Source organism: Lissotriton helveticus, chromosome 2_1, assembly GCF_964261635.1.
Source record: "Lissotriton helveticus chromosome 2_1, aLisHel1.1, whole genome shotgun sequence".
In the NCBI taxonomy this organism is placed as follows: domain Eukaryota; kingdom Metazoa; phylum Chordata; class Amphibia; order Caudata; family Salamandridae; genus Lissotriton; species Lissotriton helveticus.
The window spans coordinates 2,061,233,161-2,061,377,339 of record NC_136059.1 but is presented as its reverse complement, the minus strand read 5'-3'; positions in this window follow the sequence as shown (position 1 = coordinate 2,061,377,339).

Genomic DNA, 144,179 nt, shown 5'->3' with positions numbered 1-144,179 from the left:
GGAAACCAAGGGCAAATAACCGCTCAAAGCGGCACCATGATAAGCAGCGGTGTAACAGCGGTTCTTCTCCTGTATCCTCACACGATTCGAATGAGGTCGATCTGCTGATCCTTGGATGTTTCCAAAATGAGTTTTCTGAACCAATATTAGCCTGATTGCTTTTACACGGACTTCATTTGGAATGGTGACAGAGGTAACCCCTGGACTTGATACTTCTTTCCATTGACCCACATTGTCAATGTGTGACATTTATTAATGACAGGCCCCTTACACCCACACGTCTGCTGTTTACTCTACCACAAGCCATGCTTGCACTGTAAAGGCCTATTGCACATGTAGTGCAGATAGTTGGTTACTTCTGAAGTAATTTTGATGTGTGAATCACCAGCTTTATTACATTCACCCAGTTAAACAAGACATACAATGGTACATTGAATGTCATCCCTCCAACAATGCCACATGTGGAAAAAGGTGTGTCCTGTGATGGCAGTATCTACCACACAAACTCAATCAGACATAGTATGATATCCCATTAAGTAGTTGACATTTCCACACATCCCCAGAGGGGAAGATTTCACTGACCATCATGCCAACCCTTTCATTGTGACCTAATGAGGCGTGTGCTGGACCCTGATCCCCCCTAATGATCTGCATACTGGTGGTGGCCTACCCTAAGCTTGATGGGCAGTTGAGGGCCCAACAGCAGCTACAAGGGGGTATGTCCTGGCCAGAATCATATAGGTTCCATTGTCAACTTTATATGTTAAAGGCAGGCAGTCTTTCTGACCAGGAGCAAAGAAGAATCCAGTCCTCTACCAATTTACTGTCTTTAGCAGACACAAGGCTTGATGTTGTGGGTGCCAATTGTACTAAACAGGGCACTTGTCTTCAGTGAGTCAGGAGTGATGCTCTCTCACTACTGTGTCTCGTGTGAAGGTGGCCCTCTTACATGTGACATAGCATACAGTGCACTATAGATGCAGTCACTGAGCAATACTTCCCCATGGTAATATGGGGAATGTACAGTAACATGAGATAGCAAACATCACTGGTGCCATTAGTATTAGTGCCTACATGTTCGCTTGGAACTTGTACCTGTTGTAGTATAATCTGCACTACGATTTCATACATGATCTACGTGTCTTCATAGGTTGATGTTTGATTCCATCACAAATGTGGGTTTAGGACAATCTGTATTTGAAAATAGTTATTTTAGACAGGTATACAGTTCATATGTTACCACACATAGGAGTGTGTAGACATTGGTGAGTGGATCAAACATGCCCCCAAGTCATTACTCAATGTCATTAGTCAGGTCCAATTGATGAAACAATTAAGGACGACATGTAGACTTAAAGTAATTTCTCATAATGGGAATATCCATGCCATTGATGTGGGAGTATGCAGTTATGTGAATTTCACATGTTTGGATTTGTCAAGATTCATTCACTGACTTGTAACATGCATCAGGGAGTGGCATGCAGAAATATGGGAATCATATGTGAGTGTCTACACTCAGTAATACTGTGGAATTTGTGTTTGTGAGATAAAAAGGTACTGTGATGTGCCTTCCCATTAGGACACATGTTAAACCACATCTTCATGTAATGGAGATTTCGTGACCCTGAACAACCTTCAATGGTCTCTTAGCTTTTAGGTATGCACTGTTAGAATAATGTTCTTACCCTACCAATCTGGACTTGGGATGTCCCAGGCCTAGCTGATTCATTATGCTGTGGATATTTGTAGACAAATCTCCCATATATTTGAGCCGTATTGTCTCCAGTCTACTTTTCTGTGCTACATGTGATACATGGTGAAGCTACTTAAGTACAGCTTCCATAAGACTATTCTGACGGTGGACATATGAGGAAGTCTTTTTTAGGAAGTGTCAAGAGCATTAAATGAGTATTTCCATGTCACCTTCTTCCTGCTACTGTACATATTGTTGCAAAATAGCTGTGTTAGTTGCCCATCATTTCATCATGATGTGGTATTAGGTATATGACCATTTGCTGATTACACGACCTTGTGTGCAATCTGTAAATTAAATGAAATGAAATTAAATTAAATTAAATAATTTTATTTGATTCAGTTCTCTTACGAGAACAACACATTTTTAAACAATAGAAATTATATTTTTTACTGATAAAATGATTGCACTAATATAATTTTTAAAATGACAAATGAAAAATGTGTGTAATCTGTGGAATTCATGTGTAATTGCCATCCTATTTGATAACATCAGATTACTAAGGTATACAAGGGCTGAACTATACAAGATAATCAAATATCCTACTAGATGCATGAGGATGGAGATCAGACAATTTCACTCACGTAATCGAAACTGTCTGTGGTCATAACTGTGAGCAACTGTTTACAGGTCATGTCGCATGCATGCTTGTGCTCATGCTAATGTTGAAGCCACTATAGTGGACCTTGTAGCTGGAGTCTTCTGTACATTTTATTAATGTTCGGTGATCAAAGCTATTGGTTAAGAGTGTTTGGGCACATGCAATAAACCTACTTTAAATGTCATTTCAGCAGCATCCCAGGCAAGCAGAGGAGACAAGATGAAAGTCATTGGGGAAGCAGCTGGCCACAGTGGCTCCGGTCATGAAATGACAGACACAGTGGGAGCCAGAGTTCCATAGGGTGAGTCGAGTGCCAGGGAGTACACAAACTCAATGTCATCATCTTCATAGTCAACCTCCAGTGGAAACTCCTTAGTCATGGCGGAACACACAGGCCCTGTACCCACAGCATCCTTGTCCATCACCCCTTTCCATCTCCACCTACTCAGTTTGCCGGTTTGGCTCCCCCGAGAGGGGAGCTATGTTCTTCGCTTCAGGCACCTCATCTCCTGCCCATGTTACTCCCATTGTTGTGAGTGGGGAGGCTATAGACTTCCTAAGAAAAATCTCTGTGGGTCAGACAGCACTGCTGAATGCCATCCTGGGGAAAGGCAGCCATCTGCAACAGATGGCGTCCTACCTGGTACGGATCCACAGTACTATGTCTGGCCTACAGAGATCTTTTCAGGCTCTGACCTCCTCACTCACAGTAGCCTTCCACCCATCCCAAACTTCCACCCCTCCTCCTCCCTCTTCCCCATCCAAATTCCCTATTCTCATGCCTCTTGCCTGTCCCTGGCAGTTCGGGCTGGATCATTCCCATTGGGCGCAGGGTCAAGACTGATTTGCATAGGGCTCGGTCCAAACTGGAATGGCATGGTGAGCAAAAAAACGATGTATTTAGGCCCAGATCTCTGTACTGGGGTGAATGTATGACATTGTTCTGCATTCTGTCCATCAATAGTTCTTTTTGCATTTGTCACCCCATGTGGGATGGGTATGCTCAGACGTGAGTCCCGTGCTCTCCATGCCACTGGAATCAAGCTATCCTTGCTGAAGAGGAGTGAAACCCCAAAACCGATCCTAGGATGCTTGTTTCCAGTCCAGGGAGGACCTGGCCTGGCAGTTTGAGCTGGACTGTTCCCATTGGGCGCAGGGTCAAGACTGATTTGCATATGGCTGGCTCCAAACTGGAATGGCATGGTGAGCAAAAAAACGATGGATTTAGGCCCAGATCTCTGTACTGGGGTGAATGTATGACATTGTTCTGCATTCTGTTCATGAATAGTTCTTTTTGCATTTGTCACCCCGAATGAGACTGGTATGCTCAGACGTGATCCCGTGCTCTCTATGCCACTGGAATCAAGCCATCCTTGCTGAAGAGGGGTGAAACCCCGAAACCGGTTCTAGGATGCTTGTTTCCAGTCCAGGGAGGACCTGGCCTGGCAGTTCGAGCTGGACTGTTCCCATTGGGCGCAGGGTCAAGACTGATTTGCATATGGCTGGCTCCAAACTGGAATGGCATGGTGAGCAAAAAAACGATGTATTTAGGCCCATATCTTTGTACTGGGGTGAATGTAGGACATTGTTCTGCCTTCTGTCCATCAATAGTTCTTTTTGCATTTGTCCCAAGAACACTCACACGTACTCATGCACACACTTCAATAGCCCCAAGCAGCACATGCAAGTAGAAACACAAGAAAACACACTACGCAGCTACTCATATAACACTCGCCCCCTCACCACCACCCCAACATACGCCCAGATGCCACACCCACAGACCTATCCCAAACACCCAGCATTTCCCCAGACACCACACCCACAGATCCATCCACCGCCACCAGCATTTCCCCAGACACCACACCCGCGACCACAGACACATCCACCACCCAAGCATATCCAGAACATCCACAACATATAATACCAAAACATTTAGGAACCCACACTCACCCACCCAACAGACACCTACAAAATACAAACATACATCAGACACACAGACACCTGCACCAACAACACAGACACCTACACCTGACACTTCCAACCTCTCTACCTCCCACCCCCTACTCTCTCTCAAACATCCTGCCCATATTCCCCCTGATAGTGTGTGTGCTGGCCTTACCCTTACCACTGTCAAAGCTGACTCTCCTTCAAAGCCAAAGGAACCTCTTCCACACCCCAACCCATCCCTTCCCCATCCCAATCAACCCCTGAGAAGCCTAATCCTCCCACCACTAAACCCAGCCATACCCCTAAGATGACCAAATCTCCTTCCAGAACCAAAGACATCCCTCCCAAGGTCAGGACCACCCCTCCCAAAACTAAACCCACACCTACTAATACTGACCCCACCCCTCCCAAGTGACATAATTGAGGTGCCTGGACTGCCCACTAGATGCCCCTTGCTGGGTAGGTTTCCCTGGCAGTGTCATGAAAGGCAATGTTAGTGGCACAGCAGTGTTAATGGACTGGCCTTTGGCCTTTCATTACTCCATGTTTATTTTATTCTTGTTTTCATACACATTATTCCTACCATTACTTTTCTAACTATTTGATGTTATTGGATACTTTGGGCTGAGTGACTACAGCTGTGTTTGTTGCACCCTGATTGATGATCCATTTGAAGTAGTTATTATGCTCTGACCTTGTAACCAGTGCTGCGGTCACACCGGACAAGGGAAAATGTTCAATAGATGGATATGTGGAATGAATTCCAATTGGCACTGACATTGCATTGGGAGGTATTTCATATGGTAAGTATTTTGGCTTGGCTTGGCCAATGTCAACATCATTTAGCATGCACTTCTTCGGATGATGTATGTCAGATATGTGTTTGGTCTGTGCAAGTTAGATATTTGTTTATCCACACATGGAGGGTGTTAAACTGTCATACCGTTTTAGACATGTTTATGGATGTGTCCATTTTCGTGTGTGAACCGTACACCTATTTTATCTAAATGTGTGAGCAATGCTAATACTGCTGTATTTGCTTTCATAACTTGCATTTACACATTTCCCACACATGCATGGTTAATGGTTATGCTATTGGTTGTCCCTGACATACTTCAATCCACCAGTCCAGTACACATAGAGCTTTTGAGGCATGTTCATAGTGGACTTTGGCCCAGGGCCCCAGCCTTTCAGAGGTCCCCCTGGTAGCTGCATACCTAATCTGCAGAGAGACTTTACATTGTGACCTTTGAATGCTTCTCACATTGATTATTTGGAATCCCATTTAACTGACATTACCTTTTAATGTGGGTGATGTGTGAGAGTCCATAACAGAGATTTAGCAGAGAAGATGTGTTTCAGTTTCATGGCTCATCCATACTTATGTATCTTTGATATCACAACAGGACCTAGCATTTGAGAAATGTGAGGGTGTCACAGAGATTAATAGGCGTGATATTGAAGAGAATGTGCTGTTGTGTGACACAATTGTATGCACACATCACTATCCCTGATTATGAGATGTGAACACATGTCGACTTTTGTAGAGTGTGCCTGTGCAGTAACAGTGACCTGGCCAAAGAGTGCATCATAGAGCTGTATTTGGATAATAAATTGAGAACAATGCCGAACAGGGGCCCACAAAATCTGTTTTGCTTAGGGACCCAAAACCCCTTGCAAGGTCCATGGCGGGCATCTATTTGGTGAGGAGTCGATGGAAATGGGTAGGAGTATAGCTTACTAATGATTGCATCTACGATGGTGTCGGTTTTGGATGTCAGCAACAGCAGCGACAGGACATATGATTAGCTCCATGGCGGCACAGTTTCTGCCTTATATCCCTCCCTTTACTCCAACTCAGATGTGTTGGTTGGACCGCCACAGCCACATCAGCAGGAAAGCACTTTGTAATTGGGCCAGTGGTAACACTGGTGTTCTGCCCTCCAACAGTCACATTAGCCTATCCCTCCGCCGGCACTATCTAGATTTCATGGTGGCAATGGCAGGACCACTGCTGTCTTTCTTTTTTTTCTGAGTTTTATATAGCGCAAACTTGACACGGAGGTATCAGATATTAGATCGCTTTACATGAGCACCAGTTGCGATATACAAGGACACATTCATTTTGTTAGGCTCAGGGAGATTAAGTGATTTGCCCAGAATCTCAGGATGCTGAGCATCATTGTCGATACTCGAACCCGCAGATTTGAGGTTGACCACTCAACCCACAGGCCACATCCTCTACCCAATTCGTCTATGTAACCACATGCAAAGTAATAGGGTGGGAGGACTGCCAACGGTGTGGCGGTGATTCTGATGAAATTTTGACAGCGGTAACATGACTGCCAAACTCGTAATCAGGCCCTTAGATTTGTTTGTGACTGATCTTCCCTCCCCTATGTGCTTTCCCTCATTCTACAGGCAAACCTCTTCAAAGTTTTGTGACTTTTGGAAAACTTTTAGATTTCATGCCATGACACATCACTAAGGTTTTGCGCATGCATGACGTGTGCTATGCAGCATATGATTGTGCGTGAATACAGACATCATAGTCATCTAATGCGTCCTAAGCACTGTACAACACAATGTTTAACACGTTGCTCCAAATTTGGTAAATATCAGCTAATGTTTGTACTGAATTTGTTATTCTTGACAGGGAACACCTGTTGTTTGGTCACAAAATGGAGGCAGGCGATGATGTGTAGTGGGATAATAAACATATTTACCGTTTACACACTACGTCAACATGATAATCTCCTAGAAAAATAGATCGTAACTATATTTATGGAGTGGGACTGTTTTTCTAATCAATATTTGTACATGGTAAACAAAGAGGGCTTCTGGTGCTTTAATTAGTCACTTCTCAGAGGCAGAAAGAGTGCTTAAGAAAACACATTTCTTTCATCTCGATGCGGCGCTGCTGCCTGGCTCTTCCTACAGGAGTTGGCAATCCGGCGATTCACTGCTGAGAAACTCTTTGAGCAGCCTGCTTCCAGTTCTGGTTCTCAGCCTTATATTTCCGTCTCTACTGAAAACCAGGAAGCTCGTTATATCAGACAATAACAAAAGATGAATCGCTTGATGACTTTTTTTGCTATGGATTATTTACAATGCGACATCCTTACCGCAGAGCAAAGAACACTGCAGAGGATCCTCTGTCTCCCAGCGGAAACATTGTCAGTGGTTTCTTCTCGCGATTTATGAGTTTATACACGTTGGACGGCATTTGTCCTGCAGAAAATGTAAAGGAACAATTCTGGAAACCCACAGCCTAAAACCGATACAAAATATTAGCTGCCAATAACAAGGCCAAGATATTACTGGAAGTTTCTTCAAAACAGTTAATCAAATTAAAAAAAAACGTATTCCATCATCTGGGTTTAGCAGAAACCATGGTGTAAGAGGTAAAAATTAATTTAGCAAGTTGAAATATTTTGTGCATTATTGTTTTGAAATTATAACATGAGAAACTGCAAAGATAATATTGATAAAGGTTATATTATTAAATTCAAGTCCTCATTTATGGCATTTTGGCTAGGGCAGCTGCCCTATGCTAAAGCGAAGGGCAAGAATGCACCGTATTTAAGCAAAATAGTGCATTCCTGTCCTTTCTCCCAGCGCTGGTGCCGTTTTGACAGCTAGTGCCAACGTACGCACCCTTGCACCATGATGCAAGGGCGCCTTGGCTGCAGGCAGAATTGTCTTGTGCAGGAAGGGACACCTTCCTGCACAAAAACAATCCTATGAGGTGTTTCCTCTTTCCTCAGAATACAGTACACAATGAAAGCAGAAAAACAAGGAGAAGTTAATGTATTTATCCTCATTGCGTCTCACCGCAGGATGAGTAAGAATTTGACGCTTCTCCAGGTTTACATCACTTTGTAAATCTGGTGCAGCATTTAATTCCTTGAGTGTTGCGTGGGAAAACTCACAGCACTCTCCATGGAATGTCTCCTTGGTGCAGAGTAAGGCAAGGCAATGATTTTCCCTGCGTTGCCTTACTCGTGATTTACGAGACCTCACAAAGTCACGCAGGGTGGCTTTGTGTGGCTTCATTAATCTTTATAAGAGCCCTGTGTCATGCATGTACCACTTTACGTGGTTCAGAAGTGACGCTGGGCTCTTATATTATGAGGCCCCTGCACTACTGGAATGACACTTTTAATGACGCTCTTGCGATGCACATGGCAGTGCCATATCTACAAGGCCCGTAAAGCCACTCTGTATGGCTTTTTAGAGCCTTGTAAATATGATGTGAGGCAACACAGCGCAAGTCACTGTGTTGCCTCACACTGTGATGGGGAGGCGGGCCATGGACATTACAGTTGGTGTTCCCAAGTAACACGCATTACATTTGACACATTCTAAGATTTACAACATTCTGTAAACCTGGGGATGCGCCACAAGTGTATGCCTCCCCAGGAGAGGCGTTGCAGAGGTGCAATGAGGAAAAACAATTGTCTTTCTCCTCGTTTATTTCTCTTTCTATGTGTGCTGCATTTAGCAGCACACATAGGAGGAGGATATTGCCTTTTGTTGATTGTTTTTGTTTAGGAAGGTGTCCCTTTCTGTACAAAATGAATCATTCCCACAATGCAGACTCTATGCACCATGGAGCAAGGGTGCCTGCGTTGGTGCATGGCAGCCAATTGAGGACCAGTGCAGGGAAAAATGACAGGAATGCACCATATCTAATAGATATGGCACATTCATGACCTTTTCTTTTGCCTGGGGCAGTTCAGCAGGAAGGCTTGCGTTGCTGCCCTATGGCAAAATATTGTAAATGAGTTCCTCTGTATTTAATGTCTATAGTCCCAAGGGATGGTTGGCATAAAAAATGTGCCTGCGTAGTTTGATAGAATTACCTTCCTCTTAAAACAAATTTTTCAAAACTTTTCTTAGTAAAATGTTTTTGTTGAGTCAAATAGTCAGTATAGTCTTAATATAACATTCACATAGTTTCAATGTATACAGTATTGTTATTTGCACAGATATAATCAATTTTAAATTATAAGCTAAGTGCCATTTTGATACTTATTGATGATTCTTTTGAGCCCTGAGTTTAATTCAACTATGATCCCCATGCATAATGGCTAAGTGCCTTATTCCTATTCATATTTATTTATATTAAATTATATTTATCACTTTTATCTATGTGCCTAACCTACATTGTTATTTTTCCAATATGCGAACAATATATTTATTACTTCTTAGTTGATATATGTTTCTTCCTCACTTCAACCGATTAATGACCTATTTGAAGGTATTCGTAGGATCCTAATAGGTTATAGAGTATTGATTTGAGCTTTGCATAAGTTCCTGTTCTACTGAGATATTTTTCATCTTGTAGACCAGTTGTCACATGCACAGATTTTGTTACTATTGTTGTTTTGTACTGGTTTATTATGTTGTGTATATATGGGTCATGTCCCTCATTCCCTGTTCCCCTCTTCAATCTGTGTTTGACTAATCAATTACTTTATTACCAATTAGTATAGGATTATCCTTTTATATCTATTAGAAATGGTTCTTGGTGATATGCATACCTTTTTATACAATAGATTTTAAGGCACTGAATTCAATTCTTATTTTAAACGCAGTTGTTACATGTGTTAATATCTGAGTTTCATGTCATGTACAAATGTATATACAGTTTCTCATCCGTATTAAGGCTAAAAGGCACCTTGGTGTGTAATATTATGATGTATTTACTTTTCATTTTTTGAAGTTGTAATGTCTTGTCCCCACCTCTTTCATTTTTGGGAACATGTGCCACTCCATAATATCTCAAAGTCTTACAATTGTTTGCAAGTTCTCGGACATGATGTTTTGCAACTGCGTAGTTTGTGTCTTTCTGTTGGACTGCCAGTATGTGTTCCAATATTCTTTTCTTCAATAGGTAGATTGTGTTTCCCACATATTTTAAACCACATATGCATTCAATAACATATACTAAGAATTGCGTATTGCTGGTTATTTTTTGTTCAATCAAGATCTCTTTATCTCTTGAATCATTGCTGTTCTTCCTGTTTTTACCAACCCAGAAAGCGTTACAGGTATGGCATCTGAAGAAACCTTTGTTTTGTTGCTGTAGCCAGTTCTCTGATTGCTGGTTTGAAAAATTGCTTTTTTGAATCATTTAGCCATTAGGCAGGGGGTCCATAGTTAAATTAAAAAAAATCATCAATAAGTATCAAAATGGCACTTAGCCTATCATTTTAAATTGATTATACCTGTGCAAATAACAATACTCTATAAACTGAAACTGTGAATGTTATACTAACACTATACTCATATGTGTGCCTCTCATGAAGTTTAGATGTAATTGTGTGAATTGTAATGTTATCAGAAAAACAACAAGTCCCAGAATATCTCATTACAGACAGGACGGGTAATATGTATTTAAAGCTGAAACTGACATAGGACTCCCTAACCGTGAGGAAGATTTGGATGAGTTGAAACACATAGATGGTTTGCTACGTTAATAAATATTGTGGAATTCATACCTGAGACTGAAGAATGTGTATATATATATATATATATTCACTGAAAAAACCATAGGTTTCACACCAGTTATAGTTAGGAATTAGCATTTAAAAAACCTATTAAATTCACAGAAAAAACCATAGGTTTCACACCAGTTATAGTTAGCTGGAAATTTTACTCGCCTAAAACCATTGAAATTCCAACGTTATAGTTAGTTGGACTCACTATAACTTGCGCGTGCAATGCACTGCTGATGACGTCACATATTACATCACTCATGACATGGTCAGTGACATCACTCATGATATCACTGATGACACCATCCTTGTGACAGAGTGACAGACCTCCTTTCACTGTAATGTAACTGGGAATTTCAATGGTTTTATGCGAGTAAACTTTCCAGCTAACTATAACTGGTGTGAAACCTATGGTTTTTTCAGTGAATTTAATAGGTTTTTTAAATGCTAATTCCTAACTATAACTGGTGTGAAACCTATGGTTTTTTCAGTGAATTTCATAGGTTTTTTAAATGCTAATTTCTAACTATAACTGGTGTGAAAAGTATGGTTTTTTCATTGAATTTCATAGGTTTTGTAAATGCTACTTCCTAACTATATATACCGGCCTCAAACCTATGTTTTTTTCAGTGAATTTCAAAGGTTTTTTAATAGCAAATCTCTATAGGTATGAAATATAATATTTTTTATAATGAATTTTATATTGTATATTTATGTAATACTTTTTTTATGTATATTTTTCCTTTTTTTTTTGTTTTTTTTGCCTTGGTGCGCTCACGGTGCGCGTACCGGTGAGCGCACCGGTAAGCGCAGTGTTTCGGCGTGCCCCGGTGCGCGTACCAGTGAGCGTCCCATTAGCGCTATTGCCACGAACGAAAACATCATCGCGATGTATCGCGTAGCCGCGTGATGCGTCTTATGACGCACGGCGTAAGCGCACCCGGAAGCGCCCGAGCGCATACGATCGCGCAACGTAAGCGCACCCGGGCGAGCCCTGGGGCGTGCCCCAGGGCGCGTAGCGGAAGCGCGTCGGGTCATGTGACCTGAAAATAACACTTTTCATTGGTTCAGAACACTTTTGGTTTCCAAATGTTGAAAGCCCGGGTCATGTGACCTGAAAATAACACTTTTCATTGGTTCAGAACAGTTTTGTTTTCCAAATGATGAAAGCCCCCACCTTTTTTCCTCATTCTCACTTTGTTCTTTGAGTGAGGAAGACCTGTATCTATTCATTAATAAATGGCTACAGTAGCAGCAGCAGCAGGAGCATCTGCACCACCACCACCACCACCACAAGGACCACCACAACACCACATTGGTGGTGAAGAAGAAGAGGAGGAGGAGGAGGAGGAGGAGGAGAGAAGGCACCTCCTGCCTGAAGACAATCCCCCCTATAGACCGAGAGAGCACATTGTGTGGGAGTTTTTTAAATTCCCAAGGGGTCTAAAGAAAGTCAGTGCGCCAAAAGTGACTTGTCTGATCTGTGGCGCTGAACTTTCCAGGGGGAACCCTGCCAAAAAGTATTCTTTTGGCAATTACACCATGACACGCAGGCATCCCAACAACTATTCTGCGGCAGAGGTCAGAGAACTGACCAGAAACCCTCCGCAATCTTCTTCCAGCACCTCAACAAGCAAACAACCCACTCCATCGGGTCCAGAGGCAAGGGAGATGGTCCCAAACATCCAAACCCAGTTTGGAGATTTTAAAATTGTTTGTATCTATTGCAGGACTACAATTTCCTATGGCGAGAAAAGTATAAACCTAATCAACCGTGCAGGAGAGAACCACAACTGCAGAAAGAAGCCTTAATTTTTTCCTGTTTTTTTTTTGCTCCAGTTGAGCCGTTTACAATTCCCTGTTTTTTGTTTGTCCCCATAAAAAATACAAAATAAATATAAAATTGTTCATAAAAGCCAAAAAAAGTAAAAATGTTCAAAAAAACAATAAAAAAATATAAAACAACAAAAAGAATAAAAAAAACAGTTCTTTTTAGAACTACCTCCAATTTATAAAAAATGCTACATTTTTAAAAAACTCTGTCATTCTTTTTTTCTCCAGGGTACGCTCCCCGGTACGCTTCCCGGTGCACGTACCGGGCGCTCCCTCCGTGAAAATCGGGCCCTTTTATAGCCCCTACATCAAACCTAGGGGGTCAAGGGGGTCTACCCTGCCCCCTTTTGGTCATTTCCCCCTTTGTTTTTGCCACCTCTTGTGTCTCGATCCTACCGAGACACAAGATGGCGGCCGCTCCGGACTGTTTGGAATGTTGACAGACACCCGAGAGCCAATCAGCTTTCCGCTCGTGAACTCGCGGAGCGCGCTGGTACGCTCCCCGGTGCGCGTACCGGGGCGCGCTTATAGATATATATATATTTTTTTTAACCTAAATTACTCAAAATCCACTGGAGCACATATCTTGAGACATAGCAAAGGCTCATCGGGCTACCAGTCCCTACAATTTTGCCAAGTTTGGTGGAAATCCATTCAGCCGTTCGGGCTAAAAGTGAGTCCAACCGCCCTATGGAAATTAACATGGGGAAAACACGTTTTGGGACCCCCTTTTATCTCGGCCCCCACTTGACGAATCCCCCCCAAACTTTCAGGGAAGGAGCGGAGTGGGCCATCTTCTTGGAGAAATACAGCCAATTCCGTCCATCAACGCAAAAGTTATTCCCAATAGAATGTTGCAGATTTCCTATGGAAACTAGGTCCTAACTATAACTACCTACTGGCGACCGCCAGTAGGTAATATACACATATATACATATATATATATACACTCACACACATATATATATATATATATATATATATACATATAAATACATATAGTGTAACATCATTAATATAAAAATGTATATTGAATTAATTTTTTACATTGTAAATGTATTACTATAAATATATATATTTAATTCACATTTATAACAAAAAGTTTATTGAATGTAGGAAGCTGCATAATGCCAAACGAACAGGAACCACTCTTTGAAATATAATTGTTTTTTATTTTTATTGTAAATACCAAATGTTTTCTTAGTGTTGCAAATTAAACTTGGTGCAGTTAATGCATGTGAACTGCATTGTGCATGTATAGTTGGATTGTGCCTGTATGACCACCGGATACTGTGTTTCAAGTCCTGCTTTTTTATTTGAAGGAAAAACAGTGTATTTTAGAAGGAGTAGCCTTTTTTTGGTTCAACCTTACCTAGCCTAATAAAATCACTTTATAACACTAATAAACAAAACAAAAACCCAGGACAGGATGTATTAGAGTATTTCGAGTGATCAAACAGCCCTACTTGTGCAAGTCCTAAAGTGAAACAGGTAGGAAAATGTGTACTGTAAATGTGTTATTATTGGATAGTACCCAACAACGGGATGAGCACACAAATGTAGGTTCTCCTCTGAAACAGCTCCTACAGCAGCAGGAAAGTGGTGCAGGAAAAAGCTAGTGTACATACCTGGTTCTGTCTGGGTAGCAGGCACCTCTCAAAATAAAAACTGACACTTTTATCTTAAGATAGCATTAAACTCCCACAAAGGGATACTAAATGCCAATAGCTTAAGCAGAAAATGAAGTTGTTATGCTCTGGCTTGACAGCGCAGCTGTTACTGGACAATTATGTGAGAATCAACAGGAGAGGGCCTTTGTCTCCTCCCAGATGTTGGGAGCCAGGAGTCCGAGTTTTATGTTTAATTGGGCGGAGTTTGTGTGCTTCCATAAAAAATGTGCTTTTCCTTCATGCAGCTGTGATCATTTTGATTATTTATCTAACGTATACAATGATGTATGCAAGCCAGCCCAGACAATACTGAGATCTTCTTATTTGATTTGAACACCCTCCCAGGATGGACAGTAGCCTGGTCCAACAATATCTCCCCTCCGCCTCCCGGGATGGCAATGGCAAGAAACCTGATTGTTATGTTTGATACACAACTCTCCTTCAGGGTCCAGGTTTTGGCAGTTGTAAAATCATGGCTTTGACGTCTTCGCATGCTTAGGAAATTCTTGTATTTGATTCCTCATGAATCTCAGGTCACAGTGGTCAGGGCACTGATCTTATCTAGGATGTACTACCTCACTGTTCTTCTTTAGTTTCTCACTTCCGCGAGAAGCTACATTGGCTTCCAGTACCTTAGATACTTGATACTTGACAGTGTTTTTCTCTGGCAGCAGCACAGATAGGAGGAGCGCAGTCATCAACCTGTATGGATTTGTAGATCTGGCTTGACAGTGCAACTGTCAAAAGGACTTATGCAATCATCAAAAAAGAGCTTTCAGAGGCTGAGAGAGGGGTTTAAGCCTCACCACATGTTGTTGGCCCCCTGAGTACAGAATTTGATTTGGCTGAATTTGTATGATTCACCTAAAAATACTGCAAATACTGTACTTTTTGGCTTGTGGCAAAGTTTATACTCAATGCAGCAGGACTGAGTTGGTAGTGGTGGCAAGCCAATGATTATAGCTGTAAGACTAATCTGTTTCTTATTAAATGTTATGATAAAGCCATGACATCTAACATATTTATTGTGAACGGCATATGCTCAACCTGAGAGACATTTAGGCATGGATTGTTATTAGTCTATAGTAAAGCCTATAGATAGATGTTATTTGTATTGGAATATCATGGAATACCTTAGTAATCAAGGGTTTTGGTGTTGATTCCCCCTCTGGCAAAACATGCATATAGAAGATTTGCATAGTGGCAATCAATGTTAAAACCTGTCATGAGAGATAGTATTTTGCTTTGCCAACAGTAATTTTGTACATGTTGTATATTTTAGGATTCAGGACTATCCGCCCAATGATTGCCTTGTGGGAAAGCTTAAATTCAGTGCAGTAGGCATGTGTTGGTTATGTTGACAAGTCAATGATAAACGATATATGCTGGATTAGTATGCAGGGAACTTTTATGCCCAATGCTACAGGTCGAGCCTGTTTATAATGAAAAAGATATTACAAAGGCAGTATGCCTGGCTTATTTATTGTGCAAATCATAGTGTAAAGTCAGAAGGCCTATAAGTGGATTGTTATGACATTATGTTACAAGCCATTGAAAGGTACTCAGTTACATGTAATCTCACAAATGACCATAGTAGGCAATGATTTTGGTGTTGGTCACCAACTCTGTCAAACACTGGGAGTACAATTTCACTGTGATGATTCTTGCTAGGCACTATTGAGGGGGTTGTTTATTGTGATGCCAACTGTAATTTTGTACATATGTATTGTTGTTTAGATATATGCCTGATGGATGCCAGCTTCTGTGCATTTCAGTGGACCTGGGTTGTACATAGTGTCAAGCCATTGATAAAGGCTAGACTCCTTATTGGTTCACTGGGGAAAGTTATGTTAGATTCCGTAAGTGTGATGAGTTTATGAAGAAAATGTATGGCAAAGCAAGTAAGCTTTATTTACTTATTGTGAAAACATGTATTGAAGGCAATAGGCTTCTAATGGTGATTGTTCTAACAATGTGCTAAAGTCTGTAGTCAGGTATTTTATCTCATAAAATCTCGCAGATTACTGTAATAGGCAAGGGTTTTGGTTTTGGTGACCCTTTTAAACAATCAATATGGATAGAAAATGTGCAGTATGGTAAGCCTTATTAGGCTCAATTAGTAGAGATTTTATATTGTTTGATAACTGTATTTTGTACTTATTTGTAAATGTGTTACGGTATACATGTTAGTTGCCTTGTGGAAATCTTTATGAACCATCAAGATAGGTCTCTGTTGTTTATGGCAGCAAGCCAATTGTTAGAAATGGGGGCGTATAGTTGGTAGGTTTGTACCCTGTCCCAGTAGGGACTCTTCCTACTAGTCAGGATAAGGAAGTTACACTTCTAAAATAATCCCTGCTAACCCCCTTGGGAGCTTGGCATGAGCAGTCAGGCTTATATCAGAGGCAATGTGTAAAGCGTTTGCGCAAAACACACAGTATTACAGCAAAAGCACTTCAAAAGGACACCATGCCAGATTTTGAAAAATATTCAATATTTATTTGGGTAAACCAAGACCTAAATGCTGAAAATTCAACAGACAGTAATAAAGATATGAATATTGCAAGAATCCACTTAAAAGACAGGTCCTTTAAATTGATAGCTCCATCCGGAGTAATCACGGCGTCTTAAACAAGAAATCGAACAGTTTAGGGCGACCACAAGGTCACGGGCCAGCTACGGTGTTGGGTAGACCTGCAAACAGTACCTTCGGAAATGCAGGGCGTCTGGGACCTTGCAATGAGCGCTGAAAGGGCAGCAACGCTGGCGTTGGCAGGTGTCGGCTGCTGCAGCCGGTGCAGGATTTATCACACCCTTGAAGTCACATGCACTACGTATAGAACTCCATGAGGTTGAAGTCAGGACCGCTGGCATCGGGGCTGTGATGCAAAGTGTAACCATGCAACATGTGGTGCCCACGGGTAACCGTACAGGCAGCTGCTTGGTGATGGTGTACGGCATCATCGGTGAAACCAGGTCTGCGGTGCGATGCGGCATGCGGTGTCCACAGGTCACTGTGCAGGCAGCGGCATTTTGTTTGCTGAAGTGCTGTTGTCGGTAGACGTAAGGTTGCAATATGAAGTGGGGTGATGCTTCATGCGCTGCCCACAGGTTGTGGTGCAAGCAGTAGGGTTGTTTGATGAGGCTGGAGTCAATACCGCTGACGTGGGTGGACCAGGACTGCGGTGTGGGACTGTGGTGCGGTGTGCAATGCTTTGTCTACCTCAGAGCAGTGTCTACAAGCCACGGCGCAGGCAACAGCAACAATGTCAGCAGGGTGTGGTGTAATCGGTGAGAACAGGGCTACCATCGGTAGTGGGGCGATGTTTCCTGTTCTCCATGAGCAGTGTCCACTGGTCACAGTGCAGCGGCATTGGTGACAAAGTTGTGTCATCGTCAGCGATACCAGGGCGGCGATGTGAAGTGAGGCGCAGAGAGGTGCGGTGCCCACAGGTCATGGTGCAAGCAGTGGCTCGATAACGGCGTCGGCTGGCGTCATCGGTGGGACCAGGGTCGCGTTTTGAAGCGGGGTAATGCTCCAGGCGGTGCTTTCTGGTCACAGAGCCGGCAGTGATATAATTGGCGGTGTTGTAGTTATTTTTCTTCTGTTGCAGCACGAAACACACAGTTGCCATTACTGTTGCAGATGAACCTGAAGTCTTTGATAGTCATGAGACTTCCAACAGGATGCAAGCTCTACTTCAAGCCTTTAGAGAAACTCAGGCAATGAGCTGCAGAACGTTCCGACCAGTCCCTTCACACATACAGAAAATAAATTGCAGGACAGCACAGCAGAGCGCACAGCAAAGTGGTAGTAGCTCCTGACAGGTTCTCCAGCTCTTTTTCTAGGTAGGGTCCTTAGTCGAAAAGAGTTCTAAAGTTCCTGGGTCAAGGCCCCAATACTTATACTCTACCAATTCTGTCCTTTGAAGGAGGCATTCTTCAAAGACAGTCCTTCTCACTCCCAAGTTGTTTTCTACCCTGTCCCAGACTCTCTCCAGGAGGCAGATACTGCTTTGTGCTAGACAGGTCAATCCCTATTCATGTGTCAGCGGCAACTCCTCCCGCTACTCTTAGCCTAGGAAGACCCATCAGCATGGTGATGAGTCATCAGGGTATGCAAGGCACAACTAAGATTCCTTTGTGTGACTGTCTAGGGTGTTTACAGGAGGCCCCAGCTGTCACCTACACAGATGGGGATTCTGCAAGCAGGCACAGAATGGTTAAGCAAGAAAATGTGCACTTTCTAAAAGTGGCATTTTCAAACACGCAATTTAAAAAAAAACATCTTGAATAAAAGATGTATTTTTAAAATCAAAGTTCAGAGATCCCAATCTCCACCTTTTTATCATCCTCCAATGGAAATCTGCATTTGAAAGATGTTTAAAGGTAGATCCCATGTTCACCTATGGAAGCAATAGCCTTTCAACAGTGAAAAACGAAATGCAGTCTTTCACTACAAGGACATGTGGAAATACACTACTACATGTTCTACCTTTTAAATACACGGCACCCTGCCCATGGGGCTGCCTTGGGCCTACCTTAGGGGTCTCTTACATATAATAAAAGGGAAAGGTTAGGCCTGGCAAGTGGGTGCACTTTCCAGGTCGAAGTAGTATTTTACAACTGCATGCACAGACACTGCAGTGGCAGATCTGAGACACATTTGAAAGGCTACTAGTGTGGGTGGCACAATCCGTGCTGCAGGCCCAATAGTGGCATTTGATTTATGGGCCCTGGGGAGAAGTGTGGCTCACTGGTTAGAGCAGGCAGACCTGGAAGCAGAGGTCAGCCCGGGACCAGGGTTCAATTCCTGACTCGGCGGGGTCTTGAGTCCTAAAATGTCCATGGACTCGACAATTCTCGCTCCGGTGCCTACTCGATTCACAGGTTCACACTCTGTGACTCTGGGCAATAGCTTGCTTAATCTCCACAACGGCCCCTCGCGGCGGGATGCCTGGCTTTCACCTTGCGGATACCCTGCCATGGTTATCTCACAGGGGAATACCAGGATGGGTTCCCTAAGCAAGTGCTTAGAAACCGCTCGGTGATTTGCGCTATATAAATTCCTGTACATTTACATTTACATACAGTGCATTGCACTAGGGCATTATTATTAAATCAAATATGCCAATCATGGATAACAAATCAGTAACACAGTTTGCAGAGGGAGCACTTGCACTTTAGCACTGATCAGCAGTGGTAAAGTGTGCAGAGACAACAAACCAGAAAGAACAAACTCCATCATATCATCAAAAATAGGAGGTCAGAAGCAAAAGGTCAAAGGAAACACTCCAAAAATGGCAGGTCTTATACATGTCCCCTCTAGCTGGGAGTAGGGAGAACTACCCAACCTCTTTGGAGTTCTCTTCACTAAGGTGGAAGAACCTGGACAGACCATCAGCGTTGGTGTGTTCTTTGGTGGTGTTCCACCGTATAGTCCATCCCCTGTAGTGAAATGGACAACCTCAACAGTTTTGGGTTCTTATCCCTCATCTGCATTAACCATCTGAGGGGCCTGTGATCTGTCTGAACTCAGAAGTGAGTCGGAAACAAGCAGGGTCTTAGTTTCTTCACTGCCCATACCACAGCAAAAGCCTTCCTTCAATTGTGCTCTACTTCTGTTCCCTGGGAAGTAAGGAAAACTACGGTGTCTTCCTTTAGTTGTGAGAATTCCACTCCAACACCATGCACTAAAGCATACGCCTGCACCACAAATTCCATGGAAAAGTTAGGGGCCCGCAGCCCGGGTGCATACACATGGCCTTCTTCACGGTGTCAAAAGCAGTTTTGCAAGCCTCAGTCCAGATCACCTGTGTAGGCTGCTTCTTGGAAGTCAGCTCTGTCATGAGAGCCACAATGGTGCCATTCCCCCGGATAAATCTCTTGTAGCAGCAAGTGAGACCTAAGAAAGCTCTCACATCTTTCTGGGTCTTAGCGGGGCCTAAGCCAAAATGGTGTCAATCTTGGGTTGTAGAGGCACCACTTGGCCGCTTCTTACCTGCTGTCCCATGTACACCACTGACCCCTGCCCTATCTGGCACTACTGGCCTTGATAGTGAGGCATGTGGCTTGCAGTGCCTTCAACACTTCCCAGTGGTGGTGCAAGTGATCCTCCCAACCGGAGCTTTAAAACAGCAATATCATCAAGGTAGGCTACACAGACGTTTTCAAGCCCAGTCAGGACCTGATTGACCAACCTCTGAAAGGTGACAGGAGCATTCTTCAACCCAAAGGGCATGAATCGGAACTGGAAGTGCCCCTCCGGCGTTGAGAACACTGACCTCTCTTTGGCCCCATCAGTTAAGGCAATCTACCTTTTCCCAGATGTTAAATCAAATGTGCTGAGGAACTTGGAAGTTCCCAACTGATCAATGAGTTTGCCAGCTCTGGGGATGTATGGGCGTCAGCCCTGGTGACAGCATTGAGCACACATTAATCCACGCGAACCACAGTTCAGGTGTGGCACCAGGTGCAGCAGCACTAGGTATCAAAACCGCTGAATTGGACCATAGACTGGTAGAGGACTCAACCACCCCTAAAGCTAACATCTTGGATATTTCATCCTTGATGCTGGCCTTCACTGTGTCAGCTAACGTGTAAATGTTGTGTTTTACAGGCAGACTATCGCCAGTGTTCACATCATGCGTGCATAGATGGTTGACACCTGGGGCATGTGACAACAGAGTAGAAATCTGTCCCAGTAACTGGCAACAGTCCCTCTGCTGCTCTAGAGTCAGAGAAGGGGAGATGGATCACACCTTCTACTGATCCATCCTAATCTCTGAAAGAGAGGAGGTCAGGGAGAGGTTTGCTCCCCTCTTCCACTCCATCATCTGTAGCCAGAGCATGGTTAATTCAGACCTCTCAAAGTGTGGCTTGAGGCGGTTGACATGTGGGACCCACAAGGGTTTCCTAGGGGACTGCAAGTCCACCAGGTAGGTGAGATCGCTCTTGCACTCCTTTACCTCAAATGGCCCTGTCCACTTGTCCTGCAGAGCACAGGTCTCCTCTGGGGCCATGACCCACACCTTCTAGCCAGGCTGAAACTCTACCAGAATGGTATTATGATTGTACCAGCTTTTAATGCCCTCCTGGCTTGCTTCAAGGTCCGCCTGAGCAGGTTTCCTTAAGCGGGCATTCTGGGGTCTGAAGTCCAGCTTGTAATTGAATACACCTTGGGGTAACTTTCAAGGAGCTTGTTCCCAGCCCTCTTTCACCAAACTAAGAGGTCCTCTAAAACAGTGTCGGCACAACAGCTTAAAGGGGCTGAAACCAACCCCTTTTTGTGCTACTTCCCTGCAGGCAAAGAGAAGGCATGGCAAGAGGACGTCCCACTTATGCCTCATGGATTCTGACAGACCCCCAATCATGCCTTCCAGGGGTGGTTGAATCTCTCAGCCAACCTATTACCTTGGGGGTGGTAAGGAGTGGTGAACTTGTAGTTCATGCCATACTCCTTTCACACAGTCTTTATGTACATGGGCATAAGGATGGTATCCTGGTCAGATACCCCCTCCTTTGGGAAACCCACTCGGGTAAAGATCCCAATCAGTTCCTGGGACATGACGGGTACCGCCATTAACCTCAGAGGGATAGCTTTCGGATAACATGGTCCCCCAACACCAGGATGTAGCTGTTGCTTATGACTGTCTTGGAGTCCAGAGGCCCCACTATGTTGAAGTGCACCCACTCCAAAGAGGTGTCCATGACAGGAAATGGTTGTAGGGAAGCCTTACATCTCCTCCAACTCTTGCTACTCACTTGGCATGTCTGGTAGGACCTACAAAAGGTATCAGAACATTTTCTCATTTGGGGCCAGTAAAAGTGGGTGACAAGCCTGCCAAAGGTCTCGCCCTGCCCTAAATCTCCTGCCAGAGGCATACCATGAGCAAAACCTTGTAGAAAGGCTCTGAACCGCAGGTGTACCACCAGTCCCACATGCTGCCACAGGCTCAGCAACCTTAGGCTCGCTATACAAGAGACCGTTCTCCCAATAGATCAAGTGAGCCTGTTGTCTAAGACCCACAAGAGTAGGGCACACCTTCTGCTCCACACACAACTCCTCCCTGGTGGGACCCCCTTCCAGCTGCCAATGGGTAAGCTCTGGTTAGTCTCCCAGTTCAGCCACCAACAAAACAAAGTTCAACATACTATCAAAAACAAGAGGTCAGAAAGCAAAAAGACTGGGGAAATATACCATAATATGCCAGGTCTAACACCAATTATAAAGGCTATAGGCCTAATTGTTCATAATGAAAGTTACAACTGACTTTGAAGTCTATAGGCATGTGAGGGTAGATTGTTATTACTCTGTTTTGAAGTGTACCGATAGGTAATTTGTTACAAGGAATGTCTCACATTATCATAGGAGGCAAGCATGCTTCTGCTGGTTACTCCACTCTGACAAACTGTGAGTAAGAAGATCTGTACTATCAGGATACTTGTTATGCCCTCTTAGAAGAGACAGTATTTTTCTTTTGTATACAATGTAATTTTATGAGTGTATGCCTTGCAGGGAAGCTTATACTCAGTACAGAAGGCCTCATTTAGTTATGGTGATAAGCCATTGATAAAAGCTACAGGCCTAATTGGTTTGTTAAACCTGGACAAAGCTATGTATCTCTAACGAGCTTGAATAAGAGCAAATCACATGCAGGGACTGCCTACATTGATTCCCGGCAGTGGCGGCCGGCGTGGGTAAGCGTGGCAGTGGGGCGGGGCATAGGAGGGTGTGAATGGACAGACGACAGAATAGGGCAAATTAAATAAATAGATAAAACCCATTCCATTGTCTGTAGACTTCAGCCACTGCCCCGCTCCACCGCCCCACCATGCTTACTTGCACTGGCCGCGACTAAAACCAGGTTGGTATTTTACCAATCCAAAGCTGTAATACTGTTCCTGCCTAAAAATCTTTTGCCATTTTTCAGCTCGGTGTGGATGGCAGCAACTAATCCAAGGCATAAAGACTTTGCTGCAAAAATGTCAATGGACTTTGTCACTTTTCTAGTTCGGCAAGAATGGCACCATACTCGTCCTAAGCTTAAAAACTCTTCTAGTAAAACACACATTTAAGGTCGGCAGTTTTTAAGTGTTGTGTTGTTGTAGAGTGCCCCATATAAAGGAGCTGCTCCCCACCTAGAACATGGGCACTTCCCAGAGTTTCCTACTTCCTTTTTAGCATACTTTATGCAGCATGAAAGGGTATTGCTTTGAGATATATACATATATTTGTCAGCTCTCTTCATTCATTAGTCTGTTCAGGTGCCGTTCACATTTTGCTTCTGTCCACCACACCATACATAATGGGCTGAGTGGGTCAGCTCATTTCATCCTCTGACTGTTTTGTACTGTGAATTATAGAGTTTTGCCTTATCACATGCATAGTGCTACAGTGCCATAGCTGGCGTGCAAGGACTGCTGGGGTGCTCTTTTATTTTTATACAGTTTTTTTTGTGCTGAATTTTCGTATATTGCACGCAATAAATAATGGCAAGATTGCCAAGTCAAGACCTGGAAGCTTTGCCAATGCCTGATTACTACTGCTACTAATCATCAGTTGCTGTTAATATTCTAGAGACTTTCGCTACTATTCATTTGGTAAATCATGTTGTTTCAAGTGAGGTGGCTAAGCTGTGGTTTTCTCTTCATTTCATGTCCTTGCTCTGCTACGCCAATGCTGTGTTCATACTTTGGATACATTTACACACTTTTACCCTCTTGCCACTTTTTGCTACTTCTTTTTCATTCTTTTCTCTTCTTCCTTCTTCCTTTCTCCTTTAATTTTCCCATTCTTTAAAATTTCATCCTGCTGTATTCTTCCTGTCTTTAATGACCTTTTTAGGTTTTGCCTGCACAGTGCTGTGTTTGCGAAATCTACTATTTTTAATACAAACTTAAAAGGGACTTCTCATTGGTTCCTGTGTGTGCCTATTACCTTTCCTCCATTTCTTTTGGCTGTAGCATATTTTTCTGCATTTACAAATGCTTGTTCCTTTTCTGCTTCGCTTCTGAGTTCCCCACCAGCGAAATACTGTTAACATCCGCTATGGTGGAACTATATTTCGATAAAATGTAGCTTTTTACTATTGCATCATATTTATATAAGTAATTATCACCAGGAGAGATTACAAGATTTACATAAAATGACAGGATGTTTCTGCGGCGCCGCCCAGGCTCGAACCGGGATTCACAGCTCTGGAGTCAGCAGTTCTGGCCTCTGCACCACATCCTCTCCACTCCTGTGTTACATGTCAGGGAACTCTTTCCTTCTCCCAGACGATGATTAATGCAAACAACACTTTCTTCATTACATAGGCGACACTGATGCCTTACCAATGCTTGTTCCATTTCCAACAATTTTTCTCTCTCATACTCACACACCCGTTTCTTCCCCATTCTCTTTCCTCCTACTTCTATCTTTATTTTTGTTCTCACTAGATGTCCCTTAATTCTTTTTTTTGGGCCCCATTGAGGTTGAGAAATATATGTAGTGCATTCATGTGTGCCTCTTCTTGACATAATGGGTAGTTTGCTATGTGGGTGCATGTATGTGTGGAGGTCTGTATATATAAGTGTGTCTGTAATTAATTGCCTCCGTGAGCACCTGTGTGTGGGTGCGCTCAAATAGGTCTGGCTTTAATGCAGAAAGATTCATGCATAAATGTGGCATCCTTGCACTAGCACGCTAATCCAAGACCTTTGGCTTTGTCAGTGCTTGTTTCAGCGTTCTTTACACCATTTTTTGCAGCTGGCTCAGTAGAGTAGAACTGCCGAGGCCACAGCTCTGCGATAGTCATCAGCAGTCAAATACAGCTTCAGCTCCTGCGTGCGAGAGAAGGATCAAACCTCACTGTCTCCCAGAAGCATGAAAATGATTACCGGCAGTAACATAAAACGTCCTATTGATCTGGAACGAGTTAGAGCTCACAAGGTGGTTTAAGGGTTCAATTGAATGAATATATATGTTGGCTACCTCGAGTTTAATTTATTTCGTCCTTTCTCACCGCTGGAATTTGGCAGGGCCCAGTTAACATAACCCATGGTAAATAAAGACCACTTAGCATTTACTTTCTGAGCCACAGAGGGCCATCCCCATAAAGCCTTCAACATGTGTTGAGAAAGCACCCAGATGTCAAGCAGCTGAAATAATACAGAGCAAGTATATTTTTGCAGCTAATAAAAACGTCCCTCCCCACCTTGACATACTGTAAGTGGCTGCAAGACCCAGAAATGTTCGAGTTCCTAATCAGTGCCTTCAGTAAACTTGTACATCAAAGGATGGCTCAGTGATGAGTGTTTCCTGAGCTGGCACTGACAATCGGACGTGGAAAAAAGGTTCAGGATGCCGATGTGAAACCTTCACCCCGATAAGAAAGAAATCCAGTTCCGGGTCTTTCTAAACTTCAGTTTTATGTAAGTGATGACAAGAGGATCTGGAATTACAAAGGCTTTCGGATGAAAGAAATCAACAAACCAACAAGCTTAGAGTTAACCCTTTCAAGTGCCTCAATTGCAGCCTGTACCATTCCACATTCTTGTAATTACCGGTTTCACACCAAAGACCAAATATGCTCTGGAAATGCTTGAGCGGGGTTCTAAACTATAAGGAAGTGTTGTTGGCTTAACGATATTAGACCAGAGGGCCCCAGGGCAAGAAATATTTTGGGGGCCTCCCGTTTGTAACAATATTAAATTGTATTATCCATTTTTCGCTGGGTCAAGCTCTATGTTGACTAACAATATTGATTTATTTGCTAGAGGCTAAGATACAAATATACACAGAAGTGAGCTACAGTGAAATTTGACTTCTCCCTGGGAAGGTGGGGCCCTGGGCAATTGCCCACGTTGCCCATGACTTAAAACATCTCTGGACACAAATAATAGCACGTCACTCTGCCCCCCCCCCCCCCCCCACTCCCTCCCCGCCACACACACTAGTCGAGATCGGTTCCGCCTGACCTGCTACAATAGTTGCACTGATATCGTATTTTTGATTTCACAGAAAGTTCCTCTGTTACATGTCTGTGCCAGCTGAGGCATGGAAAAGGTCTCTCTGTCATTTGGCCTCAAGATGTCTCTTTAAGGGTGCCTTTGCCTTGAAATATTAGAAAAGTGAGGGTAGGATTTGGGTCAGCTCCTTTCAGTCATTACTTTTAGATAGTGTCAGTCATATCGTGGACGAGCCTAGAAACGTATTTCGCACTCACTGGCATGCTATCTGCTATTAAGTGTTATTCTACGTCCCAGTGAGTGCTTTCATTACAATGCATCTGGCAATGATTATTTTCTGAACACAGAAGCTATACTGAAAAGAAAGCTTTCTCTCAAAAAGCAAAACATTTTAACCTTCAGACATAGCAGAATATGTCACCTATCACAACCTAGATTCACTCATAATAACAAATATATGGGTTCAACAACGCATCTTCACTCATCCTAAATATATACTAAATCTCACAGGCCACAGAGTCGAGCAAGCAGACTGTGCACATGTGGAAGTAGGTGTTTTGCCATCATCCGTAAGTTCTTCTGATCTTGTGCTTGAGGCAAGTAAGCAACAATTCAACTACACTGAGCTCTTCAAATTCCACTTCCCGTTGTCAGTAAATAAGTCCTGCACTTTCCACCTCAAACGTCCTGGACAGAGTCGCATGGACACAAGCCGTAAATTACGCTAATCCATATGCACAGGAAGAGACGTCACTGGATTTCCCATCATCCATCTACTGGCATGCCATTTCCCACTCTCGGTAACTGAGACAACCACCTTCAGACCTCACAGGCAGAACAAGGACTTCATTGATGAATTCTCAGATCCCTACACCACCTCGTCCATCCAACATACCCACCAACCCACCCTCTTCGTTGACTTCAACCTCCCAGACAACACAAGCTCAATAAAAGAAGAAAAACCTTTGTAAACCTCATCAACACATTCAACATGATATAGCATGGTACACAACCAACACACTCTAATGGTCCCATCCTCAGCCCTATCTTGTCAACATCACCAACAGTCCAATGAAAACTACACATATACCTGGACTGGCCTAACTACTTTGCCATCTCGATCTCCTTGCTCAGCATGCTACCAATACATCATTGTCAATATTAAAGAAAATGCCAAAGCTTCAGATCTTTCAAAGATGTCTCCATAGACAACGTAATGCTTGAAATCATCTCTTACGGTATCAACTCCATGACTGATGCCAGCAGGATGCCAGCAGTCTTCTAAAAATATTCAACACTGTTTTGGAAAACTATGAGAACATTTGCACAAAATTATAACACTCAAGTGCAACCCAAAGCTTTTAGCACCCTAGTACCTTAAAGACTTTGCTGCCAATAAATGATCCATCTGTAGACAAGAAAGAAAATGGAAGAAAAAAGAACTCCTGGTTGACCTTACGATACTAAAGTCCCTCCGCGCAACACAAAGACAGCTGATCACCTAAACCAAAGAAAAGTACTATACCAAAACTGACAGAAGCAGATTGTTTTCAAGACAACCAAGCACTGCATAAACTTTCTGCCAGGCCCACTTCTTCAGCAATAAAATACAGAAGATCTAAAAGCACATAATCTGTTATGCCCTCCTCTTCCCGTAAAATTCACCAAATTCTAATTAAAAAGTCCTTTATTCGGTTCTCATCATGTAGAAAAACCATAAAAGTGCATTCAAATAAATTGGCTAAAAGTTTAACAAGTAAAAAGCTTTGATTAAAAATTTCAAAGGATTAAAAAATATTTATACAATTAAAGTGCTTAAGTACAAGATCTGATATAAGGGATATGGTCAAGGATTACCTATAAATTTGTCTGTTTTAAATGTTACAGTATGTTTAGCAGCACATGGTTCATCAAGAAACTGCAAGCTTATTGAAAATTAGCTTACCAAACAAAAGATAAAGTTAGAAGAAGAATTCTTTTGTTTAGTAAGCTAATTTTCCTCAAGTAAATAGTAATTTAAATAGAAAAATGTTAAGAAACCCACCCAAAAACTGCATAAAGAATAGAATTCAATGAAGGCCCCAGTGAGTTTTGTCTTAACGACTGACCTATCATAATGAGATATGGTTGCGCAATCTGGAATGAAAGCAAAATCAGTAGAACGGTTCAATAATGGCTAATCATTTGGTAACTAGCTCAATTACGAGGTTGTTGTATATATTGTATATATTGTAAAAGACTGTATAAGGTGTATAGTAATGGATGTAAGAGAAACCTGTTTTAACTGTAAATAATGTATATTTTTGTATAATAATTGATTGTATGTATATGTATCATTTGTAGCCCTGAAGAAGTCCGTGGAGGACGAAACGCGTTGGCTATGGCTACAGTGTTTTTATGAAGAATAAATAAAGAATGAACTTCAAACAACGATACTGATTCTGCCATCAAATGATTTACTATTGTGCATGATAATTATGGTTACTGTTGAATAACTATAAAGAGATTTTTGTGTGCTGGACCAAATTTTGTCAAAATTGGTCACAACCTCCGTTGTAATTCCTGCTGGGTCTATTTTGTCCCACTTTAAAGAATAACCATTTAGCCTATCCAACGTTAATTGCCCATATAATGTCGCTGACTTATACTTTTCTGACTTGTATGGGAGAGAGATTGTTATACTGATTGGAAAATGGTCACTAATCACGTTTTGGTGTGTTGTAAAATTCAAAAAGCGTGGTGCAGCATTTATGGAGGTGAAGATAAAATCTATAATACTGGAAGCTCCTCTTTCATTAACGGTGGCAGTAAGTGGAACAGGGGGGTCATTCATTTGTTTGCTAGACCTAACTCTAGGACGAATACAATGTCATTTATACATTCCCCTACTATGGTATGGGGGAAGTGAGTTAGGGTGTTCTCACTTTCGTCCTCGAGTCCACAGTTTGAATTATTGTTATATTTGCAAAGGGTGAGATTAAAATCACCTCCCCATATTATAAAGATATTTTTGGTGTAATCATCTTTTATTTTCTGTAGTAAACTTGAAATGTCTTTTAGCGTGGATATTAATTCGGGGTGGGGAAGATTATTATAGAAATTTACTAGTACATAAGAGTCACGTTTATTTAGGTCCAGAATTACTACTTGATAGTTTAATTCCAGCTTAAGTGGAGTAATTTTCTTAAGTTGTAGGAGGTTTGAGATATATATTATCAAGTCCCCATTTGCTCTTCCAAACTTAGAAGGGAGTGTTTGGAAAAAATATATTTTAAAGCCCTCAATATGAATTGGTAGTTTCGCCCATGTCTCCTGGAAACAAAGTATATTAAAGTTTCCAATGAAGCCGAGCCAGATCTCGTTCGCCATTTTTGAGTGCAGGCCTGCTATGTTCCAGAACGCTATCTTAACTGTAGATTGCTCTCTAAATTTTAAACACTGGGTGCTCCGGTTAGCGGGCCCTCCCCTTACAGTGTTATCTATCTCCTGTCCATTTAAGGAATGCACCCCCTGGGTCGATAAACCTATATTCGATTTTTTAGGCTGATGGTATAATTTATGGGGATGCGATTTGGTAGCATAATTGTCTGCACTTATAGGACAGCTAGTAATAGGAGGAAAATCGTTTTTGTGAGTAGATTGTCCAGGTAACACTGATCGTGGCCCTAAGAGTCTGAAAGATGAATTAGCCAGTCAATCTATACCTTCTAGACCCATAAGCTGGTTAAATCTATTCGAAATAGGGAATTCGCAAGTTGGTATTTGGGTTGGGAATACACGTCTATACGGTTGTCTACTGGTCGGTAGATAAAAGAAGCAGAGCGGAAGTATGTTTAATCCGCCCGCAGCCAGACAATTGCTTCCACTTTGCCCCCGAATTTTTCTAACCAGCATGGGGGATCTAAATGTAAGGACAATACAGTCTCCTGGTAGTGATTTTCTTAAGCTTCCTACCCATTGTACCCTCCGCACCATCTTAAACTCTTGGAAGAGATGGTCAGTTAAACCAGTCCTCTGGCCAAGCCAGTGGAGAGAGTTATTTCTAAGCGATTTCCAGGACTCGATTTCTGAGCGTCCCTTTTTTGGGGCATTAGCCAAGACAATTACATACGGTGTGGCGTCAGGCGGAAGATGTAGGAGCGGGTCTGTCCCGGGATTATCCCAGTACTTTACAGTATAGGAAGATTTTAATTGATTATGATTCAGCAATGGGGGGGCAAGTCTAGGACCTATGTCTCTATTTCTAACAACAATCCTTTCAGTAGGTGGGAAATTGTCAGATGGATTACATGTATTTATCTGAGAAGAAGGGGTCCTTTCTAGATTGTTTAATGTAACACTTAAAGATGGCACGGGAAAGTCAGTATAGACCTTGTCTTTGGAATGACAACCACCCCCTTTGGGATCGATTAATGGTCTAGTTTGGGTGATATTGCCCTTTCCTCCCCCCTTGTTCATTTGGCGCAGGAAGATGGCCAAGGCCCTGACTCTTATTGCTAAGTATAAACTCTTCAACGAGAGTCAGTCTTTTCCTTATTTGGTCTAGGCTGACTCTCAAATAAAGATCCAACTTTTCTACCAGGGTATCTAGATTCTTTATGTCACAATTTTGTGTATCAGCTTTACTACGGCACTCAGTTATCATCGGGCCAGAAGACCTCCGCAACCCATTCTTTTTCTTTGGTTGGTAACGCTGCTTTGGAGTTATTTGGGCAATAGTTTCTATAGTGTTCTTCCCCCTCTTTGGATTGCCTTTGTATGCCTCTATTATTTACAACAAGGGGTGGTGAGGGACAGAGTCTCTGAATTAAGCAGAATACTCTCACCCAGCCTCTAGGCACTCTAGCGGTGCAGGGTTCTTTTGTATTATCTGAGGGGGTTGCGTGAGTGATTCCGTGGCACTTATCGAGATCTCCTCTAAACTAGGCTGGATACAACCGTTGGTGGCTTTCCTTAGATCCACTGGTGATTTCAAGGGGGCCTCATTGGCTACTTGATCTAAATCCGTGGAGGTCTTTGAGGAACTTGCCTCGAGAGATTCTTCCACTGTGAGGATCTGTTTGTTAAGGGCCCCCATGGCACCGATGAGAAAACTCAGTATGGATTGTTGTGAGTCTGATTGACCTTTCCTCCCACCTCCTCGATCTTGGTTATTCATTTTTCTTTTGCCCATTCCCAATGAAGTAATTGTGTTGATTTTGAAAAAGTTTGAATAGGCCACCCACCCTTTCACTGAGTAAAAAGTCCAACTTACAGTCTTATTCAATATAGATTATTATTGCGCACTCAGTTCCAGATATAAATTCAGTCTTAGGGTAATATAGGCATATAAGCCTTAACAGAAGCTGGGCAGATACCACAGATGATGGTAAAGTCTTACTTGGCTGGATCGCAGATGGTTTTCCGGGCGAGACCGAGGGAATAGGCCCAGCCCATCCTCTTCCGGCTTCTGACGGGCGTGGGGTCTCCCTGGCAGATTTATGTGTTAGTGACGCGGGTCCTCTCGCGCCTCTTCCCGCAAGACCGCACTGCCTTCTGGGGGATGTAGTTCACCGGCAGTCCCCGGTCCGCGAGGAAAGTGCGTAGGTGGGTTGGTGGAGGAATTGAGCCCGCAAATCCCAGGAGAGTCTAGGCAGCAAATGGGACCGGCTAGGGCAGAGTTTCAAAGACTAGGTAAACAGTGAACAGCGTCCCCTGTACTCAATACTGCACTGCGTTCTCCGCCCCCCAATGCCTCCCAATGCAATGACGACGCTGTACACGCGTGAGGCCACTCAGGTTCGAGTCACAGCAGGGGGTCCCTACAGGTGGATGGCAGTGTCGGGCCGATACTGTAAGTCACAAATGGGCAAAGCCTGGCAGCTGATGAAAGAGGCCTCGCGTTTAACCCCACAATTAAGCCTCGAACACGATGTGCCTGCAGAGCTCAGTTCACTGATGAGTCACTCACCAACCGTCACTGATGGTGAAGTAGGGGCCCAGTATCTCCTTCTCAATGCAGAAAAGACGATAGCCGCCGCCGCCGTATCTCTGCCAAGGGAATGCGGCGCTCTATGTCTCTGGGACCCACACTTTGCACCTTAAACTGCCGCAGGCCATGTGTTTAATTCTGACGGCTCAGCAGCGCAGCCAGCATACATCGGGCGCAGTCCACAGCCCAGCGCCGGTCCGCACCGAGGAGAGGGGGGCTTCGCCGAAGGTCCGCTGCACAGTAGACTATGCCGGCACGGCCTGTACGCCACTCCCGAGCCGCTCACGTTACATGGCGCCCCCAATCACCACGTCTCCCACCTGCCACCGTGGACTGCAACCATTCTATCGGCCTCCCGCACCTCCACTGGGACACCTTGCTGCACTCTCCAGCTCTCAGGAACCCCCTTAGTCGCACAGGTCGGCAGCACCAGCAGCCGCAGCAGTCCGCTCCAGCCTCTCAGGACGCCAACAATCAGCTTTCAAAGTACTTTCTCTTGCAGATCTTGCTGACATATTAAACTCCCGCAAAGCCACTCCTGAAGATGATATTTTAAGCTCCTCCTTCACAAAGCTCCCTCTTGGGGTGCTCTCTCACCCTTGCTCACCATTCTCAAAACCTACAATAGACACAGAAGGCCTCTCCAACTATTGGCATATTACTCACCTACCATTCATTGACAAGATAATTGAAAAAGAAGTCTATGTTTGACTCCAAGGCCACAACCGAACTCAAGGGAACATGAGAGAAAGTAAAAGTAAAAAAAGTAAAAAAAGGTGAGAAAAAGTTGGAAGTAACCATGTTCCCTTGAGTTCGGTCATATCACACCAGGGCGTGGGTTTGACCACGGGAGACTTAACGAATTAACACAACTGATTTTTATAACAGAATGGTGATCCAGATCCCTCCTGTACAGTCGGTATAAGGTTAACTGCTGGTCCAACACATAATGTTTACAGACTGCAATGGATTGGAAGGGTTCTGAGTAATATATTCACCGTGTGAACAGGTCTCTTGTTGTTTTTTATTACATGAGTTGGTGATGACCTGTTCTGTACCCCTTTAGCTCCTTGTTGTACTTGCTCACGGGGTAAGAGCCAGCTCTCTCAGAGGACAGAAACAATACCTGCTCTGGGCGCGGGTGTTTCACAACTCCTCCAAGGTGGAAGCTTCAAAGGCAATGCCACCTTTGAAATCCAACCCAGGAACAACCAAACCCCCATTCCTACTCTACTGGCAGGAGAAAAGACCGGAATATTAATTAAATAAGTAGGAGGGCCCCAGCCTGCACCGCCACTAAGGTGGTGCAGGTGAGATGAACCCTTCTCCTGAAATTCCACCATCTTGAGATGTTGAGAAAATCTCCAATCTGGGCTAGGGTAGTGCCTCTTCCCACAGGAATTAGTCACTAGAGGGTGTAGACAACCTAAAGGTAAGTAGCTCATTGGCTACTATCTGTCTTTCCTCATAGCGCCCTTAAATTCTGTATTTATGTGGGCCTTCGAGACCTTGACTTTGGATTCCGCTGACTTAAAGAAAACCAAAGAAGAAGACGTGCTGCTGATCCAGGAACTGAGCCCAGCTGCCGCAGAAACTGATGCCAACCCCTGCCAACTGCGAAAGGGCCAGCCAACTGTGGCCTGCTGTCCCTACCCGAAACATCTGCAGCCTCCAAGAAACCCAGAGTCCTTCCAACCTTTGCCAGTTGCCTGGGACCTCCCTTTGGACTAGTGGTACTAGTCCCAGACACGCCGTCTGTAACAACCGCCACAAGGTGAAGACGGCACATACCGTGTCGACGCAATTCCCCTTGTCAACCAAAAGTTGCAGCAGCTAAGGCGTGTTTTTCACCAGTTCTATAAACGACCCCTTCAACGCATCCACCAGCCTGAGGGATCCTCACAGTACCTGCGAACGATGCTGGATACAGCCCCGCTCCTGTGACCCTGTACCCGCTTCCTGGTGACTTTGACTGCGTAAAAGTAGCAACTTGGGCACAGCTTCCCTGACCACGATGGACTGCCCCTCACCTGTAGCTGAACACCGCTGCTGACAAACCAATTCTGCATCCCAAGTCATCCAGCACCTCCGATCCAGGTAACCAATAACTGCCTTCTGGGCATGAGTACTGAGACTTCCCAAAATTCGGACTCCCCTGGAATAGAAACTTGAATTCTGGGCAACCGTTGTGCCCCAAAACTCTGTGGCGCAGTGTTGCTTCCAGCGACCACAATGGTAAATGTGTTGGCAGTACTCTGCTATCTAACCCTATGTTCTTCTTCCCCTCAACCTAGGCGGTTTCTGCCTCAGGTTATTGACCAATGTTGCTTAAAAACCTCTAAGCAATTGTGACTTGAACTACATTAAGTTAAGAATCGACATACAAACATGTATTTACTGTTCAACAAAGTTTTTGGTTTCCAATATATATATATATAAATATACAATTGTATTTTTACTGATTGGTCTCAGATTTATTCTTGAGTGTGTGTCTCATTCATTGCCTCTGTGTGTGACAACGAATGCTTAGCACTACCCTCTGATAAGCCTAACTGCTAGCCCACGCTACCACAAAAACAGCATTTAAATGATCTGCTTTTGCTGCTGCACACCTATTGGGCATACGCTGGACTCTCTGCACAGTGTACTTCATTTCAGTACACTATATATATAGAGCCAGCGTCCTACACTCATGCATTTGGATGGTGGCAGTGCTCTGTTCATGACCTCTCAGTCTACACACTGGCAACCTTTAAGGGCATGGGACATGCCGTGGCATGTCTAACACCTGAACCAATATCACCCCCATCCTGATGGAACTCCATTGGCTCTCATTGCTAGCCTGCTTAATTAAAAAAAAATCAGATGCATTATTTACAAACCCATCTCAACTTGCACCACCACTTATCTTGGTGACAACCCCATCATCTATGCTAGTTCTCGGTACACCCACAGTCAGCAGTACACCATCAGATTGCAGAATAAGAAGTGAAAAAAAGAATAAGAAATGAAAAAGTAGAAGACATTTTCCAAATCTGCATTGAAAATCTGGAACAACATCCTCGTATCCATCAGGACCACCCCAGCTCTGCTACAATTTAGGAAAGAATTAATGACTCACCCTTGTAACGTCTCTGTGTTAGGAGGGGTGGGTCCTTAAATGTGAGCATGGTTAGACCACCAGATATTGTGAATCAAAGTTATTTTACATTTTTAATAATTGATTAATGTGTATGGTTCTCTGAGATTGCAGAATTAAATGCAAAATATAAGTAATTAGTGTTTCATTTGTTTTTCTGATTAGAATATCATTTGTTTTGATCCAGACAATGGTCCAGGTACTTTGCTAAAGGGGAACTTTGCGCACCACCGGGTATTTGGTGTGGTCTAAATAATAGTTATATTGGAGTGGTGCTACTAGGAAAAGGGGTGACCTGTACAACCCCTAAACTATGTAATGTGCCAAGCACCTACATATAATTTAGTGAGGAGAAAAACCTGAGCACACACAAGTGATACAGAATTATAATAAATTCTTTGGTCTTAGTTTTACAACAACAATGAAGGACAGTTGGTGAATGCAGCAATAATGTTTATTGCGCCAGCCGACAGGTGTTTCATTGGAGTGGAATGCACTCCAAATCTTCAGGGCCAAATCCAAATGGAAAGGAAAAATAATCCCCCACGACTGGTGATAATTCCAACCCAGTCTGGGTACAAAGGATCTTCAAATCAGGTGCGCCAGTTGAGCGTAAAAAATACTTTTTATTATCAGTTCCTGAGGATTGATTTCGTGCTCTAGGCGTCAGGGACTGCGAAGGCAGTGCTGTGGTAACTGCAGGAAACGGCGGCCGAAACGGAGCAGTCCTCCGGGAGGCCTCAATGGGCGAAAATAGCCGGCCCCACCCTTAAAAGTCGTACCGGTCTTGTTTGCACGGGTGTTGTTGCTGACTCCGGGTCTGGACCACCAGATATTGTGAATCAAAGTTCTTTTACATTTTTAATAATTGATTAATGTGTATGGTTCTCTGAGATTGCAGAATTAAATGCAAAATATAAGTAATTAGTGTTTCATTTGTTTTTCTGATTAGAATATCATTTGTTTTGATGTATACATGAAAACATATTTTCTAATTTGTGAGACTGAGAAAGGTACTATTTTTTTGATTTACTGTTTCTCACCTTTTTAAAGAGCACTAGATCACAATGCATTAACCATTTACAACCCAGCTACCTCTCCTATCACCTGTTGACCTTATGTCTTTGACTTTGTACAGCACACCACTGTCTTTTGACTAGTTTCACGCTCTAGAAATACCATCTACATACACACATATATCCATACAGACATACATGCATACATACACATGTACATATATACACCCTCCTGCTCACAGATAAATAAGAGTACTACTCATTATATTGATGCACCTCAACACCATTAGTTATTTCACCCCCATCTAAACCCCTAAGTCTTGAATGGGAATGACTTGCAATGTCCTTCATTGGTTCTCTTCCTATCTATCCAACCACAAGTAGCTTTAGCACATGGGCAGCTCCGGGTCTCACCAGATGCTTTTGACCTGTGATGTCCCCATGACTTCATCTTGTACCTCAACATCTTCAACCTTGAGACTCTAGTCACCGATAACAGCACCACCAATACATTGATGAAAAACAAATCTATTTTACTGGCAAATTCCATCCAATGCCATGTCACTTGGTTTCACAATGGACACAAATCTCACACTCAAAGACCATTATAACTAAGAAAACCAAGGCAGCCTTATATCAATTCTTGCTACTAAAAAGTTAGAACTGTTCTTCCCAAAAATGACTTCAAAACAGTCTTTGGAGCAATCTAGTTCGCAAAATTGGATGAGGGTGACTGCTCCACAGCCTTGAAGACTCCACTTTGATCCCATTGAATGCCATCAAAGTAGCTGCAACATGCATAAGGAAGGACAAGTAGAAATCCGTCCATATCACCCCCACCCTGATAGAAGTCCACTGTCTCCCATAGTAGACTTGCTCCATCCTCTAAACTATCTGCGTCTTCTACAAAGAATTTCACTCTATATCAGTACATTGTCTACACTCATTTGTGACATAACACATGGCTAAACAGTTCTACCTTTGTGAGGCTTTTTAAATATTGTCATTTTGCACCACTGTCAATGGTGCTGTTTATACATGTGCTTTTGAATTCTTTGGTTTCTATAAGCCAAATACTAAATCACAATAAACAGTCAGAACACCGCAACCTCAGCCATATATGTTCCGACATCGCAAGCGTAACCACGATTGCCTTAAACACGCACATGCCACAACCAGGAATATGCATGGTTAAGAAACCACACATGTCTCTTTACCAATCATGTCTTCACCATGATATTGCATGGTAAAGACATGCATGGTAAGGATGCAGTCATGGTTAAGACCTTGTGGTTCAGGCATGCTTTGTTGAGGCATATGTTGTTCCATCACAAAACCGACCTATGCAATTTGAGTCTCTTGGAGAATGCGAACATGTGGCCCATCAGAAGGAGGAGCAGAAATATCCTAAATAAGTATGTAGAGGCTAAGTGGGATGCTCAGCAGAAAATGTAGAGTAGTGTCATCGTAGAAGGAGCACAAACGTATCCCGTATTAGTTGCAGAAAAAAAGCGAGGGGGAAAAATGCAGAAAAACACATCTTGAGAACTCTCAAGTCCTTGTGCTAACTGATGAGAGGGGTGATGAGATTGACAATGAGTTTCTGAGTGAGTTATTGATGAATCGACCCACACCTTATAACAAAGAACAGTCACAGATAGGGTCAAATCCATTTGTGGGAACTCAACCAGATGTACCTTTATTACCTAATAATTTTAACCCTACAAATCCTTTCCTAATTGTAGTACCAAATGCTGCAGATGTTCTTTCGGTTCCAGTAACCATAGGACCCGCAGTTCGTTTGTATCAATCAGGTAACAGCATATACACCCCGTAACTGTTCCTAGTGAATTGGGGAGAGCAAATACTATTCCGTAGAGATCAAATAAATTCCAATTTGATACTTACGAATGTTGATACCTCACATCAAGGGACCATTAGAACTACCAAATCACATAATCAATTGAGACCAACCCCATTATCTAGTACTATCGAGAGAATTGCCGAGAATTCCAATAGAGGACCGCAGGCTATGCCAGGAAATTTGTTACAAATGGGAACTAGAGGTTCTGAAACCAGTGTCACCCCGCAGGTGGCAGAAGCTAGTGGAGGGTCACAAGAGAGTGTATTAAATCAACCAGTAGGACCTGCCCCACAGGACCTGGATGATTGGCTTAAGGATATAGCTCCTTCTACGTTTGAGAAGGGTATGGAAGATCAGGGAACCTCAGGGATGAAAAACTTAAATGAAAACCCACTCGATGTAGCAAAACTTAAAGTGGAATTGGAAGAAATTATCTTGGGAACGATTAGCCCTAGTAGGATCGATAGCTATCTGGATGATGAATTATTATTCATATGTAAAGACATTACACGGAGAGATAGAAATACTCATGAAAAATTGGCTGAAGTGGCACAAAAATCGAATGTAGACAAAAGTCAAAAACATTACAAAAGACTTATTGATTGGATTGGATATCAGGGCTAAGGATCTTGAGAGTCTAAAACTCTCAGGCAAAAGGTTACAGATTAAAGAGTTACTGTTATGGCCGGACTGGGAACCAAATCCGGCCGCGGCAAAGTGCTCGACCACCCTCCCCTCCCCCACCCCCGGTGCCGCCGAGCTCTTTGTCAGAGCCGGTTTTCGGCCGATTTTGTTACAGGGCCAATTTTGCAGCTATGCTGCATAAACGGCCCTGTAACAAAACGGCCCCCAGGGGCCCAAAACCGGCCCCACCCTCGCGGCACACCGGGTGATTGCCCGGTGCCCGCAACGGCCAGTCCGGCCCTGGTTACCGTCAACACTTAAGAAATGGGGTGAGTTAGAAAGATGGGAAGGCAGATGGGATAAATAGAAGGAAGCAAAGAAAGCAGCAATGCCTAAGTATCCAATGTTTGGAGGGGAAACTGGAAAAGCAGAACAAAATATTTCCAATGAGGGAAGTCCCAAGAGGTGGTTATGTACGTGCTACATGGACTAGATCTGATATATTGTCCTTTACAAATGATTTCCCAAAACTGTGAGAAATGCCAGTTGAATACTATAGGCAGGTTATGGACTGAATGTAAAATTGCTGTAGATTGGCTGGAAACAGACCTTGAAAAAGATTCGAAAAATGGTTCACCATCCCCTGAAGTCATTAAAAAAATACAATCAGGTAATTACTTATTTGAAGGAGGGAGACATTTCTCCAAAGGAAACTGATTTGGTGAAGATTGACAGAACAACACAAGAATTGAAACAGATAGTGCATCTATACTATGAGAGACCTTTGCAGGCATTTAAGCAATACAGTGGAATGTTAAATGTGTCAGGTAAGATTCCTTTGCCAACTCCAGGCAACCTAGAGGGGTTATTTTATACTTCTTGGAATACACTGACTTACTGAAAGTTCTTTCAGCAGTTAAGTCAACCAAGCAAGTCAACTGGTCTGGAAATACCTTATATTTCTCTCAGGATTATGCTAATAACAAAGCTGATAGACAAAAAGAATTTCTCAATTTGAGGTCAGATCTCAGGTCCCTTGGAGCTCGTTATGGTCTTTTCCACCCTTACCTATTTAAACTCACCTACAAGAACAAAATCACGACTTATGAAGACCCGATCAGACTGAAAAGTTGTATTAATTTGTTAAAGAAAGAAACTATGGATTTCTCTGAAGTGTCTACGTCTCAGGCTGTTTAGTGCTGCAGGATCTGCTTAACTTTAATCCTTTTAAATTGAACAAATATATTCTTGTTCTGAAGGCGATGTTGGTCAAACGCGATGTTGTTTCTCTAAATCTGTTGTTACTTGTAACTTGATATATTATGTTGATTAACAGTTTTTTCCTTCCCTTACAGGTCCATTCATGCTCGTTCCTGTTTGTCCTTCCCATTGTTCTGTAAGCTGTGACCTTCCTTCGTCCTCCCCTCCATCATGCTTGGGCGTCTTATCCACACCTTGTGGTTTCTCTCCTCCATACCTAATTGGATTCTTAGGTATGATCGCTACCTCTGTTCTTTTTGCATTGTTTGTCTCATCTCTTTTCCCTTTTTCATTCTTGTTTCTTCTTATGTTACTTTTGATCTTACTGCTCTTTTTATATTGCTGTGCCATCTTTTTTCACCCCTCCTCTTTTTTGTTCTTTCTTTTTCTTTTTTCTTTCTCTTGTCCCTTCCCTTTTTTTCTCTATTTGATTTTATGTTTAACGTTTGTATTTGAACTATTCTCTCCTAGGATTTGCATATAATCATATCACAATTACACATGACTTGGTTGATGTTACAGCTGTTCTATGTTGTTGGTTGGTTTCCCTAGATCACCATCTTTCTCATGCATTCATATAATTGTCTTTTGTCATGGAATGTTAGAGGCTTGAAATCTCCCATTAAAAGTGTCAAAACTGGAAGCTAACAGAGTCTCACTTAACAGCAACTGATGGTAAACGTAATGGTGTAGTGACACTTTGCCATAAATTGATGTCTGTTAAACTAATCTCTCAATCATCTGATGACGATGGAAGATGGTTATATACTAGATTGCAAGTCTGAAATATTGGATAAATTCCTCCTCTTTTACAAAGAATTATGCACACCAGAATCCACACCCTCAACTCTTGATACCTCTCAGTTCCTCTCAGGCATTCAACATTCCTTTGATTCCCAAATAGGTTACACTCTTTTAGAATCTGATATCTTACAACAAGAACTCCTCTGTGCATAACAGACACTAAAGAAGGATAAGGCTCAAGGACCTGATGGGTTTACAGTGGAATTTTTTACACACTTCGCACCACTTCTCCTTCCCAAGTTACACACCCTTTTCAATTTTTTTCTGCAGTCGGGCGAATCCTCTGGCTCTTTTTTAGAAGCACTAATATGTTTAATTCCGAAAGATGGAAAGGATTTGAAACACTGCAAAAATTATAGACCTATTTCTTTGGTCAACATTCTTCTTATTTTGATTTGGGAAGAAATGTGTGTCAAGGCTGCCCATTGTCTCCATTCCTCTTTAACTTAGCTTTAGAACCCTTCTTATCCAGAATCCGTCAAAACAAAGATATCCAGGGCTTTAATGTTAATGATCAACAAATTAAATTGGCAGCCCACGCTGATGATATATTATTATTCATACCCAATCCACAATCCTCTATTCCTGCCTTCTTACATGAGGTGGAGCTGTTTGCTTCTGTCTCTGGTTATTAACTAAATAAAGATAAATGGGAAATATTTGCTCTGACTAAATATACATTTAAAGAAGATTTCTCTATCTCAAATTTTACTTGGAATTCTAAACATATAAAATACCTGGGATTACTTATTGCTCCTTCAATTCCAACAACATTTTCTTTATGCTTAGAGAGATGCATACAGAGAATTTCTACATTAACTTCCAAATGGCATCCCCTATTTCTGCCATGGTGGGGATGTCTAGATACCGTTAAAATGATGCTCTCTCCTATAGTATTGTATACCAATTCAAATATTTCTGTACCTAACCCCTCAAAATCATTTCCATATTGTCAGAAGGTGGGGTTAATTTTCCTGATTTCCCTAATTATCATAAATCCTTCCTACGTTGTCAATCCTCGAGACGGCTCTCTGATCCTCAATTGGATTGTCCTCTGTGGGTGGAACTTGAAAGTTCATATCTTTCTCCTTTCTCTTTTAAAGAATATCTTTCCTTCACCCCCAAACCACAATCTGTCTCTACTTCTATTCTTAAACAATCCTGTAAGCTTCTAGAATCTAACCCGATGTCACCTCCCACAGATTTAAAGTCTTTTCTTAATTCCACACTTTGGCATGATAATTTTTTACTGATCCATGGCAAACCTTTTAATTGGAAGTCATGGAGACGGAAAGGTTTAATTTGGATACACTAACTTTTTATTCAGAATGAAATTATGTCTTTTTCACAGGCTAGCCGTCGTTTTGATTTTTCTCCTTCTTACCAACCTAAATACATTCTCCTAAAACAAGCCCTACTGACTGCTTATACTCAAGTTTTGTCTCTTAGCCACTCCAATTCCCACTCGGGCAATAGGTTACTTTTTTACACTCATGTCCTAAAGCATCTACTATTTATACTTACCTCAGTCATCTAGACATTGATAGAGAGAAAACCAAAGTAGAATTACCTTGTGAGGAGGACTTTGAGGTGGAATAGCCAACTTCCTTTTGGAACAAAATATGGTCTAAATTTAGGAAATCATCCAGAGCAACAAATACCACACAGAAATTATTTTTTATTTATCATAGACTTTTATTACATCCAGTCATTTTGCACAAGAGACATCCTAATGTCCCTGATTCCTGCTGGACTTGTTCATCCCTGTCTGCTGATTTGAAACACTAGCTCTTTGCATGTCCACATGTGCACACTCTCTGGAAAAATGTCTGGTCTCAAATTAACTTGATTTTTGGTTCTAAAATGCCCTTTTCTGTTGTTCACCTATTTTTAGGAAGTATATCACCTGTTTGGGATAATCAAATGCTTAATACCAAGATTGTAGATTTGTTGATAGCAGTTGCCTTTCAGCAAATCACCAAAAACTGGAAGGATCTAACCTAGCTATCCCTCCAGGCCTGGTAGTACGCCGTGTGTTATAACCATAGATTAGATACAGCCCCTGTCCATCCTATTCATTTAGCTACAAAGTGCTTAAATTTGTGTCACTTGTCACAAGACATATCGAGGCGAATGCTAGACAATCTTTCTCTAAGACTCCCATGAAACAAGAAGTTGCCCAACCTTCCTTAACCTATTATAACACTATTTTACATCTTTTCATGCCATTTTTGTTTATTTTTAAATAAGGTTACAGTATTTTATGAACAATGTGATTTTCTTTCTCTGTTTATTCAGGCTTTCCATTCCAGTCATGTATATTTGATATTATCACTTATACAAGGTTTTATCTAATGTTTAATTATTCTCTCATATGATTATATTTTAACCATGGTATTGTATATTTTCACTTCATGTGTTCTCAATAAAGTCTTTTTGAACTAGAAAATGCCACTTTTAGAAAGGGCTTTGTCAACAAATAATGGCGGGAGGGTTGTATAAATCAAACATTCACTTCCAGTCAAGAGATCTACGTTAAATCCGTTGTTCTTTTGCTCACTACGCTACCCCAGTATGGACCCAGCTGTATGCAAATCAGTTTTGATCCTGCTCCTCTTGGGAACAGTCCAGGCCGAACTGCCAAGCTGTGTCCTCCCTGGACAGGAAACAACCTCCTGGGACCGTTTTCAGGGTATCACCCCTCATCAGCAAGGCTATTTTGAATCAGTGGAAGAGCGAGCCAGGGGCTCATGTCTAGGCATATTGATCCCACTTAGGGCAAAAATACTGTTGCAACAAATGATGGACAGAGCGCTGCATAAATCAAACATTCACCCCCAGTCATGAAATCTGGGAAAAATTCATTGTTCTTTTGCTCACTATGCCACCACAGTATGGACCCAGCGATATGCTAATCAGTCTTGATCCTGCTCATCATGGGAACAGTCCAGCCCATATTGGCAAGCCGGGAACATGCATCCTGGGACCAGTTTTGGGTTACCTCATCAGCCAGGCTAGCTTGAATCCAGTGGCACAGAGAGCAAAGGACCCAAGTCTGGGCATATCCATACCACTTAGGGCACAAAATGCTGCGGCAACAAATGATAGACAGAATGCTGAATAAATCAAACATTAGCCCCCAGTCAAGAGGTCTGGATTAAATCTAGTATTCTTTTGCTCACTATGCCACCCTAGATAGAGGTTCCACTTTCTTTTCAGCTGTATTTAAAACGTTAGATGTATGTCCCCTCTCTCTAAACCTTTGTTTAATGTATGTTTTCTGTTTGGAAAACTCAATTTCGGTGGCACAGTCTCTTTATAGTGTCAGCATTTCACCGTACGGGATGCTGTTAATGAGATTTTGTGGGTGATTACTTTTATAGTGCAACACACTGTTTTCCGCTGTTTCCTTGCGATGTATGTACCCTCCCATTCGCAACCCATTGCTTGACCTCAAGGAAATCAACCTCTCCTTGCTATTCATGGTGAGGCTGAATCTTAAGTTAAAGGGATTATCATTCCATTTGTCTAGGAAATGACATGCCTTATCTTGGGGACCGTTCCAAAGTATAAACAAATCATCAATAAATCGGGTCCAAAATAGGACATACTCAATATATTCCTGATTACCCTCCAACAAAACAACTTATTCCTCCCACTTGCCCATCATGAGATTTGCAACGTTGGGGGCAGATAAAGTGCCTTTTGCGTTCCTTACGTTCTTGCGGTAAAAGACCCCATCATGCACCTCACCATCACGACCTCAACATCATCTTCTACGCTGACGACACCCAGCTCATCCTCTCCCTCACCAAGGACCCACACACCACCAAAACCAACCTCCATGAGGGAATGAAGGCGGTCGCTGACTTAATGAGGAACAACCGTCTGAAGCTGAACTCGGACAAGATGGAGGTACTCATCCTCGGACCCATCCCCTCAGCCTGGGACAACTCCTGGTGGCCGACCACACTGGGAACAGCGCCAACACCCACCGACCATGCACGCAACCTAGGATTCATACTCGACTCCTCCCTCTCCATGGCTAAGAAGGTCAACGCCGTCTCCTCCTCCTGCTACCCTCCGCGCGCTCCGCAGGATCTACAAGTGGATCCCGACCGAAACAAGAAGAACGGTGACACAGGCCCAAAACGCCTCCGCCCGACTGATCATCAACGTCCCCCGCCGCAGCCACATCACCCCCCACCTGAGAGACCTACACTGGCTCCCCGTTGGCAAGAGGATCACCTTCAAACTCACACAAAGCACTCCACAACGCCGGACCAGCCTACCTGAACAGCAGACTCAGCTTCTACACTCCCACCCGCCAGCTCCACTCCGCCAACTTTGCCCTCGCCGCTGTTCCCCGCATCCAACGAACAACCTCCGGCGGCAGATCCTTCTACTACCTCGCCGCCAAGACCTGGAACATCCTTCCTACCCACATACGGCAGACCCAAGACCAGCTCGCCTTCAGAAGACTCCTCAAGACCTGGCTCTTCGAGCAGTAACTGCACCCCCTCCCCACAGTACCTTGAGACCCTGCCGGGTAAGTAGTGCACTCTACAAGTATTCTGATTGATTGATTGATTGATTGATCGCACAAAGATGTTCTCCCTAATGCAGTAACGAATCATGTTAACGAGCATTCTGCTATGCTCGTAAATACACACTGCTCTGGTCTTAAATTTTTGCATGCTCATACCCCAAATTGGTGGTCCATACTGGTGTACAATGACTTGACATTTAGCTTATACAAACCCTAGTGGGCATGAAAGGAAGATCAACCAATTCCTTAATTTGCATCAGATTTCTGTATTCCTGTCCTGCAGTGCCCATGCTCTCTGATGTATGTTGGAAGCATGACCTTCCCATTAAGGAATCATATTTGGGAACATCAACACGCCATTACAAATCTGGACTTAGCTTACCCTGTGAAGAGGCATTTTTAACAAGTATATAATTGTGATGTATCTAAACTATGTTTCTTTGCCATAGACAGAATTGATAGGAGAATTTGCGGGGGGGAAATAGAACCAAACGTCTGTGGTAACTTGAGTCAAGGTATGTATCAGACCTACATTCATGTCTATCGTACGATTTCTACCAACTTTATCGCATAATATTTTTTCAGTTTCTACCCGTGTGTGCATTTATTGTCTATGGGTGATAGGGTTTGCTGACCTTAAGAAAGCCTTATTGAGCCAAACCGTGTTGGTTTGGTCAGAAACTGCATTTGAGATGTCATCAGTGATGTCATCAGTGATGTCACTGACCATGTCATGAATGATGTAATATGTGACATGATCAGCAGTGGATTGCGGGTGCGCGATATATAGTTAGTACAACTAACTATATATGCGAATTTCAATGGTTTTGTGTGAGTAAAATAAGGTTTTGTAAATGCTAATTCCTAACTATATATGGTCTATAACCTATGGTTTTTTCAGTGGATTTTCAAGGTTTTGTAAATGCTAATTCCTAACTATATATGGTCTATAACCTATGTTTTTTTCAGTGAATTTCAATGTTTTTTTAATAGCAAATATCAAAAGCTTTAAAATGTATTCTTCTTTAATTCGAAAAATATATTTTATATGTTTGTAATACAAATTTTTTATGTATTTTTTTTTATTATTTTTTTTTGTTTCGCTCCCGGTCCGCGAACCGGGTCGCTTCCCGCTCAAATTGGTGCCGCGACCCGGTCCGCGAACCGGTAAACGTTCCGTTTGCGCAACTGCCGCGTTAGAAAACAACATCGTGACGCGTCGCGTAATCGCGACGTATGGCGTTGTCGCGTAATGGGTCTTATGACGCGCCGCGTTAGCGCACCCGGAAGTGCTCCGGAGCGCGGACCGAGGCGCGAAGCGCAGCGCCCCGGAAGCGATCCGGGGCGCGGCGCGCAGCGCGTAACGTAAGCGTAACAGGTCATATAACTTGTTATCAAAAGTTTTCATTGGTTCATTTCACTTTTGGTTTCCTAATGATGTACGGCTAGGTCATGTGACCTAAAAATAACACTTTTCATTGGTTTAGAACTATTGTTTTTCCCAAATGATGAAAACCCCTCCTTCTTTCCTCACTCTGACTTTCAACTTTGTGAGAGGAAGACCATTTTTCATTACTTACAAATGGCAAGTCTTGTAGCTGCAGCTGGTGCACCTCCACCACCACCACCACCTCCTAGGAAGAGAGGACCACCTCCTCAGATTATCATTCAACAAGAGGAGGAAGAAGAGGAAGAAGAGGAACAGATGCAAGGGGAGAGGCATTTTTTGCCTGAGGAACCAAGAATTTCTCATATAAAGGAAGATTTTATATGGCAATTTTATTCATTTCCCCAGGGCCAAAAGAAAGTGAATGCCCGCTATGTAACTTGCCTTATCTGCAAGAAAGATCTGTCCAGAGGGACAGATAAAAAATATAGCTATGGCAATTACACCATGCATCGCCATATGCAGAGGTGGCACCCTAATAAATATAGTAATGCACAATTACGTGACCTGCAGGATAACCCCCCTCCTCTACCCAGAACATCAAATGTAGAGGCAGTGACGGGACCAGAGGCGAGGGAGACGGTCCCAAATATACAAATGAAGTTTGGGAGTATCAAGCAAGTCTGCGTTTATTGTGGCCAATTGATATGCTACAGGGAAAGTAGCATCACTCTCATCAACAGAGCTATCGACAATCATGATTGTCCAAAACGCCCCAGAAAATAAATTATCTTTTTTTTTTTGCTCCTGTTGAGCCCTTTATAATGAATCATTTTCGTTCCCCCCCCCCCAAAAAAACCAAAAAATATATAAAATCGTTCAAAAAATACAAAAAAAGTAAAAAAAAATTCAGAAAAATAATAAAAAAAATATAAAACAACAAAAATAATTAAAAAAAAGTTCTTTTCAGAACTACCTCCCCTTTATAAAGAATTGCTGGAATGTTGAGCACTCTGGCAACCTCTATTTCTTTTGGTTCGCTTCCCGGTTCGCGCGCCGGTACGCGAACCGGATGCGAACCAAAAAAAAAGAGTAAGTATAAGGGAAGGAAACAGAGAGTAATGTTAAAAGAAAGACAGCTAGAGGGAGTAACACAGAGATACTGTTTAATAGATCTATTTACCGAAGAAAAGATGGATGAGGGTATAATTGTGAAAAACAAAATAGATAAGGAAGTGAAAGAAAAAAAGGAGAGTAGAAGAATAATAAACAAGAGTTTCTTAGAGAATGTGAGTGAATGTTCAAAATAAGAAGAAAAATAGTAAAGGATGTGGAATGAGAGGTAGGGATAGAACCGGACTAAAAGAACAATCATGAGGGAAAGTGTTAAGAAAACAGTGAGCAAAAGTAAATAGGAATAAAACAAGATGTATGATAGTGACTAAGGTTAAAACATGTGGAATAACAGAGTGAAAAAACAGAAAGCAGAAAAGAAGAAGTGACAGAAAAGAAATGATTGAAACAGCAAAGAACTGTAAATAACATAGGGGCATATTATCAACACAAGCGATAAAATTATCGCTGCTTTTATCGGCAGAAATCTGACGCTAAAGCCGCTTTTGCAGCAGAAAACTGCTGCTAAAGCCGCTTTTGCGGCAGTTTTCTGCCAATAAAAGCAGCGATAATTTTATCGCCTGTGTTGATAATATGCCCCTTAGTGTGCTTGAACTACAGGGAGAAAGCATAATGAACAAGTAGTAAAAGAGTGATCAGTCAGAGACAGTGAGAGTAATAGAGACAGAGTGAGTGAACAGGAGTGAGGAACTATGAGGACAGAGGGACTGAGAAAAAGAGTGGAAGGAGTAGAGTAAATAAGTAATAGAGAAAGGAATGAGGGAATTAGCAAAGGCAGGAAACTGAGGGTTAAAGAAATGAAGCAGTGGAACTAATAGAAGTTAAATGTGATAGAAATGTAACGAAAAGAGTACAAAATACTTATCTTATAATTGTCGTTAACTTAGTCACTTGTTATTTTTATACTTTCAATCTGTGAAAGAAACAACAAAAATTTGAAAAATATTAAAACATGTATTTAAAAATTAGAAAACACAAGGGAAAAGATTGACAATCATCCAATTCTACAAAGAAATAAAGTTAGAGATAAACATGCAGAAAAAAAGAGAAAGAAACAGTGATAGACAGTCAGAGACAAAAAAAATTGAAATAGAGTAAATTACTAAGAGAAAAAAAAGAAGATACTTTCAGTGACAGAAAAGAAGGATAGAAGAGAAAACTAAATTGAAGTTGTGAAAGTTACTAAAAGAACCTGAGTAAGGTAAACTATATAAGGAAAGGGTGAATAAGGAAAAGAGAGTGAGGGAGAGAGGAGACAGAGGAAGTGAATGAAAGAGTGTCAGATACAGACTGAGTGAGGCATCTACACAATGTGATTCATAATGTTAGGAAACACAGGTAATGTAATTGAAAAACGTTCAATTTTTTTTGTTTATTCCACAATCACATCACTTGTGTTTCCTTTGCTTAGGTATCTCATTGTGCAGATGTAGTCTAGCATATGAAAGACTACACAGAAGGTGACCACTGTATGCAACAACTTTGACACTTACAGAAGCCTCTGCTTCTCCATGCCCCTACACAGTCCTAAATATATACATTTTAAACTAACAGTATCTTGTTGCAGATGAAGTGAGGCCTATCTTGCAACATGGTGCATCTTTTGCACTGCTGCTGTGTCACAAAAGTGACACAACGGCAGCGCAAAAGAGGTGCACGGCCATCATAAAACTGCCCCTAACATTTTAAATGATTGTTTCAGGATGCCGATAGGGTGTGGCCTAACCAGAGATTTGTTTGAGGTGAGGTTTACTCAGAGTTACAGATTAAATTTAGGCTTGTTGAAGAGTACAGAGGAGATAATACATGTGCAAGCCTACCAACGAAGTGAGTCATGTCCACTGCACTCTTGAACAAAAGCCAGACCTCCTCTGTCTCCCTGGATAGGCCTAAACCTCATCTGCACAATGTGATTCGTAATGTTAGGAAACACAGGTGATATAATTGAAAAACGTGCAAATATTTTTGCTCATTTAACAATCACATCACCTATATTTCCTCAGCTTAGGTATCTCATTGTACAGATGTAGTCTAGCATATCCAAGAGTACACAGAAGGTGAGGACTGTATGCAACAGAGCAATGTACATTACTCACCTCCCTTGACACTTACAGAAGCCTCAGTTTCTCCATGCCTCCTACACAGTTCTAAATGTATATCATAAATATAAAAAGTACAGAATTAATTATACATGTTAAATGGTTTATTTTTGCTGTTCTCAGAATATATCAAATTTCACAAAAAACAGTGACTTGAAGGTATTCATCATATAACAGCGGGGAAAAAAAACACAATCAAAATGATTGTGTTTAAAAAACCCATATAACTTAACCAATCAGAAATCAGAACTCCTCAAAAGTAACTTACTTTCCATGACGTCGAAGGATGTCCTATGAACAGCTTATACTCTGTTGTGCTGTTATTATTTTCAGCCGGCCACTTTCTGAAAGAAAAGCTCAATCGTTTTGACAAATATGTTACATACAATAAATGACTTCTCGCTCTCTACCGCACTTCTCCTCAAGGCCAAATCGTGTAAGAGCCATTTATAAGTCTTGGAATTCTTCTAAGCAAATCCCGTCATTTTCTTTTTCCGCAACTTTCAGAAAGAAAACGTTCAAGATCACTTTCACAATCCTGTACTAGTAATATCTCACCCTTCTTGCTCACTCATGTTCCACATTTCCTATGACACTGATACTGCTTACTATGAAGCAGACTTACACTACCTCTATGACTACTACAATTATTTAATTCTCTACATCACTTTTAATCACAAAGCAATTTAAAACAGTACATAAAATTATATCAACTCCTAAAATCATTATAGGCCAGTTACCTACCCTAAATTCTTTCTTCTGAAAACAGAAAGTAAGAATATTTTTAAATAAAAAGGCAACATTGTTTCGTAGTGCAATGTGAATTATTTCCGGAACATCAGCTTTTTTTACATTTTGAATAAGATGTGTAATAAATGGATGTTGTCAAAGGACCATCATGTCATATAATAGCTGCAGTTAGAAATGTTCTTCCTAAAATCAACGACTGTGTAGCCATAACATTTGTAATTAAAGTTGAAAACTTATTTTCATCAGGTTTATATAGTTGAAATTTTTAAATGACATTATAACCAAAAGTTTGTTCAAAATATGTCGACAGCATTGCATACTTACATTACCTCTACTCCATGTTTTGATTGGCTGCTTGAATTAGCTTATTAAAAGAAACAGTTTTTCTGAACTCATTCAAAGTGCAGTTATTTTTCCATGACGTCAAGTGTTATGGTAAGAACACCGTTTGCTTTGGGAAATACTCTGTTGTCCTTTAACTAATCCGTGCCCACCACTTTCTGTAAGAAAACCTTCTTTTTTTTCAGGAACTACTTAAAACTGAAAAATAACTTTTAACTCTGTACTACACTTATCCTCAAGGCCAAATAGTGTAGGAGCCATTAGAACCTCTTGAAATTCCCGAGATTCTTTCCCTAAAATTTTGGTTGTAAAAACACCAGGTAAGAATTTTTAAGGTCAAAAGGCAATTTTTTTTTTAAAGTTAAAACAGAATCATTGCAGAATGACCAGCCGTTTCTAGACTTCAAATAAGCTGTGTAATGTCCTGATGTTGTTGAAGGACCGTCATGATATATAATTGCTGCAGTTACAAAAGTCCTTCCTGATATTGACAACTGCGAAGCCACAAAAATTTTAATTCAAGTTGTCAATTTTGTTCCATCAGGCCTACATCGTTGGAACATTAAAATGACATACTGGCCATATGTTCGTATAAATAATGTGGACAACATTTCAGACTTACATTGGCTACACTCCATGTTGTGATCGGCTGCTTTTACTAGCTTATTAAAGGACACTGATTTACTGTCTGGCAAAGTTAAATATACACATTTTTCTGAGTCTACACTAGTAGTACTTGATACCCTACAGTTCTCGCAGTCATGCTGCCATTGATAAGAAAGGCCAAACAGGTGATCTACATCTACACCTTCATCTTGCAATACATCAAGCATATACATTAAAAACTCCTGACAATCTTGCTGAATATTTTGAGAGAATTGCGTTTGACCTGAACATTTGTCTAACAGATTTCGAATTTCAGACACACTTTCTATTTTTGTTCTATCAGTGCTACATTTCTCTAACACAGAATTCAACAAACTGCAAAATCTTTGATCCGAATTGACCACAATCTCTTCTTTTAAAGTTTCTAGAGAAAAGACAACATTAACCACAACATTAGCATAGCAGTTGACACCAGAACTATTTTCAAATTGAAAACCAACAACATCTTCAACAGAATCCATTTTTTTTCTGCTTATAATTTCGGGTTCATCGACTTTTCGTCTTTTTGTTACAACCTCCCTACTATTGGTCACATTTCTTCGTTTCCGGCCTACCACACGTTTCTCAAACAAAGGATATTGAGGCAAATGTGGCGCATACTCTCTTCTTAACCTATTGTATTCCTTAACACAATCTAGATCCGCACAAATGTTTGTGACATCACAATCAATCAAGTACAATCCCGATAAAGTTCTGACTCGTGACAATGCCACATATGCCATACCCTCCTTGAACACAGAACTGCCAATATTCACCAATGCACTGTCTACACTTAAACCTTGCGATTTATGGATTGTCACCGCCTATGCCAAGCAAACAGGAAACTGCTTACGGCGAACATATAAGTCTTTTACAAGCAAAAACCTAGCAGAGCAACGACCAATTAGCTGTACTTCCTCAATGCCATCAAATTTAAATTTAAAAAATTCAATTCCATCTCTATTTCTGTATTTCTCAAAATCAACAACATTACCCATTGATCCATTTACCAGACCTCTTTCAACATGTAAATTCCTTCTTAAAATTATACGGCAATTTAAGCACACATTCAGAGTCTTTTCAAAACCAGCAGTTTTTAGATATAGTCTTCTCTAATGAATCCAATTTTGATTTCAAATTCTCAGACAAAATAATTGTTGCTCCCATATGCTCTATTCTGTCAATAGCTTCCAGTTTCACAATCTCTTGGTTTTCTAAATTCAACATTTTGTTGTTGAAGATGGCACATTCTGCAAGAGTTGGCATCAAACATATTCCAGATTTCTTCTCAGTAATTTTCCGAAAAATATTCTCAGGCACAACGTCTTCTTCTGGATACAATTTTGACAGTAATCGTGCATGTAAAGCTTCTTTCCCATGCTCGGTCACTTTTCCGATTCTAACATCTTGTAGAATATTCTTATAATCTTCATCCTTCGCTTGACGCATATTTTCACGCAGTTCAGCATAATTGAAGTTTAACCATATATTGACGTTGCCAATGCTCCCTAGGCACTTCCTGGTATCTTCATGCGTGAGCATTTTGAACACAGGTTGTCCGTTCACTGGTGTCAGCTGCAGAAGATCACCGAAAACAATGATGTGTTTGCCACCAAATAACACATCATACTCTGTTTTCAGAACTTCTTGCATTCTCAAATGCACAAAGGCAAGCATGACATTGGAAACCATGCTTACTTCGTCAATGATAAGAAGTTTCATTTTCCTCAAGACTCTTGAAACTTCACAACAAGCATCTCCAGATAACTTGTGGTATTGTAATTTGTTATCATGCTCCACTGGCAGCATCAGTAGACGATGCAAAGTAATACCTTTAATGTTATGTGCTGCCAGTCCAGTTGGAGCGGTGACAACACAAGACAGCGATGACTCAGTCCTTTTCTGCAAATAACATGAAATTGCTTTAATGAGGAAACTTTTTCCAGTACCCGCTTCTCCACTCACGTACAGTCGGACAGGCTTCAACGACGTACATGAGCACTCTTTCTTCTCATGACTTAATCCATGATCTATTTGGTTGGTAACTTCGTCATATATTTTCTTCTGCAGAACGTTGAGTTGTCTTTCCAAGTCTTCTAAGTTAACCGCATCCTCCTGAGCATGTGCCATGGCTCTTTCCACTTCAATCATGGCAGTGGCAGCTTCATTTTCGATAACTGGTCCTCCTAGTGGATCCTGACCTAATGAAACAGAACTCTGACTGTCCTGAGAACTGTCTCTAGCAATCTCGGCTGCAATCGTTGCTTCCTGCTCGATTTCCGCATTCAACATTTCTAGATATTTGGGAAAAACAGGACATTCTATGGTCTCCTTGGCGGCATTGAAAGAGTCTTCGTAACAGAGGAAATCTCCAAGCAGTTCCTCTTCTGCACGCCAAGGCTTGAAAAGTTGCAAAAGTGCTAAATAGAAAAACTCTTTTCTTTCAGGAGATTCGCCACTCAATTTTCGATGGTTTACCAAGTGGCATTTTCTTTGCTTGACCAGACATCCCTCACTTCCAATGACAGCATACACTCCTTTATCAATATCTTCTTTGATGTTCCTCTTGAATATGTAATTTTGTAGAACCTCATACAGACAAACATTCTCGAGGTGACTACTTCTATTTGGATAATATGTATCCAACATGTTGGTCTTCAAAATATCTGTACTGTTTCGCTCCTTTTCCGCCAAATACTCAATTTCCCGTACAGGTTTCAGAACTCGATTACGCGTTGCAGCAAGACCAAGACTCGCCCAAATGATACTCCTGGATTTGGCATAGAGACTTGCTGAAGAAGACAACCGGTCAGAACATTCGTAAGCTCCGATTTCTCGATGCGACAACATCTTCAGACTGAAACTGTACAACTTCTTACTGAGGCTCTTTTCATGGGAAATGTCCTCCCACATATCCTTCAATTCTGTCTTTTCTTTTTTGGTGATGTAAGATGTCACATACCGAGCCACAGCCATACAGTTATCAGCCACAAACTGTATATCCATGTTAGCATTCCACATGGATAAAATCACTGGGTTGTAGTCGTTGATGTACTTGGACTCTTCGTTCCTTTTCAAATTGTACGTATTTTTGGGTGATTTCTTCATCACATTATGTCGCAGCGAAGACATCAAACTGTTCACTCTTCCTTTAGAAATCACCGGTCGTGGAAAGGCGAAACGACATTTTGTGTAGAACTTGTCCTTGTTTCTGAATTTACGACGACAGTACTTTCCACAACGATGGCTTTGGAAGCGTAAAACTTGTTCTCTTAGGCTTTTGTCTTCCTTTGCCTTTGGAACAGCACATGTAGAATACTGTTCTATGAAACTCATCACTAAGTCATCCGGATCTGTTCCAAATTTGGGTGTATCTTTGATCCACAGCAGCATATGTATATGAGGAGCACCTCTTGCTTGGTACTCCTTTCTCCAGAAGAAATCCAACACCTCTCCAAGAGGTGGATTTTTCTTGTTCATGATGAAAGACATCATAGCTTCAAATCTATTTTTGAAGTACCTGCATACATTCACTGGATCCAAGGAGCACAGTTCTCCGGGTGTCTTGAATTCGATATTTTCAATGTTTCCATTTGCCTCTCGTAGAAATTCAAGTAAGTCTTCCCAGCCATACTCGGCACAGCTGAGAGTGAGGAACCATGTGGGAGTTCCTAAGTTCCTCAGCATACATTTTAAATCACCATGACGACGGTACCAGTACTCATTAGTACCACGCTGACATGCCATGAGATTAATCAGGTGAGAATCCAAAATACTGTCTTGCACATTGACTTTATCCATAAAGTCCCTTGCCGAGATATTTTGCATGTGTACACCACTTTTCAAGATGTGGTTCACTGCATATGACAGTCCAGACAGATCGCTTTCAAACAGTAGATGAAACAAATAGGGAATGCATTGACGAAACCTAGGATCTTCTGCATACAATCGTAAAGTCCGGTATTCAGAAGCAGGAATTTGATCAGGTCGCTCATCATATCTTCCTCCTTGACCTGTTGGAAATAGCTGTGGGAAACACCGAGCTTCCAAACTTTCCTCCCAAACACTAATGGGACTTCCTTTGGCTTGTTTCATTTGAAACAACTCAATACCATTCCCCATGACTTCCTTGGAATGCAAAGGATGAACACTATAATGTTCATATATTTCTTCATTTTTAGAGGCTTCTACTTTCTCAATTTGACCAGCACACAAATCGCTATCCTCTTCTTCACTTACTTCCTCTTCTGCAACATATACATTCTTGTAGTACTTATTGTTTTTCTTCAAATACAATGTTGCCTTTTTGACTTTCCTAACATCCACTAAATCTTGCCAGATTTTCTTACTCTTTGTCGGAACCCCATTAACTAAGATAACCAGAGGTTCCTCTTCCACTTTCTGTACTCCAATTGTATTAATGTTTTTCTTCAAATCTAGAGGCAAATAAACAACTCTTCCCTTTAATCCTCTCTGTAAATCTGATGGAGGCAATTTCCCTGTCTTTGGCTCCATTCGTACAATAGCCTGAAAGGGATGGATACTTTGAATCAAAATAGATTCATAAGTATTTAAATCCTTCAATTCAGAAGGAATCTCAACCAATTCCAGATTATTATGAACCGCTCTAGCAGGCATCCGGTTTTGATTTAATTTGTTACAACAATAAGTACACACACGTTGATCCGATCCCAAATCAAAACAATTTTCTACCATCAAGTATGTTGCAAAATCCTTCCATTCACTATTTTTTTCCCTTTCACTTTTCGCATATAAATCCACTAACTTAGTCTGATTCTTATAATAAGTGCGTCGACAACACACACAAGTGAAATTAGGCCTCTCACTTGATTTCACCTGAAACGTGGCAATTTCTTTCTGAAAATTATCTGTACTGGAAACCTGTACACTATCTTCCACATTACCTTCTTCTTCTGGGTCAATTTCAACATTCTCCTCTTTACTTGCAAAGTAACAAAACTCAATTTCTTCACAAATATTCTTCACATCTACTTCAGAACCATGCAAAAGAGCAGTGCATAATTGTTTAAGCATAATTGCTGGACTCTTAGCATAATACAACATTCTAACTAATTTCCTCACTTTATTTTGATGCACTGCTAGCATCCTGAAATGATGAAAAACACTCTGGCATACTCTCCTGGAAAGACAAGCCAGTGAATGACCATGCAAACCTGTCACTTCTCTCACTCTGCAAGGATCTAATTCTTGCAACAACTTCATTTTCTGTTTTAAAGTTTTCTTATTAAATGTCCGTACAAAATCACAAAGCAAATTGATGGAATCCTGTCGCACACTGCAAATACTACTACACTTCCAGGTATACACTGGTCCCTTATGACGTCTTCCTAAAACCTCATTACCTAACACCTCTTCTGCCTCTGTTGTCACAAGTTTTTCTTTTTCAACTGGACAACCATCTTTCACCTCATAAGCTCGACCACTGGTGTCAACTGCATGCACCAAATCATTATCCTGGAAATAACTCTCCTCATTAAAAAATGCCTCACAACTTGAACTATGCATCCATTCTCATGAAAAAACTTCACAAAAATTACTACGATTAACTGTTCTCTTCCATCTACTATTTCTTTTGAAATCATAAATTGCCTTGTTTAGTTTCCTAATTCTATTTATTATCAAAATAAATAACTTTAGCTTAATTTCAAATGCCTGATCAATAATTTTCTCAACTTTTTTTTTTCTCTTATAAAAAACCACTTTCTGTTGACCTTTTTTTAATATTTTTTAACAAATTGCCAATTATCCTGTTGCGGAACATTCGTCTACGAATGTCCCTAAACTGATTTTTCCTTCTACTACCATGCACAGAGTTATCTCCTGCTCTAGCAGTAACATTTTTGATTGGCCTTTCCTTTCTGTTTAAATTGGCTCTCTTTTTCTGGACTAAAACATGTTCTGTAGTACTACTTTTTTTTCTACAAATGTTTCTTAGGAATGATTTCGTTGTCTTACCCGGAGCTTTCTTGGTGACTTGACGAGTTTTTATTGTAGAGGACTGCTGCAAGCATTTAGTAATCTGCTGTCTTTGACGTTTTGTAGCCTTTCGGGTTCTTTCTTTAGATGGCATAATGTAGTTTTTAAATGATCTGCAGTTGAATCTGTGGTAAAATATAATAAAAAATGTTATTAACCACTATTACCAAACAGTAAATCAATAACAGTCGTCAAAAAATTAACACACTACTTGTCAATTTTACATACAATAATTTTTAGTGCATTGGCAAATTTAGTACTCACAAATAGTAGCAAAGAAATAGAATGCTTCTACATTTGACCTTTGCTCTTTTATATGTGAATCTGAACAAATTTTTATCAGCATATTTCCCTATTTTATTAAAGACACTTCACACAAGCTCTTTTTGAAGATGTGTTTAATTTTAAATGAAACGGTTAACATGTTTACTTTTCATTTCCAGTAACTTTTAAAAATAAATGTTTATAGTTCCATAGGCTCAAGCAGGTCAGCTTCCCACCCTATGTCATACAATTCTGACAAATCAGCATTCTCATCATGTTCTTCATCATCCTCAGGATTTAAATCATCCAAGGGATCTACTTCCACTGATGTTTCAATCACAATTTCAATAATAATATCGAGATCAACAGATTGCTCATTATCACTCATGCTTGATGTTGTCGTTATCTTTAAAGAAAGAGAACAACAATGAGATGTTGCAGAGTAAGAGACAAATCTCAGAGACTATAATTGTAAAATTTTTAACAAGAGTAACATTTTGCAGATATTATTTAACCATGTCCAGCGATGCTGAGGAGGTGAGGTCTATGTTCAATTTTTCAGTAAACAGGACTCATCTCTTCTTAACCTTGGATAAGCCTCACCAACACTGTGTCCCCTGCTAATACTTAAATTTAAAGGAGCAGATTTATGTTAACTGGCGCATCCCCAGGGATGCACCAGTTAACGTGCGCCACTGCTCTGCCACCCATGATGTGCCGCATTTACAATGCAGAGCACCATTGAGCAAAAACAGCACAGATGCGTCACGCATCTGTTCCACAAAAACGGCGCATTGCACGAATCACGTCGCAAGCGCGACATGTCTACTGCAATGCACAGGGGCAAGCCACACATTGCATGGTGCATCACTCCTTATGCCTGTTTCAAACAGGCGTAAGGATTTGATTCAGCAATGCCATAAATGTGACTCAGTGAAATCTTCTTAATTTTACTGTGTTAGTTTTACAGGGCTTTCATGCAAATGACTGGCCACCCTACAACAAAACGCTCACATGAAATCTGACGCAGGTTTCATGTGGCACAGGACTTTACAGCATGACACATCTGCCTAGATGCATCAAGTTGTAAATATGTCGCAACATAGCAAATCTTTTGCACCGCCGCTGCGTCACAAAAGTGACGCACAACGGCGCAAAAGAGGCACACGGCTATCATAAATCTGTCCCTAACATTTTAAATGATTGATTCAGGATGACGATAAGGTGTGGCCTATCCAGAGGTTTGTTTGAGGTGAGGCCTACTCAGGGTTGCAGATGAAATTTAGGCTTGTTGAAGAGTACAGAGGAGATAATACATGTGCAGGCCTACCAATGAAGTGAGTCATGTCCACTTCACTCTTGAACAAAAGCCAGACCTCTTCTGTGTCCGTGGACAGGCCTAAACCTCATCTGCACAATGTGATTCGTAAAGTTAGGAAACACAGGTGATGTAATTGAACAATGTGGAATTTCTTTTCCTCATTTCACAATCACATCACCTGTGTTTCCTTTGCTTAGGTATCTCATTGTGCAGATGGAGTCTAGCATATGAAAGAGTACGCAGAAGTTGAGCACTGTATTCAACAATTTTGACATTTACAAAAGATTCAGCTTCTCCATGCCCCCTACACAGTCCTAAATGTTTACAGTTTCAACTGATCGTATCTTGTTGGAGATGAAGTGAGGCCTGTCTTGCAACATGGTGCATCTTTTGCATCACTGCTGCATCAGTTTCATGTGGCACAGGACTTTACAGCATGACACATCTGCCTAGATGCATCAAGTTGTAAATATGTCGCAACATAGCAAATCTTTTGCACCGCCGCTGCGTCACGAAAGTCACGCACAGTGGCGCAAAAGAGGCACACGGCTATCATAAATCTGTCCCTAACATTTTAAATGATTGATTCAGGATGACGATAAGGTGTGGCCTATCCAGAGGTTTGTTTGAGGTGAGGCCGCCTCAGGGTTGCAGATGAAATTTAGGCTTGTTGAAGAGTACAGAGGAGATAATACATGTGCAGGCCTACCAATGAAGTTAATCATGTCCACTGCACTCTTGAACAAAGGTCAGACCTCTTCTGTGTCCGTGAACAGGCCTAAACCTCATCTGCACAATGTGATTCGTAATGTTAGGAAACACAGGTGATGTAATTGAAAAATGTGGAATTTCTTTTCCTCATTTCACAATCACATCACCTGTGTTTCCTTTGCTTAGGTATCTCATTGTGCAGATGGAGTCTAGCATATGAAAGAGTACGCAGAAGTTGAGCACTGTATTCAACAATTTTGACATTTACAGAAGATTCAGCTTCTCCATGCCCCCTACACAGTCCTAAATGTTTACAGTTTAAACTGACGGTATCTTGTTGGAGATGAAGTGAGGCCTGTCTTGCAACATGGTGCATCTTTTGCATCACTGCTGCATCGGTTTCATGTAAAGTATTGCCAGTACTGTGCAATTATTTATGTTTATTTAACCAGGTGTTGAGCGAAAAGGTTACTCAACCCAAAGACCACCAATTCAGTCTTGAATCTTTATGTAAATAAATTTATTTCATTAGTTTTTTGTTGACTTTTTTTCTTTTTTTCTCATGAACAAAAATGAACCATTCAATTTGAACAAGAAATTAATTTCAGATGAGTGTTTGCAACTATCTCGACATGTAAACAACACTCGTTTAAAGGTTCATTTCTATACAATAACAAAAACCAAAGACAACGGGGTAGAAAACCCAAACCACAGTTCACCAATACAACGTAAACAATGACACTTTTAGACAACGATTAGACAATAGACAACATATAGAGGTGATGGGGCTAAATAAGGCCTCTATTTGGATTCAAATTGTTCAAGGTAAGGCCTATTGCAGAATCTCTGCTCTAGTTTAGAAAAGGCCTATACATCTAAATGAAAACCTGCCAAATTAGACATATCTTTTTGCATATACGACCACATACTATGTTTGTATTTTAGAGAATTTCAAGAAAAGGTTGGTCGCAAAAACGGAATGTATCAGGATTAATTAATCCTGATACATTCCGTTTTTGAACAATTTGAATCCAAATAGAGGCCTTATTTAGCCCCATCACCTCTATGTGTTGTCTATTGTCTAATCGTTGTCTAAAAGTGTCATTGTTTACGTTGTATTGGTGAACTGTGGTTTGGGTTTTCTACCCCGTTGTCTTTGGTTTTTGTTATTGTATAGAAATGAACCTTTAAACGAGTGTTGTTTACATGTCGAGATTATTGCAAACACTCATCTGAAATTAATTTCTTGTTCAAATTGAATGGTTCATTTTTGTTCATGAGAAAAAAAGAAAAAAGAAAAAAAGTCAACAAAAAACTAATGAAATAAATGTATTTACATAAAGATTCAAGACTGAATTGGTGGTCTTTGGGTTGAGTAACGTTTTCGCTCAACACCTGGTTAAATAAACATAAATAATTGCACAGTACTGGCAATTTTTTGTTCATTCAGTATCAGGCACAGCCTTACTGTGCTTCTGCCAAAACCCTCTTTGTTACACAGCATCGGTTTCATGTGGCACAGGACTTTACAGCATGACACATCTGCCTAGATGCATCAAGTTGTAAATATGTCGCAACATAGCAAATCTTTTGCACCACCGCTACGTCACAAAAGTGACGCACAGCGGCGCAAAAGAGGCACACGGCTATCATAAATCTGTCCCTAACATTTTAAATGATTGATTCAGGATGACAATAAGGTGTGGCCTATCCAGAGGTTTGTTTGAGGTGAGGCCGCCTCAGGGTTGCAGATGAAATTTAGGCTTGTTGAAGAGTACAGAGGAGATAATACATGTGCAGGCCTACCAATGAAGTGAATCATGTCCACTGCACTCTTGAACAAAGGTCAGACCTCTTCTGTGTCCGTGAACAGGCCTAAACCTCATCTGCACAATGTGATTCGTAATGTTAGGAAACACAGGTGATGTAATTGAAAAATGTGGAATTTCTTTTCCTCATTTCACAATCACATCACCTGTGTTTCCTTTGCTTAGGTATCTCATTGTGCAGATGGAGTCTAGCATATGAAAGAGTACGCAGAAGTTGAGCACTGTATTCAACAATTTTGACATTTACAGAAGATTCAGCTTCTCCATGCCCCCTACACAGTCCTAAATGTTTACAGTTTAAACTGATGGTATCTTGTTGGAGATGAAGTGAGGCCTGTCTTGCAACATGATGCATCTTTTGCATCACTGCTGCATCGGTTTCATGTGGCACAGGACTTTACAGCATGACACATCTGCCTAGATGCATCAAGTTATAAATATGTCGCAACATAGCAAATCTTTTGCACCGCCGCTGCGTCACAAAAGTGACGCACAGTGGCGCAAAAGAGGCACACGGCTATCATAAATCTGTCCCTAACATTTTAAATGATTGATTCAGGATGACAATAAGGTGTGGCCTATCCAGAGGTTTGTTTGAGGTGAGGCCTACTCAGGGTTGCAGATGAAATTTAGGCTTGTTGAAGAGTACAGAGGAGATAATACATGTGCAGGCCTACCAATGAAGTGAATCATGTCCACTGCACTCTTGAACAAAGGTCAGACCTCTTCTGTGTCCGTGAACAGGCCTAAACCTCATCTGCACAATGTGATTCATAATGTTAGGAAACACAGGTGATGTAATTGAAAAATGTGGAATTTCTTTTCCTCATTTCACAATCACATCACCTGTGTTTCCTTTGCTTAGGTATCTCATTGTGCAGATGGAGTCTAGCATATGAAAGAGTACGCAGAAGTTGAGCACTGTATTCAACAATTTTGACATTTACAGAAGATTCAGCTTCTCCATGCCCCCTACACAGTTCTAAATGTTTACAGTTTAAACTGACGGTATCTTGTTGGAGATGAAGTGAGGCCTATCTTGCAACATGGTGCATCTTTTGCATCACTGCTGCATCACAAAAGTGACGCAACAGTGGCGCAAAAGAGGCACACGGCCATCATAAATCTGCCCCAAACATTTTAAATGATTGATTCAGGATGACGATAAGGTGTGGCCTATCCAGAGGTTTGTTTGAGGTGAGGCCTACTCAGGGTTGCAGATGAAATTTAGGCTTGTTGAAGAGTACAGAGGAGATAATACATGTGCAGGCCTACCAATGAAGTGAGTCATGTCCACTTCACTCTTGAACAAAGGCCAGACCTCTTCTGTGTCCCTGGACAGGCCTAAACCTCAACTGCACAATGTGATTCATAATGTTAGGAAACACAGGTGATGTAATTGAAAAATGTTGAATTTATTTTCCTCATTTCAGAATCACATAACCTGTGTTTCCTTTGCTTAGGTATCTCATTGTGCAGATGGAAACTAACATATCAAAGACTACGCAGAAGTTGAGCACTGTATGCAACAATTTTGACATTTACAGAAGATTCAGCTTCTCCATGCCCCCTACACAGTCCTAAATGTTTACAGTTTAAACTGACGGTATCTTGTTGAAGATGAAGTGAGGCCTGTCTTGCAACATGGTGCATCTTTTGCATCACTGCTGCATCACAAAAGTGACGCAACAGCGGCACAAAAGAGGCGCACGGCCATCATAAATCTGCCCCTAACATTTTAAATGATTGATTCAGGATGACGATAAGGTGTGGCCTATCCAGAGGTTTGTTTGAGGTGAGGCCTACTCAGGGTTGCAGATGAAATTTAGGCTTGTTGAAGAGTACAGAGGAGATAATACATGTGCAGGCCTACCAATGAAGGGAGTCATGTCCACTTCACTCTTGAACAAACGCCAGACCTCTTCTGTGTCCCTGGACAGGCCTAAACCTCAACTGCACAATGTGATTCATAATGTTAGGAAACACAGGTGATGTAATTGAAAAATGTGGAATTTATTTTCCTCATTTCAGAATCACATAACCTGTGTTTCCTCAGCTTAGTTATCTCATTGAGCAGATTTAGTCTAGCATATCCAAGAGTACCAGAGGATGAGGATTGTATCCAACAGAGCAATGTACATTACTCACCTCCTTTGACACTTACAGAAGCCTCAGTTTAATATTTCTCAGTTCAATATTTATTTAAAGAAGCAGACACCAATATGACCTTCTCATAAATGTGAAAAGCGATTTAAAAAAAAAAAACGATTTTCTGGTCATAATTTGAAAACACAACACAGGTCCTATGTAGAAGCACATCCTATCAGTACTTAAATTAGCCAAGCACACATGGGGGCGTATTTACAAGGACCTTACACCATGGGGAAATAACTTAAATAAAAATGGGGAAAATAACATCAAAGGGACTCAAAGGCCTTTTAAATATGCCCCAAGCAGCCTATGAAACTCTAGCAGTACACATCAAGAAACTTAAATGACTTCAATAAATGTTTTTAAACACATCAAGTAAAGCAGTTATTCAACTACATTCAAGGGGAAGTGACTTAAAATGCCCTAACACACATGAAAGCGTATTTTGAAGGCCCTTGCATCATTTTTCCATCACTTTTAACATGGCTATGTAACTCAAAGAAACAAAATCTAAATTTGCCAAGCACACATGGGGGCGTATTTACAAGGACCTTGCACCACGGGGAAATGACTTAAATTAAAATGGGGAAAATAACATCAAAGGGACTCAAAGGCCTTGTAAATATGCCCCAAGCAGCCTATGAAACTCTAGCAGTACATATCAAGAAACTTAAATGACTTCAATAAACGTTTTTAAACACATCAAGTAAAGCAGTTATTCAACTACATTCAAGGGGAAGTGACTTAAAATGCCCTAACACACATGAAAGCGTATTTTGAAGGCCCTTGCACCATTTTTCCATCACTTTTAACATGGCTATGTAACTCAAAGAAACAAAATCTAAATTTGCCAAGCACACATGGGGGCGTATTTACAAGGACCTTGCACCACGGGGAAATGACTTAAATTAAAATGGGGAAAATAACATCAAAGGGACTCAAAGGCCTTGTAAATATGCCCCAAGCAGCCTATGAAACTCTAGCAGTACATATCAAGAAACTTAAATGACTTCAATAAACGTTTTTAAACACATCAAGTAAAGCAGTTATTCAACTACATTCAAGGGGAAGTGACTTAAAATGCCCTAACACACATGAAAGCGTATTTTGAAGGCCCTTGCACCATTTTTCCATCACTTTTAACATGGCTATGTAACTCAAAGAAACAAAATCTAAATTTGCCAAGCACACATGGGGGCGTATTTACAAGGACCTTTTACCACGGGGAAATGACTTAAATTAAAATTGGGAAAATAACATCAAAGGGACTCAAAGGCCTTGTAAATATGCCCCAAGCAGCCTATGAAACTATAGCAGTACATATCAAGAAACTTAAATGACTTCAATAAACGTTTTTAAACACATCAAGTAAAGCAGTTATTCAACTACATTCATGGGGAAGTGACTTAAAATGCCCTAACACACATGAAAGCGTATTTTGAAGGCCCTTAAACCATTTTTGCATCACTTTTAACATGGCTATGTAACTCAAAGAAACCAAATCTAAATTTGCCAAGCACACATGGGGGCGTATTTACAAGGACCTTGCACCACGGGGAAATGTCTTAAATTAAAATGGGAAAAATAATATCAAAGGGACTCAAAGGCCTTGTAAATATGCCCCAAGCAGCCTATGAAACTCTAGCAGTACATATCAAGAAACTTAAATGACTTCAATAAACGTTTTTAAACACATCAAGTAAAGCAGTTATTCAACTACATTCATGAGGAAGTGACTTAAAATGCCCTAACACACATGAAAGCGTATTTTGAAGGCCCTTAAACCATTTTTGCATCACTTTTAACATGGCTATGTAACTCAAAGAAACAAAATCTAAATTTGCCAAGCACACATGGGGGCATATTTACAAGGACCTTGCACCACGGGGAAATGTCTTAAATTAAAATGGGAAAAATAATATCAAAGGGACTCAAAGGCCTTGTAAATATGCCCCAAGCAACCTATGAAACAAAGCAACATTTTAAATACACAACTTTCTTCATAATTTTCTCCCTAAAGCATACTATTCCCTATCTAAATTAAATGAATCTTTTCTCACCTTAGCAAATACTTTTTGAGTTTCAAAACAGTCTCAGACTCACACCAATTTGTCTTCAGCAGAGCAAAAGGTATGCACTCCAGAGGCTGCAACCAACAATGGCACAGAAATGCTGTAATTCATCACACATATCTCTCATGTCACCCAATCAAAACTCTTCCCTCACTTTTTTCAAATCAACACCCTTCCCCCTTCTGCCCTTTCTGCCTTTTTTCCATAGCAACCACCTCCTGAAAGACCTCTCATGTTTGTAAGTTCACACAACAATGTTTCAATTGAACTCTGAACTCTCAGTACACCTGCGTATCCAGTGCAATCTTTCATAAAATGATTTTTTCTTGACCATTCAAATTACATCTTTCAAAGAACTCATCCATGCACCCTAACTTTCTGTTTTCAGCAATCAAAATCCACCAATCACTGCTACTGATTAATTACCACAAAAACTCCACATTTTTTTTCATTACATACTCCTACTGTTCCAACTGCCATTTCATTCCCACACTTCATCTGACTGCAGCAGAACCTCCTCTCACCATGTTTTCTGTCTGGATTGTTGGACATAGTTATATCCACTGGGCTCAAAGGTATGCTGATAACAGAAATTTACACAACCTCAATTTACAAAATGTGGAAATCAACTGGATTGGCCACAGAGGATTAAGATGTCACCAATTGATACCATTGGTGAAAACCTTTTTGCATTTGCCAAAACCTGACCTGTTAATTGTGCACTGTGGAGGAAATGACTTGGGCACTTTGACTGGGGTAGGTCTGGAAATGCTTTTAAAAGACACCTTTGAGCAATTGATGGCACTTTTTCCTCAAACTGCCTTGGTATATTCAAATATATGCCAAAGACAGAAATGGAGGTGGTCCAACCAATTTTGTCCACAAATTGAGAAATCGAGGAAGCATGTAAATAAGTCTGTTTCAGCTTACATGAGAGACCATGGAATGGGCTCCATCTACAACAATAACTTGCGTTACTACATGCAAGATATCTACAGAAGTGATGGAGTTCACTTCTCAGATGAGGGGAACAGAATTTTCCTCCTGAATTTAAGACTGTGCATTGGTACCTACTTGTAGGTACCTAAATCAGCCACAGGACCCAAAAGCTCTTTTTAGAGCTACCCTACATCTGATCACTCACAATTATTATTTTACTCTAACTTTTTTCACTAATTTTCACCAAAGTACGCTCACCGGAGCTCTACTCGGTACGCGCACTGGACGCTAACCGTGCAAAAATTTGAAAAAAATGGGTTTTTTTCGCACATATGGGCCTCCTCAGCCACCCTCAGAAAACCTAGGGGGTCAGGATACGTCTACCGTGCCCCCTTATACCAATTCTCAACATTATTTGCCCTCCATCTTGTATCTCAAATCTACCGAAACACAAAATGGAGGACTCCCGTAACGCAGCCGGTTCGCGTACCGGGGCGCGCACCGGGAAGCGCTCGCTCAAAAAAGGTGGGAAAGTAATATACAGAAAAAACACTGGAGACACTTTCACCAAATATAGATTAGCTCATACTACATACCAATCCCTACCATTTTCACAAATTTGGTTGGAATTCCATTTAGCCATTTAGCCTGTAGACCTCTCTAAATACCCTGAGGTAAATTGCTTCACAAAACACATCTGAAGTGTTGGAATTGACAACCAATTAAAATGTTACTTTCATTTTCTACTTTTTTTACCTGACATTTGATTGGTTATGTACCTGAATATATATAAAGAAAGAGAGAGAAACACAGCCATTTTGACTACTACTTCCTGCAGTACATTGCAAGAGCATTTTCACTGACAACTTAAACTTGTTTTTAAAAGGTAAGATGTTATTTTGTAAATTAGAAAGGAGAACTATGTCATCCATTTTAAATTAATTTGGGAAAACATTTTTAGATAGTAATATACTGTCCCTCTGTAAGAGTTAGACATTGAGAAAGGCTTGTTTATTATAATTATGGATTGATTTAGGTTTCTGTGATATAATTATGAATTTACTTAGACTTCTTCACAGACACTTTTTAATAGTACTACTTCACGCCTGAAACCATACAGTGCCCATAGATTACTTCTCTGTTATAAACTCACAAGTACCTGTCTGAACTTAAACCCAACAGTGCCCTATCTCTACTGATATATTTATTTTTTATGCAAATTACAGCAAGAAAATGGAAGGAGAGCAGAATATTTCCTTCAAAATTGTTCTGGAGAACAACACAGAAAAAGATATTGAGGACAATGATGACTCAGATTTCATGGATGAATCACGGGACCATGAATTAGTTCAATGTGTAGATGCAGTAGATTTGCTGATTGAAAATGAGGACATTTCCGACAATGTGTTGTTAAATGTTCTGTTAAATTTGGAAAAAGAATCACAAAAATAAAGTTATATTTAATAAAAAAAAACAAAAAAAAAACAAAATGAACAATCAATAAACATACAATATTTAAAAAGTCTATCATTCTTTTTTCCTTATAGTACGCTCCCCGGACCACTTCCTGGTGCGCGTACCGGGCGCTCCCCACGCAAAAAAAACGAAAAAAAAAATAATTATTTTCCCCTGCGGGGCCCTTTTAAAGCCTCCACATCAAACCTAGGGGGTCAGGGAGGATCTGCTATGCCCCCTTATGGTCATTTACCCCTTTGTTTTGGCCTCCTCTTGTCTCTCGATCCTACCGAGAGACAAGATGGCGGCCGCTCCGGACTGTTTAGAATGTTGACAGACACCGGAGAGCCAATCAGCTTTGCTTCGCGAAGTTCCGTTACGCGTCAGGTACGCGAACCGGGGCGCTGCCCGGAGCGCGCTTACAGATATATATATTTTTTTGAACGTTAATTTCTCAAAATCCACTGGAACACATATATTGAGACCTAGCAAAGGCACATCGGGCTACCAGTCCCTACAATTTTGCCAAGTTTCGTGGAAATCCATTCAGCCGTTCGAGCTAAAAGTGAGGCCAACCACCCTATGGAAAATTGCATGGGAAAAACGCGTTTTGGGACCCCCCTTTTTTCTCCCCCCCCTTGACGAAACCCCCCCAAATTTTCAGGGGCTGGTCAGAAACAAAATGTTCCATTTTCCTGAAAATTTCAACCAATTCCGTCCTCAAACGCCAAAGTTATTCGACATAGAATTTTCAAATATCCCAGAGAGAAAAAATCCTAACTATATATACCTACTGGCGACCGCCAGTAGGTAATATATATATATATATATTACCTACTGGCGGTCGCCAGTAGGTATATATAGTTAGGATTTTTTCTCTATGGGTTTTTTGAAAATTCTATGTCTAATAACTTTGGCGTTTGTGGACGGAATTGGCTGAAATTTTCAGGAAAATGGCACATTTTGTTTCTGAGCAGCCCTTGAAAATTTGGGGGGGGTTCGTCCAGTGGGGGCCGAGAAAAAAGGGGGGTCCCAAAACGTGTTTTTAACATTGAGTTTTCCATAGGGCGGTTGGCCTCACTTTTAGCCCGAACGGCTGAATGGATTTGAACGAAACTTGGCAAAATTGTAGGGACTGGTAGCCCGATGTGCCTTTTGTAGGTCTCAATATATGTGCTCCAGTGGATTTTGAGAAATTAACGTTTAAAAAAAGATATATATCTGTAACAGCGGACCGGTTAGCGCTCTGGTTCGCGGACTTTTCGCGCAACGGAGCTTTGTGAAGCGAAGCTGATTGGTTCTCCGGCGTCTGTCAACATTCCAAACAGTCCGTAGCGGCCGCCATCTTGTCTCTCGGTAGGATCGAGAGACAAGAGGAGGCGAAAGCGAAGGGGCAAATGACCATAAGGGGGAATAGTAGATCCTCGCTGACCCCCTAGGTTTGATGTGGAGGTTTTAAAAGGGCCCCGCGGGGCAAAAAAAAATAATAATAATAATAATCGAACGGCTGAATGGATTTGCACGAAACTTGGTAAAATATTAGGGACTGGTAGCCCGATGTGCCTTTGCTAGGTCTCAATATATGTGCTCCAGTGGATTTTGAGAAATTAACGTTCAAAAAAAGATATATATCTGTAACAGCGCTCCGCTTCGCGTACTTTTCGCGTTACGGAGCTTTGCGAAGCTGATTGGTTCTCCGGCGTCTGTCAACATTCCAAACAGTCCGTAGCGGCCGCCATCTTGTCTCTCGGTAGGATTGAGAGACAAGAGGAGGCCAAAGTGAAGGGGGAAATGACCATAAGGGGGCATAGTAGATCCTTCCTGACCTCTTAGGTTTGATGTACCATTTTGCCAAGTTTGGTGTAATTCCGTTCAGCCATTCAGGCTGTAGACGTATGTAAATGTCCTATGGAAAATTGCATGGGGAAAACACATTTGAAAGTGTTGAAATTTAGAACCAATTAAAATGTTACTTTGGTTTTGTATTTGTGTGTGATGAAAGTTAATTGGTTATGTATATATGTCAAATGAGAGGAAACCACAGCCATTTTGCGATACTACTGTCTGAGGTACATTTGTGAGGAATTTTTGGTGGTGAATTTCTGGTGTTTGATTTACACAGTACTAACACTTCTGCTACTTTTAAAAAGGTGAGTTGTTAATTTGTAAGGGGAACTATGTTGTACACTTGAAGATAATTTGAAAAATGTTTTCTGTTATTTATTTGCAGTCCTTCTGTTATACTAAATACTTGATGAAGTTAGTTTTATATTATGTATTACTAAAAACGATAAATGAAAGTGATTATTTTTTTCTGCAATTTACAGCAAGCAATTTCAAAATAAAATGGCTCACAATGAAGAGACCGTGGCAATTTCTTTTGAATTGTCCACTACATTGATTGAAATTGAGAGCACCAATAATGAAATATTGTCACAAGGAGGACATGACTTGTATGATTCCATTAGATTGATTGAAATGGACAGCACCAAGAATGAAATATTGTCACAAGGAGATGACTTGAATGATTCCACTACATTGATTGAAATTGAGAGCACCAATAATGAAATATTGTCACAAGGAGGAGATGGCTTGTATGATTCCATTAGATTGATTGAAATGGACAGCACCAATAATGAAATATTGTCACAAGGAGGAGATGACTTGAATGATTCCACTACATTGATTGAAATTGAGAGCACCAATAATGAAATATTGTCACGAGGAGATGACTTGAATGATTCCACTACATTGATTGAAATGGACAGCACCAATAATGAAATATTGTCAGAAGGAGGAGATGACTTGAATGATTTTTTTGATCAATCTCTTGATGGCGAATTTATCGAGTGTTTGGAGACCATAGAGTTACAAGAATCATCATTGCAGACTTTTAATGAGGAGATTCCAGATGAGATGATTGAAGAGGAAATTACTGATGAGGACATGTTACTAGTTGTTTCAAATTTAGAAAATTCTGAAGAATAAATTTATATTTAGAAATCAAAAATTGTTTGAGACATTATTTATTTTTATTTTTAATTTATGAGGTTGTAGCGAAGTGATTGTAGTATAAAATGAGACTTATAGTATAGAGTGCAACATTTTTATGTTACATGGTAAGTTTACTCATATTTACTTCCCTTCTGCCACTATATTATCTCCAATGTGTATTTGACATGTCTTCTTCATCTCCGGCCTCCTTTCTCTCACTGTGTGTCTCCGATGCATCTTATCGCTGGTATTTTGTGTAATTACAGAAGAGAGTAAAATAAAATAGTTCGGAACGTGAAAAGGGGGCAAAGTAGAGTACTCCTCACCCCCTAGGCCTTTTTAGGCGGTCCCAAAAGGATCAGTTTCTGCTTTCCTGAGAGATTATGGTATGAGTTCCATATACCACAATAACTTGCATTACAACATGCAAGATATCTATCTCCTATTACCAACTTTTGGAGATATTCGCGCTAAGCGCGAATATCTCCAAAAAGTAACACCTGCCCTGAGCAGTTCTTAGCCATGTTATCCAATGGGAGGTGGATAACATGGCTAAGAGTATTAGCTCGGTAATGCATGAATATCGCTGAGTTTTTAGCGATATTCATGCATTGCGGCCGTTTATTATCGCATTTGCGATAAACCTTGATAATAGTAAGGTTTATCTTCGATAATTTCTGACGATGCTTAGTGGTAAAAAATTGGTTGGTAAGCATCGTTAGCGATAAATATCGCTTAACTTTGGTAATATGCCCCAACGTCTGTTAACGTTCGATTCGAAGGAAATGAGGAAGTGTTGAAAAACATTGTCTGCGCCATCTTGCCTTTTTTGAAATGCCACACTTTTGTCGTGCACGGCAGCCATTTTAGATGTCTTGACCAGACCCACTCTCTGCACGCTGTCGATTCGTAGCATGGCTCCTCACCCTCGCAAGCATCTTCCCCAGGCACTGGTCACCCCCGCTCTCTGTCTTATGCATGGGCAATAAACCTCCCCCCATCTGCGCTGCTCTTCCCTGAGAATCACACTGTGCCCGCCCGACACCTCCCTTTCGCCCTATTCACTACCGCACCCTGTGACACTCCTCTTCCTCTGTGTCCGATTGTCCAGGCTATCAGCTAGCCCTGCAGATGTAGTTTATGGCCCCAGCTGTAAAGAATCACCCCTCTTCAAAGGAGTTATAGTAGATCAAGGCCCACACCCGATGAGATCCGTCACACCACACGTGTTCCTACTATCTGAAAACTATCCTGTATTGTGATTGGGGAGGGGACCGAGCCTGAAGCGGAAGATTCCAGGAATGACTCTTTGTACATCAAAGTTTTTACAATTATGTGTCACATAAAAAATATATAGCACTCCAACAAAGTAGTAGGAATATAAAACTTTAATAACATATAAATATATACAACAAAACAAAAACAGTAATAGATTTATTGAAATTGACAGCACCAATAATGAAATATTCTTGTCAGTAGCGGTCTGTTGTGCGAATAGTTCCAAGGCAGCAGAACGCGCTGAAATCTGGATGTCACGAAGGTGATGTCTAGCAAGTTGCCGCCCAGCAAATAACGGCGTGGGGCGCCGCGGGGGTGAGTGAGTCCAGTAGGCACCACAGCTATTCTTACCGGCATTGCAGAATTACTGCTGGGGACAATGCCTGTGCTGGAGCAGGGTCACAGCAGAAACAAAAAGGATTCTGTTGAAGATGTTGTTGGTTTTCAATTTGAAAACAGTTCTGGTGTCAACTGCTATGCTAATGTAGTGGTTAATGTTTTGTTTTCTCTAGAAAATGTAAAAGAGGGGGAGGCAGTCCAAAGTTCCGTTAAAAGGGCAAAGGAAAGGATCGGTGGTTTGAACTATCAGTCAAAAAGGGGAGGGGGTGCAACAATTTTTCCTACCGGGTCACACTGTGCTTTCACCGGAAGTGAGGTCTGCAGGATTCTAGTAATTCAAAGTGAGGCTGGCGCCGACGTCCCGCGGATACAGTTTCGTCACTCCACGGGTGATCATGGCAGTCATTCCCCATCGGGGGTCGGAGACTCCCGCGGCTCCTCTAGAATCTTCAAGGTCGTGGAGGACTACGGTGGTGGAGTCAACCAGTGACCGGGCCATTTCTTTATGCTGGGCCCGCTCTTGCCAGGTCGACCGCCATTTTGAGAGTTCGGTAGCTACTGGCGATCGCGGGGTCAAATGAGCGGACGGGCTCCACCCTGCCGGGCGAGACGTTGCAGCATGGCCACAGTGGAAGAACTCTTTTCCGGGCGCCTGGACCGCTGAGGGTGCAGCTGGGAAGCCTCCACTGGGGAGGCGGGAGAGGCCTGTTCGCACCGTCTCTCCCTCCCAGTGCACCCCACGGCGTCTCGCTTGAGATTTGTTATGGCCGGACCAGGCGATGAGGACGAGGGGGGGGGGTCGGAGGCATGTGCAAGACATCCCCCCCCAGGGTTGTTGCAGCAATTATACAAGAAAGAAGAAGTGTCCCGTCCGTCTTCGGGCCGGGCTTCCGGTAGATGTCGGCCGGACGCCCCTGGCTCTGGCCCCATGAACGGGTTTCTTGGTTTATCGGCTGCAGCCGGATTCCGTCGGTCTCGGCCCCCCGACCGTTGGTGGCCGGACCGGAAGAGCATGTGGCGGGACTACCTGCAACTCTCAAGGGCCACCGCGGCCGGACTGGGAGAGAGAGGGGAGGGTCGAGGAGACATTCCCCCCCCCTGCAACTGTTCAGCGTTGTAAAGGCAATTCCCTGGCCGGGTCCCGTTGGTCTCGGCCTCTCCTCCGGCTACACCCTACGTTAGGATCTCCGAGGCGTGGCAGCAGGACCTGCCTTATATGGGCTGCTCCCGGCTGGGCGTAGCCGGAACCCTGCCCCACCTTGGAAGTTTCCAGAGTGGGGGCGGATGTTCTACTGACTTGCATTTTCCCTAGTCTATCGATTTTTTTGGCGTGGCAGGCGGTGGGACAGCGAGGGGTGATTTGGTTTCTCTTACTGTTTTTCTGGTCTCTCACCACTGGCATATTTTAACGTTTTCTTGTTTCTAGGACATTAATAGGTTTTATCATTACGTTATGTTATCGTTTCTTTGTTCGTTGTTTAATAAAAGTTCATGTTCATCAGTGGCCTACTGATTTTCGTTTTCCTATTCTTTTCTTTCCAGGTTGTTTCATGCTAAAGTTTCTGTTAACAGGATACAGTGATCACTTCGTTATTATTGCATATGTCCTTTTCACTAGGGGTGCTCTCTGGTCGGGCCAGATGACGTATGTCTAGTAAATGGTCCGGGTGAAACAGGTGCATCAATCAGTGGGGAGTAGATAGGCATGACAGATTACAACGGGGGAGAAAGGTCCGCATTACGTACCCTTTCACTACTTGCAAAGATTTTCCTACGTTTATTTGCAAACAGGGAATACCTCCAAAAAGAACTAATTCCCAAACAGTCAATGTTCGGACAATCAATCAATCAATGAGGAATGAAATAGGTACGACGTGTTAAAGGCTTGCGTTACCTACCCTTCACTATCTGCAAAGGGAGAGAGAATATTCCTATTCTTCCTCGTTTGCAGGTAGAGAAGATCCTTAAGAGAATTAACATCGAACAATTCAATGCTCGATTGAAACAATCAACAAGGGGTACTGTGAACACAAATGAACGCCGCTTATGTACATACGCATTGCTATTTTCAACAGGTTGTTCCTAATGTTTCTATTTTAGCGAGGTCAAAAAGAGATCCCATTAGTGGCCTACTGATTTTGCTCGATTCCTTTTGTTTTTTTACACGATTTTTCGCTATCTGCAAAGACTAAACAGAGTATTGCGACTCTGTGCTTGTTTGTAAATAGAGAATGAACCAAAGAGAACAATCAATCAAATGGAGAGAGAAGCAGGCACGACGGATTACAAAGGGGGCAAAGGGCTGCGTTAACTACCCTTCACTATCTGCAAAGAGAGAGTACTCCTAATAGAAATGAGGGGTGGGGGGCAGCATTCAAAGCAGATCAGTGTGCATAAACACGAAAATGTTTTTACTTACCACGTACTTGACATTCGACAGCTTATGATATTTGCTATTAAAAAACCATTGAAATTCACTGAAAAAACCATAGGTTATAGACCATATATAGTTAGGAATTAGCATTTACAAAACCTTGAAAATTCACTGAAAAAACCATAGGTTATAGACCATATATAGTTAGGAATTAGCATTTAAAAAACCTTATTTTACTCACACAAAACCATTGAAATTCCATATATAGTTAGTTGCACTAACTATATATAGCGCACCCGCAATCCACTGCTGATCATGTCACATATTACATCATTCATGACATGGTCAGTGACATCACTGATGACATCACTGATGACATCTCAAATGACATCACTGATGACATCACTGATGACATCTCATTTGACATCATTCTTGTGCTAATACGATAAACCTCTTCAGACTCTAATATAACCTTAGATACACTCAGTGTATACAGACACTCACACACTGCCACTCATCCATGGAGTTACTCACACACCCAGTCAGTCATGCAAAGAAACAATCTCACCTCCATTTCTTCAACTATACAGTTAAACACACCTTACTTATTGAAACATATACTAACACATATTTACTCTCTTATACAATCCCTGATACAAGTTCACAATGATCGATACAACCACTCACTCATTCAGTGGCTCTCATGCACAGTTATTTATATATGCCAACTCTCACATGTACTGTGTTTTACATATGTACTTACTATGACATGTAGCATTGAGATATCCATTCACTCATCAATACACTCATGCACACAGTCAACTGCCCATGTAGCTGTTTCCACATGCACTCTTGAACTCATACACCTAGTGAATAAACTGCTCACACATCTATGCATAGAGTCTCACACCTTCCAGCCACCCCCACACAAACTCAATCTCCCATAGAAATACTTGGGCAACCAATTAATAACACATATAGCCTCTCGTATAGCTAATGATCAACACATGCAGCAGTTTACAGAACAACAGACATAATGATGCACAAATTAAGACAGTTTAGTCACTAACCCATGCATTCAGTGAGACACATTTAATCACTCACTCATACAGTCAGTCATGCACCTACTAAATCCTTCATCCAGACACTTATACATCCACTCAAGACATATTTTAACTTTACAGAAAAATACAGTCACTGGATGTTGTCATCAGTGATGTCATTTGAGATGTCATCAGTGATGTCATCAGTGATGTCACTGACCATGTCATGAATGATGTAATATGTGACATGATCAGCAGTGGATTGCGGGTGCGCCATATATAGTTAGTGCAACTAACTATATATGGAATTTCAATGGTTTTGTGTGAGTAAAATAAGGTTTTTTAAATGCTAATTCCTAACTATATATGGTCTATAACCTATGGTTTTTTCAGTGAATATATATATATATATATATATATATATATATATATATATATATATATATATATATATATATATATATATATATATATATATATATATATATATATATATATATATATATATATATCGAGACAACCTCCTCCACAAGAAAAGAGTAGAGGCCACAACTGGGGACAACATGGAGGCATTTATTCTTACAGATTTCGGCGAATGCATTTCGGCATTAATTTGCCTTCCTTAGCGTCACAAGTGTCCTGGAGCTTTCCATCCACGCTGAAAGATTGTCCTGCTGCCTTCTGTAGCCAAATGACTGAGGCTCCACCCCCGATGTTGAAAGACCCACCTGTTGCAGTTCTGGGCGTAGACCCGAAATGCAACTCCCAGAGTGCAGAGCTTTGCCCCCAGGTAGGCAATGGGATGGAATAGAGACCCAGTGGTCGGGCGGAAACGCAGGCTTGCGCAGATGGAACTCAAATCCAGCTTGCAGTAAAAACAATGTGCCTCCTTGTGCCCCCAAACCGCTTCAGCCCCGAAGCTCAGGTCCAATAATCCACGGGGGCAGCAGTGGCAGTGCATGCCGCCCTGTACAAAGATAATATCCTCGCAACCGCTTCTTCCATCTCTGAACATTGTGGCGGGCCCAGGCCGTACCAATCCCTTGGTGTCACGAAATAGCCGAAGCAAAGCCAGAAAGGGTCTGGACCAACTTGATAAAGCGGGGCCTCCATACTGCGCCTCTGACACACGCAGAAAATATCGAGACAACCTCCTCCACAAGAAAAGAGTAGCGGCCACAACTGGGGACAACATGGAAGCATTTATTCTTACAGTTTTCGGCGAATGCATTTCGGCATTAATTTGCCTTCCTCAGCGCCACTTGCAGTGACACAAGAATTACATATAAATGTGTGTGCTTTTTTAAAATATATATATATATATATATATATATATATATATATATATATATATATATATATATATTCACTGAAAAAACCATAGGTTATAGACCATATATAGTTAGGAATTAGCATTTAAAAAACCTTTTTTTACTCACACAAAACCATTGAAATTCCATATATAGTTAGTAGTACTAACTATATATCGCGCACCCGCAATCCACTGCTGATCATGTCACATATTACATCATTCATGACATGGTCAGTGACATCACTGATGACATCACTGATGACATCTCAAATGACATCACTGATGACAACATCCAGTGACTGTGTATTTCTGTAAAGTTAAAATATGTCTTACATATTGAAGAATGAGTGGATGTAGAAGTGTCTGGATGAAGGATTTAGTAGGTGCATGACTGACTGTATGAGTGAGTGGTTAAATGTGTCTCACTGAGTGCATGGGTTAGTGACTGAACTGTGTTAATTTGTGCATAATTATGTTTGTTGTTCTGTAAACTGCTGCATGTGTTGATCAGTAGCTATATGAGTAAGTATATGGGTTATTGATTGGTTGCTCAAGTATTTGTATGGGAGACTGAGTGTGTGTGTGGGTGGCTGGGAGGTGTATGACTCTGTGCATTGGTGAGTGAATGGATATCTTAGTGCTACATGTCAAAGTAAGTACATATGTAAAACACAGTACATGTGAGAGTTGGCATATATAAATAACTGTGCATAAGAGCCAGTGAATGTGTGAGTGGCTGTATGGATGATTGTGAACTTGTATCAGGGATTGTAAAAGAGAGTAAATATGTGTTAGTATATGTTTGAATAAGTAAGGTGTGTATAACTGTATAGTTGAGGAAATGGAGGTGTGATTGATTCTTTGCATGACTGACTAGGTGTGTAAGTAACTCCATGGATGAGTGACAGTCTGTGAGTGTCTGTTTACACTGAGTGTATCTAAGGTTATATTAGAGTCTGAAGAGGTTCATCGTATTATCACATGAATGATGTCATCAGTGATGTGATCAGTAATGTCAAATGAGATGTCATCAGTGATGTCATCAGTGATGTCATTTGAGATGTCATCAGTGATGTCATCAGTGATGTCATTTGAGATGTCATCAGTGATGTCATCAGTGATGTCATTTGAGATGTCATCAGTGATGTCATCAGTGATGTCACTGACCATGTCATGAATGATGTAATATGTGACATGATCAGCAGTGGATTGCGGGTGCGCGATATATAGTTAGTACTACTAACTATATATGGAATTTCAATGGTTTTGTGTGAGTAAAAAAAGTTTTTTTAAATGCTAATTCCTAACTATATATGGTCTATAACCTATGGTTTTTTCAGTGAATTTTCAAGGTTTTGTAAATGCTAATTCCTAACTATATATGGTCTATAACCTATGGTTTTTTCAGTGAATTTCAATGGTTTTTTAATAGCAAATATCATAAGCTGTTGAATGTCAAGTACGTGGTAAGAAAAAACATTTTCGTGTTTATGCACACTGATCTGCTTTGAATGCTGCCCCCCCCGTCATTTCTATTAGGAGTACTCTCTCTTTGCAGATAGTGAAGGGTAGTTAACGCAGGCCTTTGCCCCGTTGTAATCCGTCGTGCCTGCTTCTCTCTCCATTTGATTGATTGTTATCCAAGCATTTACTGTTTTAGAATTGGTTCTCTTTGGTTCATTCTCTATTTACAAACAAGCACAGAGTCGCAATACTCTGTTTAGTCTTTGCAGATAGCGAAAAATCGTGTAAAAAAACAAAAGGAATCGAGCAAAATCAGTAGGCCACTAATGGGATCTCTTTTTGACCTCGCTAAAATAGAAACATTAGGAACAACCCCTCATGACAAATAAGAAACTAGTGAGATGAACTGAACTCCACACCATGATGGCTGCAAGACAGCTCGGCTCCGCCACCCACCCCGCCCAAAATAACGATAAACTCTATGCAAATATATACAACACACCAGCAAAGTAACAGGGTAAAACATTTTATTAAACAACTATTTACATAACTATTTTAAACTTTTTGTTGCCCGATCCGGCTAGCTCAATCGATCGAGCATGAAACTCATGCACTCTGATGATTCAAAGTTTTGAAGAGTGCTTGTAACACTGTCTGAAGCCTATTTGCACTTGCTTCATCTTCACTATTCTAAAAGTAAGTGGGGGCTGTTTGAGTACGTTACTGCATTTGTAAACAATGTGATGCGGTGCCACCCTGAACCGCTTAACGGAGGCCCCCGAGGGACGGTGTGATGGCGCGGACTCGGAGGGGGCGCTTGGCTCCGGCCCCCTCCCCAAGTCGTGTTCTCCTGGTGTGGCCTGAGATCGCCCCCGACATAGGTGGCCGGCTCCCGGGATCAAGCGGAACTTTTTGCCTTTTGGTAACTCTTCCATTCTTGACCTTGTCCCACAATCCGTTTCACCTAAAGACACGCTGTAGTGGGGCGCCCCTTTACCATTTCAGTTGCCATTCCGCCCGCTTTTGCTACACTGTGCCTCTTCTGCTATTCAGCTGTTTACCGCCCGCTCTTTCGACTACAACGTCTCGCTCACCATGTAGTTGAGTTGCTCCCGCTCTTGCGGTGCAGCGATAGGCGGCTGCCACAGGACTCTCAAAATGGCGGCCGGCTCTTCAGATTTGGGCGTGGTCCACTAAAATGGCCCTGCGACACCTTGGAACTCGGACGCTTGTCTGCTAGAGCTTGGGCTCCATTCTCAAAAGCGTCCCCTCAGCCTTGAAGATTCTACAAAAGTCTTGGGGGCCCCCGACTCCCGCAGGCTTCTGGTGGGGAGCGGCTGCCATGATTGCTCATGGAATGGCCACGACGGAGCCACGAGATGGTGGTGCTCTCATGCTGACGCCAGCTTCAGTCTGAAACATCCAGAAACACTGTAGACTACCAATTCGATCAGTTCCGGTAGCGCCCCAACGTGACCCGGTAGAGAAGAACTTGCCCTCCCCTCTTTGACTGATGGTTCTTGTTGCCTGTCCCTTCTGTTGTCATTTAACAGAACTATTTAGCCTGCTGAAAGGGGTTGTGTTCCGACCGCTGGTTGGTGGAGACATTTTGACTATATTCTGGACCTGCGTTGTCGCGTAATGCGTCATATGACGCGCCGCGTTAGCGCATCCGGAAGTGATCCGGGGCGCGGCGCGCAGCGCGTAACGTAAGCATAACAGATCATGTAACTTGGTAATAAAACTTTTCATTGGTTCATTTTACTTTTCTTATTCTAATGATGAAAGGCTTGGTCATATGACCTAAAAATTACGCTTTTTATTACTTTCGAACATTATTTTTTCTTAAACATATGTTATAATGTTCCAGGCTAATGTACTTTCCCGGAAAATTTACAACTGTCCTGCAAGTAAAATATATTCCTTTTTCGCGAAAAAGGGCGTTTCTTCGTCCCATGACGGAGCCGTTGAGCAAAAGAGGGTCGGCCTGCTGTCTTAGTCGCTGATACGCCAGAATATCAGATTCTTATCGATCACTTTATGTTGCAGGAGTAGAAAACACAACAACCCTTGACCATTTATCTTTACTGCGTTCCTGCGTATTATACCTTTTACCCTTCATGTAATTCGAATGCTTTATTTCAATTGCCTTTTACTGATTCTAAAACAGTGACTATTATTAAAAACTTTACCAATGTAAATACTACTACCATGTTTTCTTTTAAAAACCTTTATTGTGAAAATGTCAGTATACAAATACGGGCCTATAACCACGTGGGCCGGCCACGGAGCAAACTGTAATCGTATATGATGAGTAGACATTTACACTGTAGAGGAACGTAACGGGCGGGCCATTAGGTTGCAAGAACTAAGGTGTCTAACAGTTGCGGAATCGGTGGACGTACATTTTATAATTAAAATACGACAGGGCCAGTTACAATAAAATTATCTAGATATACATTTGCGGGCAAGTACCATGGGTGACGTTAATTCGAACTTTCAATAGTACAGTAATCAATAACACATCAGAACTTAATATCAATAGGGATGTCGAAATATTCAATCAATTCTCGTCCCCGCCCGCCATGTGCTTCAAAACTGCATACGTATCTCGTGATTTCAATGTTCTGCAACCAGTACACAACAAGGAGTTACGACTCCCATTTATTCTGGCGCCATTTTGGGCGAGGACGGGCAGGTCCAGGATATAGTCAAAATGTCTCTACCAACCATCGACTATGATGATGTTCATATGCTGTATTTATTAGAGTAACACTCATCTGTCCACATGAAATTAATTTGCCACAATCTAAACATGTCATTTTAATCTTTCCAAAGTTCTTCTAAATATTTGCGACCGTTTCCCTTGCCTCTGATGCTGTCAGTGCCAGTTCTTTGATGAATGTACTGGCAGGTCGGGGGTTCTCCTCCAAATCTCTCTTTTATGCAGCACTATAATTAATCGGTGCCACCTCTCCATATGACGATGCATGGTATAGTTACCATAACTATATTTTTTTTCGGTTCCTCTGGAGAGTACATCGTGGCAGATGAAGCGTGTAACGTACCGGGAATTTACCTTTTTTGCATGTAGAGGAAAGGAAAAAAAATTCGAGCGTCCGAGTTCTAAGGTGTCCCAGGGCCATTTTAGTGGACCAGGCCCAAATCCAAAGGACAGGCCGCCATTTTGAGAGTCCTGTTGCAGCCGCCTGTCGCTGTAGCATCAAGAGCGGCCGAAACTCAGCTGAATGGCAACTGAAACGGTAAAGGGGCGCCCCACTACAGCAGACGAGCCTCCACCTGGGAAGGCCCGTTCACGCCGCCTCCCCCCCCCCCTCCGGGCACCCCACGCCGTTATTCGGAGCAGGATTGTAGGATGGCCACACCAATGCGGCAACTTGCTAGACACCACCTCGGTGCCAACCGAATCTCAGCGCCTTGTGGTGTCTTCTATTCAGAAAACATTGTTGTGCTGCCTTCGACCTATTCGCCGCAAGTGCGCACGCAACTCAGCTGCATAGCTTGCTAGACACCACCTCGGTGCCATCCGGATCTTGGCGCGTTGCGCTGCCTTTGGCCCCATTCGCACATCGGTCCGCTACTGACGCCACCTCACAGGCCAACGGGGCGCCCCACGCCCACTTTCAGCATTGTAGGATGGCCACACCAGTGCGGCAACTTGCTAGACACCACCTCGGTGCCATCCGGATCTTGGCGCGTTGTGCTGCCTTCGGCCTATTCGCACATCAGTCCGCTACTGACGCGAACTCACAGGCCAACGAGGCGCCCCACGCCGACTTTCAGCATTATAGGATGGCCACACCAGTGCGGCAACTTGCTAGACACCACCTCGGTGCCATCCGGATCTTGGCCCGTAGTGAAGCTGCAGCAGCTGCAAATAAGCTTCAGACAGTGTTACAACCGCTGCTCAGAACTCTCAACTAAGACACCACCTCGGTGCCATCCGGATCTTGGCGCGTTGCGCTGCCTTTGGCCCCATTCGCACATCGGTCCGCTACTGACGCCACCTCACAGGCCAACGGGGCGCCCCACGCCCACTTTCAGCATTGTACGATGGCCACACCAGTGCGGCAACTTGCTAGACACCACCTCGGTGCCATCCGGATCTTGGCGCGTTGTGCTGCCTTCGGCCTATTCGCACATCGGTCCGCTACTGACGCTGCCTCACGTGCCAACGGATTTTCTACGCTTTTTATACCCTATGCCGCATAACAGGTCATGTGACTTGTTTATAAAACTTTTCATTGGTTCATTTTACTTTTGGTTTCCTAATGATGGAAGGCTTGATCATATGACCTAAAAATAACACTTTTCATTGGATGAAAACTTTTTTTTCCCCAAACGATGAAAGCCCCACCTTGTTTCTGGATGTTTCAGACTGAAGCTGGCGTCAGCATGAAAGCACCACCATCTCGTGGCTCCGTCGTGGTCATTCCGCGAGCAATCATGGCAGCCGCTCCCCACCGGAAGTCTGCAGGAGTCGGGGGCCCCCAAGACTTTTGTACAATCCTCAAGGCTGAGGGAACGCTTTCGAGAATGGGGTCCAAGACCTAGCAGACTAGCGTCCGATTTCCAAGGTGTCCCAGGGCCATTTCAGTGGACCAGGCCCAAAAAGGAAAGAGCCTGCCGCCATTTTGAGAGTCCTGTGGCAGCCGCCTATCGCTGCACCGCAAGAGTGGGCGCAACTCAGCTGAATGGCGGATTTTGACACAGTGGACCAAAAGCGGACGGAATGGCAACTGAAACGGTAAAGGGGCGCCCCACTACAGCAGACGAGCCTCCACCTGGGGAGGCCCGTTCACGCCGCCACAACTCCCCCCCCCCCCGGGGCGCCCCACGCCGTTATTCGGAGGGCAGCAACTTACTGGACATCACCTTGGTGCCATCGTTCTGCTGCCTTGGAACTATTCGCACAACAGACCGCTACTGATGACCCACCCCCCGCGACGCCCCACGCCGGATACCGAAATCAGTGCGGCACCCAGGCAACATCACCTGGGTGCCGTCCAGAAATCTGGACGTTGTGCTGCGTTGGGACTATTCGCACAACCGACCGCTACTTCCTTCTTTTTCCCTAAAAATGTTTAAATGTTTTTACTGTTTTTGTTTTGTTGTATATATTTATAAGTTATTAAAGTTTTATAATCCTACTACTTTGTTGGAGTGCTATATATTTTTAATGTGACACATAATTGTAAAAACTTTGATGTACAAAGAGGCATCCCTGGAATCTTCCGCTTCAGGCTCGGTCCCCTCCCCAATCACAATACAGAATGGTTTTCAGATAGTAGGAACGCGTGTGGTGTGACGGATCTCATCGGGTGTGGGCCTTGATCTACTATAACTCCTTTGAAGAGGGGTGATTCTTTACAGCTGGGGCCATAAACTACATCTGCAGGGCTAGCTGATAGCCTGGGACCGGCCTGGACAATCGGACACAGAGGAAGAGGAGTGTCAGAGGGTGCGATAGTGAATAGGGCGAAAGGGAGGTGTCGGACAGGCACAGGCTGTGATTCTCAGGGAAGAGCAGCGCAGATGGGGGGAGGTTTATTGCCCATGCGTAAGACAGAGAGCGGGGGTGACCAGTGCCTGGGGGAGATGCTTGCGAGGGTGGGGAGCCATGCTAAGGATCAACAGCGTGCAGAGAGTGGGTCTGGTCAAGGCATCTAAAATGGCTGCCGTGCACGACAAAAATGTGGCATTTGAAAAAAGGCAAGATGGAGCAGACAATGTTTATCAACACTTCCTGATTTCCTTCGAATCGAACGTTAACAGACGTTATCTCTACCACACTACCGGTCCCCCTGGGCTTAAACGCCGAGATGGTAGGGACTGCATCCCGTGGAGATAGGCCGAGACGTCACTCAGCAGAAAAAAAAGAAAAAAAAAAGTCTATAAACATACAATAAGTTAAAAGTCAATCATTCTTGTTTCCTTGTAGTACGCTCCCCAGGCCTGCGGGGCCCTTTTAAAACCTCCACATCAAACCTAGGGGGTCAGGGAGGATCTACTATGCCCCCTTATGGTCATTTGCCCCTTCGCTTTGGCCTCCTCTTGTCTCTCGATCCTACCGAGAGACAAGATGGCGGCCGCTACGGACTGTTTGGAATGTTTACAGACGCCGGAGAACCAATCAGCTTCGCTTCACAAAGCTCCGTAACGCGAAAAGTACGCGAAGCGGAGCGCTGCCCGGGCCGCTGTCACAGATATATATCTTTTTTTGAATGTTAATTTCTCAAAATCCACTGGAGCACATATATTGAGACATATCAAAGGCACATCGGGCTACCAGTACCTACAATTTTGCCAAGTTTCGTGCAAATCCATTCAGCCGTTCGATTATTATTATTTTATTTTTTTTGCCCCGCGGGGCCCTTTTAAAACCTCCACATCAAACCTAGGGGGTCAGGGAGGATCTACTATGCCCCCTTATGGTCATTTGCCCCTTCGCTTTGGCCTCCTCTTGTCTCTCGATCCTACCGAGAGACAAGATGGCGGCCGCTACGGACTGTTTGGAATGTTTACAGACGCCGGAGAACCATCCGGTCCGCTGTTACAGATATATATCTTTTTTTGAACGTTAATTTCTCAAAATCCACTGGAGCACATATATTGAGACCTAGCAAAGGCACATCGGGCTACCAGTCCCTACAATTTTGCCAAGTTTCGTGCAAATCCATTCAGCCGTTCGGGCTAAAAGTGAGGCCAACCGCCCTATGGAAATTAACATTGGAAAAACGCGTTTTGGGACCCCCCTTTTTTCTCGGCCCCCCCTTGACGAACCCCCCCCAAATTTCATGGGGCTGCTCAGAAACAAAATGTTCCATTTTCCTGAAAATTTCTGCCAATTCCGTCCACAAACGCCAAAGTTATTAGACATAGAATTTTCAAAAATCCCATAGAGAAAAAATCCTAACTATATATACCTACTGGCGACCGCCAGTAGGTAACTACTGGCGACCGCCAGTAGGTAATTACCTACTGGCGGTCGCCAGTAGGTAGTTATAGTTAGGATTGTTTTCCATAGGAAATCCGCAACATTCTATTGGGAATAACTTTGGTGCAGATTGAGGGATCTGCCTGTAACTTTCCAAAATTAAGGCCAGCTCCGCTCTGCTCCTTCCCTGAAAGATTCGGGGGGATTCGTGAAGTGGGGGCCGAGAAAAAAGGGGGGTCCCAAAACATGTTTCCCCCATGTTAATTTCCTTAGGACGAATAGACAAGGCTACAGCCCGAACCGCTGAACGGAATTAGACCAAACTTTGCAAAATTGTAGGGACTGGTACGCAGAAGTGCCTTTTCTATATTTGGTGAAAATTGCTCCAGTGTTTTTTTTTTTAAATTAACTTCAAAAACACATATATATCTATATGCGCGCTTCTAGCGCTTACCGGTACGCGTACCGGGGAGCGCACCCTGCTCGCCACGGAAGTGCGCGAGTGGAAAGCTGATTGGCTCTTGGGTGTCTGTCAACATTCTAAACAGTCCGGAGAGTCCGCTATCTTGTGTCTCGGTAGAATCGAGACACAAGAGGTGAAAATAAATGGGGGGAAATGATTAAAAGGGGGCAGGGTAGACCCCCCTGACCCCCTAGATTTTCTGAGGGGGGCCTAGAAGGACCCTGAAGGGCAAAAAAACTATTTATTTTTTTAAAAATTTTCGCGGGGTAAGCGCTGGGTGCGTTCCCATGTACGCTTCCAGGTACGCGTACCCTGAGCGTAGCACAGGGAAAAACAGTGAAAGAAAATAGTGTAAAATAAGAATTTGGAGTGCTTAGAGGTAGGGTAGCTCTAAAAAGAGCTGTTGTGTTATGTGGGTGATTTAAGTACCTACAAGTAGGTACTGATGCAGAGTCTAAAATTCAAGAGAAAGACTCTGTTCCCCTCATCTGAGAAATGTACACCGTGTCCTCTGTAGATATCTTGCATGTTGTAATGCAAGTTATTGTGGTATATGGAACTCATACCATAATCTCTCAGGAAAGCAGGAACTGATCCTTTTGGGACCGCCTGAGAAGGCCTAGGGGGTGAGGGGTACTCTACTTTGCCCCCTTTTCACGTTCTGAACTATTTTATTTTACTCTCTTCTGTAATTACACAAAATGGCAGCGATAGGATGCATCAGAGACAGACAGTGAGAGAAAGGAGGCCGGAGATGAAGAAGAGATGTCAAATACACATTGGAGATAATATAGTGGGAGAAGGGAAGTAAATATGAGTAAACTTACTATGTAACATAAAAATGTTGCACTCTATACTATAAGTCTCATTTTATACTACAATCACTTCGCTACAACCTCATAAATTAAAAATAAAAATGAATAATGTCTCAAACAATTTTTGATTTCTAAATAAAAATTTATTCTTCTGAATTTTCATAATTTGAAAGAACTAGTAACATGTCCTCATCAGGAATTTCCTCTTCAATCATCTCATCAGGAATCTCCTCATGAAAAGTCTGCAATGATGATTCTTGTAACTCTATGGTCTCCAAACATTCGATAAATTCGCCGTCAAGAGATTGATCAAAAAAATCATTCAAGTCATCTCCTCCTTGTGAGAATATTTCATTATTGGTGCTGTCAATTTCAATAAATGTAGTGGATAATTCAAAAGAAATTGCCACGGTCTCTTCATTGTGATCCATTTTATTTTGAAATTTCTTGCTGTAAATTGCAGAAAAAAATAATCACTTTCATTTATCGTTTTTAGTAATACATAATATAAAACTAACTTTATCAAGTATTTAGTATAACAGAAGGACTGTAAATAAATAACAGAAAACATTTTTCAAATTATCTTAAAGTGTACAACATAGTTCCCCTTACAAATTAACAACTCACCTTTTTGAAAGTAGGAGAAGCGTTAGTACTGTGTAAATCAAACACCAGAAATTGAGCACCAAAAATTCCGCACAAATGTACCTCAGACAGTAGTATCACAAAATGGCTGTGGTTTCCTCTCATTTTAGATATATACATAACCAATTAACTTTCATCACACACAAATACAAAACCAAAGTAACATTTTAATTGGTTCTAAATTTCAACACTTTCAAATGTGTTTTCCCCATGCAATTTTCCATAGGACATTTAGATACGTCTACAGCCTGAATGGCTGAACGGAATTACACCAAACTTGGCAAAATGGTACATCAAACCTAGGGGGTCAGGGAGGATCTACTATGCCCCCTTATGGTCATTTGCCCCTTCGCTTTGGCCTCCTCTTGTCTCTCGATCCTACCGAGAGACAAGATGGCGGCCGCTACGGACTGTTTGGAATGTTTACAGACGCCGGAGAACCAATCAGCTTCGCTTCACAAAGCTCCGTAACGCGAAAAGTACGCGAAGCGGAGCGCTGCCCGGTCCGCTGTCACAGATATATATCTTTTTTTGAACGTTAATTTCTCAAAATCCACTGGAGCACATATATTGAGACATAACAAAGGCACATCGGGCTACCAGTACCTACAATTTTGCCAAGTTTCGTGCAAATCCATTCAGCCGTTCGATTATTATTATTTTATTTTTTTTTGCCCCGCGGGGCCCTTTTAAAACCTCCACATCAAACCTAGGGGGTCAGGGAGGATCTACTATGCCCCCTTATGGTCATTTGCCCCTTCGCTTTGGCCTCCTCTTGTCTCTCGATCCTACCGAGAGACAAGATGGCGGCCGCTACGGACTGTTTGGAATGTTTACAGACGCCGGAGAACCAATCAGCTTCGCTTCACAAAGCTCCGTAACGCGAAAAGTACGCGAAGCGGAGCGCTGCCCGGTCCGCTGTCACAGATATATATCTTTTTTTGAACGTTAATTTCTCAAAATCCACTGGAGCACATATATTGAGACCTAGCAAAGGCACATCGGGCTCTCAGTCCCTACAATTTTGCCAAGTTTCGTGCAAATCCATTCAGCCGTTCGGGCTAAAAGTGAGGCCAACCGCCCTATGGAAATTAACATTGGAAAAACGCGTTTTGGGACCCCCCTTTTTTCTCGGCCCCCCCTTGACGAACCCCCCCCAAATTTCCAGGGGCTGCTCAGAAACAAAATGTTCCATTTTCCTGAAAATTTCTGCCAATTCCGTCCACAAACGCCAAAGTTATTAGACATAGAATTTTCAAAAATCCCATAGAGAAAAAATCCTAACTATATATACCTACTGGCGACCGCCAGTAGGTAATATATATATATATATATATATATATATATATATATATATATATATATATATATATATATATATATATTTATATATATATATATATATATATATACAAACAATTTCGCCCAAAAGCAGCGAGAAGGCACATCACGGCATATGCCCTTGTGAATTCCCATAGAAGCCCAGGTTCTGGTGTTAACCTGGGTTCTAGGGGAATTCACAAGGGATATTATCAAGCCCATTATCGCCGCTTTAGCGGCAGTTTCCTGCCGATAAAAGCGGCGATAACGTATCGCCCTTTCTTGGTAATATAGCCTTAAATTCTTTAATATACACAGAATCTCTGAGGGCCATATTATCAAGAAAGGGCGATACATTATCGCCGCTTTTATCAGCAGGAAACTGCCACTAAAGCGGCGATAATAAGCTTGATAATATGCCATTGTGAATTTCCATAGAAGCTCAGGTTCTAGTGTTAACCTGGGCTTCTATGGGAATTCACAAGGGATATTATTAAGCCCATTATCGCCGCTTTAGCAGCAGTTTCCTGACGATAAAAGCGTCGATAATGTATCGCCCTTTCTTGATAATATGGCCCTGAGATTGGTTTGGTTTGGCTTCACTTCTGAGAGCTACTTATAGGGTGCTGGTGAGCTACCAGTAGCTCCCGAGCTACTAATTGGAGACCCCTGATATATATAGTGAGTGGGGAATTGTAGTCCTCAAGCATAAATGTAAAGGTTATTACACCACTACATGCATAATACATAGCACTTTGAATCACTCCATTTCCTAAAACCTGCCTCACTGCATGAGTACATGCTTACTGAGTGAATGATTACATTAATATATGGTAATAAAGAGAAATAAAAACAGTTTAATAATAAAGGGAAGTTACTAGAATAATAAGTTGAAAAAAGGAGAATTAATGTTAATACTCCTATTTTAAAAAAAGTAACTTATAGAAATGCTTTAATAATAAAAATGAGTTTAAATAAAGCATTTTAGAAAATATACGAAAGTTAAATAGTATGAAAGAGGCACATTTACATAAACACGTGACGTGATAAAACAGTGCAAATGAGAACACCTGCCAACTGAAAAACGTGATTTAATAGTGGGAGGAGCAATAAATTGATTCCATAGACTGTTATGTAACCAAAAAGTATATAAACCACACCCGTGGGATGATTAGTTTCATTTCAGAGAATCAATACGGGCGAAGAAACTACGAGCAAAGGAATGATTCGGAACTGCGGAAACATCTTCACTTTATCTTTCATTTCCTCAGAGAGTACATATTGTTAATGTATATTTAAAAATACATAAAACCGTATGTACTTTCCAGAGGAGTTGGATGAATTTCTACGGAGGAAGAAAAGAATATCGAAGAGAAGTAAATTATCTGAATGGAAATGTAGGTTATTTAACGAATTAGTACGTGCAAAGTATTGATTAGTAGCGATGTCATAATCTTTAATTTATCTTTCATTTCCACAGAGGGATCATATTTTTAATGTATATTTTAATTTATATATAACTTTATGATCCTTCAACTGGAGTTGGATGACTTTCAACAAAGATTTTTTTTAGTATGCAAGTATTTCCTTATGATTTAAAAATGTACTAAAAACAAAACCCTTTATCTTCTAGAGTGAAATTGGACTAAAAGTATTTATATTAAGTAGTGCGTTTTCCAATTTTCACTCGTGAAGAATAGGAGGATTATCTTCGCAAGTACTTTTTAAAAAAAAAGTAATATAATTGTGGTTTAAAATGTTGTGATTGTTAAATGTAATTATGACATGAAATGTACATAAAAAAGAAAGATGAAGTAGTGAGGGAGTGTTTTTCGTAGCACTTCTATTCCACTTCATCTGACAGTAAAAAAAGCCCAAACATTTATAAAAAGATGATGGGGCAACACTTATATAATGTAAACATAAGGAATGAGTGCTTATGATAAAATAAAATAAATGTGGCCAACGCGTGATTCCAATGAATGTAAAATCATTTTAGATTTTTCACCTATATGAAGAATATAAAAGACTCAATAAAAATATTTTGAAAACATGAGCATTTTTCTTTTAAGGATGGTTTGAAGAATTATACATTTTATAAAAGAACATAGAACTCCACACTAAAGGAGAAAAGTCAGCACAATTATGATATTGAAAATATAATAATATTTTTAAATACTTTTACAGTCAACAAACTCATAAGTAGAGTACACAGTTTAAGTTAAAAACACTCTACCAGAACTAGTTTTTGAAACGCATAGTAAAATAAAGTGCTTCACAAAATGGGTTACATACAGGGTGAGTGTATCGTGACGTCACATACAATAAAGAAAGCCAATCAAAATTAGCATCAGGAAGGTAGACGTAAGTACACAACAGCCAATAAAATTTGTTTCAAAATCTGTGCAAGGAAAGGGATTGGTTGCTAATCAGTCTTTTTACAATGCTTCACAACCAATCAAAAAGAGGTGTTGAAAGTTTCTGTTTTTAACATACGAGCAAAACAGATATCTTTGAAGACCCTAAAAGTCTTCTTCCAGAATAAGTACGCACTTCACTGCAAAACCCCATTTAATGATTATCCAGGCACCGAAGCTTAAACACGTCAGAAATCATCTCTCATCACTTTCTCTTCTTTTTTAGTGTATTGTGTGAGGCAGACTGCGTGACCCTATGCCCAGAGCCCTCGAAGGCCGTGGAGACTGCCACTCCCCAGGACCAGCTCCTGCAGTGTCCCAGACCCGCGCAGTCCCCCTCCCAACATTTAAAAGCCCCGGGGGGAGGTGGTAAATTAATCAAGACTGAATACATTAGTACAGCCTACTCCGCTTACACTACCAGGAAAACACAACAACACTACATGGCCCAGATTTCCATTGTAGTGATTTCTTAGTTCCAGGTCTAGTTGTCAGAACGGCACGCACACTCCCTCATGGCTGGTATACACCCACACCACACCCATCCAGCGCATACATCACAACACACGTGACCCTACCAATAAAAAAGATGGAGCGTACAATGCCCCCACGGTCCCGACGACTCCTCGTGTCCTCTGGAGCTGGCATTGCTTTTACGCATGGGGAGATGCTAAGTTGCATGTGAATATGCAATATTGTTTGGATTTTGAAAGTCAGAACAGATTTCACTGCTGTGTCTTTCAAAGTTCAAACTAAGTTTGCTATGGGACGGGGGGAGCCACCTTCTCATAGCAAATTTCAGTGTCCCGGGGGTAGGCACCCAGGACACTGCAGGAACCGGCCCTGGGCGTGGCGGTCTCCAGGGCTCTCGGAGGCACCAGGCGAGGTCCACCGAGCCCCATCACACATTACAGAACTCTGGGGGGGTGGTTGCTCCCGGGGTTTGAGGGGCATCATTGAGGTCCACACACTTTTAATTTTGTAGGGGGGGCTGTGTACGCGAAAGTGGCACAAGGGGTTGTAACTCTGGTAGACAGTGTTTTGTTTTACTTTGCTTTCCTTTCTGTCTTGCAGAGGATCCAGGGTGAATATAACGCTTTTTGTACAGCCAGTACCTTTCAACACTACTCTCAAACGGCTTTCTGCCTGTTACCATAGTAACAGTTCATGGAACACTTACGTGAGCACAGAGGTTAGAAGTTCACCACAATATGTTGCTAATTGAAACAGTTACTGTGCTGGAGATTTATATTTTTTTTCATAGGAACCATTAGTCGTAGAAGAAGTCAGTGGAAAAGTGTTCTTAGTGATTCCTTCCTTTTCGGGGAGTATTAGGGTAACCTGCTCCAAGCGGGACTTTACGAAGCTTAATTTTCATTGGCTGTGAAGTATTAAAAGTATAAGTTTTGGCAGTTATTCCTTCCTCCTGTGCGGAACAACATGGACATTTTATTGGCTAAAGTGTTCCGAGCACAAGTTTGCTCCTTATTGGGTGGGAACGGTTGACTGTTGTTAGTGATATTGTGACGCACTTCCAAAGGAGTATGGGAAAAGAAAGTTGTAGAGGGCAGGTTCGCATAGACTATTAACTCTGTACAGTGCCCATAAGGTGGTGGAGAGGGATTATGAGGGAAAACATTGTTTTTATATGTTTCAAGGGTCATTTATATAATTGACGTGTGGTGTATTAATCACTGCGGAAAAATTACAGTGTCTTGCGCTGTTTTTTTTAATCAAGTTTGCGGGTGACATACTTCTTAGGAGTACTATTTCCTTATAATGTGGTGTTTACTTTTCTGATGGGGAGGTGTGGTTGCACAGCAAAAAAATCAGTCTAGGTTTGAAACAGTTTTTATTAAGCAAATACAAATAAACTTTCTTCAGAAACTGTTGCTGTATATATGAAAGTGGTGACAATTAAAAATGGAATTTCATAAAATATCAGTTAAGCGTGGCTATATCCTTCTTTTTTCTGCTACAGTTTGTAAAAATGTTGCCCCACATTCTTGATAATGTAAGAGGGCATCAGTTACTTTTAGATAAAGTAGAATAGAAGTGCTACCATAAACACTCCCGCACTACATTATCTGAGATCAAGAGAACAAGTAAAAAACAGTTAAATACAAGTGACTTCATATTACATAGAAATGTATGCATTATTATTTTTCAAATTTGTATTCTGTAGAATTCAGGAACGTTCTGTCGTAGTGCTTAGAGGTTGCACACTGTTCCACTAGCAAACCACATACTCACTAAAGAGTACTCTCTTATAATATATAGTACTGGTCCTATATATTCTTTAGGGAGAAGGTGAATAGGAACCGCAAATAAGAATAGAAATTAGAAAAAAACATTCAGAAATGTAGGGTTTATTAAATATTTAAAGTAACAAAGTATGCACGATAGCTATATTTTTTATTCTGCCGTTTCGTAAAATATGTTTCTTGAAAAAAATATCTGATCAAGTACGTTTTAATATTTGAAAGCTATATTACAGATGGCGCTGGGGAAATCTCCTCTTCCTCTTCTGTAACAATAGGACAATCTATTACAATATAACGATTGATACCATTGTTACAGTAAGAAGAAAAGGAAAATAAAGTTATGTATTTTTACAGAACATCCATAATGAAATACTTTCAAGCGGTAATTATTTACTGAACTTCTTTTCTCCGGGAGGTGAAAAAGTTTGATCTTCATGGCGACGGGCCAGAAACTCCTCTGAGATCATGACGGTGAGAAGTATATGTATATATTCTCACAGAACATGATCACAAGGGGGAAACAGACTGAAAACTGGAGGCCGGTAACGTTGCTTACATATCGTTACTCTTTGTGACGACGGATCATGACCTCCACTGAGATCACCATAACTGTTAATGTTATAATATACATATTAACAATATATGATCTCTAGGGGAAAACATGATAACAACTGGAAGATGGTGACGTTGATTGTAAATGTTTAGGGTTTGCGTTGACGGGTCACCAACACCTCTCAAGCGAAGTACAGTGTCAATATTATAATATAAAAAGTCACAATATATAAGCTGAAAGGAGCCAGAAAAGGAGCAATGTTTGTTGTAATCTATCTGTTTCTAAAAACAAGCTGCTGACGTTACAGAGAAAACGTGAAAAACATGCAATGACATTTTTTTCTAGATATAAATGTTTAAATATTGACAAATAGCCACAAATTATAACTAAGTATTATGCCTATGCCATATTGAAACAACTTACAACTCCGGAATATGTTTGTTGATGTAAAAAAAGAATCTGATGCTAGAAAACGGAACCTGCATCTCAGATTGGCGACTCAGAAATAACTCGGAAAAACGAAACTAATTGCACACAAGGGGTCGATTATGATGGCGGTGAATCAGCATCCTCTGGGCCGGTGGAAGGCACCGCGGACCCGGAGGATGCGGATTCACCGCTGCGGTCCCTGACAACACCACCCGCCAGATTAGGATGGCGGTGGGACCAGCGGCGGACGGCAGGTCCGTCCGCCGCTGATCCGCGGGGTGTAGACCGCTATTTGGTGGCGGTGTCTGCAAGACACCGCCAGCCAAATTAGGAAGCGTGTATAAACATGCTTTTCCGCAGCGGTTTTTCCGCCGTGGAAAAGCCGGTGGACCTTTGCTTCTGGGGGGCCCTTGCATGCCCCCAGGGTGAAGGGGGTTGGGGGTGCACATGGGGGGTACCTATGGTACCCCCCTGCATGTGCATGCACACAGCTGCATGCACCGCACGGTGCCTGCCGCTTTGTGCATGCAAATGCAATGCATGCATTTTTAACATTGCGGCGGGTGGTGCTTGAAGCAGCACCCGCCGCAATGTTAAAGATACAGGATGTGACCGCCAGGGTGGCGGTCACATCCTAATTGGCATGGAGGGAACCCCGCTGCCCTTGCAGACGGTCCCTCCACCTCGGGGGTGGCGGACAAACGCAAGTCCGTCCGCCATCCTAATCGACACCTAGGTGTGGTTTATATAGTTCTTGGTTGTTTAGTAGTCTACCAAAGGAAGATGTGGCTCTGCCTATTTAGATGTCACGTTTTACAGTTTATACATGCTCACGTTTTAACTGTTTTACTTCTGCACGTTTTGGGAAAAGTTACAAACTGTGAAGCTGTAAAGGTTTCGATTTCCATAGTAACACGTATAAGGTATTATTATCTACATACGTTGGAGAGTTTAAAAAGTGTTGCTCAGTAGACTGTGTTTTTTGCATTCTCATGATTAAAAATATCTAACTAGAAGACATAAAAAAATATTGTTAACATTAGAAGAAAAAAAAACGGATTAATATTTGTTATTACTATGTTTCTTAATTAAAAAAATGCTAGCATTTGTATATCGTAAACCTACCCTCGGAAAGGTGTGCTGGCGCTTGGGGCATTGGGAAGATTAAGCAAGGTATTACTTACAGTTGGATAGTGGTGTGCTAAGATGCTGATGGACTATGGAATCAAACTGCGAACGGTGTTGTTGAAAGTCAGGTATTATAGGTGTTGTGTCATACTTTTACCACACTTATATGTTAATTACTGCTAATTAAGTTGAAAATATTCTTAAATTATACGTAGGGTTGCTTGATTTATGTTTTTACTGATGTTTACAGATAAATACAAACAGAAAAGTATTTATTTTCCTCTTTGTATTTATTTTAAAATGTGCATGAATACGGAAATTGGGATATTTTTTGAGCGTTTGTCAATGCTGTCAATGATGAGTAGTAGGGCAATAGGTCTGTCGTTCTAAAAGTAAAAGGGCCAAAACAATAAAAGACTTTTAGAAAAGATCCTAAAAGAGCAATATATATCCGCGTATAATAAAAGTTGCTCTTTTTAATATGAAGATTGTGTATAGTTTATCATCTAAGAGTGTTTACATGAGTGAAAACGGTCAGTCTTTCAGCCATGAGTGCATATCTATCAGTAAAATAAATGTGGAAATGTACTAATTTCAGATAAATTATTTTACAAAATCCGAAATATATATGTGTAAATAGAAATACAATTATTTAAAAAAAATGGATAAATATAGATGGAAATGTCCCAAAAATAAATACCATAAAACCAGGAGGTATAATTATAAGTAAAAAACACTATGGTTATGTTTTGTTTTTACTATAAAAAGAATACACGTGTTTTTAAATTTTACTTAACAAACACCATAGGTTATAGGGATATTGTTGTTAGATATTGACATTTAACAAACCTTTGAGATTCACTGAAAAAATCATAGGTTTCAGTTACGTTAAAGTTAGAAATTATCGTTTAAAAAACCTTTGAAATTCACTGAAAAAACCATAGGTTTAAGCCACGTTATAGTTAGGAATTAGCATTTAAAAAACCTTAGAAATTCACTGAAAAAGACATAGGTTTCACACATGTTTTAGTTAGCTGGATATTTCACTCATACAAAACCATCGAAATTCCCCTGTTATAGTTAGTCCAGCTAACTATAACTCGTGCACCCGCAATGCACTGCTGATGACGTCACATATTACATCACTCATGACATGGTCAGTCACATCACTCATGACATCACATTTTAGAGGAATATTGTGCTCAATAGTGAAGGAAGGGAGCGGGGCCTGAGGTGACATGTGTGCAAACACGCCCTGTGGCGCATTTTAGGTTTGGGAATTAATTCCTCTTCAACCCTGAGGTCCCATGTGAGCCAACTAGCCCACCAGGAACCTCCAGTATGCGCCAGGGGGCTGCATTGCAGAGAGGTGTAATGAGGCCATGCCCCTTTTTACACCTCTCGGGCAATGCAGCCCCCTGGCGTGTTTGCAGAGGGGGAACTAATTCCCCTTGCATACTGGGGGTCCCTGGGGGCCAACAAGCCCACCAGGAACCTCCAGTATGCGCCAGGGGGCTGCGTTGCAGATAGGTGTAAAAAGGGGCGTGGTCTCTTTACACGTCTCTGCAAAGCATCCCACTGATGTGTTTGCAAAGGGGGAACTAATTCCCCTTGAATACTGGGGGTCCCTGGGGGCCAACTAGCCCACCAGGAACCTCCAGTATACACCAGGGGGCTGCGTTGCAGAGAGGTGTAAAAAGGGGCGTGGCCTCTTTACACGTCTCTGCAAGGCAGCCCCCTGGCGCATACTGGAGATTACTGGTGGGCTACTTGGCCCCCAGGTACCCCCAATATTCAAGGGGAATTATTTCCCCCTCTGCAAATGCGCCAGGGGCGCGTTTGCAGAGTGGTGTCTTAAATCTTTTTTTGGGATCGGCAGGGTACGCGTACCCTACGCGTATCCAAGGATTAAAAAAAAAAAGAAATTGGGGGGCCTTGGGGTCCTTGTGGGACCCCCTAGGGTGTCAGGAATCTCCAGTATGCACCAGGGGGCTCCCTTGCAGAGAGGTGTAAAAAGGGGCATGGCCTCTTTACACGTCTCTGCAAGGCAGCCACCTGGCGCATTTGCAGAGGGGTAACTAATTCCCCTTGCATGTTATCATATTGTGTGTGTTAAAAGAAACAATTGTTTATCGTGTTATAATAGTTTAATCTATTTTTAGCTGATATTGCTAACAATATTTTTGTTTTACATTTTATTTACTTTGTATATATTTCATGAATTAACAATATTTTGTTTATCAATATTTTTGTTATGGATATTGAAACAAACAGTAACTGGTGGGTTTGAGTGCACTTTATTCTACGTTACCTCCTCACATATGCAATCATCATTATTGCATTCACTCGGAGGATAGGCAAGTGTTTAAGTTTGCACATTGCACAGAGTTCCAACTTCCAGCAGAGTATGTGATGTTTCTCATCACTGTAATCGAATGATGTAAGCTGTCTGCAACACACATCTGCAGAAGTATCCCTGACCCATACTACTGTTTCAGACCTGACGAATGCAGGAATACATTGCAACAGGAACAGAACTGCATGAATGAATGCATCAAAACATGTACTTGCCTAATAAGACTCACAGACTATGGGCCAGATGTATCAACATACCCTTTTGCGATTTCTAAATAGCGATTTTAAAGGAATCACTATTTAGAAATCGCAAAATGGTATGAATGTAGAAATTCGCTATTTTTTTGCGATTTCTTAAAATTCCTTAATTGCGATTAGCAAATTGCTAATCGCAATTAAGGAATAATTTCCCATTCATTTCTATGGGCCAGGAGGCCCATAGAATGAATGTGAAATTATTCTCAATTTGCGATTCTCAATTTGCTAATGGCAAATTGAGAATAATTTCAAGGGTGCAGGGGTGTCTCAAGATCACCCTGCTGCACCCCCCTGAAATTGACATGTGTGCGCATATGGCGCACATATATGCCCTAAGGGCATGTATGAGCATCACATGCCACCTTTACAAATTGCATAAAGTGCATTTGTGAAAAGAATCGCAAATTACCACCAACTACAAGTTGGTGGTAATTTGCGATTTCTTAGCCTAAATTCGCAATTCTTAAATGTTTGATACTTTGCATGTAAGAAATCGCAATTTGCGATTTCTTAAATGCTTACGCAATATTAAGGAATCGCAAAATTTGTGATTCCTTAATATTGCGAGGCATTTTTCTTCATACATACCATTTTACTATTTTTTAGTCGCAAACGCTGTTTTTTAGCGAATCGCAGCGTTTGCGACTAAAAAATAGCTTGATACATCTGCCCCTATGTTACTTAATTATTCCTCAATGGTAACGTATATTTACAAATACTTTAGCAAAATAATTCCATTCTTCTGCATTTGCACTACTTTCAAACATAAGTAAGGATTTTTCGCAAGCCTGCATCTAACCTTTGCTCACCTTAAGTTTTTGTTTTGATATTTAGTGAGGATAACGACTTCCATTTTCATTAGAATTTGAATTATTGCAGGAAACAGAACCGGTCGACTCCTTGGTGCTATGTTAACTTCTTGTTACATGGGTAATGTAATTATCGTGTTTTCAAAATGGTACAGTAGGTGCTTCCTATGTGCTCCATGAAAAACACTAAATACACAGGCCTTTAGACCTGGTATTCATACTTGGGTGACATGGTAAGGAAGGCTGGAGCAGGAGGTCCAGGATGCCACCTGCTGGAGGGAAAATGAAAGTATCCCGAAGGAAGGACAGTATGTGAGCTTCGATCAATATCTATAATTGGGTATTAGGCCACTGATCGTGAACAGTCCCTGCACCTCAAACTGCATGCAAACTCCACTTTCAGCCAAGATAACAATTAATAGGAAGGTTGAAAAAGATAGGCGTGTAAGGTGGGTGGAATTTTAGCAAAAGTATGTTGGCAACGGTGTCCATAATAAAATGTGGCTTCACACGCTGGAGATGGCGATGACAGGGGCGCTGTATATGTCTCGCAATGGTGATTAACAAACATGATTCGATTCAACCATTTTCTCGATGACCACTCACTGAAACAGATGCACCCTTCCCCTACACAGTAATAATGCAATCCACTTGAACTGATTCTCTTCTCCATTCACCCGCATACTACTATGTATTTATTTTCATCGTTTTCTGATGAGGTCATGAGACCAAAATGCACTGTAGACAGCGGGAAAGAGGGCGAGGGTGGGTGTGATAGGTGGCTAGAGAAGTAACCTAGCCTTCACTTCCTACGGGACTGTATCTTTTGGAGCAAAGAACCAGATGCATTTGAAAATGTTTGGTCACTGCATAAAGTGGCATAGTGGAGAAAACAATGGAATGGAATACGGCCCGAACGATCACAAGGGGTGGGATTAATTTAAACATTTCTTCAACCACTTTGATGTTTGTTGTGACAGACGCCCTGAGTGCAGTCGGTAATCCCAGATGTGGTACTTCCTTGCCACAAGAGTCAAGTTGTACCTCACTAATGAGATGTACCTAGGCAGGAACAGGTCATAATTTGCTTGTGTCCCTGTGCGGAGGGTACGTTGGCGGGAAGTTGAGACTGAACTGCTCCTCTTTAGTTTATATGGGGACATACGTGATTTTTTGAAATATTGCTCCTGTGTACCTTGGCAGTTCGTGAAGTATTGAAAGTTTCCATTACTGTCCAAACTGCTTGCAATTTCTGCAGGATTCTAACCAATACATTTTAAATATTTTTATTTAAAAACAGCCTTTGTATTCTTTTCTTAGGGGAGAACCCCCCCCCCCCAAACCAATATGCTGAGAATTGCAATGAATTGCACTTCCTCTCTATGAAGCAATATGCGGTTAGTTTGAAATTGTAAGCACTGCTAATTTTACACAACTGTCTTGGGCTGCAAGTATGATGTGATCCAACCAGTTATTGGAAACTTTTCAGCGTGTCATATTTTGCATATATTCAGCAATACGAATGACCTCTACTTTGCTGATATCAAGCAAATATTTGAAAATTCAATAATTCTAAATAACACAAATAGCACTTAAAACTTCTATGCTAATGTCACCCACCTGTACCTTAAGGTAACCTCAGCATAACACATGGAAGGACTCTCTCAGGTGGGTCCTTGAATCAGTAAATGGTGACAAGGCGCCCTTTCTAAAAGCTCCTGTCAACGACCGGACTCCAATAAAACAAATCATGGGAAATAATCTGTTGGGTACCAATCTAACCATGCTACATGGTACCTAAGCCAAGAAAGCAGAGATAAAATTATCTCCCTATTACCTAGTTGTCGCTAACAACAGTTAGCGACAGCTAGTAGGAGATAGCGACCATCTTGGGCCCCACTTTGCATGTCATTGATATTGTAAAATGTAAATGTAGAGGTACATGTATAGCGCGCGACTACACGGAGGCATCTCGGCGCTTGTACGAATACCGCTGAGGAACCCTTCCTGGCTTTTCCCTGTAAAGTGCCCACTCCTGGGCACCCCCAAGGTGAAGCCAGGCATCCTAGCTTTGTTGGGGCCGTTGTGGAGATTAAGCAAGCTATTGCCCAGAGTTGCAGAGTGGGACCCATGATTAGAATAGAATAGGCACCGAGGCACCGAGGCTAGAATTACCAGGTTCGAGGAAATTGAGCCCAAGACCCGCCGAGGCAGGAATTGAACCCTGGTACCAGGCAGACTTCTGCATCAGGGTCTGCCGCTCTAACCATTGAGCCACACTTCTCCACTAATCACTAATGACATGCAAAGTGGGCGTGCCAAGATGTTAGCGACTGGAAACAGTCGCTAACATCGCTATCTCCTATTACCAACTTTTGGAGATATTCGCGCTAAGCACGAATATCTCCAAAAGCTAACACCTGCCCTGAGCAGTTCTTAGCCATGTTATCCAATGGGAGGTGAATAACATGGCTAAGAGCATTAGCTCGGTAATGCATTAATATCGCTGACTTTTCAGCGATATTCCTGCATTGCGGCCGTTTTTTATCGCATTTGCGATAAACATTGGTAATACCAAGGTTTATCTGCGATAAAAATCGCCGCAGCTCAGCGGTATAATTTTGTCTCTAACCAAGCAATAGCGATAATTATCGCTATTGCTTGGTAATATGCCCCTTAGTATCTTGGTTTCATCTTGGACAAGCACCTGCGCATGCAAGCACAAATTAAATCTATAGGTAAAGGAGAACAACCCAACTGCTCTGAAGAAGTCTTCCAAAATTAGGGTTTCAAACAAGAAGTTCAATCTCTACTAATCTCAAAATTGGATTCTGGAAATTCCCACTAGTAAGAATCACAAAATTCCACCTTTTCGCTACATGCTGTGGTCAGACAACTGACATATTCTACAAAATGTAACCAGATATCAATAAATATGACTTACTTGAAGTAGCCAACCACCGAAGCAAAGCCTGTCATCAAACTGATGTGTATCACGCACAAAGCCCAACATGCAGGTACCGTTTCTTCTCACTCTCAGAAACTGCAAATATCTGGATAAGAATAACACCACCTGTGAAGTTCTGACAACCTGGCCTCTACCTTGAAATCCCTGCCCTAAAGAAAGCTAAAAGCATTCCTTTTCTAGAAGCTCTGGAGCTCCATTACATAGACTATAGAATAATGCCATCATGTGAAACCTTTAAATCTGAATTAAAAACCCTACTTTGCAGAATACCTATTTTGAAGAAGTCACAACGCTTCAAGTGCAGTTTTCCACCTTGCTGCCCCACAGAGAGAGCCACAATTGATGCACACAAACACCTTATTAGAACTTCTGACACCGAAATGGAGACTGCGAATCTCCTTTCGATCTAGAAGGACAATAGTGTTCATGAATGCCTTCTGTTTCTTCTAGGATGTTTCCTATAGTATCCTGGTTATATGGAGAGTGTATCATTTCAAAATATGACTGGATATTTAACATGACTACTGTTGTAACTTTGTTAGGTCCAATTCTTCTCTCCTTGATGTATTCAGGACATTTCTCCACTATGTGACTCACCATTGAGTAGTACGTGTTACACGAAACATACTACTTAAATAAATAGAACACTATCATAATTTAGAAATAAAAATTATTCATCTTGCCTCTTAGCCCTCAACACATTAGTTGCTAATTTTCGAACTGTTTAAAAAACATTTGCTGCTTCTATCTGAATATTTTTATATTGTTGGCATTGATTTACTATTAAATTATGATACATTGAGTAGCCTGACCTGCTGAACATGTTTGGTAAAATAGTTAAATATGGCGATTCACACAATTGTGCTTTTTGGGCCCTTTTCATAATGTGACTTGGACCGTGCATTCGCCCTTCTAGGTATCCATTTCTCCATCCTGCAAGAAGTGCTCAGCTCTCGATGCCTTTAGGATCTCTTAATAATTGAAATATTTATGTATCAATAGCCTCCGCATACAGAATGTAACTGAGATTTCCAAATGTATTGATATTTTATTAATTCCATAGATATGACATGATAACCGATGTATTTACTACCTAACTTTAGCTTTGACTATAGTTACAGATCATAGAATTGAAAGCTGTTATTTTTCTCTTATGATACTCTTCCCAAATTCTGTGCAGTCTAGCCTTTCAAAGAAGCATTTTGTTGAAGGGGCTGTGTGAAAGCAACCACAAGTCATGTAGCCTGCACCTAAACGTTGAGCGTGTAACTTAACTATGCAAACCTCTTCATGGCCTGAGAAGATTTTCTTTAGCATATATGCTTAGTTTGCATTTCTTTGTCCTCTTTGAAAAGCAAAGTCAGATTATCCGGTTCTCTAATGCAGGTGCAGGTGCTGTATAGCATTTAATAGAACACTTCAAAGGCTCTAAAATAGTGTAGTGTAATAGATATTTACTGCCTGAAAAAGTTTAATGGGGAAATAATCTATACTGTATTTAGAAAAAGTGTTAATGTCAAGCCAGCTGGAAAGCTTTAAGAGGTAATCAAGCTTCCTTCATTTAAACAAAAGCACAGCCATTGAATGGGGCTAAATATGGAATAGCTCAGAGATCGGATCATTGTGTCAGCAGCTGTTTTCCCTGGTGTTATAAGATATGAGTACAGCACAACACATAAGAAAATCCTGATGCAACCTATTGCACGTTTATTTTGGGAACTTGGTTCAGGGTGATCTTTCCTATTGCCTTCTGTTACCCACATGATGTGATTTTATTTTTATTTTTTATAAATTGCTGCCCATACCCAAAATGGCAAACTGTTCAGAAGGTGTCCCTCCATTTTTTCCTTTGTCTCCAGAGTCCCCTCTGTGATTTATTTGTTTTATCATGTATATATGTATGTATGTATGGTTGGTCTGGACCGTGCCCAGTATCAGTAACCCAGGTTCTACCCCTTCCCACTGCTACCCTGCCACACTTCTCTATGCTTTCAACCCTGGCCGCCACTTGGCGTACTGCTGCCACATCATACCACAAACATGGAAGGAGCATTCACATGTACTTCCTTTAAGTTCTCATGCACTCTCCTACACAAGTTCTCATGCACTCCCCCACACCCTACACCCACCACTCCTGCACTAAAAGTACCCAGCACCCCACTCATTCAAAATCACACAAACCAACCACCTGTACACGCTCATACAAACCAGACACCACGTGCATAACATGCTACAGTCATGTGCATGCTCCTCATGCCAGCTCGCTCACCAAACATGCCATGGAGATACGGGACCTACTGCAGGACCATGTTCCTGACCGGCTCTTCCTTGTGGAAACATTCCCAAACCCAGCCTTTGCTCCGGTCATCGATAGAGCTATCCTCGCAGGTAAGACCATCAGCACAGGCCTGGAGGTGTAGTTTCCATCATATTTAAAGATAGCACCAGCTGCACCACCTACACAGACCCCCCCACCAGCTATATGAAACACCTCATGTTCAAGAAAGGCATAACAGGTAACTTCTCTCTGGGTAGAACCCTCAAATACAGATCACCAAGATCCCACACCAATTTCTTCAGTGACTTCACAGACTTTGTAGCATCTCTCATCATCAATGCCGCCCTCTCCATGTACCAGACCAAACACACCAGCAAATTGCCGAATGCTATCAAGAAACTCAGCAGCTGGATCACTGCATTCACCAACACCCTTGCTCCCCTAAGCACAACCCAATGGCAACAGCCTGATGACAGGCCAACTGATACACAGAGGAACTCAGACTGACAAACCTCAACTGTAGGCAAATGGAGCACAAATGGAGAACAAGTCAAAACACCACAGACAAGGACATCTTCAAATCAGCCCTAAGCAGATATGGAACAACAAACCAACATCTCTTGCAGATCACATCCATGTCGACATTAACAGAAGCAAGAAAATCTCCACCATCAACAAAGATTTCACCACACCCTCTGTTGTCTCCATCACCATGCCATCTTCTCTAGCTATATCCTCCCCATATACGGCAATTGTGACCCTGAACCAGAACCCATCACCATCGCAACTTTCCATCATGGCCAAAAAATTAACCCTGAACTTGTGGCCCACCATCATCACTGTTAAAATCACTGCTACCATGAAAACAGCTTCTCGGGGGGCCCATTTACCCCTTGCCCCCACCATACCTTCACCAAAATACTCTTACCAATCAGAGACGCACTAACACTCATCCTCAATACCTCCATCAACTCTGTCACATTCCTGAACACCTGGGAGCATGCCATCATCATAATCCTGCTGAAGAAACCATCCACTGTCCCAGCCACACTTTTTAACTGTAGACCGATTTCCCTCCTACCATACCCGGCAAAGGTCTTAGCGAAACTAATAAGCTGACACCTCATTGACCATCTCCGCAACCATCTGCTTCTTGAAGCCTCACAACCTGGATTCAGGCCCAACCATAGTACAGAAACAAAACAGTAATTACCACAACAGACAACATCTGTATGATTCTTGACAGAGGAGATATGGCAACCCTCATTCTCCTGGACCTCTCTGCAGCATTTGACACAGTCTCAAACCCCATCCTCAACAGGTGCCTGCACAAGATTGACATCCAAAGATAAGCTGTCTGCTGGATCTGCTCCTTCTTTATGGATAGAATACAAACTGTCAGCCTGGCATATTACTCCTGGGAAACCCACAAACCCATCTGATGAGTGCCAATCGTTCATTGCTCAGCCCCAACCTCTTCAATGTATACATAATCCCTTAAGTCAATGTAATTTGTGCACACAACATCAACATTCTCTCATATGCCAATTACACTCAACTCATACTCTCTCCCTCAGACAAGACCCCCAACACAAGAAACAAGTTCACCGCCTGCATGACCAAAGTCATTAACTGGATGAAAGCCAACTGTCTCTATCTCAGCACTGACAGGGCAGAAGTAGTGACCTTCAGCAAGAACACATCACCATGAGACTTCAACCGGTGGCCGGCCAAACTCGGACGCATGCCCACATCCATCACCCATGCCAGGAACCTCTGAATAATCGTCAACTGCAAACTGGACATGACCACACAAATCAACACTGTTACTACATCCTGCTTCTACACCCTCAAGATGCTGAGGAAGATCTTCAAATGGCTCTCATGCAATACTAGAAAAACTGCCATTCATTCCCTAGTCACCAGTAATTAGGACTATGAGAACACTCTCTATTCTGGGATCACCAAGCAATTCACTAGAAGACTACAAACCATCCAGAACTCAGCAGCCAGATTCATCCCCAGCCTTCCACACAGAACTCACAACACATCTCACAATTCAGGGAGCTTCACTGACTGCCAATTCACAGACGCGCTCATTTCATTTAGTTGTATATGCAAAAAACAGTTGAGCACTATACAAGGTTAAAGGAAAGCATACAGAATGCGAGTGAAAGAAAAGGTAGCTGTGTTCTGGGAACAGATTTTGCTCCTGCAGCTCCCCCTTCACCTTTGTAGGCATTTAGCGGTGACCTCGTCCTCCTGGGGTCACCACAAGCCTAAATATGAGCATGTTTTCAAGCAGGCCTGTCCAGGTGCTGCAAACCATTATGGTCCCTTGCTCACTGCACCATCCGGATTCAAGCAAGCCGGGCCGAAGACGGCTGTAATGCCAGAAACCGGTCCCCGGAAGCTTGTTTCCTTTCCAGTGAAAGAATTGGCTTGGTAGTTTGGTCTGCCCTGTTCCCATGATGCACTGGGCCAGGGACAGACTAATTTGCATATAGCCAGGTTCTGAACTGGGATGGTGCAGTGAGCTAAAAAACGGTGATGGATCAAGCCCTGATCTCTTGACTGGGTAGGAGTGTTCTGCATTAATTCGGAATACTCTGTCCATCACCACCCCCTTTACTGTATCGTTTTGGCCACCATAAGCGTGGAAGGGTATACTCGGATGCGAGTCCCTTGCTCACTGCACCATCAGGATTCAAGCAAGCCGGGCCGAAGACGGCTGTAATGCCAGAAACCGGTCCCCGGAAGCTTGTTTCCTTTCCAGTGAAAGAATTGGCTTGGTAGTTTGGTCTGCCCTGTTCCCATGATGCACTGGGCCAGGGACAGACTAATTTGCATATAGCCAGGTTCTGAACTGGGATGGTGCAGTGAGCTAAAAAACGGTGATGGATCAAGCCCTGATCTCTTGACTGGGTAGGAGTGTTCTGCATTAATTCGGAATACTCTGTCCATCACCACCCCCTTTACTGTATCGTTTTGGCCACCATAAGCGTGGAAGGGTATACTCGGATGCGAGTCCCTTGCTCACTGCACCATCAGGATTCAAGCAAGCCGGGCCGAAGACGGCTGTAATGCCAGAAACCGGTCCCCGGAAGCTTGTTTCCTTTCCAGTGAAAGAATTGGCTTGGTAGATTGGTCTGCCCTGTTCCCATGATGCACTGGGCCAGGGACAGACTAATTTGCATATAGCCAGGTTCTGAACTGGGATGGTGCAGTGAGCTAAAAAACGGTGATGGATCAAGCCCTGATCTCTTGACTGGGTAGGAGTGTTCTGCATTAATTCGGAACACTCTGTCCATCACCACCCCCTTTACTGTATCGTTTTGGCCACCATAAGCGTGGAAGGGTATACTCGGATGCGAGTCCCTTGCTCACTGCACCATCAGGATTCAAGCAAGCCGGGCCGAAGACGGCTGTAATGCCAGAAACCGGTCCCCTGAAGCTTGTTTCCTTTCCAGTGAAAGAATTGGCTTGGTAGTTTGGTCTGCCCTGTTCCCATGATGCACTGGGCCAGGGACAGACTAATTTGCATATAGCCAGGTTCTGAACTGGGATGGTGCAGTGAGCTAAAAAACGGTGATGGATCAAGCCCTGATCTCTTGACTGGGTAGGAGTGTTCTGCATTAATTCGGAATACTCTGTCCATCACCACCCCCTTTACTGTATCGTTTTGGCCACCATAAGCGTGGAAGGGTATACTCGGATGCGAGTCCCTTGCTCACTGCACCATCAGGATTCAAGCAAGCCGGGCCGAAGATGGCTGTAATGCCAGAAACCGGTCCCCGGAAGCTTGTTTCCTTTCCAGTGAAAGAATTGGCTTGGTAGTTTGGTCTGCCCTGTTCCCATGATGCAATGGGCCAGGGACAGACTAATTTGCATATAGCCAGGTTCTGAACTGGGATGGTGCAGTGAGCTAAAAAACGGTGATGGATCAAGCCCTGATCTCTTGACTGGGTAGGAGTGTTCTGCATTAATTCGGAATACTCTGTCCATCACCACCCCCTTTACTGTATCGTTTTGGCCACCATAAGCGTGGAAGGGTATACTTGGATGCGAGTCCCTTGCTCACTGCACCATCAGGATTCAAGCAAGCCGGGCCGAAGACGGCTGTAATGCCAGAAACCGGTCCCCGGAAGCTTGTTTCCTTTCCAGTGAAAGAATTGGCTTGGTAGTTTGGTCTGCCCTGTTCCCATGATGCACTGGGCCAGGGACAGACTAATTTGCATATAGCCAGGTTCTGAACTGGGATGGTGCAGTGAGCTAAAAAACAGTGATGGATCAAGCCCTGATCTCTTGACAGGGTAGGAGTGTTCTGCATTAATTCGGAATACTCTGTCCATCACCACCCCCTTTACTGTATCGTTTTGGCCACCATAAGCGTGGAAGGGTATACTCGGATGCGAGTCCCTTGCTCACTGCACCATCAGGATTCAAGCAAGCCGGGCCGAAGACGGCTGTAATGCCAGAAACCGGTCCCCGGAAGCTTGTTTCCTTTCCAGTGAAAGAATCGGCTTGGTAGTTTGGTCTGCCCTGTTCCCATGATGCACTGGGCTAGGGACAGACTAATTTGCATATAGCCAGGTTCTGAACTGGGATGGTGCAGTGAGCTAAAAAACGGTGATGGATCAAGCCCTGATCTCTTGACTGGGCAGGAGTGTTCTGCATTAATTCGGAATACTCTGTCCATCACCACCCCCTTTACTGTATCGTTTTGGCCACCATAAGCGTGGAAGGGTATACTCGGATGCGAGTCCCTTGCTCACTGCACCATCAGGATTCAAGCAAGCCGGGCCGAAGACGGCTGTAATGCCAGAAACCGGTCCCCGGAAGCGTGTTTCCTTTCCAGTGAAAGAATTGGCTTGGTAGTTTGGTCTGCCCTGTTCCCATGATGCACTGGGCCAGGGACAGACCAATTTGCATATAGCCAGGTTCTGAACTGGGATGGTGCAGTGAGCTAAAAAACGGTGATGGATCAAGCCCTGATCTCTTGACTGGGTAGGAGTGTTCTGCATTAATTCGGAATACTCTGTCCATCACCACCCCCTTTACTGTATCGTTTTGGCCACCATAAGCGTGGAAGGGTATACTCGGATGCGAGTCCCTTGCTCACTGCACCATCAGGATTCAAGCAAGCCGGGCCGAAGACGGCTGTTATGCCAGAAACCGGTCCCCGGAAGCTTGTTTCCTTTCCAGTGAAAGAATTGGCTTGGTAGTTTGGTCTGCCCTGTTCCCATGATGCACTGGGCCAGGGACAGACTAATTTGCATATAGCCAGGTTCTGAACTGGGATGGTGCAGTGAGCTAAAAAACGGTGATGGATCAAGCCCTGATCTCTTGACTGGGTAGGAGTGTTCTGCATTAATTCAGAATACTCTGTCCATCACCACCCCCTTTACTGTATCGTTTTGGCCACCATAAGCGTGGAAGGGTATACTCGGATGCGAGTCCCTTGCTCACTGCACCATCAGGATTCAAGCAAGCCGGGCCGAAGACGGCTGTAATGCCAGAAACCGGTCCCCGGAAGCTTGTTTCCTTTCCAGTGAAAGAATTGGCTTGGTAGTTTGGTCTGCCCTGTTCCCATGATGCACTGGGCCAGGGACAGACTAATTTGCATATAGCCAGGTTCTGAACTGGGATGGTGCAGTGAGCTAAAAAACGGTGATGGATCAAGCCCAGATCTCTTGACTGGGTAGGAGTGTTCTGCATTAATTCGGAATACTCTGTCCATCACCACCCCCTTTACTGTATCGTTTTGGCCACCATAAGCGTGGAAGGGTATACTCGGATGCGAATCCCTTGCTCACTGCACCATCAGGATTCAAGCAAGCCGGGCCGAAGACGGCTGTAATGCCAGAAACCGGTCCCCGGAAGCTTGTTTCCTTTCCAGTGAAAGAATTGGCTTGGTAGTTTGGTCTGCCCTGTTCCCATGATGCACTGGGCCAGGGACAGACTAATTTGCATATAGCCAGGTTCTGAACTGGGATGGTGCAGTGAGCTAAAAAACGGTGATGGATCAAGCCCTGATCTCTTGACTGGGTAGGAGTGTTCTGCATTAATTCGGAATACTCTGTCCATCACCACCCCCTTTACTGTATCGTTTTGGCCACCATAAGCGTGGAAGGGTATACTCGGATGCGAGTCCCTTGCTCACTGCACCATCAGGATTCAAGCAAGCCGGGCCGAAGACGGCTGTAATGCCAGAAACTGGTCCCCGGAAGCTTGTTTCCTTTCCAGTGAAAGAATTGGCTTGGTAGTTTGGTCTGCCGTGTTCCCATGATGCACTGGGCCAGGGACAGACTAATTTGCATATAGCCAGGTTCTGAACTGGGATGGTGCAGTGAGCTAAAAAACGGTGATGGATCAAGCCCTGATCTCTTGACTGGGTAGGAGTGTTCTGCATTAATTCGGAATACTCTGTCCATCACCACCCCCTTTACTGTATCGTTTTGGCCACCATAAGCGTGGAAGGGTATACTCGGATGCGAGTCCCTTGCTCACTGCACCATCAGGATTCAAGCAAGCCGGGCCGAAGACGGCTGTAATGCCAGAAACCGGTCCCCGGAAGCTTGTTTCCTTTCCAGTGAAAGAATTGGCTTGGTAGTTTGGTCTGCCCTGTTCCCATGATGCACTGGGCCAGGGACAGACTAATTTGCATATAGCCAGGTTCTGAACTGGGATGGTGCAGTGAGCTAAAAAACGGTGATGGATCAAGCCCTGATCTCTTGACTGGGTAGGAGTGTTCTGCATTAATTCGGAATACTCTGTCCATCACCACCCCCTTTACTGTATCGTTTTGGCCACCATAAGCGTGGAAGGGTATACTCGGATGCGAGTCCCTTGCTCACTGCACCATCAGGATTCAAGCAAGCCGGGCCGAAGACGGCTGTAATGCCAGAAACCGGTCCCCGGAAGCTTGTTTCCTTTCCAGTGAAAGAATTGGCTTGGTAGTTTGGTCTGCCCTGTTCCCATGATGCACTGGGCCAGGGACAGACTAATTTGCATATAGCCAGGTTCTGAACTGGGATGGTGCAGTGAGCTAAAAAACGGTGATGGATCAAGCCCTGATCTCTTGACTGGGTAGGAGTGTTCTGCATTAATTCGGAATACTCTGTCCATCACCACCCCCTTTACTGTATCGTTTTGGCCACCATAAGTGTGGAAGGGTATACTCGGATGCGAGTCCCTTGCTCACTGCACCATCAGGATTCAAGCAAGCCGGGCCGAAGACGGCTGTAATGCCAGAAACCGGTCCCCGGAAGCTTGTTTCCTTTCCAGTGAAAGAATTGGCTTGGTAGTTTGGTCTGCCCTGTTCCCATGATGCACTGGGCCAGGGACAGACTAATTTGCATATAGCCAGGTTCTGAACTGGGATGGTGCAGTGAGCTAAAAAACGGTGATGGATCAAGCCCTGATCTCTTGACTGGGTAGGAGTGTTCTGCATTAATTCGGAATACTCTGTCCATCACCACCCCCTTTACTGTATCGTTTTGGCCACCATAAGCGTGGAAGGGTATACTCGGATGCGAGTCCCTTGCTCACTGCACCATCAGGATTCAAGCAAGCCGGGCCGAAGACGGCTGTAATGCCAGAAACCGGTCCCCGGAAGCTTGTTTCCTTTCCAGTGAAAGAATTGGCTTGGTAGTTTGGTCTGCCCTGTTCCCATGAGGCACTGGGCAAGGGACAGACTAATCTGCATATAGCCAGGTTCTGAACTGGGATGGTGCAGTGAGCTAAAAAACGGTGATGGATCAAGCCCTGATCTCTTGACTGGGTAGGAGTGTTCTGCATTAATTCGGAATACTCTGTCCATCACCACCCCCTTTACTGTATCGTTTTGGCCACCATAAGCGTGGAAGGGTATACTCGGATGCGAGTCCCTTGCTCACTGCACCATCAGGATTCAAGCAAGCCGGGCCGAAGACGGCTGTAATGCCAGAAACCGGTCCCCGGAAGCTTGTTTCCTTTCCAGTGAAAGAATTGGCTTGGTAGTTTGGTCTGCCCTGTTCCCATGATGCACTGGGCCAGGGACAGACTAATTTGCATATAGCCAGGTTCTGAACTGGGATGGTGCAGTGAGCTAAAAAACGGTGATGGATCAAGCCCTGATCTCTTGACTGGGTAGGAGTGTTCTGCATTAATTCGGAATACTCTGTCCATCACCACCCCCTTTACTGTATCGTTTTGGCCACCATAAGTGTGGAAGGGTATACTCGGATGCGAGTCCCTTGCTCACTGCACCATCAGGATTCAAGCAAGCCGGGCCGAAGACGGCTGTAATGCCAGAAACCGGTCCCCGGAAGCTTGTTTCCTTTCCAGTGAAAGAATTGGCTTGGTAGTTTGGTCTGCCCTGTTCCCATGATGCACTGGGCCAGGGACAGACTAATTTGCATATAGCCAGGTTCTGAACTGGGATGGTGCAGTGAGCTAAAAAACGGTGATGGATCAAGCCCTGATCTCTTGACTGGGTAGGAGTGTTCTGCATTAATTCGGAATACTCTGTCCATCACCACCCCCTTTACTGTATCGTTTTGGCCACCATAAGCGTGGAAGGGTATACTCGGATGCGAGTCCCTTGCTCACTGCACCATCAGGATTCAAGCAAGCCGGGCCGAAGACGGCTGTAATGCCAGAAACCGGTCCCCGGAAGCTTGTTTCCTTTCCAGTGAAAGAATTGGCTTGGTAGTTTGGTCTGCCCTGTTCCCATGATGCACTGGGCAAGGGACAGACTAATCTGCATATAGCCAGGTTCTGAACTGGGATGGTGCAGTGAGCTAAAAAACGGTGATGGATCAAGCCCTGATCTCTTGACTGGGTAGGAGTGTTCTGCATTAATTCGGAATACTCTGTCCATCACCACCCCCTTTACTGTATCGTTTTGGCCACCATAAGCGTGGAAGGGTATACTCGGATGCGAGTCCCTTGCTCACTGCACCATCAGGATTCAAGCAAGCCGGGCTGAAGACGGCTGTAATGCCAGAAACCGGTCCCCGGAAGCTTGTTTCCTTTCCAGTGAAAGAATTGGCTTGGTAGTTTGGTCTGCCCTGTTCCCATGATGCACTGGGCCAGGGACAGACTAATTTGCATATAGCCAGGTTCTGAACTGGGATGGTGCAGTGAGCTAAAAAACGGTGATGGATCAAGCCCTGATCTCTTGACTGGGTAGGAGTGTTCTGCATTAATTCGGAATACTCTGTCCATCACCACCCCCTATACTGTATCGCAAACCATTATGGGGCGCTTCTTCCCAGCTCCATGCATATTAGAGCAGCAGCTCTCCTGCTGCTCTGGGGAGAGCCGCGCTGCATGGCTGGCGGCCTCACACCACGTCTTCATGCTGTTAGAGGCCCTGTCCCAGCCGGACCCCTTGTCGCCAGGTGAGTCGGCTTGGGAGCCCACCCCTGGCCGCTCCTTCTGCTTTCTTTTCCCGGGGGCCTGGTCCCACCCGGGCACCCCATAGGTCAGGTTCGTTGGAGGGCAGCTCGAGGAGCCCACCCCCAGCTGCCCTCGCCGACTGCCCAACTGGCCAGCACCCTTGCGTGCAGCCGTGGGAGCAGGAACCTCTGTTCTGGTATACCCGCTCCTGCGGGCTGACACAGAGACTCCCGTCGGGATTTGCTATCTTTGCCGAGGGGTGTTGCTGCCCTCAACTTGCGTGTGTGCTTGCCTGCCGTTTTTTGACCCCTGGACTCTGCCTGCTCGCACTTTGCTTCTCGCGGCCCCCGCTTCGCGGGAGCCGCTAGTGAGGGGGAGACTTTGCTGATCTCAGAAGGGGAGGAGGAGGAGACTCGACGCCGGAGCCCTGCGGGACTGCGAGGACCAGCGGGCAGTGCGCTGCTAATCTGCCACAGCTGGTCCTCTTCCCGCCCCCACCTCCGTTTGAATAAACCCTCCAAGGGACCTCACCTGCCTGGATTTGCTATCTTTGCCGAGGGGTGTTGCTGCCCTCAACTTGCGTGTGTGCTTGCCTGACGTTTTTTGACCCCTGGACTCTGCCTGCTCGCACTTTGCTTCTCGCGGCCCCCGCTTCGCGGGTGCCGCTCGTGAGGGGGAGACTTTACTGATCTCAGAAGAGGAGGAGGAGGAGACTCGACACCGGAGCCCTGTGGGACTGCGAGGACCAGCGGGCAGTGCGCTGCTAATCTGCCGCAGTTGGTCCTCTTCTCGCCCCTACCTCCCCATCTTTTATAATTGTTCTGGGCTACGCGCATGCGGGACGCGCGCGGGATGCGCACGGGACGGTTCAAGGCCGGCAAAGGACTGGACCGCCACCTCCCTAACACCTGCCACTCTACAATCAAGGTTAGTGCCATATTGGGACTCTCTAAATATAGTATTTAGTAACTCAAAAGGATGGCTACCTCACAAGATGGTGATCCTAGTTGTAGGAAATCTACTGGTGGTTCACTATTAGGGACTCTTGACAACTTCCTTATAAAGGTATCAACCACACTTGCCAAGGACATAGAACTCACTGAAAAAAGACTATCCTTGGATACATCCTTTGGAAAAAGGTCCTCTCTGGGCCCTCTGGCACATGCCAGATCACCTACCTATTCAGATTCCAATTTGCAGGGTTCGCTTCCTCCCTCAGGAGTGGTAATTTCCTCCCCATCGCAATCAGCGATCATGGTCATAAGTGATAACTCTCCAAAAGAAGGAGTGCCCAACAGCGACTTAGTCAGAGAATTTTCTCCCAAAATTAAGACTCGATCTGCTGGCCAAGTGAAAGCTATCATAGTCCAACCAAAGGGGAGGGAGCAAACAAAAAGGAAACACCCTGGTCCTCAAATCAATGTTGGTGGGAAAAAAGCAAGATCTGGCAAACGTAATGTTCCACCTGATGACCCACCTGATGACTCAGTTGTGATGTCTCAAACCAACCCCGTACTATTAGATGGGGCTGATAGAAGTGGGCAGGGAACCCGTTTGGACAATAGGGAGGAGGATCCACATGTGGAGTTGGGTCCTTCCTTCTGGAAAAGACTGGAGGCCACCTTCAAGAAATTGTGTCATCCATTGCATAATCGGCTGGACTCCATTAAAAACAGACTGGTGTGCCTTGAACTTTCACTGGCATCAGCTCAGAAACAGGCAGGTCCAAACCGTAGCACCCACACTCCTAGACCAAAACCTACTGTAGTCAATGGTCCATCTAGTTCCAACAGTGCAACTGGGACAGGTCAGACTGCAAGGCCTGCTCAGGCTGTTGAATTGGGGCCAATTGTTAATCTACAACCAGTCACCCAAAAAGGAGTGGGAAACACACACCAAATTAGTGCGATACCACAAGCCACCTTGTCAGGAGTAGTTTCTTCCCCGGTATCTAACCTCGCAGGGGCGGGTGCAAAGTCATTGAATAAAGAGAGAACTGTGGGCGATGGAGCTAAGTTGCAGGACAAACAGCTAAGTTTACCTACGTAAAGCAGAGTCCATTGCGAGTCTCCTCTACCCTATATTAACCTCCCTCCTCAATCAGCCCCTTTTGTGGTAGTTTTGGTAGGGGTCCCCCCACTAGCTCGTGGGAAACGAGAATCATACCAAGATCTAAAGCACAAATCTATTTTCTGGCTAAATAAAAACCGCCCATTGCCAGTGAATATGCGTGCTGAAATTATGGGTGTTAGGAGAGTTAACTGGATAGGTAGGGGATGTAAGACTGTTGTAGGAGATATTATCGTTATTAATTTTAGAGACCAGATATGTGTCAACTTCATCTGTAACTGGTCTCACAATGATATGACTACTGGGATACAAGCACTACCCCTAGCCTATTTCTATGGCCCCCCTACCCCAGTTTCCTTTGAGAGGGATATGTTTTCTCAGGTGTCTGTACCTAATTTCTGCCCCTTAGGGAACATCAGGTTGTTCAACAGATTCCAGACCCTGTCAGGGCTACGGGACTGTGATTGACAGTATGAACAAGAAAATCTTATATTGGTTAGTAGGGGAGGGGCTGGTAGAGAAGGGTTCGAGGATGAGGAAGAGTATGTGCAGGCCCAGTGTAGTAATGGTGAAGGGCTGGTTGAGGTTGGGCAAGGTACCACATGTGACATTACCCCGAAAGCTCTAGAGGTAGATCAGTCCACGAACAGACACCATAATATGCATCCTGGTCTAGAGGGACAACCTGTTCGGGGTAAACTGGCCACACCATCTGATGGCCCACTAAGTTGGACATCGCTGGTTTCCTGGAATGTGGCAGGGCTGGGGTCAAAACTCACCTCGGAGGCTTGGGCAGACTTCATAGACCATTTTGACATTTGTCTGTTTCAAGAAGTCTTGGCGGTTGAACCAATGTTTAGAGTTGGCTATTTGAAATTTTTTGTCCCGGCTGTAAAAAAATCTAAAGGGCGACCTATGGGGGGCTGGTTATACGAGTCAAGCAGTCCCTAAAATGTAAAACCCAGTTGCTCCCCACTGAATGTGACGACATTCTTGGTGTTAGGATTAGCTTCGATGCAAATTTAGAAATTGACATCTATAATGTTTACGCCAGGGGGCTCCAAGGTGGTAAGAAATCGGAAGTTGTAGTTAAACTGGATACATTACTACAGGCTTCCCCTAACAACATAAAGACATTGATTGCTGGGGACTTCAACACCACTTTTGAACCCCTTGGTTTGGACGATATCCATTTGACAGAGGAGGAGGACGCTAGGTGGGGAGTTCCCCAGCTTAGCACTAAACCCATAAAAAAGTGGACCGAGGCTGCTATCCAGCTAAAGGGTTTCTGTCTGGAGAACGAGTTGAGGGCTGCCAATGGGCGTACACTTTCAGATAAAATGGGGAAGGAAACTTTTGACAATGGTGCTAGGGCAAGGAACATTGATTACTTACTTGTCTCTCTCAATATGTGGGCAATTCTCCTCGATATGGAGGTTGTGTCACGTATTGAAAGCGACCATAACCCCTTGTGCGCAAAGTTAAATTTGGGCATTTATACTGGGGATGACGCTCATCAAGGGCATTCTTATCCGGATCTAGTTATGGCAAATGATGAGCGACACCTTAAATGGTGCCAAGTCGCTGGGCATCAGGAAATAATTAGTTTCATTGAGGGAGACCTGGAAGGTGCCTTAGAGGTTATGGAGGACGTCATACTGAAAGGTTCTCCCCCTTATCTTTTACTAGAGGCACACAACAGGCTCTTTACTAAATTGAAATCATATTTCTGTAAACCCAGCTTAGGGAAAAAAAGAGCTATAGTTAAAAAACCAGAGAGCTGGTATAATAGCTCCTGCCGCCAAGCTAGGAGGGACTTGGGTATAGCCCTAAAGTCGAAAGACATGGGAGCAGTAAGACTGGCTAGGGCGAATTATAGGCGCAAGCAAATTGCTGCTAAAAAGGACTGGGAAGAGGGCCTGTGGCAGGATTTGAAAGTGGCGTGCTCTGCAAAGAATCCCAAACTCTTTTAGGAAATGTTTAAGTGAGACAGGGGAGGACATGGAGAGAGCCCCCACAATAATGTTGACCGTAACTCTTGGGTCGACTATTTTAAGCCCCAATATGCTGCCAGTGCCAATGGTAAAAGCGTAGGAGACTACTCCCATATTGTGTACAAGGATCCTACCTTTTCCTTGAATTAGGTGGACAGGGTGTTGGACCTAATCACTGAGGGGCGTGCTACCGGCATGGATTGTGTCCCCGCAGATTTATTTCTGAATAACAGAAGGCGCTGGCGATTTTATATTTTGTATGTGGCAAACGCCATTGCAATTAGCTTCTGGTTAACGGGTCGTGCACCGCCTGAAATAATGTAATTTCGACTGTGCTCATGGGAATCACTCCCCTCCTGGAGTGTATACGTCTGTACATCAAGTTGCACACCTATTATGCCATAAGTGTGTCTCCCGTGGCACCAGTACTTATGTGCTGTAGTCTACAGCCTAATTTAACTGCAAAGGTTCACTTAAATGTCCAATAAAGATCAATAAAGTTCGATTCAAAATCTGTTTTAATTCACTTTTCTCTTCGTTCAAATTTTACAACAATCCTTAGTTCCAATGCATTTCGGTGTTTAATCACACCTTCTTCAGGGAACGTCTAAAGATAAACAAAACATACATTTGTATCACTAAGATGTTTGGTTTTCATGTGTTTTACGCGCTGCAGAACATCTGATGAACTAAGCGTGGAAAGCGCTTACATGGCCATAGTTACAATGTAACAAACGAGCTTGTGCGTTATGTGAATTCACTCGATAATGGGAACCTCGTTTGGGCCTCTATAACAATGTTGCGCATTAAATGCCAGCACTAAAAGATTGCTAAAACTCTATTGCGTGGGTGACCCTTCCTCTATTACGAAGTGCCATTTATACCTGACGGGAATGGTGAATCCGCCATCTCTCACCTTGTTGTTGAAAAGTGTGTATTGCAAGCCGCGTGAGGTCGTTCTGCTACGCTTTCGCTGCAATGAATGTTGGTTAACTGCGCGCTAGTCGCGCATGCGCTATATGTTCAACTAGCGTTTTTTCAAAAAAGTGCAATGAGATAACTTTACTGTTCAATGACAGTTGTCTGGAAACCTATCTTAACTAGCTTATGACAAGAACAATCAAGACTCCGTTAGCGCGCTACTCGCGCTCCATTAAACTATCACATTATACTCTGTATTCATGATATATACGTAATGCCAGACGTGTATACAATTATGAAAACTTTTGACAGTATTAGCTACCGGTCATAGGTAACAAGTAAATTCCGTTCTGTCGTTCAAACCATTGGGCTTCAGGCTGCAAAGATTATAAATCCAATAGTTTTCTCTTTTCAAGAGGTTCTTTTTGTTCATGACTCCTTCTTTTTTTGGTGTGACTTCCAATACACAAGCTCTCAGTTGGTTGATATTATGATGTTTTTCAGCAAAATGTGTTGCCACTGTCGATTTTGATGAGTGTGTTCTAATATTGCTTTTATGTTCCGTGAGTCTCACTTTTAATTTTCTTTCCGTATGTCCCACATACACACTGCCACACGGGCACTTCAATAGATACACTATGTTGGTGGTATCACATGTTGCGTTTACTCTTAAGGGTATTTTATGGCCTTTCATGGGGTGACAAATGTTCGTACCCTTCATAATGTTATGACAGTTTGCACAATTTAAGCATGGGACTGTTCCTTTGTAGGCCTGGTGATTCTTTTTGTGTTGTGGTGTCTTCAAAAGTTCGCCAATGTTTTTACCTCTTGTGTGAGCAAATAGAGGTTCTTTCTCAAATATACCGTTGAAGTCTGGTTCCATTTTTACTATTTGCCAGTTTTTATGTATTATGCGTTTGAATTGAGCACTCACGTTTGAAAATTTGCTAACACAAGTTATGCGTTGTTCTTTGGTGGTAGGTTTGTAAGAAAGTAATTCAGTTCTTGTTTTCATTTGTGATCTTACCATGGATTTCTGAATAACTTCCATAGGGTATCCTCTTGTTGTAAATCTGTTGGTCATTATTTTCAATTGTTGCTGGCATTCGTTGTCCTCAGAGACCACTCTCCTGACCCTGAGAAATTGTGTAAACGGGAGGTGTTTTTTCAATGATTGTGGGTGGTGGCTTTTATATTGTAACAGATTGTTTCTATCTGTTGGTTTTCGATACAGATTGGTTATAAAGGTTGCATTGCTTTTTGTAATCTCTACATCTAGGTATTGTATGGTGGTGTCACTGATGTTCCATGTGAATTTGATTCTGTCGTTTCTTTCGTCCAAAATTTCCAATTGCTGTTCCAGTGATTCCTGTGTCCCTTTCCAAATGATGAAAATGTCATTAATGAATCTCATGTATGCTAAAAGGTGTGAGGCCCACTCTTGGTTGTTATAGATGTGTTCTTCTTCAAATGATCCCATGAACAAGTTCGCATACGCCGGTGCGGCGCAATTTCCCATGGCCGTTCCATTGAGTTGGATAAACCAGCGGTTGTTGTAGGTGAAATAGCTATTCATCAATGTGAACTGCATCAATTCCATCAAAAAGATCTGTAAGTTCTCTGGATAGGTGCTATGTAATAAAGCTTTCTCTATGGCTTCTAGGCCTTCTTTGTGTGGGATGGCTGTGTATAACGTTTTGACATCTATGGTAGCCAGAATGATGTTGTCTTCCATTTTTACCCGTTGTAATTTTACCAAAAAGTCGGTTGTGTCTTTGATATAAGATGAGTTCTTGATGACTAATGGTTGTAGGTGTCTATCTATAAATTTCCCCACCGGTTCATGGATACTCATTTTGGTAGACACTATGGGGCGACACGGTGGATTTTGTAGATCTTTGTGTACCTTCGGTACTAGATACATAGAAGGGCTCCTTGGATTTTCTTGCGTTAAATAGTTTTTCGTCTTTTCGTTGATTGTGCCACTTTGTGTTGCTTGTTTGAGTATAGTTTGTAGCGTTTTACGAATTTCTTCCATTGGGTCTGTATCTATCTCCATGTATGTATTGGTGTCTCCTAAATGTGTGTTTATTGAATTCTCATAAAAATCCGTATTTAATATCACCAACGCCCCTCCCTTGTCCGCTTTCTGACACATTATTTTTTCATTATTCGCTATACTTTCTATAGCTCCAAACTCCTTCTTGGACATGTTTGGATTTTTAATTCTTCTGTTGGTGTTGATTTTATTCACTTCCTGTTTACATAGATTCTCAAAAAGGTCGATAGTTTTGTGAGATATCGGTGGCATGTATGAACTCGGACTTTTTAATCCCTTAAGCTCATCTTCCTTGCTAGGTGGTTTTTCGGTCATTATATTTTCAAAAAAATGTCTGAGTCTCATTTTGCGTGTTAATTTAAACAGACTCACTTCTAGTTCCAATTGGTTGGTATGTGCACTCGGTACAAATGATAATCCTCGTTGTAGAGTGTTTTTTTGAAACTCATTTAACTCCTGGTTTGAAATATTTATCACTAGATTCTCCGTGTCTTCTAATGATATTTCTTTTTGTCTTTCTTTGCCGTGGCATTCCTCGTTTGTGGTGGGGGTTTTTCTTTGGTTTTTGTTGCGTCCCCTCCTGGGTCTTCTACTTCTGTGGGACCTGAGCCTAAAAAAGGCTCCGATGTTGATGGTTTTTCAGTAGGTATGTTTTTTGTTTGATCTCTTGATTGTTTTCCTCTGTCTGATCTGTCACTTTCCGTTGATGATGTATCTGTGTGTGACGTATATTGTTTGGTTTGGCGCCTTTTGGCGTAAACTTCCACCCATGTGTAAACTTCTTGAAGTATATAATCAAGGGTATCCCTTCTATATTTTCTGGGTTTTCGTTCGTTCACTTCCTGTGTGTGATGAGCCAATTGAGTATTAATGTCTTGTAGAATTTTTTGTAATTCTTCTCCTGTTACTCCTTTTTTCAGTTCTTCTGTAACTGTTTCTATTTCTGTTTTAAGTTCATCCAATATTTTAGCTAATTCCTCTATGATGAGCAATATTAAGTCCAGGCTGCAGTTGTTTAGTATAGCAAACCACCGTTCAGTGAATGGTTTGGAGTTTTTACATAACGAAGGTTTCAGGGCTATTCGGAGGCCTCTGGGAATTCGCTGTGCCTTGTGATATTTAATCATGGTACTCGCATGGAGTCGTTGATTGATTTCTCTTCTCATCAGATACATGAGTTGTTTAATTTGTTGTTCCTTGTTTCTTGTCACTGTTGGTTCCAGTATCTCAGATTGTATTAGTGTGTACATTTTTTCACTGGCTTCTGCCGTGAAGGCGAATGTGTCCGCTCTCTTGTCTGTTGAATTAGTGATTTCCTCATATTGCATATTTTATGTTGGGCGTGCTACTTCCCTGTGGGGGGATTTGCAATTAGCTTCTGGTTAACGGGTCGTGCACCGCCTGAATTAATGTAATTTCGACTGTGCTCATGGGAATCACTCCCCTCCTGGAGTGTATACGTCTGTACATCAAGTTCCACACCTATTATGCCATAAGTGTGTCTCCCGTGGCACCAGTACTTATGTGCTGTAGTCTACAGCCTAATTTAACTGCAAAGGTTCACTTAAATGTCCAATAAAGATCAATAAAGTTCGATTCAAAATCTGTTTTAATTCACTTTTCTCTTCGTTCAAATTTTACAACAATCCTTAGTTCCATGCGAGTACCATGATTAAATATCACAAGGCACAGCGAATTCCCAGAGGCCTCCGAATAGCCCTGAAACCTTCGTTATGTAAAAACTCCAAACCATTCACTGAACGGTGGTTTGCTATACTAAACAAATGCAGCCTGGACTTAATATTGCTCATCATAGAGGAATTAGCTAAAATATTGGATGAACTTAAAACAGAAATGGAAACAGTTACAGAAGAACTGAAAAAAGGAGTAACAGGAGAAGAATTACAAAAAATTCTACAAGACATTAATACTCAATTGGCTCATCACACACAGGAAGTGAACGAACGAAAACTCAGAAAATATAGAAGGGATACCCTTGATTATAAACTTCAAGAAGTTTACACATGGGCGGAAGTTTACGCCAAAAGGCGCCAAACCAAACAATATATGTCACACACAGATACATCATCAACGGAAAGTGACAGATAAGACAGAGGAAAACAATCAAGAGATCAAACAAAAAACATACCTACTGAAAAACCATCAACATCGGAGCCTTTTTTAGGCTCAGGTCCCACAGAAGTAGAAGACCCAGGAGGGGACGCAACAAAAACCAAAGAAAAACCCCCACCACAAACGAGGAATGCCACGGCAAAGAAAGACAAAAAGAAATATCATTAGAAGACACGGAGAATCTAGTGATAAATATTTCAAACCAGGAGTTAAATGAGTTTCAAATAAACACTCTACAACGAGGATTATCATTTGTACCGAGTGCACATACCAACCAATTGGAACTAGAAGTGAGTCTGTTTAAATCAACACGCAAAATGAGACTGAGACATTTTTTTGAAAATATAATGACCGAAAAACCACCTAGCAAGGAAGATGAGCTTAAGGGATTAAAAAGTCCGAGTTCATACATGCCACCGATATCTCACAAAACTATCGACCTTTTTGAGAATCTATGTAAACAGGAAGTGAATAAAATCAACACCAACAGAAGAATTAAAAATCCAAACATGTCCAAGAAGGAGTTTGGAGCTATAGAAAGTATAGCAAATAATGAAAAAATAATGTGTCAGAAAGCGGACAAGGGAGGTGCGTTGGTGATATTAAATACAGATTTTTATGAGAATTCAATAAACACACATTTAGGAGACACCAATACATACATGGAGATAGATACAGACCCAACGGAAGAAATTCGTAAAACGCTACAAACTATACTCAAACAAGCAACAGAAAGTGGCACAATCAACGAAAAGACGAAAAACTATTTAACGCAAGAAAATCCAAGGAGCCCTTCTATGTATCTAGTACCGAAGGTACACAAAGATCTACAAAATCCACCGTGTCGCCCCATAGTGTCTACCAAAATGAGTATCCATGAACCGGTGGGGAGATTTATAGATAGACACCTACAACCATTAGTCATGAAGAACTCATCTTATATCAAAGACACAACCGACTTTTTGGTAAAATTACAACGGGTAAAAATAGAAGACAACATCCTTCTGGCTACCATAGATGTCAAAACGTTATACACAGCCATCCCACACAAAGAAGGCCTAGAAGCCATAGAGAAAGCTTTATTACATAGCACCTATCCAGAGAACTTACAGATCTTTTTGATGGAATTGATGCAGTTCACATTGATGAATAGCTATTTCACCTACAACAACCGCTGGTTTATCCAACTCAATGGAACGGCCATGGGTAATTGCGCCGCACCGGCGTATGCAAACTTGTTCATGGGATCATTTGAAGAAGAACACATCTATAACAACCAAGAGTGGGCCTCACACCTTTTAGCATACATGAGATTCATTGATGACATTTTCATCATTTGGAAAGGGACACAGGAATCACTGGAACAGCAATTGGAAATTTTGGACGAAAGAAACGACAGAATCAAATTCACATGGAACATCAGTGACACCACCATACAATACCTAGATGTAGAGATTACAAAAAGCAATGCAACCTTTATAACCAATCTGTATCGAAAACCAACGGATAGAAACAATCTGTTACAATATAAAAGCCACCACCCACAATCATTGAAAAAACACCTCCCGTTTACACAATTTCTCAGGGTCAGGAGAGTGGTCTCTGAGGACAACGAATGCCAGCAACAATTGAAAATAATGACCAACAGATTTACAACAAGAGGATACCCTATGGAAGTTATTCAGAAATCCATGGAAAGATCACAAATGAAAACAAGAACTGAATTATTTTCCTACAAACCTACCACCAAAGAACAACGCATAACTTGTGTTAGCAAATTTTCAAACGTGAGTGCTCAATTCAAACGCATAATACATAAAAACTGGCAAATAGTAAAAATGGAACCAGACTTCAACGGTATATTTGAGAAAGAACCTCTATTTGCTCACACAAGAGGTAAAAACATTGGCGAACTTTTGAAGACACCACAACACAAAAAGAATCACCAGGCCTACAAAGGAACAGTCCCATGCTTAAATTGTGCAAACTGTCATAACATTATGAAGGGTACGAACATTTGTCACCCCATGAAAGGCCATAAAATACCCTTAAGAGTAAACGCAACATGTGATACCACCAACATAGTGTATCTATTGAAGTGCCCGTGTGGCAGTGTGTATGTGGGACATACGGAAAGAAAATGAAAAGTGAGACTCACGGAACATAAAAGCAATATTAGAACACACTCATCAAAATCGACAGTGGCAACACATTTTGCTGAAAAACATCATAATATCAACCAACTGAGAGCTTGTGTATTGGAAGTCACACCAAAAAAAGAAGGAGTCATGAACAAAAAGAACCTCTTGAAAAGAGAAAACTATTGGATTTATAATCTTTGCAGCCTGAAGCCCAATGGTTTGAATGACAGAACGGAATTTACTTGTTACCTATGACCGGTAGCTAATACTGTCAAAAGTTTTCATAATTGTATACACGTCTGGCATTACGTATATATCATGAATACAGAGTATAATGTGATAGTTTAATGGAGCGCGAGTAGCGCGCTAACGGAGTCTTGATTGTTCTTGTCATAAGCTAGTTTAGATAGGTTTCCAGACAACTGTCATTGAACAGTAAAGTTATCTCATTGCACTTTTTTGAAAAAACGCTAGTTGAACATATAGCGCATGCGCGACTAGCGCCCAGTTAACCAACATTCTTTGGAGCGAAAGCGTAGCAGAACGACCTCGCGCGGCGAGCAGTACACACTTTTCAACAACAAGGTGAGAGATGGCGGATTCACCATTCCCGTCAGGTATAAACGGCACTTCGTAATAGAGGAGGGGTCACCCACGCAATAGAGTTTTAGCAATCTTTTAGTGCTGGCATTTAATGCGCAACATTGTTATAGAGGCCCAAACGAGGTTCCCATTATCGAGTGAAGTCACCTAACGCACAAGCTCGTTTGTTACATTGTAACTATGGCCATGTAAGCGCTTTCCATGCTTAGTTCATCAGATGTTCTGCAGCGCGTAAAACACATGAAAACCAAACATCTTAGTGATACAAATGTATGTTTTGTTTATCTTTAGACGTTCCCTGAAGAAGGTGTGATTAAACACCGAAATGCATTGGAACTAAGGATTGTTGTAAAATTTGAACGAAGAGAAAAGTGAATTAAAACAGATTTTGAATCGAACTTTATTGATCTTTATTGGACATTTAAGTGAACCTTTGCAGTTAAATTAGGCTGTAGACTACAGCACATAAGTACTGGTGCCACGGGAGACACACTTATGGCATAATAGGTGTGCAACTTGATGTGCAAACGCCATTGCCCAAGGGATGGAAGTGCCCATCTCATGGAAAGGGGCAGAAATCGTGCCGGTGTATAAAAAGGGTGACAAGTCACTTGCAGCCAATTATAGACCAATAAGTCTAATTGACTGCTTACAAAAAATCATGGGTCGGCTGGTTTTGGGCAGAATTCAGTCCTGGATGGATAATGACAATATTTTAAGTCACCTCCAGGCTGGGTTCCGCCCAAAAACAAGCACCATTGACCAGGTCTTCCGGTTCATCATGTTATACTGGCGTACCGTGGTCTTGGAAAAGGGCACTTTGTATGCCGTTTTTGTCGACTTAAAAGCGGCTTTTGACCTGGTCCCTTGTAATATATTATGGAATGTCTTAGCGGACCTGGGGATGGCATTTGAATTGCTGAGTCTGATTGTCCGCCTGCATGAGGATACCTTCGCTCGGGTACGGTGGGGATCCCAGGGGGAGGTTACCGAGCCCTTTCCGGTTGAGCGTGGAGTAAGGCAGGGTTGCGTCATGGCGCCCACCTTGTTCTCGCTCTTCGTGAACGGGGTTGCGGATTTCCTCTCCCTGGTGCCGACCGATGCCCCTGCGATGTCCGGTGAGCGGGTCCCGATCCTCATGTTCGCGGACGACACTCTCATCATTTCAAAGACTCCGAGTGGACTCCAGCATGCACTGAAGCGGTTTGAAGATTTTTGTTTGGACAGGGGTATAGAAATAAATACTTCCTAAAACTAAGTATATGGTTCTGACTGGCCGCAAAACGTGCGGGACAAATAGACCTTTTAGAGGGCTGATCAATATGAATGGTTCCCCGCTGGAGCGGGTAGATGCCTTTACCTACCTGGGGGTCACCCTTCAGAAAGATCTGGGGTGGGCCAGTCAATTGGATATTGCGGTCCTAAAACTCCGCCAGCAGGCAGGCATCCTTTAAAAAAAAATGTCCTCCTCAATAACTAGGCCGATTAGCCCTTTATTAGAAGTATATGGGATGAAGGTCCTAGGTTCGGCCTTATATGGAGCCGAACTATGGGGTTTTGAAGACCTTAGGAAATTAACGCTAGCTGAAAATGAATTTCTTCGAAAAGCTACTAGCGTCCCCATAAGTACCCCCTTAGTACCGCTAATGTGGGACCTTGGAAAAAAGGCGGTCCAGGATCTAGCCTTTTTGCGTCCAGTTCTTTACTGGCGCCGGTTGTGGACGACAAAAGAACTACAGCATTATGCCCATGGTCTAAAAGAGATAATGGTTAAGGACACGTCCCAAAGAATTCATTGGCTCAAGAACATCAAGTCGATACTTTCCAAGCTAGGAATGACTGACTTATGGGAGGACCCAGAAAACACAAATTTTCCCTCCAAGAAACTACTAAAAGAAAAATATTGGGAGATGGTGATCTCCGAAGCAAGGTCAGAGGGTCTCTCCGCTCATCTAACTAGTCGTTTCATGGACATTAAAGCCCTACCGAAACTGGAACAATATTGGGATATTATTGGAAAACAACAGGATCGCAAGCTCTATTTCCAGCTTAGGGTAGGATCACTCCCAGTAAGATCTTTTACGGTTAAATGGGCAGATAAAAGTGGAATCGACAGATGCCCAAATTGCGAGGAGAAACAAGAGTCAATTAGCCACTTTCTATTTTTTTGTCCCTTGTACAAAACCCCCAGATCGATGTGGATCAAACCTTTATGTAAACTGATAGGGCTACACAGACATGCTGAGGCTTTGAGAATCTTAACTACAGACCCAACGCCTACAATTGCTGTTGCCGTGGCTAAATTCTTGAAATGGGCCTGGGTAATCCGCACAAAATACATAGCGGCAAAAATGTGAAGATCAAGCTGTACTTGTCCTTATACTTATGGGCTATCACTTGAGAATCTTTGTGCAATATTCCCCTGGATTAATGTATGTTTATGAAATTGTTTTATTACCCCTTTTAAACTGTAATTCGACATAGTCTACTCTAGTTTAACACTCTTCTAAAATATTTATTGTATGGATTTTAACGTCTTTTTTTATCTACATTGGTGTAATATATGTATGTTTACTTTTATGACTTAATTGTCGAATAAAGTTTGTGAAATGAATGACTCCCGTCGGGTCTGGCTGGACCTCAGGGGAGTGCGACGGCACTCCCCTACCTTCCTTTCGCCGTGGGGGAGTGCAGCGGCACTCCCCCTCCATCGCGGGGCACAGAGGAGCCTGAATTTGGGGATCCCGGCCCCCCCAGGTAGGTCTTCATGGCTTCCGCTTCGGGGCCCGGAGTTGGGGCCCTGGGCCACAGGACCCTCTTTACGGGGAGCGCTATGGCACTCCCCGGCTTGGCTTCGGGCCTGAAGTTGGGGTCCCCTGGGCCCCAGGACCCTCTTCAAGGGCAGCGCGACGGCGCTCCGCTCCCTCCTGTATCTTCAGGGGGCCAGGCTGGGCTCCTGGCACCCCCTTGGGGATACTTTCATGGGGATCGCGACTGTGCTCCCTGACTTTCTCTTCTTGTGGGGGCAGCGCCTGGGACCTGACCAACCCCGGGGCACATCTAGGACTTGTGACAGAAACCCACGAGCTTCGTCGCCAGTCCTTGCAGAGGTCAAAGGTCGCCTACCTTCTGGTGGGCGTATCTTTACCCCCAGACGGCTGATTTGCACCATTTTGGCCTCTTCTTGATCCTGATGACCAGCTCTACCCTTCTGGTACACTTTCCTTTGCCCTCCTGGCCTCCAAGACTGCTCCCTGCCCAGCCTTTCACCTGGCTCTCCTCGTGGGCCTCTTTTCTCCTTGCGCCGAGGTCCAGGCTCCTGTGCACTGGCCCTGGACTCACCTTCTGGCACAATTCAGGGTCCTGGGACAGACAGGGGTTTTTCCTTCCAACTGCCCGTGGCGCCAGGCTCCAGCACCAGTCTTCCTCAGTAGACTACATCCCAGAGAGAGCACCTCTTCCTGTACAAGACCTTTTAAAAGAAGTTGGAGGGGGCTGGCAGGAAGGATTTGCTGCCCTATCCGGCAGCGACACATCACCTCTCTGCCCCTGCTCCCACCTTCCTGCCCAGGCCTCTTGAATAGTTCAAAATTACGTCATCGAGGGGTCTCATGCCACATGGTCTCTGAAAGCCCCCTACCCCCCTGGCTGCCTTTTCTCCAGAGCAGCTTGGTGCCTGGCACCAGGTGACAGCTATTGATGGATAACCTGTAGTTCCACCCACCTTCTCTCCCTCTTGGAGAGGAGACCTTCACCCTTGGAATGCTTGCAGTGAAGGGCTAGGCCTCTAATGCTACAGCTTGGGGAAGAAGGTCATCAATCCAGCCTGGTAGGGTCGCATCCAGCCAGGCCCTGGTTATGAGTTGAGTCAGAGGAATAGGAAATATCTGGATGACCCATAAGCAGTACAGGTATGGTTTGGGACTCAGCAGAATACTTCTTCTCATATAAGTTACAGTGTACTTTGATGCGTGTCTGAAATTTGTAGGCCCTAGGGAACAGAAACTAACCCATGTGATCCCCATCTTCAGAGGAGAATAATGGAGTGTTCCTTCAGTGAAAACAGTAAAGCACACTGACTTTCCCTTACATGTTTATTCCCATAGTATAAAGCCTATTCCATGTCACCACCCAGCTCTACATAATTCCTGCATACCATTCTATTTAAAACAAAAAATTGTTATTTATTCAACACAGTTCCAACATCAAAGGAGACATACAACACCATAAATAAATCAGAATAAAAATAATATTACATATGACATATATACAAAGACTTAAATTAAATTAATCATGAACACAATGGGATTACATCATGTATTCAAATAATCAAAAAATTCTTCCCATATAGAGAATCCTATTTTCCGTTTCCGTGCCCCCTTTATAGAATAAAGGCTCAGTTCAAGATTAACTAAATTGTACATTTTTGCCCGCCAGGTCTCGAACAATGGGGGATCGGGATTTAGCCATTCTGCGGCTATGCATAATCGGGCTACAGTCATTGCAACAAACAGAAAATACCGATGATTATACCGAAGGCTTTCTTTCTTAACCACCTGTCCCATCCCTAGAATCAAAAAACTTTTCTATACCTTGAATAAAAAAGTTACGTTTAACACAAGTAAAAAATATATGTAAACTATCTGCATTTTCACTCCCACAACGATAACATCTTCCATCATAGCGATCACCCCATTTGCTCATACGCGCAGGAGTATAATACTGTTTTAAAAAATTGTGCTTTCAGGTTTGAAGATAAAAAAACTGTTAGCCCTATCTAGAGCCTCGGCAATAGAAATATCAGTTTCCCCCAATGCTACATCCCACCATGCATTATGTTTTGCGAGATCATCAGTTGCAAGTGAAAACAATATTTTGTACAATGATCCTATCTTCCCCTGAACCCTTACTGCTTCTATATGCACATTAGGACTAATTTCTACCTTTCTGCGATTAAGGAAATCCAGAATTCGGAGAAATTTAAAAAAATGTGAATGAGGAAGATTATATTGTTTTGAGAGATCTCCATACTGAATAATACATCCCTCACTATCATAAAAGTCTCCTATATGACAAATGCCCTTCTCTCTCCAATCAGAGACTACCTTATCACGAAATATAATCCGAGGTAAGTTAGCCGCATTTAAAGGTGTGTAATGTGTCAGGCCTTCTTAAGCAATTATTTTGCGTATCTTCTTCCAAGCTTTAAAGGCCGCTTCCAAAGTCTTAAAACGAGTTCTTTTATAATAATTCCCATCTATTTAATTAAATAAACAAAATTTTGCTTTTGATTTCAAAATTAACTGAAAAATTGAAGGGGCTTCAGCTAAACTGCCAGTTTCATTGCCAGTGAGTAGTATAGACATTTTTTGCAAAAAACAAGCATAATAATAATACACAAAGTTGGGTAATGCCAAACCTCCCCTCAAGGTTCTCAGGACACCCCCGCGCCGCACGGCCCCCCAGCTGTGTGTGTGCCCCTCGTGTGCCCCTCGCTGCTGCCCGCAGTCTCGATCTGCCGTTCTGCCTGCCTCCCTAGCTGGTATTGTTGCCACTGCCTCACTGTACTGTTCCCCAGCTGTTCGTGATTCGTGCTGTAAATTTGTTGTAAAGTTGTTGTAGTATTGTCCATTTACCGTTCTGCCTGCCTGCCCCGCTCCCCGCTTCCCGCTGCCGTTCTTGCAGCCACGCCCCCTTTTTTCCATGTCCTCCCCGCTCCCGCCTCCCAGCTGCTCCTCCCTCCCACTTGTCCTTAAAGGGCGACTGTGCGGCGCAGGCGAGTGTGACCTGTTCTCAGGACATCCCCGCGCCGCACGGCCCCCCAGCTGTGTGTGTGCCCCTCGTGTGCCCCTAGCTGCTGCCCGCAGTCTTGATCTGCCGTTCTGCCTGCCTCCTTAGCTGGTATTGTTGCCACTGCCTCACTGTTCTGTTCCCCAGCTGTTCGTGATTCGTGCTGTAAATTTGTTGTAAAATTGTTGTAGTATTGTGCATTTACCGTTCTGCCTGCCTGCCCCGCACCCCGCTTCCCGCCGCCATTCTCGCGGCCACATCCCCTTTTTTCCGTGTCCTCCCCGCTCCCGCCTCCCAGCTGCTCCTCCCTCCCACTTAGCCTTAAATGGTGACCGCACAGACGTGCAGCGGTCACGCCGATTGTGCTCCGAAGGCGCGCCAAAGGCAAGCCCGTCTGCGCCCGTCCGTGCCTGGCCCGTGCCCAGTGCCATGACCCCTGGCCCCCGCCGCTACGAGACCACCCGACAGACCTACAACGCCGCCGCCCTCAACGCACTCAATGCCGGCCGGAACCCCGCCTGCTGCCTGGCCACCCCGAAACGCATCCACGGACCCTTCACCTGCAAAGCCTGCAAGTTCACCTGCCTCCGAACCTGCACCGCCCCCGCCAAGCACCAGCAGGACCCACCTCAAGTGCATCCTGCTCAACACCCGCTCCATCCACAGACACGCCATCGAACTTTGGAACCTGCTCAACACAACTTCACCAGACGTCGCCTTCCTCACAGAAACCTGGATGAACTCCTCCTCTGCACCCGACATCGCCATCGCCATCCCAGACGGATACAAGATCACCCGGAGGGACCGCATCAACCAGACTGGAGGAGGCATCGCCATCGTACACAAGAACACCATCCGCATCACGACCGACTCCAACGACACCTTCTCCGCCGCCGAGCACCTCCACTTCCAGATACACACCGACCCAAAGACGACCCTCAGAGGCACCCTCGTCTACAGACCCCCGGGACCACGCACACAATTCAGGGAAGACATCATGGACTTCATCAGCCTGCACGCTCTCCCCTCCACTGACTACATCCTCCTAGGGGACCTCAACTTCCACCTGGAGAACAACAAGGACCGCAACACCGTCGCCCTGCTGGACAACCTCGCCAACCTCGGACTCAAGCAACTGGTCAACACCCCCACCCACTACGCCGGCCACACGCTTGATCCCGTCTTCTCATCCAGCGAGCACGTCACCTTCAGCCACTCCACCGGACTTCACTGGACTGACCACAGCTGTGTCCACTTCAGCTTCAGAAGAACCACGACCCACCACCACCCACAACAGGTTCCTCACAGGAGCTGGAGCAAGATCACCGCCGAGCAGCTCACCACCTCCCTCAGCCAGAACCCACCCGCCAGCACAACGGACCCCAACGAAGCAGCCCGCAACTTCACGCAGTGGCTGACCGCCTATGCCGACGACCTCGCGCCACTGAAGAACCCTCCCAGCAGACCCAGAAGCAAGAATGCCTCCTGGTTCACCGACGAACTCAAGGACTCCAAGAAGAACTGCTGCACCCTCGAGAAAGCCTGGCTCCTCGACCGGACCACAGACAACTTGACTACCCTCAAGAACGCCACCCGCAATCACCACCAGCTTATCCGCACCACCAAGAAGAAATCACTGAAGGAACGACTAGACAACAACGCCCACAACAGCAAGGAACTCTTTAGCATCGTTAAGGAGTTCTCCAACCCCAGCACCGGCAACAACGACATTACTCCTTCACAAGATCTCTGCGACTCTCTCGCCTCGTTCTTCCACCGCAAGATCGCCGACATCCACAACAGCTTCAACGCACCATCCACGCACCCAACCGTCGAACCAAGGGCCCCCCACCGCCACCCTCCGCACCTGGACCACGGTGACCACCAAAGACACAGCCCGCACGATGAACACCATCCACTCCGGATCTCCAACAGACCCCTGCCCCCACCACGTCTTCAACAAAGCCGACTCCACCATCGCACCCCAACTCCGGAACATCATCAACACCTCCTTCAACACCGCCACCTTCCTGGAGAGCTGGAAGCATGCCGAGCTCAGCGCCCTACTGAAGAAACCAACAGCGGACCCCACCGACCTCAAGAACTTCCGCCCCATCTCGCTCCTCCCTTTTCCTGCCAAAGTCATCGAGAAGACCGTCAACAGACAGCTTGCCGCCTTCCTCGAGACGAACGGATCCATCGACCCCTCGCAGTCCGGCTTCAGAGCCAACCACAGCACCGAGACCGCCCTCATCGCAGCCACCGATGACATCCGAGCCCTGCTCGACAACGGGGAAACAGCGGCCCTCATCCTCCTGGACCTCTCCGCAGCGTTCGACACTGTCTGCCACCGCACCCTAGCTCAACGCCTCAGCAACATCGGTATCCAAGAGTAGGCACTGGAGTGGATCATATCGTTCCTCGCCGGAAGAACACAGAGAGTCCGCCTCCCCCCGTTTCGATCCGAGGCCACCGAAGTCATCTGCGGCGTACCGCAAGGATCATCACTCAGCCCCACCCTCTTCCATGTCTACATGAGACCTCTTGCAGCCATCGCACGCCAACACAACCTCAACATCATCTCCTATGCCGATGACACCCAGCTGATCCTCTCCCTCACCAGAGACCCCGACAACGCCAGAACCAGCCTACACGAAGGGATGAAAGACGTCGCCGAGTGGATGAAGAACAGCCGCCTGAAACTGAACTCAGACAAGACGGAAGTCCTCATCCTGGGACCATTGCCCTCCGCCTGGGATGACTCCTGGTGGCCCCCCGCCCTGGGCACCACTCCCAAGCCAACAGACCACGCACGCAACCTGGGCTTCATCCTGGACTCCTCCCTCTCGATGACCAGACAAGTCAACGCCGTCTCCTCATCATGCTTCAACACCCTACGCATGCTCCGCAAGATCTTCCGATGGATCTCGACCGAAACCAGGAAGACGGTCACCCAGGCACTCGTCACCAGCCGACTGGACTACGGAAACACTCTCTACGCCGGAACCACAGCCAAGCTACAGGAAAGACTCCAACGCATCCAGAACGCCCCGCCCGACTCATCCTGGACATCCCCCGACACAGCCACATCTCCAGCCACCTGAGGGACCTGCACAGGCTCCCCGTCAGCAAGAGGATCACGTTCAGGTCCTCACCCACGCACACAAATCTCTCCACGACCTGGGCCCCAAGTACCTCAACGACCGCCTGACCTTCTACACGCCCACCGGCCAGCTACGTTCTACAAGCCTCGCCCTCGCCGCCGTACCACGCATCTGAAGAGCCACCGCCGGCGGCAGATCCTTCTCCTACCTGGCGGCCAAGACATGGAGCTCCCTCCCCATCCACCTTCGGCTGACCCAGGACCATCTCGCCTTCAGGAGACAACTCAAGACCTGGCTGTTTGAGCAATAGCAGACCCCTTCCCCCAAGCGCCTTGAGACCCTTCCGGGTGAGTAGTGCGCTATACAAATGTTATGATTGATTGATTGATAGTTGGCAGCATCATATATTTGGCAGCTCTACGCGGCTTTCCAGGAGCCCAAAGAAATGTAACACATAGTGATTGCAAATTTTGCAGTTGCTGTGGCGTTATCTCAAGTGGAATAGATCTAAACAGGTAGAGTACTCGAGGTAGTATATTCATCTTTAAAATGTTCACTCTACCTATTATAGTAAAGTGTAGCCGTCCCCATCTCTCCAAAGATTTTCTAACATTCCCTAATAGTGTCCCCCAGTTTACATCTTCTAAATCCCTCATCGATGTCCTAATGTTTGATGCCCAGGTATATGGCTTCAGCAACTACTCTTGGATCTTGAAGTCTGATATTTTCAGTACAAACTATTTGCGTCTTATTAACATTCAATTTATAAATAGTCATCTGTCCAAATTCAAGTGCTAAATGTTCTATCTCTGGTAGTGCTGTAGCCGGGTCCTCTGAGATCACTGCGATGTCATCAGCATAAATTGATCATTAAGGCATAATTTCCGATCAAAAGTAAATTTTTTGCACCTTGCCATCTCCCCTATACCAGTCAGTACTAGTAGAATAGGGGCATGATCTGACGAAATTCTGGGGTATATCTGCATTTCTGCTCCAGTCAGTAAAGCGGAGGATGTTAAAAAATAATCTAATCTCACCATTTTTTAAGAGGGTAGGAATAAAAAGTATATCCAGGGTCTGTTGGATATAATTTTCCCCATGCATCAAATAGCCCATGAACCCTTAACAAATTAACCAGAGGCTTAAAGACCTGTGGTTTCCGTCCTTTATAATCTTGGGAGCCAATCAACTCTTGATTGGTTACATTTATATTTATGTCTCCAGAGATAATCAGCGGAGTTGGCCAAGCCGCTAATTCGGTATTCAGATCTTCCAAAATGACAGCCTCATCTACATGCGATCCATAAATTGTGCATAACGTAAAATTAAAATTACGCATACCCCCACAAAATTCTACAATGGCCCACCGGCTAAGTTTGTCCGCTGAGCCACGAATACACCTATATGAGTTAGATTTTGATAAAATTGCGACCCTCCCGAACTGTCCCTGATTGATGTGACGCGGCAACTACTGAAAACCCTAAATCTTTTAAAATCTGTCTTTTGCTCCAAGATATATGTGTCTCTTGTCGACAAACAAAGTCTGGATGGATATTACGGAGTTCAGCAGCCATCCTCCCCCTTTTATTGATATTATTAAGGCCTGAAACATTCACAGAGCATATTTTCATCCCACTAATAGCCATAAAGATGCAAAGTTTAATACTGCACTAGAAAAATAAACAACCCATTTACATCTAAATCTTTCCACTGTCTTATATTTCTCCCTTATTGGAACTGTGAATTTTTCCCCCTTTATACCCCAGCAGCGTGGCCCCCCCAGGACCCCCACCTCCCCTACTCCCCTCAACCCCCCCAGCCGCCCTCCCCCTCCCAGTAACAAAGCTTTAGGACTTATTGCCCTGCAGATGTCAGCTACCGCATGTCTCTGCGTCTACCTACATATTGTCACAAACAAAAAACCCATCCTTCTCGCTTGGGTTAATGCAATTCCATTCAGAGAGAAAGAAATAATAATCATAAGCCACAGGCCTGCAAAGCTATATATGTATATGCGAGTTTAAAGAAAGTTTAGGGTAAATATGGAGTACATACCAAATTTTCTACAACCAACATTTCCCTATTAACACCATTAAACCTTAATAGAATTCAAATATTCTTTTGCAGGACCCTCAGAGGTAAAACATTTTGTGTGATCCTGAAAAATAACCTTCAATTTAGCTGGATTCAATAGAAAGGCCTGTGCTCCTTTGACCTAAAATTGAGAAATTAGCTGTCGTAATTGCGAACGACTCTCGACCGTGTATTTACAAAAATCAGGTCGAACAAAAAAATTCAAAATCTGAGCCAGCTCGCTTTTTATCCGGGTGGGCCAATTTGAATACCTCCTCTCTGGCCAAAAAGCTGTTAAGGGCAATTAAAATAGCCCTAGGTTTAAGATCAGATTGGCCAGCTTGGAGTCGGATAATAAAAGGGAAACGGTGGGCCCTCTCTATCTCCCTATCCCAGTCCCATTTATTGAGTTCTGGAAATGCTGTTTTAAATAAGTCCACAATAAACTTACGAGGATCCTGCCCCTCCTTTCCCTCTGGAATCTGTATCACTCGCAGATTATTTCTACGAGATCTGTTTTCCAATTCTGCCAGTTTCCATTGTGTGTCATCTTTGATACCTTACGAAGTCTCATTCTTAGCCTTTTGTTGGGCAACTTTATCTTCCAGAACAGATATCCGAGATTCTGCCTCAGTGAATCTATGAACAAAATCAGACTGTGATTTTGCAAGCCTACGTACTGAATTTTGAAGTTTGCGGCACAAGTTCTGCACTCTCAGGCTTACCTCCCGTGTCTCATCTCTCAAAGACATTATCGACTGATATATCAGTGAGAGGGATATTTCTTCCTCTCCATGCGCTACCAAATCTGCATCAGTCTGAGACTTTCGACGTTACGCAGCCTCAATCAATCAATCAATCAAGTCATTTATAGAGCGCACTACTCACCCGTTGGGTCTCAAGGCGCTAGGTGGGGGGGGGCCGTTACTGCTCGAACAGCCAGGTCTTGAGCTTCTTCCTGAAGGAGAGGTGGTCTTGGGTCAGGCATAGGTCGGTCGGGAGTGAGTTCCAGGTTTTGGCGGCCAGGTAGGAGAAGGACCTTCCTCCTGTTGTCGATCTTCGGATGCGGGGGACGGCGGCGAGGGCGTGGCTGGTTGATCTGAGGTGGCGCTTGGGAGTGTAGAAGTTGATTCGGTTGTTGAGGTAGCTCGGGCCTTGGTCGTGTAGGGCTTTGTGCGCGTGGGTGAGGAGACGGAAGGTGATTCTTTTGTTGACGGGGAGCCAGTGCAGGTCTCTCAGATGTCCGGAGATGTGGCTGTTTCGTGGGATGTCGAGGATGAGTCTGGCTGAGGCATTCTGGATCCGCTGGAGTCTTTTCTGGAGCTTGGCGGTGGTTCCGGCGTAGAGGGCGTTGCCGTAGTCCAGTCGGCTAGTGACGAGGGCCAGGGTGACAGTCTTCCTGGTCTCAGTGGGGATCCACCAGAAGATCTTCCGTAGCATGCGTAGGATGTTGAAGCATGACGAGGAGACGGCGTTGACTTGTCTGGTCATGGAGAGGGAGGAGTCCAGGATGAAGCCCAGGTTGCGTGCGTGGTCCTTCGGTTTGGGTGCGGTGCCCAGGGCGGGGGGCCACCAGGAGTCGTCCCAGGCGGAGGGCGAGGAGCCCAGGATGAGGACCTCCGTCTTGTCTGAGTTCAGTTTCAGGCGGCTGGCCGACATCCATTCGGCTACCTCTCTCATCCCTTCGTGTAGGTTGGCTCTGGCGGTGGCGGGGTCGTTGGTCAGGGAGAGGATCAGCTGGGTGTCGTCGGCGTAGGAGATCATGTTGAGGTTGTGTTGGCGTGCGATGGCCGCGAGGGGGCTCTTGTAGACGTTGAAGAGGGTGGGGCTCAGCGAGGATCCTTGGGGGACGCCGCAGATGACTTCGGTGGCCTCTGACTTGTACGGTGGTAGGCGGACTCTCTGTGTTCTTCCGTTGAGGAAGGAGGTGATCCATTCTAGTGCCTTCTCCTGGATTCCGATGTTGCCGAGGCGCTGTACTAGGGTGCGGTGGCAGACGGTGTCGAAGGCCGCGGAGAGGTCCAAGAGGATGAGGGCCGCTGTTTCTCTGTTGTCCATCAGGGTTCGGATGTCATCGGTGGCAGCGATGAGGGCCTCCTTATCTGATGTGGCATCAGGCTTTTTGCGAACAGTGCAAGGGCTGGTTTCAAAATCTGCAGAGTCCTCTAAACATTCGCTGCTATGGGGACTGCCTCCAGTTAAGCTCATATGCTGTGTATATTGCGCCACTAACTTCTCGCACGATGAGGTTGTTGATTGTTCAGATAATGAGTAAAAGTCTCCAGAATCAACCTCCTGTGTCTGAGCCTGAGTGTCTTCTACTGGTGTATCTGCATTTTCCGATTCGAAAGCCAGTTACTTCCCCTTCATAATGTTTTCTAGTGTGCCATCTAGTAAGCACACTTCCCCCATAATAGAAGCAGTGAAATCTCCTTAGCGTTTCCTGGGTATGTGCTTCATTTCTGCTGGCCGGAACCTCCCCCACTAAGGTGGCAGCAATCGTTATTGAAGTTGATAAATCGCTAGCGGCACCCACGTGTGAACTAGCCAGAGCCCCAGTCTCTAACAAAGGTGAGCCTTTTTTCCCCTTAGGTTTGTTCTTAGATGCCGAAAACATCACAGGTATTTTTTTCCCCGACCACACTTTTCTTTTTATTATCGTAACCTCCCTTATTGCTTTTGGCCACATTAGGTTGACTGTCAGGGGAGGCATCGCTCACCTCAGTTCCGCCGCTTGTAGCTTGCTCTTCTACAGCTCTCGATCTTCCGCGAGCTCCCTTAGGCGGCATCTCCACGATGTGTTTGCCGGAGCCGCGCCGGAGCAGTTCTGCTGAAAGGTGCCGCAGGTGTGAACAATCCAGCCTCTAGGCAGAGAGACCGCCCAGCGTCACCAATGATACCACTGAGCTTTACCGGAAAGAAAAAAAATGCAGGGCTGTGAAGTCCGCTACAGTGTTTCTGAATGGAAAGAGTTTGTATTCATTGAGAAGTACCGCCTCGCAGGTAAAATCGCAAACTTCACTTTTCAGCCACTGCAGTCAGTATTTGCTTCTCCCGCTTCTCCAGCGCGAAACGCCGATAATGCAAAACGCTGATAACTTGTAGGCAGAGGCAGAGAGCGAGCAGCTTACACATCCACTCCTGTGGGCGCCATCTTGCCTCTCCTGCATACCATTCTATCGGTACCTGCTGCTGGGCTGTGCATGCCAGGAATCTCCCCCACGCAGTCCCTACACATGTGCACCCGCATGTACATACATGTCTGCATGTAACCAGCCTTGTTTCCCTTACTCCGGCTGCAGGGAGACACCAGTAAATTACACATGCAGTCTCTTTCATCATGAGTTCACTGTGGGTGAGTCCCAATTTATGAGGCTCTCCCACAGTAAAAGCTCAACAATTAGGTGATCAAAAAGCGAAAAATCCTCACGGCTCAGATGGTCAGAACCACCTTCTAAAAGACCCCCATGGTCAACCACTATTTAAAAAGAAAGCCTATGCATGTCCCTCACAAATTGAGATTCAGTATGTTCTTGCAAGCTCAAATTGTGAATCAGTAGCATGTTATTGAATCACTGTTTCAATTTTGTTCATACCCCTGGGCCATTTTGCTGTAGCGAGGGCTCCAATTTTGCAAATTGGAGCCCTGGGCGACCGCAAAATAGCTTTGCATATAAGGCTCTTAGGGCCAGATGTAGGTAATCCCCGATTCTTAAATACCGAATGATACCGATTCGGTATTTAAGAACTGGCAATCGGGATGTAGGTATATTTACCGAATTAATTACTGATTCGGTATGATTTGTTAATTAATGAATCGGTATTTACCGATTCTGTAATTGCCATTGATTCCTATGGGCCTTCAGGCCCATAGGAATCAATGTCAATTACTGAATCGGTAAATACCGATTCGGTAATTGGGGGAAACATTTAAGGGTGGCAGGGTGTCACTTTGACACCCTGTTGCACCCCTCAATTGTGCATGGGTGCACATATTGCAGACATACATGCCCTTAGGGCATGTATGTCTGCAACATGGCACTGTTTAAAAAGCAGAAGAAATGCTTTTTAAAGGGTTTTCTTAATTTACCACCAACTACTAGTTGGTGGTAAATTAAGAATTCTTAAACCCCTGTAGCACTGATTACAGTGCTACCTACATGTTAAATTACAGAATCGGTAAATTTACCGATTCGGTATTTTACCGATTCGGAAAAATTACAGATTTGGTAAAATTACAGATTCTGTAATTTAACATGCCCCTACATCTCACTATCCAAATACCGGTCGGAAACGGCCGAAAATCAGTATTTTCGGCCATTTCCGACCGGTATTTGCCTACCTACATCGGGCTCTTAGTCTCCTGTCTGATAGCATCCTGGCTGCTGCTGGTCATGATAGCTTTACAAATGGTACAGATGATTTTGAAGATGGTGCAGGCCAGCAAGAGGATCAGATGGAAATCCATCAAGCTGTAGGTGATGTGATCATGATCACATTTCTTCAGTACCTGGATGAGAAATGCTGTAGAGTGTAGGATGCTCGACAGATAGTTGGCAGAGGTATGTACCACTGTCCAAATAGGAATCCTTGCTTCTAGTCAGGGTAAGGAGGAACCACTCTTTAGATAACCCCTGCTCACCCCCTTGGTAGCTTGGCACGAGCAGACAGGCTTATCAAAGTCAATGTGCTAAGTATTTGTACCAACACTCACAGTAACACAGTGAAAACACCACAAATTGACTCCACAACAGTTTAGAAAAATAGAAGTATTTAATCTAAATTAAACAAGACCAAAACGACAAAAAAACAACATATACAGTTCAAGATATGGTTTTTAAAGAGTTCTTAGTGGTTGCATCAAAATAATCCACAGTTGCGTTACGTTTTAGCCAACAGTACCTTTAGTTGCGACAAAAGTTCCAAGTGAAAGCTGTAACGGTGAAAAGCAAGCGATGCGTCACTCCTGGGCCCCTGGGTAGGCAATGCAACAATCCCGCTGGACGTAGCGGGCGTGTTGCGGTGACTCCGGTCTATATGGGGGGGATGCGATACCTTGCGTGGATTCCGGTGCAAAGGTTGCGGTGGAAGCGGCTCGCAAAAGGTATGATGTGCCGAGGCGGCGACGATCTACGGTGCGGCGACGATGCACGGCTCAGCATCTATCTTCTCCTCTCGCGGCCCCTTGATGCGATGGCTCTGTGACGACTCTCGCAGCGACATGAAGCAGTCCACAAGCAAGCGGTGCGACGATCTCAACCAGTGACGACAGGCTCTGCGAGGATACTCGCAGCAATGGTAATCTTCCCGCACCGGACTGGTGCGGCCCGCAAGCGAAGGATGCGATGACTCTGGCAGCGGCAACAGGCGCTGCGACGATCTCGACCTTTGCAGTGGCGGGAATTTCCTCGCACTGACGGCGATACGCTCCGAAAGCAAGTGATGCATGAAAACTTGCAGAAAGTCTTTACAATCTTGGTTTCCAGCTTCCCAACACAGGTACAACTTCCGGAGGCACCACAACTGGCCCAAGCACTCTAGGAAGGACATAACTCTCTCAGTAAAGTTCAGGGAAGCTGGGGGTGAAGTCCTTTTGTTCCTGGGACTTCTTAACAGGGAGCCAGCTCTTCTTCAGGACCTTGGAGATTCCTTCAAGCAAGGGGACACATCACAAAGCGAAGTCCTTCCCCTCTCCTTGGCAGCAAAGCAACTGCAGGTCAGTCCAGCAAAGCACCAGCAGGACAGTCTTCCTTCTTCAGTCTTCCAGCTTTCTCCTTGGCAAGGGTTCCTTCTTGATTCGAGGATGATCTAATTTTCTGTAGTCAGGGGTCCTGTACTTATACCCCTAAAAGTTGTTGTTCCCTTTGTGCAGGAGGGCTCTGAGCCCGGTCTGAACCAGTTCTGGGTGTTCCTTGAGCATTTTGTTTTCCTGGCTTCTCCTTTTCTTTCAGAGTGAGGGGCAGGATCATCAGCCGCCCAGCAGGAGGTGGAGCCAGCATTGTGGAAGGCAGTCACAGCCCTATTCAGGCCCAGGTGCTATCTCCTTCCACCACTCAAGTAGCAAATGCAGTCATTCAGCCTAGGGCTGACTCAGCCAGCCTCCTGGGGAATCCCCAGCCCCTGTCACTCTCAAACCAGACAGTCAATTCACAAACAGGCCAAGGCACACATAAAGGTCAGACAAGAGAACAGTGACTTTCTAAAAGTGCTATTCTCAAACACAGAAGTTAAAAACCACCTTTCCTAAAAGATGTGTTATTAAATTCTGAGTTCAGGGATGCCAGACTTTTATGTCCTATCTTGCTCTTTTGGGAAGATATGCTGGTAGCCACTGTAGCCAGCATCCCCCATGATAGCCTATGGAGCAAGATAGCCTTGCAGCAGTGAAAAATGAAAATGGCTGTAATTCACTACCAGAGCATGTCACCTACACAAGTACATGCTCTACCTTTCACATACACTGCACCCTGCCCAAGGGGGTACCTTGGGCCTTCCATAGGGGTGACCGATGTGCACAAAAAGGGAAGGGTTAGGCTTGGTCAGTGGGGACACTGACCAGGAGGACATGGCAGTTCACAGATTGCACACAGGCACTGCAGTGGCAGGCCTGAGACACCATTTTAGGGCTACTCATGTGGGTGGCACAATCAGTGCTGCAGGCCCACTAGTATCATTTGTCATCACCAGCCCTGGCACACCCAGTGCACTTTACTAGGGACTTCTTGGTGATACAAATATGCCAATCATGTATATCCAATCATAATAACAATTTACACAGGGAGCAATCAATCAATCAATCAGTGACACTTATAAAGCGCGCTACACACCCGTAGGGTC